A 122,968-nucleotide genomic window follows, 5' to 3' on the forward strand; every position below is an offset into this window, starting at 1 on the left:
TTCACAAAATATTCCCACAGGGACTGATTAGTCCCAATAAACAACTGAATAGTAGTGCAACTATTACATTGACTCTTGTCGGGTTACCCCACATTCAGCAGTATTCCAGATATCAGAAGGTAGTCTGGACCAGACAATCCAGTGGAGGACATGGTTCTATGCAATTGCGATGCAACTGGGATGCAATGACGTACACCAACCAAGTCAGTAATACCATCCCTATTAGTTGCCTCTTACGACAGAAACAGTGGTTGCTTAAGAGCAGTTCCAACCTTGGTCTTACATTGGTCCATTTTGTACAATTTTTTCAAAGAGGTAACAGGAAGTAAAGCTTCAAACATGTCTCTGATAAGGTAATAAAAGACTTAAGTAAAATGACAACAGAAAAAACAAAACAAAGAAACAAGTTTAATGTTCACTACAGTCAGATGAGATCACAGTACCTCTTTAGCACAGGGAACATTAGATGTATCACAGTACTGGTCTTGGACCCATCAGGACTTACTTGGTGAGTTCAATACATAAATGTTCAAAAATAGTTTAATATTAACAGTCGTGCTTAAAATAGCACATGAAAGAGTTACCAGAATTCCTGAAAAGATAAATAACTTAAGTAACTTCAAGGTTTATATTCTCTGTCCTTGGATATTTTTGCGAGAAAGAAGCTGAAAGTGCTGTATTTTCAGAACTGAGCATTTTGAGAATATCATTCATTGCAGATTTTTTCAAATGACAAATCTACCAATATAACAGACAACTGTCATTCATTTGTCTGTATTTCAGTAATTGAAATTTGTTGCATTTATAATCTCTTTTGCATGGGGCTTCGATAATGACAGGATTCGAAATGATGTTTTTGTGCTGAAGTCACTTGAAATCTTCTTCATCTGAAATTGAAGCAATAAATGTATCCACATTTGGTGAACGTGAGATATACGCAGACAGACAAACAGAAGTTTATTCAGTATTTATGGTCATGTGACCTATAGTACAGCTGTGTTGTTATATTTTTACTTTGCAGTCACATGGAAGTATAAATAAACATACATAAGTAATATGTATGAACAAGTAATAATATTATATTTGCATAGTGACACAGACATCTTGAAGATGGTATTTGTCAGTGACGAATTTGTGAAATATGTCATTTATTCTTTGAGATATACTTTACAAATGGAACATCCAACATCAGCTGCTGTATCAAATTTGAATATCAAACCTTACCTTCAGTATCAGCTTGCATCTTTCCAGGAGATAAGACCACTTGATACTGGTTTTTCTTGGATTGCCAAAAGACTGAAACTCAGCAGCCTGTTGTTAGAAAATAACAATCTTTATCAGTTAAATAAAATAATGCACGCATGAAAAACTCTCTCAATCAGTTTCAGGAGAAAAATATTTACAAATAATAAAAACTATTATTAACCAACCAACCAAAACTTTATTCCGTACTGAAGAGGCCACAGGCCTGTAGTACATGAAACATTCATACATAAATGTTCTCATAAACTATTTTTGTAAGTGTTTACTTTGCTGCAGTGCCTGTATTTGTTAAGATATGATTGCACCTGCATGAAAGGTTCTAATGAGGTAATCAGCATGAGGACTTCTAAATTTATGGTGTCTGGCCCATACTCGATTATTTACAGACCACACCATATAGCAGGAATATCGAAGTATTGGGTAAAACTATACTCATTCACACTAAAATCATGGTACAGTCAGGCCGCGTTAGTCCGGACCCCGACAATCCGATTCCCGCGATATCCGAACAGTAGCTGGCTGTAACCAATCTTGTTTACTATATAAACTCATTACCTGTTGATTCATTAATCCGATGCCTCAGTCTCTGTATCCAAACGCTAATTAGCGGTGACAGATTGGCTAATTACACATGGTTTTGCTTCATTAATCCGGCAGTACATCAAAAAGGTTTGGATAATAGTCTTACCTCGTGCGCGTCTGTGATTAGCGCTGGTCTACATCGGCTGACTTCAATTGTAATTGTTAACCGAGGTGACACCTCTGAGTTGAGCTTGTCATTAGTTTGTGATTTTAATCAGTTAATAGGTTTCACTTTTGTTTAGTTTGAGTAATACCTGTCATGTTTCCTTGCTGTATAAAATACCAATCAAGTCAAAATGAAATCAGCTGCACTTGACACCTGTCAGTCACAATGGCAAGTCCCGCCGCTAAGCGTAAATGATGTGAAATTACTGCCGCACAAAAAAGAGAAATTTGTAGATACAAAAAGAAAAATCCTAAAGCCAGTTTTGATCTGATTAATAAGCATTATGGTCAATAATTCGGACACTTAATCGGCAAGAGCACAATTTCGGACATTTGGCGTAATAAGGAGAAGTGGCTAAACATTGCGGAAGATTTGGCTTCTTTGACTAGGGCAAGATGATGACTACATTAATATCGACAATGATGCAGAAACTAGCCCCTCGCTGTCATCGGATGAAATTGTATCCATGGTCACAAGTGCCGACAACGACCCAGAAGATTCCGACGATGAGCCCGAAATGACACCAGCTCCTACTGTCCGCCAAATGAGAGCCTGTATGGACTCTATGATAAACTATTTCGAGTGTTTTGGAGATGACAAAAACCTGGAGACAATGCTCAACATGCGTGATTGTTTCAAGCCACTCTCCAAACAGACTGTTATTGGAGATTTCTTTCAACACAAGTGAGTAATTGGTATGTGTAATACTATAAATAATCTATTCAGACATTGCATTGATTGATTGTTATGTTAATATTCAAGTTGTTATGTCTACAAACTGTAATAAAGTCATTTGATACATGTATACGTTCATGTGTTCTTGTCTCAGTATGTCAAACGGAAGTTATTATAAACTCTCCTGAAGTGGTGTTTGCTTCAGTAGTCCGTATGTTTCACTATCTGAACGTTTTTGATGAAAAACAGAAGTGTTCGGATTAACACGGTTTTATTGTACATTCAAACCTGTACATATTTCACAATCTAAAAAACACCTGTCATGAGGAAGTAATTATAGGTTGTGTAACAATGTTTCAGCTATTACACATGGTATCTGTTAACTAAGCAAGGGGCAACACTGTGATCCATATATTTCCACTATACTTAGACAGTTCTAGAGGCTTCAATCATATTCTGAACTATGGAATATACATTGTTCTAGAACTTATGTCTGTGTTTACAAGGGGAGGTAACTATTGCCTCCAATCTCATACTACATATCAAGCAAGATTGCAACACATTTCTTTGTTGTTTGTTGGTTACACACATGCTATTCATACAGACTGATTCCCAGTGAACTTAACACAACAAATTCTGAATGTAGATATAAACGTTTGTGAATAATCATGATATCTACATATCTGTCAGTTTAAATTGTACTAAAACTTTTGTAAATTGGAATAGTAAGGCTATGAAACTGATTTCTTCAATGGAGCTGACATCTGATTGGGCCATGCATATTTCAATAAATTAGGCAGCTGCTGAAATCACCTGAATCAAGCTTCAGTGGAGGTGATGTCACATTTTCAGAGAAGTATTGTACCAGAGGAAAAAATGCTGTCTTAATGAGATTGAAGATCAATGCCATTTGTAACACAACCTTTTCACAGCAAAGAAACGACAGGTTCCCACTCACCCTACAGCCAAGCACTTCTTCCGCAGGTGCCCCCTGTAGATTACAGTAGTCAAGGGTGCCAGTGTGGTCTGAGACAGACAGCCAGATGTTGAACTCCACAGTTGGGCCAGACATATCGGTGGCCATTGGGTCACTTCCAGGACATTGGTCATTGGTACAAATAAATCCAGTATCAGCCTTTAGCTCTCTCCTGCATTTGGAGCTGAAGGAAAGAAATGCATGTTTCTAACTATCTGTACTGAAGTGAAATGATTATAAATCTATTCTGTTCTTTTGGGAATGTGTTAAGTCTCATAAGTATATACATCCATGTCATAAATATCTTACTTGCAACAATCTCATAAACTAATAAACATCAATGACATCAAAACTGTAAAATACATACAATATTAAGAAAAACACTACACAGGGTCATGTCTGTGTATGTCAACTGAATATTCTGCAATATTTTCAGTAACGAAAATTAAACACAGTCCAACAATGTCAGGTTGAAGAAAACAATGTAAATACTTTGAGTTATCAAAACTTCAACAAAACTGAAAAATCTATGAATGAAAAAGCACACGACAAAGCATTCACTTCGAGGCAACAGTAAATTTGACATAATGTTGTTTAACTGTAATTAGATATCAATATCATTGAAAAGGTCACTGAGTTATTTTGGAATCAGATATGTATAAATAATTATGCAAGATTATTATTTAATAATAAAATTTTAGTAATAAAATTGAAAAATATGCTTAATTTTCATAATGTTTAGGTTTGACATACCATATGTTCTTGAATACTGTATTGATGTCAGCATCGATATTGAATGTGGTAACACAGACATACATGACACAATAGTGTACACTCTGCTCCTGGTCAGACACTGCTGTCTTCCACTGCTTCACCTTCTCCACGCTATAAACATCCCTGATGCTTGACACTTGGAGAGGATAGTGGAAGAAAACAAAGTACAATGATACATGAAAACTGCCTGTGTGGAACCTGGGTTATCCTGTTGTTTCCAGAAATTATCTGTTTCTCATTTGAATGTGTTGCCATGGAAACACAAAATATGAAGACAAAAAGAAACTGCTAAATGTAAAATCACCACTTCAGTACATGCTTCATGTGTATATCATTAGAACTTTTATGGAGAAACATGGGGAAGATTATGACTTGTGATTAAGATTATGAATTGAGATGGACAGACAGAATCTGTGTCTGTAAGCCCAAGAAAACTGCAGTTTGGTGACAGAAGTCATCAATAAATGTTCAGTGTTGAGTTTGATCTAAGACAAATCAAGGCAAATGATCAAGAAAGGATGCTATGCACAAATACTTCTACTTACACTCAGGGTCCTGTTCACTCCTGTCTGCATCTGCCAAGAAGCTGGAACCCAAGTCTGCCTGAGATTTCACAAACTGGTACAAGATATGGCCTTCAGGAGTGTCTGTTTTTCAAAAGGTTTGAAATAATATGGCAGGAAACATGTCAAAATATAAATCTGGTTATTCCCCGTCAACTATGATGACAGTGGGTATTTCAGTTTTGTTCTGACATATTACTAAACACCATTGATGGACTTGTAGAAAGACATCATTGTTGACAAAACACTTGACAAAAGTATTTACTGTATGCCTATTTTCTTTATCCATTCTATGTCATAATAATGACTGTTTGTAAGTGATAAGCCTACAAACCTGGGTCAACAGTGAACACAGTTTTACTATCAGCAGTTGCAGACATGCAGTCTTTGTAGCTATTGTGAAGGATCTTAACGTCTGCAGCAAATATTACTGAAACAAACGTAGCAAATACACAAATACATCCTTCCAATTTGATCAAGAAATATAGATCAATTTTGGTCTGTCACACAGATAATAAGGATAAGCATAAGAAGAAATAATCTTGCGATTAACCAACAAATTACAAGGAAGAATGTTGTTTGTCGCTATGAAATGAACAGTGTTAACCCAACATCGGAGTAAGATGATATCTTATTGCAGAAACTGACCACGAACATTTGAGAATCATTTTGAGAATGTGTACAGTGACAGAAGTGTTACACCTGTTCTTTCTAACTCTATGGCTGATATATTTTAACATACTTGTTTGACGAGGAACCCAATTCAAGGCAAACTCAACATAGTTGTCCCACCTGTAAAGAAGAGTTCATGGTGTCATACTAACTGGAAACAAAAGAAGCAGCATTACCTGGTGATACTAGATACCAGAACCCATCATTGCCGTGAACATATACTGATTACAGAAACTTCAGGAACACTTAAGCACGTTCCACAATATTTGTCTTGTGCAAATGCTCCACATTAAAAAATGAAGTCACTACTGAAATGTTACTGTCCGGATTATTTGCCAGATTAGAGGATAGAATATTTTCAGGAAATGTACAAAACTTCATGCTGGGTATGTGATTTCTGCGTGGGCATGGAGTTGGCTAGAAATTGTCTTTTGGCATCATTTTCAGCATCTACGTAAGTACATGTACTGACAATCAATAGGTTAACCTTAACTGTACTCAGCAGACTACAGGCTAAAAATACATCATGGTATTTAGTTACAAACTTAGAAAAAAATATTTCTTGGCTTTTCTTCTTTTTTATTTAAGCTTTTATTTTACCTGAATCACCATGGGTTAATAAAATATCTTTCTCTACATTCCAGGCTGGCCAGTGAATACTGGATGCAGCACATGTGTTGTATATCTTAATAAACATGTAGTATTGTGAATGCAAATGCATAAGTACATATAAAGCATAAATTTTCAGGCCAGTAAGTCCGTTAATTTGCATCACAAGTACAATCATGACAAAATGTCAATATAGGATACAAAATCAAATTATGGGAAAAACATACTGTTCCTCAGTTTGATGTCCATTATTTCAGACTAATTACTGACCATAAATCTGTTAATAAATGAATGATCAATGTCGAGATGATGGGGATCAGCACCTTGACAGCAGCCAAAGGAGGTTTACTTACATAGTGAGGATAAAATTTGAGCAGGTTTCATCACAGAGAACAACATCACATTTCCTAGTTTGTTTGCCTGTTTTTGTAGTAATGTCTCTTGCTGGCCAAACCTGATTAAATACAGAAGAAACAGACAAAGCATATAATGAGCGTACATCTGCACTGGAAATAATGAGTGAATATCAAGCAAATGTGAAAATGTTAACTAAGTGGATGACAGGAGGGAAAGATCAACAATAGATTACTGTATCATTAGAGAGAAATGTATTTCTATTAACTATCTTTCTCAACTGATTTTCCTTGTCAGGGTTTTAAAAGCCATTTATAGAGATATATACAGAAGACAATTTTAAGGATTTCAACTTTTCTATTATAAGGAACACAATTCTTGAAGTATATACACCTTATGAAATAGAAAATTAATAACCTGAACCATTGTTTCTCATTATAAACATGATAAAGATAACATGATCTCTTCCCTTGGTTTTCCTTGTGTCATTTCATGGACTTGGTGGTGAACTCCTTTAACATACTGTATATTTCCTCAGTAATGTCAGAAATATTAGGGAGAGAACCTTTGGAAAGAAAACTTGATATATGCACTGCAGGCAAGATTACAGAATACTGGACACCTTCTGCCATCTTTGAAAGCATGCAATTTGGTTAGGGTTAGGGTTAGGGTTAGGGTAAGATTTAGGGTTTGCATTAGGGTTAGGGTGACGTGACACAGGGTATCCAGTATTCTGTAACTGTACAACCCTAAATGTGAAACCTGTTTGACAGCAACAAGCAGATTAACATGTTCCCCCTGCAGTGCTGTGCCATTGACACTGACATCTTCCAGTGTGTAGTAGTCATTGTTTGGTTTCGTAGGAATGTGTTTCAAACTGGTATATGTAGAGAGATACCAGCCTGAGTAGTGCTCGATGGAACTATGGTTTTCTGAAATATTCAGCTGAAATCCACTGGAAGAAAAAGCAATACTGTTTATGACAGTGTCATTCTTTGAATGTATTTTGTCACATTTTCACATTTCACATGTTCACTGGAATATCAGCTGTTAAGCTAATAAAAAATACTAAAGGTCACAAAAGATGACTGTAGATGGTAGAAATTCTAACAGTCCACAGATATGGCCATGATTGTTACCTTGGTGTCCATGGTTTGTATCTCTCATCACTTGGGTTCGATGACTTGCTTTGAACCTGGGCATTTCTCACTTCAACTGTTCAATGAATCATAACATACAGAATTTATCAAACATCAAGCACAAGACCTGTTCCTTACAAACAAATGAGGCAGTGTGTTTTAACCCTTCTTTTGAGCAGTAGTAGTGGGTTCATAGGTTTTCAGACATAACACATATTTGGATGGCACTGCCTGCTCTGGCTATATTGCATTAAACAGACATTATAAATTCTTCACTTATAGCTGATAGATAATATCTGTAAACTCATGTAATTTCATGCAATCATTTTACCTTTATGTATATGACTACACTTTCATAGAGACCTGAACATCATGAGAGCAGTTTTACAGAAAGGTACTGAACAACAAGTATTCTGTTTGAGGTATATTGATCAGGGCTGATTGTAGCCCATTATGGACATTTGTAGTGATATAATATATTGCTTAGCAAGTCCTGGACATTTTGTCTTATACTATGGATATACTCTTTAAATGTGATTTATATGTCCACAAAACAGTGGAGAAAATCACTTTTATTTCATGGAAGAGCTGCAATGCACATCTAACTGTTTGAATATTTACTACTCAAGTCAAACATAACATTATATTCTTTGTAATAGCCTAATGCCCGAATGACCATTAAATCTCACCAATATCTCCAATGTTGAAGGACTGGGCCAGGTTAGTGATGAATCCTTCACTGCCCCAGCAGGTACAATTGATAAATGCATCTGGACTATCCCTGAGTGCAAATGAAACGAGGAATCTTTCACCTGTACATCAGAAAATTTAGTGTTATGAATAACATGTTCCTAAGATATTTCTAAGAAATATAAATGTCATACTTTAGTCTTATTTGTATTATAAATTTCACCAAATGGACATATAGACATGTGCCTATGTTCCAATTATGTCTGTTTCAAATTACTTCCCCTGCTAAAGATCTGCAGGTGTCAAAGGTCACAGACTTCAGGGATCATATAATAGTCACTTATAAATAATTCAAGTTAACTGGCAAAAAGTCTTACTTACACCATGTACAAATGAAAATATAGCTCTTATTTTATGCTGAAGTATAGAACTTGCTTGACTTACATTCTATCCTCATGGAATTAGCCAAAGGCGCTACTCCAATGTAGGGACACTGTGTGTTAACCTGAAGTGTGCTTCTCCCTATATATTAGGTCATCTCTAATTATCCCAGAATAACTGCATTTGAGCTTCTAGTTTTGTAGGGACAGGGTTTACTTTTCACTAGAAAGAACTCTTCCCAGGTTTTACTTTTTGTTAGTAAGACCTCTTTCCAGGTTTTACTTTGTGCAATCATCTTTTCCTTTTCCCTATGATACAAGGGGATGTCAATAAGTTTTGAGCCCAAAGCATTTTTCACACCCAGGTGTCACAGCCTATGGTACGACATTGAACCTTGGGGTGTAGCTGATGTGATTACAAGTTTTGGTATCCTATTCTCAGAAGTTATTGAACAGCTCACATTGACAGAAAGAGACCCCCCTCACGGCAGTGAAAATGAATAAAACTGAGTATAGAACAAGAATTAAGTTTTTAGTTCTTGAAGGAAACTCGGCGAAGAACATTGAAGAAAGGCTTTCAGCAGTTTATGGGAAGTCTTCCCCTTCATCTGCTACCATCAAACGATGGGTCAATGAATTTAAGCATGGTAGAGAGAGTCTTGAAGATGACCCCCGTCCAGGTCGCCCAACAACAAGCACTAGTCAGGAAAACATTGACAGAGTGCATAGACTTGTGCTGGAAAATTGTCGAATCACACTCCATGAGTTAGAGGAGGCCACATGCATTTCACACGGATCCATCGAGACAATTCTTCATGAACATCTTGTCATGTCTAAGGTGTGCGAAGGATGGGTGCCAAGAATGCTTACAGATGAATTGAAGCAAACAAGGGTCACCATAAGCAACTCCATGCTAACCAGATACAACAAGAATCCAGAAGATTTTCACTTTAGGCTACTAACCTGTGATGAAACCTGGATCCACCACTATGATCCTGAGAGCAAACAAGAATCTTTGGAATGGAAACATGTCACTTCTCCCAGGACCAAAAAGTTCAAAGCCTCCAGATAAGTGCAGAAGTTAATGGTTACAGTCTTCTGGGATAGCAAAGGCATCATCCACATAGATTACTTACCAAAAGGAAGAACAATGAATGGGGAGTATTACGCTAATTTGTTGAGGCAAGTGGAGTCAATCAAGGAGAAGCGCCAGGGCAAGATCAGACGTGGTATTCTGTATGTACGTATTCTGTATTCTGTAATGCTCCAGTACACACCTCTCGCGTTGCAGCCGCTGCTGTCCAGGAATGCGGGTAAGAAATCTTGCCGTATCCCCCTACTCTCAAGACCTGGCACCAAGTGATTACCATCTGTTCCCAAATCTCAAGAAACACTTGCGTGGTCGTAGATTTCAGAATGATAATGAGCTTATTGCTGCTACTGAGGCCTGGTTTGAGGACCAAAATGGCACCTTCTACAGAGATGGCATGAAAAGATGGAACAAGTGTCTTGACTCACAATGGGACTATGTTGAAAACTAAATGTGGTTCATACCAATATTTTGTGTTTTTCAATCCAAGGCTCAAAACCTATTGACATCCCCTTGCATATGAGTGTTTGAATTAAAAACTATTGTTCCAGATTAAGCTCAAAGAGCAAATGTTTTCCCTAGCAAGATTGGAACTGCAACTCTCAGATTTATAGGCAGATGCTCTACTACACGGCCAGCAGGCGGACAAAGTGGGGTCCAAAGTATCCATTTATTGTTTCTGTCTATAAAATGATTTTATGTGCGCTTCAGTTATTGTTATGGAGCTTAATTAAATGATCATCTACATTGTAATTATCCATCACTGACGGTATATATGTTAGAGAAACACTTCTCCTCGGTTTTGATAGAAAATGTAAAACGCCCTCAGGATTTCCCTCCCCCTCCGGTTTTACATTGTCTACCAAGACCTTGGAGGCATGTTTTCTCCAATACAAAAACAATTCATTTCAAATGAGCATAATCAAACTATAACTGGTGTCATGTTTTGGAAACTCACCTGTTGTCATTACTATATGTACTTACTGAAATACTGCAATTTCCAGAAATTAAGTTAACATATGCTAATTTCCATATTAAGGTGTTTTTTTACAGTCTACGCAGTCTACATTGCCCCGCTTTCAGAAAATACTTGCCCTTTTTGCTAATGATTGATTTCGGTCCATCTTTTGTGAGAACAGATCCAGTCAGGTTCTGGAAAAGAAATCACACATGTGCCATGGTCCACTATGACAAATGAAAAGAAGTAATTACTGTACTTATTACATTGCAATAAATGGCCAACTACAGTTGTTGACCAAAAGTAAGGTTCTATTTTTCACTTCTGTGTTGAAAACATAACTGTTTAACATAACATAATAATGGATATTTGAAAGCAAGGTTAGTCCTGAATGTATAACAATTAAAATTAATGGAATGAAATATGTGGTTTATAAATGTTGGTATCATATGCTGTTCTCCCAAACATTATCAGTTGAGAATGGACCCATGAAGGTCCAGGATAGAACAGGCCTTCAGCAACCCATGCTTGTCATAAAAGGCAGCTATGCTTGTCGTAGAAGCCGACTAACAGGATCAGGACTCGATTAGTTACAGTCTGATGCCATATAGCTGGAATATTGCTGATTGTGGCATAAAACTAAACTCAATCACTCACCCATTAAGAATGAACCACTACTACAATCATCAGTCATGAAACTGACACTAACAAAGCTGCGTATTCAGCTGTCAGCATGGTTATGTTTTGTATATCTTTTCAGCAAATCTGGGATTGCTACCATTGTTATCTAGGACGCTTACCACATAGGGAATATCTGTAGTTATCTCATTGATTTTCATTGAAACTCCAGAAGATGATGTTCCAAAACTGTTACTGCCACCTGATGTCCTGCACCTCTGTTTTCTATTGTCATCAGTAGCTGAATAGGTGTTGAAGTCATCAAATCTTCCTGACCATGCCATTTCTCATGAGAGTATCCAAAGAAAGTAAAAATGTTAAGATATTTTTACATTGTACATTAATTGTCATCACTGTTTAAGTGTTAAAGTGTTTAAGTCATATCTGATGCGACAAAATGAAAAAGCCTAGAGGCTTAAAAAATAACAGAATCAGGTGGACCAAGGACATAGTAGGAAAGAAAGCCCATCCCAAAATCTGAGATGGGTGAATTTTGTGGAGGATAGATTAAAAAAACCTGTCCTCATGTCAGGGCAGTTTTCAGATTTGATGGAGATATTGATGACTTGTCTGAAGAATAGTTCTGTAATGTTGTAACCAGATGGTTCCACTAGGAGAGATTTAATAGTACAAGCTCTGTGTGTGCATATTAAATGATACCTTAAAATAAAACAAACTAGTTTTAACATTCGTGAACCATCGTGTTATTCCGGTACAAGCCGAATGACTTATTGGGTGACGAATGCCGTTTTAAGTCTTGAAATGGTGTTTGTAATTTATAATTGGAGGACAGGCTAGACTTTGGCAGGACTGGTAAAATTTTGACCAGCCAGTCCTGTGGACAGGCTAGATTTTCTACTTTCCTACTTAGTTCAGCCAGATAAACGCCGTGTTCCTGCCAAGACAGCAATCGGATTTTGTACCTAAGGGATAGATCTTTCGAAACGTGCAAATGCGATGCTTCGTTTTTCAATGTCTCTGGAGTGAAAAAACCTTCCAGTTAAAAATCGTCGGGAAAGTGCTCCTCACAAAATAATCTTCGTGCGCTAAACGTCGGTGTATGTCTTGGCAGGAACACGACATCACGTTTAGTTGGCTGAACTACGATTTGTGTACGAAAATCTAGGCCCAAGTCTGTTCAGAAATACAATATCATCGTGTTGGCAACAGATGTAACCTTTCCTTCCATTCTGTATACATATCGTAACAACACTGAAAGGTTAAAAGGTAGTTCTTCCATTTTGCTTCACATACTTATGCGACAGCTTTGAAAAAGCGTCTGCTATGGAAATTGTTTACATTTGACGCGCACGTGCACTTACCGGAAATGGAAATTCAGGAAGTGGTCATAAAACTGTCGGAACGTATTCATGTAACCTTCAATGGTAGCTCCATTCCATTGTATATTGACCATGAGTCGGAGATTACCGATGTACTCTGACTCGCACGTTAGATAAACATGGCGGATGAAAGCGATACGGGATCTATTCAGAGTAGCCAAAGTGAACAAGGAGCTGAAAAGAAGGCATTTGAGGATTCTCGTTTCTACGCATTGTATATATTTTGTCCCAAAAGGTACATGTATGGTAACTGACACGCCCGGCTGCTCCCTGTTGATCTGACAAGTAATTGCCAACTAGAATCTCTTGGTCAGCGTCAGATATGATTCTGTGATTGCTTCCGAATCCAATATTTGCCCTGTGGATTTTTCAGCGTTTCCATTACATAGACAGCATTTACACAACAAAAATACCTATTGAGAGATATAAGAGATGATACCCACATTTTGAAGTGATCAGAGGCAATCGACATGTGTGACCATTATAGACTTGAGGTGACATATCGTCAGAGGGGCTTTCGGACGCCTAAAGCCCTAACGGGAATGAACACTCGGGAGTAGTGCACTTTACCGGACGCACTTTTTTTAGCAAAGTGAAGCCCACCCTAACCTTTACTCACTAACCCTAAGGATCTGGAAGGGGGTGCCCAAGGGCTAAGGATCTAGAAGGGGGGTGCCCAAGGGCTAAGGATCTAGAAAGGGATGCCCAAGGGCTAAGGATACAGCACCGCACTCATTAGCAAGTCCTCAGTGGTCCCCAGGTAGTGCGCCCGGAAAACTGCACTCTGGCCGAACACTCCATGATCTATTATTAGAGTCAAGGGAACACACACACGCTCACACACATGCACGCACACACACAGACGCACAGAGAGAGAGAGATTGAGATTGTCAGTAAGGACTAGGTTCAGTATATGCACCTTGGCTCGTCCAGTGCCAAGTTGGTTGCATCTGTTAGATCCAAATTAGTCCAATTGGCAACTGATGGAATGGAATGGAGCCTGCTAGGTGGCTAGACTATTGTTTCACTTTAAGAAACATCATTTCCTCCCTCAAGTAAATACTGTTGTCCGAAAACATGAGAATGTGTGTAAACATATATATCCTCATGATAAGTTTAGTTTATCCTCTAGGATTTGAGATACAAAGTAATAGACATTATGCCATTGCATTTTGACTGTAATGATGATGACAGATATTATCATGTTGATTAGATAGTCTCATTCACAGAATTTTGTTTTCAACCAGACAAAAGCATTTTGTTACATTTCTGCAGATCTCGTGTGACAGGAGAAGATGCAGACAGCTCAAACCACTCTGAAGATGGAAATCTCAGGTCAGTTTTGAATAACTTTCTGAACAATTTAAAGGTCCCATGCAATGTAAAGCACAACTTTGCAGATTCTGATACCTATCAGTATGATCTTATCCAAACAAATCCTCAAAAATGCCAATTCAACCTATAAACTTGGAAATAAAATGTGATGAAAAAAGCCGACAAAATAGGAGTTCCAACGTTTCACTAATTTTCCCCCAGCGGTGGGGGGAAAAAGTGGTTTCAACAGCTGTGCTGCACTGTGCTCATACGCATACACAGTAAATAGGTTTGCAGAGCTTGAAACAGTATGCATGCCCAGAGTATGGGGTTGTGAGTAGTAGTCTAATCTTGGTTATGTACACAGACAAGTAAATAGTCTACTCGTTACATAAAAAAGACATGTTGATTGTGATAAGCAGACTCTGACACAGAGAAAACTCAATGTCTGGTTAGTGACACCTGTGTGTCTGCCTGCCTGTCAGTCTAAGTAAACTTATCCTCAGTACTCAGTATCCTCCACTACTGAGTCTAACAAAACATGGGAGGTAGCGTCAGGTAACCTTTGAGATTGACCAATCAGAAAACAGCTTACCAAATTGCGAAAGTGCACATTTGCACATACCTTTTGAACTTTTGATCTCGAAAAGGTTCGCACCCGAACGATTCCGAATGCTATTTAGCGTACGCTCATTTGCGGATGATGCACATGGCGTACGTACAATCATGACAACGGTGAGTAAACAGTCGCTGAAAATAGTGTTTTGGGCAATATTCAAGGATATTATCTTGCAGAAATAATAGCTAATGGTAATCATGTCAACAGAAAACCCAAAGCGTATATACTGCAGGTCAAATAACTGTGTTATATGCAGATTTTTTTTTAGTGGAGAGATCTTTGTCAGTGACCTGAATATTTTAAAGGTCCCTCCGATCCCTAAATAGTTGCCATTGTCCAATTGGTTAATACTATTTAACCATCTCGCGTTTGAGTGGACGGTCATTAGTTGCTCAAAGGTTACCTGACACGACCTTCTACTAGGTTTTCTTAGACTCAGTGGTGCAGTGTAACGAAGTATACTGTGACTAAGTTTCTTACTTAGACTGGCCTGCCTGTCTGCTAATGACAAAATGCAAAGCACAACTTCAATCACTGATCACATGCAATTTGAAATTAACAGCATTTGGGCTTATACGCCATAAACAGAGTGCCAGCTGAGTGTGTCACTTGAGTGCACACTCAGCGGCTCTGACTTGGTTCGGTATCCCGGGTCCTTCATTTTGAGCATAGAAGACCCAAGTACAAAATATTGTACTTTTGATTTGTGATTGTATGCTTTAAGTTTTGTTTATTTGGGTTTTTTTCTTAATGAGCAATGTATATTATATGTCATGAATAAGTGTTAATTGCAATTGTGTTTTAATTATGTTTGATTTTTTGGTTACATGTGACCTTTAATCATGTTAAAGACAGCCTTAGGCATTACCTATTGTGAACCCAGTTCACAATTTATTATCTTCTTGTGCAATTTCAAAGTGTTCATTATTTTCAGTCATGTTTTCCAAGGTAATTATACCGTGGATGATAGGGCTGCATCCTTGGACAGGATGCACACAGATTTACTTCTAGTACATGTAAAACAAGTGGTATGTTCAAGCTGGGTGTATGTCTGACATTCTTCTTCAAACTTCCATATTTCTTCTTAACAATTTGCCTGTACAGTGAAACTTGTTTGAACCGACACCCATGGGAACAAAATAAAATGCTGGTTTAGACAGGGTGCTGCATAAGACAGTGGCAGTCATTTTCCACCATGGCTGCCATTTACACTCGTCAGTCACTTGATCTCTATAATGCCTGTACATGTTACTCACTTAAATACAGTTAATTCAATCCCCCAGGGTATATAAAGCATATTCACCGCACAATCACTATTTCCTGATCATCTAGTGTGCCAAAAGGATTAATTAGTGCACTGGATTATTCAATCAATCAATCAGGTTTATTCAGTAGAAATGTCTTAGGCCCACGTACAGAGCAATAACAATAAATGACATTGTCATTGAGATGCGTTAAGCAGTATAAAGGTGACAATTTCCCAATGAGGAATTACGCAAAGCAACAGCTTCTTTAATGAAACTAGAAACGTACAATAACTTGTTTAAACTGCTGTTCTGTAAAATACAACGTCATCAGATTTACATAGCTTACAAAGACGATACTGTCTCGGAATACCATCGGGTCGACCAATATTCTTATAAATAGGTAATTCACCAAATCTTAATAAAGTAATGCAACGTCTTGCCTCTATAGATTTCATATAAGAAAGATAACTTTCTAAGTAGAATGAAGTCTTAAGTCTTGAATACGGATGCAAAGTGGAATACTCATTGATTTCTGACAGTGTTGACTGTATCTTACAACTTGTTATCCTTGTTTCAAAATTATGAAGAAATGCATCTTTAGAACCAACACCTTGGTTGTCCCAAACGAAACCAAATCCAGAAGTAAATAAAATATTTCTAACATGGTACACCCACGTTTTACGTCCAACATTGTCTAAGTTACACAACATAATGTAACACTGTTTAGAGTACCTATTCTCTAACATTTCAAGCTACTTAAACCAATATTTAATATCCCTCAAAAAAGAATCAACATAAATATGATGTCTACCACATTCTGCTGAAGCAGCAACATTAGTGCTCTTGTAACTTAGACCTAAAACAAATTTGCAAAACTGAATATGAAACTGTTCATTTACAAACCACTTTTGGTAACCCCATATCTCTGACGCATACAAAAGTATCGGCTTAATCTGTACATCAAAAATATTGAAAAGAACTATTCAAAAGAAATCCCCTGCACTGGATTGTTGATCCTTGATTGTACTGTTCATATGGAATAGACAGGTGCCGGATTAGACAATGTTTTAATGAACATAATATTGTAACATGGCAGGACAAAAGTTTTATGCCAGTTTTGACAGTGTGCCAGATTACACAGGTGCCAGTGTTGGCAGGTTTCACTGTTCCTACACCTGGCACTGTTAAATGTTTAAGGGCTTCTCTGATGTTTGATGTTTAAGTTTTCTTCTCTTCTTTTCCTTGATCTTTAGCTGTTACTGTCAGAGTTTTTTCAAGGATGTCACGATTCTCGTATTTATTCAAGTTTATAATCATAAAAATCAGGGTAGAAGTGATCAGAAACCGATGCTTGTCATAAGACTTTCTGAGATGGAACTAATAGGATTAGAGTGTCAGGTTCGCCAGCGTGGATGACATTTTTCATTGGTTCCCAGTTCTGTAAATGGTTGCTCATACTGTTGATCACTGGTTTGTCTGGTCCAGGCCTGAATCTTTATGCACCACCACCATGCAGCTAGAATACTGGTGAGTGTAACTTAAACCTAACTCACTCACTTGTATTTTCTTTGAACAAAGTTGGGATAAATGTTCTGATGACTTTGTTTCTAATTTCAGCCTGACTGTGGCAGCAACCAACCTCTCTGCTGCTGCTGAAACTGACCTCAGGAAATCCCTGTCTCAGAGACTTTCAAAATTTCCCAACAATCCAAGTGAAGGAAACTTCCTGTCTGTTGGATTAAGGTTAACAGATCTTGTTCATTTCTGAAAAAAGGCTTTGGTAACTTGCTGGTACTATGATCACAGGCTTGAAATAATGCTGCTGTCAAAAACATGTCCTTATTCATCTTACAAGACCCATAGAAGGTCAGATCTTAATTGACAGAGGTACTAGTATGAGAGTAATCATAGTAAACCACCAGGCAATTAATGTTGATCTAAGTGTAAAAGTTGCAGAAATGTTCACATTTCACAAAATATTTCTTTCTTAGGATAAAACTGTGGTGCTTTTGAAATGTCTGAGTGAATCTTAATGATTGATTTTTTAACCTCAGCACAAGTGATGAGTCGAGCAACTCTGCAGTGTGCTACTACTGCGTGCTGAATGGCGTGACAGCCGAGGTGCTGAAAGAGGACACAACAGTACCAGGAACACAATATGTCATCTGCTTCATTTCATTTCATGACAGCTCACTGGACTTATATCCTTTTTTATTTCATACAATGAAATGTTCCTTCTTCACTGTGTAATGGGTGTTGGATGAAGCTATGAATATTGTTACATGGTCTGTGTTCTTTAAATAAACAGGTTACAATTCGCCTCTAGAAACCTGCCAGTATGTTGGTCATGAGTGGATCAGGTGGCTTTACAGCTTGTTTGATTATGTTATCATAATACTGATCACCAGTCTGCTTGGCCAAGACTCAACTATATACAGGATGCTGTCATACAGCTGCTTTGTCCATTTTCTTCCTACTTTAACATAGCGTTTGTTTTATGATAGCATTTTCAAAGTATGACATCAAGAAATTCAACAGATTTTACACAACTTTTCATTTTTCATCAGAATTACGTAAACAATGATGAAATACAACCCAAATTCCATCTTGTAAGTCACCACTTTCTGAAACTTGTCAATATTCAAGCCGTAGAAAGTCTTATACAGTTTACGTTATCATTACCTGGTAATGGCATGGCCTAATATTATATAAAACTCTGCTAGTATGGCAGGTAATTACTACTGATAGCAATGTGGGTATATTTTCCTGACTGGGTTACATTCCGCCCTGAGCTGGACCAGTATACAGCTGGCATTGTCAAACTTCTGGATGCAGAGGTAGGTGAAAGCTGTAATGGTGTGTTCTCAATGCTGGTGTGATGGTTTTCATACACTAAATGATCTCTGTCTGTAGGAAATGATGTTATGAAGTCATTGTCAAGGCCTTTACAAATTAGTTTGTATCAACTCTTTGACAATGATAATTCATTATGACAGTGCTGCTTGCATAAAAGGTTTTAATTCACAGAAACAGTGATTAGCTACACAGGTGTACCATTATAAAAGTCTCCATTTTCTAAAGATCATGAAGATACGGAGGCAAATAGAAACCAATAATGTGCTTGTTCTTTTATTAGAAGCAAGTTTCTGTTGGGTGAAATAGGCTCAGCTGAAGGTTTATGTGCAAGTGACTAATGGTTTTCTAAACCGCATCAGATTGGCTTAATTTATCTGCATGGAAACATAATGTTTGTTTTTGACAGAATTTTTGTAGATGCATGACCTAATTTCTAGTTTCAAATGTAGAAAAAATGTATTTTACATCACATCAATGTGTTATTATATATCAAACAGGATTGTATTAACAAAATGTTTTTTTATTGCAGTGACAATTATTTTGCTTCCATTCAGAGTCTTTCTTTTTGTTACTTGATGTGGGATTGCTAGTTTAGTAGATTTCATATACTAATAACAGCTCTGAGATGTTACCATTATTACTGTCTAACCAGTTTTGCACTTTCCTTTGCAAAGTTTTGCTATGGAGGAGTGGTGGGTCGTATGACAATAGTTTACTGGCTTGACAACAGTACACAAATCACTCACAAGTTTCCTAATTCTTTTAGACACGTTTGGGTTAATGCTGCACCAATGTTTAGTTTTACCACTTTGCATGTTACAAGTTCTTTCCTTACTATTCACATTTTCACCACAAAAAGCCACAATATGAATGAGATATTTCAAATTTCGATTGACGAAATGTGTGTTTTAAAATTTTTTAAATGACATATATGTTGTATCATATACATTTGAGAAAAAAGGTTATGAAGTTTGTAAAAGGATAGACAAATCTTGAATTTAATTTTTTTTTATTCCTAAACTTGATTATCTGTATTCCTGTATTCAACACTAACTTTATGTTTGTAGATTACTTGGTTTATATATTTTTATTGTTGATGTCAGATGTGATTTGGATTCAAACTTAATATAGAAAGGTGACAGTGATGAAACAGTAATGAGAAACTGTTGCTACCTTTCTCATGGAACTCTCCACATGTTGTTTTTGATCATTCAGAAGTTTCTTTTATATCTTCACACACAAAAATATGAAGAAGTCTACAGCATGTATTTTAGAAACTGGTTCACCTTTTTCATCCTGGCAAAGTTCAATGAGCTATGCACCCAAGCCTCTGCACAGCTAACAAAGTCTTAAACATCTTCCTGAATTTACCCACACATATTGAATTTACCAAAACCTAAGTAATCAAACTCTTGTTAGAAACTTGATAACCAATTATAAGTTTAGCCAATTAAAAGCCATGCTACACACGCTGACTCCAATGGACTGATATTGACTCTAAAATACATACTTTTGATAGAAGCATGCAGCTGCATTTGAACTGAAAATAGGCTCCAGTGACACTGTGTGAAAAATCTAGACCTACATCATCAGCTTTAGAAGTAGATTAAGGGCACATTGGAACTAATATAGGGACATCAAGACAGCCCTACAGTCCATACATCTGTAGAGAGTGTGTGAGCACGTCCAGAAGGCTCAGTCCACCACCCTCCACCTCCTCCTCCAGTGTCCTGCATGCTTTGTCTCCTTCAGCCTGCAGCCATTAGACAGACTTCATCCAAGTCCACCAACTCCGACTCTGCACACCACGGGCAGGTAAACCATGCACACATGCCTCAGTGTGTTACCTTAATCCCTTAGTGGACATTAACATGGGTAGGAGGATCTAGGCAATGTCTGCCTGTTGTAGAAGGCTTTGTGTTCAGGACCAGTCTTTGAAGACATAAGTCTTTGAATGTATCACATAATGTCTTGTATTTACAAGCATTCTGTTTTCTCCTACTGTACAATTCTGAAAATTTGAAAGTCCCATAGCTACAGCTTTAAGCATGAATAGAAAATTTCAGTCAGTTCTTGATATTACTTAAGTATTGCATTAAAGAATTGTCGCAAGTAACTAACTCTGATGGTTGTTGCCATAGAGATGCCAGTATATTGTTTTTCATAGCCAGAATGGTTGTTATGTGATTTGTTTGTGTAAAGCAACATGCCGTGTCAAGACAGTATCTGAACTCATGGTCTCACAGCTACAAGGTGTAAATTGATGTCTTGTTTTTTGTATCAAAAGTCCTTGTATTGACTGAAAGATCACAAAACCATTGTCACATTATGTATGGAGGAAGGAATGTATCAACACATAGCTCTCTACAACAACGGACTTATATTAGATCAGCAGCTTGACAGTCTTGTAATGTATTGGAACATTCATGGAGGGTTGCCAAATGCAAACTCAAATAAATATCCAAGGATTAAGACGAAGGGTTAATACTCCGTACATTCACAGTTGAATGCCTATGGTAGAAGTAGCATATGTGTCACTAGTTTTAAAGGTGGCAATTTTCCCCATTATCTGGCAGTTCTGCTTAAATGTCACAAATCAGGTTTTGAACCTTTTTTACACCTGAAATAAGTGCAATATGTAAAATTTCACAAACATGGAACTTATGAGTTGCCTTTCTAGATGGGGTGGGAAGAAGACGATGGATGTAGAGGCAGTCAAAGTCTGTTCTAAAGAATATAAGTATAAATAGTCACTGTGCCAATGCAAGGGGGCCTATTTTAAATGTGACTTAAACATCTTTTGGTACAATATCTGAAAACCATTTTGGATTGCCCTGACATCTTGTTTGATTATTGATGGAAATGACATAAGACATCTTTGGAAATTTGCCCCTCAATTTGTCAAGGAAATGTGCATGCCTAGCATGAATCATGTTTTTTTTGCACCAAGTGGAGACAATGGAGAGCACTGATTCTTCAAGGAACTTCAGATTGGCTGTTAGTTGTAGTTCCTTTGCTGATGAGTGTGATGATATAGCTTTACTGATTTACTGCATGGCATGCTGAAAAGATATTGCAAATCTAAAATATTTTCTTTTTAAGGAGTAAAACACATATATATTAATCTTAAACAATATCCATGTCAGTCGTTTTATTGTTTCTGTTAATAGAGATATGTGTGGCCAACCTGAGTTTGTTCACAGAGATGTCTTTTGAGTATACTTAAAGTCTGTAGGTGTGGATTCAAATGCAAGACTCCCTGTAAATTCGCATCCTGGTTTTATAGCACTATACCTCAGAACTACACAGTATAATGTAGTAAACAAACCTGCACCTCACGGACTGAAATGATATTCAAAGTGTCATTGTACCAAGCTTTCCAACTTTAGAGGTGTTACCACAGACTTGTAAATTGACAGGCTGACACTGCTAACATGTCAAAATGGCGATCTTCTCAACCCTTTCTAATCTGTATACCCCTGGTTTTGTTTTGCTGTCAACTACTTGCCCTCATGCTTATTTTGAGCTTCTTCCCCATTTGGCGGTGTAGGGACCTCCAACTCTCTTGGGACGTTCTTATTTAATGTTGAAAGAATCAGTTTTATTCAAGACTCGGTTTTATTCAATACTCTCATTATGTTTAGTTTGTATGGTGAGAAGAGGTTTATAATAGTTTTCAACTCCTGATTTTGTTGTTTGCACCTGAAACAGTTTAGGCAGGTTTCAGTATAGGTTCGCAAACTTGTTGTAGGTGGGTACTCGTTGGTATTACAAAGGTCAGACCAAGTGATTTGATTGATGATATGTCATCATACCATGGACTGGATCATGGATCATAATGTGATTCTGTGGATTGTATTGATTATTTAACTTAGCATAATATTGCTGTGTGGCATTGAATAATCTATGCCTGAAGCACTGATCAAATTAGCATTAAGTGTAACTCACTGATTATTGAGTCGTTGTATCAGGATAGGTGCTCAACAATTTGGCTGTCGGCAATAACCAAATGTACATTAGTACTGACTGAAGAACCCAGGTTAGAAATGGCCTTCAGCAACCCATGCATCTCGTAAGAGGTGACTAACAGGATCAGATGGTCAAGTTCGCTAGCTTGGTTGATTCATGTCATCATATGCCAACTGCATAGATCAACGTTGATGATGCCAATCACTAGATTGTCAAGCAATGTAATACAAAATCAGGCAAAAAAACTTATGGAAGGATATAGCCATTCAGTATTGAATGTAATGTGACATTGTGTAAATATATGATTTGTGTTTTGAATTTTATCTGCTTGTTTACTATGTTGTTTTCTAAGAATACTGAGACCCATGTCCTTGTCATGTAGCTGAGTCAAATAGATGGCGCTGTCAAGGACTACTTGGAACGTTGGTATGAGGTGGTGTTGGAATACCTGGCTCGATGTGTGGCCAAACTCGGATCAAATGTTCACTACCTTATATATGCGGTAAGTTTCTCTGATGGCTAGAACTTGATTAATGTTGATATGACATCAATGTCAGAATTCAGTCTGGAAAGAGCAAACATCAGTATGTCGGTGTGACGATGACAATGAAAGTTGTGTTTGCACCTTCAACCATACGTTGTTCATGTGTCATGTTGTAGGCGCTGTTGGATGCACAGTTGCAGATGAAGGGATTCACACAGCAAGAGGAAGCAGATATTAACAAGTGGGTCGTGTGATACCTGGTTACTTTATCTGGTTGAATATGAATACATTTTACATTCTGTATTTTATCTGGTAATTAAGCTGCAGCAGTAAGGTGTAGTTGCTGAGAGGTTGTTAACACGTCAAATAAGCTGGTGATTCAGATTGCCAAAGTGGTTGATTCTTGTGAAAGTATATTGGCACTCTTTAAAAAGCTTTGTAGATGCATTGGCATTTAATTTCTGCCCCAAGCTCATTCATGTCACATGTTCACATCAGTGTGAAGGTCGACAATTTATCCTGTCTGAGATGTTTTATGATCATCTATGGTTGAACTGAGGACTATTTCCTCTGCAGGTTTGTGAAGTGTTGCAGCTTGTCCTCTCTAGTCCAGCAGCTCCAATCAGATGAGACCTCAAGTAAAAGTGATGGTGATCTCCTCCTCAACCTTGACACCAACATCACCTCTCTTCAGTCTGTCACCGCTGTACTCACAGCCAAGGACAACACTATTATGTTTGAAGTTGATAGTAAGAGGAGTTTTCCCTATTGAAAACATAGTCAGACAAATATGTGGTGGTTATTTGTCATAATCACCACCTCTTTTTATTTTACCTTGAACAATATAAGGAAACTTTATTTTTATCATAATAGACTCGGACATGAAGATTATGTGAATATACACCAAAACAGAAATAACACTGTTGGAGGACTTTGTTTTGGATTGATATTTTTTTATTTAATGGGGGATGTGGTTTGTCCCCATGGGGATTGTGATCAAGATCTGGGCTCCATTTCAGAAAGCTGTCATATCACCTACGACTGTCATAAGTTTGTGTGACACTATGGGTGGTTTGACAGTTGTAGCGCTACAATAGCATTGTAAAATGGGGCTCAGGTTCCCAGTATCCCTTAGTAAGCACTGACTAATGAGGATATAGTGTGTAAATGCATCTAAATGGCCTATGCTGGCAGATGGGATATAGCAGGATACAGAATGAAACAATGAAACATTGATTGTCTCAATTCTCACTCATCTCACTGAATGTGTCATTGACTGTGCAAGTAAAATAATTCATTCATCTTCAACAGATTTCTCATCCACCTGTCAGTTCTGCAAAATGGCAACAGAACACCTGATGTCTGGAGACCCCAAGAATGTGACAAAGATCAAGGAAACCCTGGAGTCAGTTAAACTAGCAGTAAGTGGCACATATATCTACTGATATTGTTCTGTGCAAGGCTGATCTACCTGATCAACATTATGGAAACGTACCCACAAGCTTTTATTACTACCAGACACTTTATTTGGACTGAATGCACAGCCATGTTCGTACTTTTGTTGCAGTGTTCTATAATATGCATAGTAAAGTAAAGTTGAATTTGATTCTCAACTGTTTTCCGTTGCAGTTTATTCACAATTTGAACAAACTGAAGAGATTTTTGAGACAGGCGGAAACTGACCATTATGCTTTGTTCAGGTGAGTCCACTGCTCAGAAGGGGTGGTGGGGTAGAACAGTGTTTAAAGCATTTGCTCATCAAGTCGAGGACCAGGGGTCCAATTCCCCACATCGACACAATGTGTGAAGCCTGTTCGTGGCGTCCTCAACCATGATTTTGCTGGAATATTGCTAAAAGTGGTGTAAAACATAACTCACGCAGTCACTCACTGCTATGGCTTTGACAGGTAGCAAAAATCGGAAATTATAGTGAGAGCTACGTTTGTCTGTCTTATGTAGTTTTCAGTAGAATTTCATACAAGAATGTCACATTTATAAGTTATAGCATCTGTATTGAATTGAAAACACAAACCTAGTATCATTTACATATTTGACTTGCATCGGTCTATGCAGGGCCACATTACTCAACTGTCCAATAATAGTGATCAAAACAACTATAACTCGGTGTTCAGTGTGTGTGAGTGTCTCCTGTTTTTGAGTCAAGCTTTCGTGGTTGTAACTCCCAAAATATCCCTGCCTCAGCATGGATTGCTTTTTGACTGGATTTTGGGGAGAATCATCCACACTAACAGGTTTGTGTTACATGTTAAGATGTGTTCTCACTGAGATTGTTGAGCTCCCTGCATAACTCGACAAAATGCTGCAAAGGCGACACATGGTTTTGTGTTTTGAAGCGCCAAGATCACAATGGGCCCATACATTCAACCTTTTCTCATTCATGACTGCACATGTTGTCATGTTTAGTTTAGAGTTATCTCTCTTTTTCGGGTACTTAGGTCTTGGAATTTGGACCTGAGTCTTACTGTACCCGACCCGTTGCTAGGTACTCAAGTACCCGTCAGAGCCATACTCACAGCCCAGAAAATTGTAAATTAATTCTTCACCTTCCTTTCTCTTGTAACTCAACAGTCACAACTGAATTGTTATCTCTCAATGAACTCTTAATGACTTCCTATTCTTCACAATTAATTATCCTATTATTCTGGTCCGAGAGAGGAAATTAAGGATCAAGGGAGGTAACCCTGCTGACCTCGCAGTGAGACAAGTTTTGGTTTGGGGATCAAAGACAGGGAATTTGCATAGATTTAGACAAGAATAGTATGCCAACATAATGATGACATAATGAATCAGCTATTCTAGTTAATGTGTACAAATATGTGTTAAATGTGCAAGAAAACAGTAAAATTGTACATTATGTCTCGGTCACAGTTAGACTTTACCATATTTCAGATCTCTAATATACCTAAAGAAGAGCGGAGCAGGTGACCTGTTGCTCCGGTATGTCCATCTGGATGCCAGCCCTGATACTCTCAATGTACTCACAGTTCTACAGGATTTCATCAAGAGTAAAGGGCAGGCTCTGGTCTGAATGGAGTTAGTTTCCACTCAACTCCGAATCTGTATCAATAAGTAACCATATCTATTATTTGACACGTCTAAATTTGTTCTACATCATGAAACCTAACAGCATGTAACATGTCAATCCTACTGCCAAGTAGTTTTATCAGTTTATGTTATTGTTACATTTACAGAGGAGTGACACCTTTATACAGTGAAACCCTGATAACAGGATCTACTGTTCATGATGAAATGTCTATATTAGCAACATTTTGGTTCAACAAGGTCAAATGTTCGTGTCCCATTGTGAACACTTCCAACAGTAGTTATCCAGGAACATGTTTCATCATTAATTAAACTGGAAAATATATATATATCACAGATGTCGTCATGTCTGTGTTATGACACCTCTTAATGAAGAACCAACATTACACCAGGGCTGTCTTCCAGTCAAACCATTCCATGTCAAACATTGTATAATCACTGACATTACCCTACCTTGTTATGATCACACTTTGTCAAACGAACTTCCATGTGCAATAAACAATGTCCAGAAATCATCTCTGTTACATCCCGTTGGTCTCAGATCATGTACAGTGTTGTTGTTAATCTTACATGGCCTCACTCGTTTACCTGTCCTGCCCATGAGAGTCCAGACACTGATGAAGAGTAACCAAAATTGTCTGTTAGTATTACCCTGAAAAATGATAGCATGTAGTAATAAACCAGCTTAGAGATGATGAAAATTCTGCTGCTTTGAAGAGTTTACCTTGCTTTACAAAACTTGGGGTACAGTACAGATGACACCAATGACTTGTTATAAGGGTCCTTACAGGAAATGTTATGGTCCTGTATAGTAACTGAAGAGTGTAGTGTACTGTATAGGAAGATGTACAGTTATCACAGGAACTGTTTTTTGTTGAGATATTTGTACAGGGTTTGTTATTATTCATCCCTTGGAATGCAGTTATCTTTCTTACAGCATACTGGATGCACATTTCTGCTTCATGTAAAACCTGTCTGTGTTAGAATATTTGCCATAAGTAATCGTCTTAAGAAGCAACTAGTGGGATCAGTTTTTCAGCCTCGCTGACTTGGTTATCACATGTCATTGGTTCCCAATTGCACAGATCGATGGTCATGGGGTTAATCACTGTATTGTCTGTTCCAGACTCAATTATTTACATGCCGCAGCCATATAGCTGGAAATTTGCTGAGTGCAGCGTAAAACTAAACTCACTCGCTGCAACATGTAAAACTCTGACTGAAAACAAGGTTAATTAAGCTGTTCTGGGTCAGCTGACTAATGTTAATTATCAACCCTTCTTTGCAGCTGCTGTTTGACTTTTACGTGGTTTAGACTCTCCACTTATGAAACGACTAACAAGGTATAATCAGAAATTTATTTCATTTAAGTTTTCATTTTGGCGAAATGCTTTGAAAGATAATATTGATCTAAATCATATTGAACATGTATGGCTTGGATAACAGGATCGTACATGCATACTGTAAATATCAAATGCTGTGTTAACTTATTGCTGCGATAATGCTCATATCATATTGTTACTTGTATATACTGTTTTGAGCAACTGTTAACATTCAACTTGTTATTGTTATGACATTGGGAACAAGAACATCAACAGTCCAGTTCACTGCCAAAGCTTCTTAACTTTGGGTGGTGACTTTTCTTTGTCAAAATGTTTTCAAAACGAAACTTGTAGATTCTATAAGGGTCTTTTTTTCCACTGCAACGAGTGTTGTCTAAACTTGATGTACAGTTAAATATATGTAAGAGAGAATGGGTAAACATATAGTGGTAAATCGCACAGTGTGCGAAATAGTTTCTTCATTTTGCTAGCCAGTGAGACTAGCTATGCTTGAAAGTTACTAACCTGCACAAGACTTCACTTGCCCGAAATTTGAATGTAGGATCTGAGCAAAAGATTACAAAAATCTAATGTGACATAATCTTGCATGACTTACTGTGTGTATTATTACTTAACAAGTTGGAGATAGTGATATATTTACAGAATGTTTCCATGATAATTCATTGGCCAGTCGGGCCCATGACTATTGAGATCTACTGACAATTTTCACCAAGCCAGTGGCTATTTCGCACACTGGTATTGCAGTATTTGGCCGTTGTGCATAAGTGAAGGCAGGTGGTTTGTGTGCACTGAACAGTTGGCTCAAGGGAGATAAATCTTTCCTGTTTCCCTGGCCAATGAAAATCGTTCATTCTTAAAAATGAACATCTGAAGTTGTATATTGATATTACTGCATGCAAGGAACATTGTAGCATAGCAATGATGGTGATTAATGGGCATAGTCGATGACTTCAATATCACTGCATTGTCTTGTCCAGATTTGGTTATATACAGACCAAGTCATGTGACATGATTATTGCTGAGTGTAGTGTCAAACAACACACACCTGTCATAAGTTAAACAGATTTACATCAATATTTTGAAGAGACATAAACTTAGTAAAATAAAATAAATGTTAATGCATAAAACTTTGTAGGGGTTGTCATTTCTATATTTGTGTAATATGTAAAGTTTGTGTATATATTTACATTGAGCATCAATAAATCAGTGTGTGTTTGATATGTGTTCTCTTTATTAATAGTCTATGTGAGGGTGTGTCAAGGTATCTCCAACAATCATCTTATGAAGCTGTCTGCTATTCCAGCTGACATTTGCCAAGAGTATATATTTCGTGAAACCTCACTAACTACCCAATATGTGTATGAATTGTGATGATCAATTTTCACCCTATTTTGTGATGTCACAACTGAACCCTGTGTTTTACCAGGCGAAATGAATGCCATGTAACATAAGACTATTATTGGGTATTCCCATGTGGAATTAGAATCAAGGACATTTGGAATTTGAACCAATGATTGACTAGACACAACTCTTCAAATTGTCCCTGCCCAGTCCACTCCTGAGTTGAAAGTTAGAAATAATCTTCAGTAACCCATGTGCTTGTCATTTAAGGAGAAATGCGGACCGGTGGTCAGGCTCGCTGCTGACAGATGCCAGATGAATAAATCAATGCTTATTCTGTCGATCACTGGATTGTCTGGACCAGATTGATAGTTACAGACCACCGCCTATTTCCTGGAATAATGCTGAGCATGGCTTTAAACAACATCCTATCTACTCCAATCCTCGCCAAGGCCTAATCTGTTCATCTATTATCATTTATTGTAGGATATTTCTATAGCACACATGTCCACACAACTAGTACATGCTCAAGGCGCTGTTATTTTTGAAAAGTACAATAATATAATATAAAAACAAAAGAAAACAAAGTCACAGGGACATACATACCTTGTAGTTCATCCAAGACAAAGACTGTAATGTTTATTCACAGGATGTAATTATTATCTCGGTGGTTATCAGTGGAGACAGTCCTTTCTTCCACCACAAGTTCACCTGACCACAACTAGATGCCATAATGACATAACAGGGTGTATACTACTCAGAATTTGCTGAGGGTCAGTTTTATTGGTATAATAACGAAATACTGAGAATTGAAATATGGTACATGATGGTATTCCTTAGATTACGTCGATAACACATTAGTTGTCAGTCAAAGTGTGATCAACAGGCCATGGAATCAATACTAGATGTTTGGACCAGCTCCCCAGACACCGCGTTTCACCACATCGGCAAGATCTCAGTTCATGACGACCAACACTCTCAGAAATGACCTGAGGAACGCCAGTAACGTTAACGTTTCTTCGTAGACCATGCGTAATTGTCTCTGTGAGTTTTGTCCGAAGTAACGGAGGGCATACATTAGAATCCCACTCAACCAACATCAGCCTGACTGGGTTCCAGTACGTTTCACTGGTGGTTTGTGGTAAGTGTAATCCTTGCACGTTTCCAGTGTGTGGTCTTTCAGGATTCCAACGTAGCCGTACATGGCCGCTATGGTCGTGACTCCATCGTGATTTCATTACGGATCACTAGTGCTATGAGAACCTACCTTCATTTCCTGCAGCGGGTTTTAACTGCGGGAACAACGGTCTGTATGAATGATTGTGTCATTGTCAGTCAATGACAGCAAGAAGTGGATCAAATATGCGCTAATTAAAAGGGTTTTTTGTAAAAAAAAGACCCAAAGCAATATGTTTGCGTGATGTTATGATTATTTTTTGTGATTTTATATTCTCCATTTGGCGGATTGGCACTGATGTAAAAACTGTTTGGTGATATCTCGTTGCGTATATTTATTAACATGTCTGTACGAAATATTTCTTTGACTTCAATAGATACACACGTTTTAACCTACTGCCCTCTAAAATGATGATCCTAAGCAAATTTTGATAAGTATATATGTATGATCTGGAAACATGACCCATTGAAAATAAGGTCGCACGAAATCAATCAATATTCTCAACAAACAATATCGCCTTCAATTTGCTCCAGCAGCCTCGAGTTCAGTCCCGTAAAAACATCTTACTCATTAATTGCAGAAGTCTCATCGAACGTACCTCACCACTGACTGCAGATGATGACACATGCTCACTCATGTCATCTCATGTCAGCTTAAGAAATAACAGACAACACTGTCTGCCATAACCAAGTTCATGGTAAACAATAGTGAACACGAAGTTGTTTACATGTATTGAACGAGTGGGTGTGTGGGAGCTCTAATATGACTCTCAGTCATACTCGACTGCATGGTAAATGGATATGGTTCTGTTCCCCTGGAGCTCAGAAGATGAAATGTTACAACGTGTTCCTCATGAATATGGAACTGAAAAGTCGAACAAGCCATTTCTACCATCGCGATGCTTCATCACCTGGTGGGCGGCAGGGAGGTTCCATCATTGTGTCACCTGGAGAGACTGTCAGGACGGATAGAGTGTTTGTTCTTGCCAGTGAGTGGAAGAACTGATGCAAAGAACATGTTCAAAAATACTGCTAATTCATCGCGGGAGAGTTTCACCAGTGAGACGCCTTGCTGTTTCCTTTTATGCTGTGTCCTGCCAGTAACGTTGCGTTGTACTGTTTGGGAGGAAATTAGAATAAATGTTGACTGACACATGCCGTCTTATGTGCAACGTGATTTGCAACAGAGGCAGACATATTCAGCTATGTGACTTGCGTATTTCGGCTGTCTTAAAGGTTGAATTACCAAGCTGTTCGTCAGCCTTACAGTTTAGTTTATCTGACGGTTCCCAAAGAACACGTCGCATATTCCCCTGAGAACATTGTGGATACAGTGCCCTGGTTACAGGTTCATAACGAAGTCAATTACCAGATATCCACAGCAAACGGAAAATGCAGGTTTATCCTTCAGCATCTAACAAACTTTCCCTATCGGACGCAACAGAAATAAGCAAGTCCATCTTCAACATCCAAGCCGCAAGTTCTGGACCTGCTGGGAAGGCCAAGGAGAAGCTCAAAGTATTTTTAACTTGTCTCCGTCTCACGGGATTCCTTTATTACAAGCCCAAAAGGGATGATCGCAGGACAAAGGATCTTATAAGTCAGATCTATTGTTCAATGACCCTGCTGATTATATGGATCAACTTTTGTTTTTCAACGGTGTACTTCAAAGACGCGACTGTCTTTAATGGCGCCCTCTGTAACATCATTGTCTCCACCGTCTGGTTCTTCCAAGCAGCGTGCTTTGCCACCAACAACTTTTTCCGTTGTCACCTCGTGGAAGACTTCTTGCAGGATTTGGACTCGTATCTGTCTGAAGTCTCTCTCAACATGTACAGATCCCTGAAGAACGTCAGCATGTCTTTGTCCGTCTCCTACTTCATCTGGCTCGTATGTGCCTTTACGTTTGGTGGGATGTCAAATCTCTTCGTGTCGGACTCCCCTTTTCCTGACACGGGCTTTGAAGCTTTCGTCATTCTTAAGATCTTCCTTGCAATTGTGTACTTCTATTTCGTGTCGTCCTGGTATCTGTTAATGAGCCTGTTCGTCCTCCTCAGCTACATCTTGTACCGCTCCTTTGCAGACCTCAACACTCGCATGTCCAATACGGTGGACCAAGAAGGCTGCTGTCGTGGTGACCTGGAGAGTTTTCGTCTGCAACATCACAAAATCTGCTTGCTGCTAGACAAAGCCAACACGATCTTTTCAGTGTATGTACTAATTACCATTGGAACGGTTATCCCACTGATTGTGTTTACGCTTTATTTTGTGATTTTTGAGAGCATTGAAATGTACAAGTTCTACGCTGTCTGGTGGTCTGTGTCGCTGGCCGTCCTGCAACTGTCGGTGGTCTTCATGGCTGGGGCGCTCGTCAACCATTATGTAAGTTATATTGAATCACTCCCCTGCTCATTTTACTTTCTTAGAACGTAATATCGATGTATATCGGGGTGGCATCTTCCTATCGAAGATGACGACGTCCACACAGAACAATGTATAATAAGGGTTCGGTTGGTCCACAGACATGAGAGTGAGTAAGTAAAGTTTTAGCAATATTCCAGCAATATCACGGCGGGAGACACGTGCAACAGAAATGGATTTCAAAGCTTGTATCCATATAAGGATTCAAACCAGGGTCTTTGGCATGACGAACAAGTACTTTAACCATTGGGCTATCCACAGCCACTAACAGAAATGGGAAACACCTGATAAATCTTTCACAAATATATCTGCACGAGTATTACAAGTTGTCCACGTCATTCGGCATGTTTTAATTTGGCTGACAAAAACTCTTAAATGTATAGGAAAGGCTAAAATAATAGCCAACATGAAAAATTGTCCGGAAGCTCCTTTTCAAATGTATCGTTAGTCTAATACTGATTTACTCAGGAAGGATAATGGATAAATACAGCACAACGGCGTGTTCTTTCATAGTTGAAAGTCAGCCTTATTCGCGAATGTTAGCCAAACTTGACGATTGCATTAAGGTTTAAATAAAGGATATGATGACTCCTCTGTTATACATGGAGCGGTTATACTCGGTCAAGGCTGTGAAAACACACGGGTGTGTGTAGTCACTCTAGTCCCAACATTTATACATGGACTACTATTTTAAGAAACTGTAACTTTTACTGAAGGTTTAGTTATCATGCAGTATAGTATAACGTAACTTTTTTGCTTTTCCAGGCCCATGCTTCCCTTTGGCAAATCTTCGGGATTGACCTGCACAGATTCACTCCAGAGCAAAGCCAGCAGGTGAGTAATATACACTCTGATACGCTATCCTCTGTCCGACTCCATGCGCACTTCGTGGTGTTGTGGACACAGGTTTCACCAGAACAGTGGACGGTCGGTGGTTCGATCCCATAGCAGTGTCATTTACCAATAGAGGTTAAAAGGTGATATTTTTCGATTCCCTGCCTATCACTCGCCAAGGATTAAGGTAAGAACTAGTTGCCTCGGCGTCAGTACTCAGTGTCAAGTGGTCTAATGGTTTAACACGATGTTTGGATAGTCATGGGTCACTCACCCGACAAGGTGGTCAAGAATGGCGGATCCCCTCTGAAACGGACCTGACGCTAGATTTAGACTTGACTACTCGAGTTCCCAGCTTGTTGTCATACAAGTGATGTATTTGAATGCTGCCTTGAACACGTTTTTCTTATCGTTTCTTATAGTCAATATCCAAGAAGTTTACCGCTTCTTTCAGTCGAACTCAAAGAACATTGCACCTTGAAGGAAGTCATGGAATCATGGGCGATTTGTGTTGTATTCATTATCAGCTAAATTTCTCCACGTCGTTTTCAGCGTTGAAGTTAGATAATGTGTGTAATTTAAATGATTAATAAATCCATTTAGTAATAAATCCAAAAGATACCATTTCTGTTCATCATCATCATCATCATCATCAAAGTTTTTATTACGTATGAAGACCACAGGCCCACATACATAGTATTATACATCTTCGAAACAAGCATAAAAACGTGAAATAGTTCTTAAAGGATTCAGCATTTAACTGTCTGCCTGTGTTAACTTTTCCTTTAGTTACATCCCCAGTGCGAAATGTCAGAGCACATATATAATGTATACACGTGTGTCGGTACTGTATTTATTTTATAATTATAATTCTAATACTAATTTCTATTATTCTAACCTTTCTCTTATTTTGTATGCATAATAGATAAAACGAGCTAGATTAATTATGTCTTCAGTTGTGTTTTGTTTAAGGATATTTTTAAACGATATCATATTTACTTGCAAGTTGTCAGGCAAAAAGCTTTCCCGATGATCTTTATAACCCAAACATTTCAACAAAAAGTGATATTCATCTTCTAAGTCTACTTTACACGCGGGACAATTTCTGTGAGATACATCAATATTTTGCCACCTACCTACGTTAGTCTTTAAACGTAATACACCAGCTCTGAATTTGACCAATACTTTGCGGAATTTATATTCGAAATTTAAGGATAGATATCTCTCAGGCTCAAGAGGACTCCTATATTGAGCATGCAACCTGTAACGTGAGCTTTTTTCAAGTGTAGCTATAGATGTCCAATTTTGATAAAACATATTGATAAGCGTTCTCTAAAATGTGAATAAAAGCACACGGATCACCGACTGCTTGTGAATACCAGACAAATCCAAAGCCGTGCGAGCAAAGTACATGGCGGATCTCAGACCCCCACGTGTGGTACCCAGCTGTGTCTAGGTAGTATATGTAACATATTATATGACTGTTTTGGGATGCGTCCATCATGCATTGTCATTAACTTAAGCCAGTACTTCATCGTTCTAACGTAGGAATTAATATAAACTGCAAAACGCCCACATTCTCCACATACTAGTACATTTGGTGTCTGTGGACCGACGTTTAACAATATTTGACATGCTTGTAAGTGAACTTTTTCAATGTTGTCGTATCTTTTAAATCCCCATATCTCTGACCCATACAAGTATATTGGCTGAATTTGGCTGTCAAATATTTTTAAAAAGACTTCCAAAGGTATTGTTCCTAATTTCCTTAAGTTTATAGTTAATACCATTAAAGCCTTTTTAACTACGGGATGCAAGTTCTGAGACCGCTTACCTGAGACTACAATTACATGTGAACACAAAACATAGATATTTCTAGCTCTTTACCGTTTCAATGTTTTTCCCATTACAAAGCCAATTTTCCTTAACCGCTAACTTCTCACCTCTCCTAAAAACAAGAATTTTAGATTTATCCAAATTACAGTTAATCCCCACTTATCTGCATACAATTTTAGAGTGTCTAGCTGACACTGAAGACCACCAATAGTATCTGACACAAGAATTACATCGTCTGCAAACAACATTAGAATTTCTAGTGCATCTGGAAATAGTCGGACCCCATGCTTACCGTATTTTGTGATTTCTACGGTAAGTTCGTTTATAATAAGAATAACATTGGACTCAGCATACAACCCTGCCGTAACCCAATTGAACAGTTAAAATGCTCCGTTAGCTCAGATTGTACCCTGACACACGATTTTACTGTTTTATATATGCGTCTAAGAGACTGAAACATTTTGCCGTTTACACCGTATTATGAGAGTAATTTCTATAGTTTATCTCTATTTACAAAATCAAACGGTTTTTTAAAAATCAATGAAAGCCACATATATCTTTTTTCTTCTTCTTAGGTTTTTCTCGATGATGGAACACAATGTGAAGATGTGGTCAACAACTGAATAGCCCATCCGAAAACCAGCTTGCGTTTCAGAAACTTTATCCATAACATTTGCCCATTTTGTTAGTCTTTCATTCAGAATACTAGTATATATTTTCCCGAGTGAGCTGAGTAGAGATATCCCTCGATAATTAAATATATTTATATATATTTACATCAGCTTTTTTACGCAGAGGAACTATGATTGCTTTACTCCACGCTTGTGGAAAACAACCATTTAAAAATATCTTATTAAACATTGCCAACAGAAAAGGCATTATTTTCGATTCACTTGAAAGAAATCATAGAATCATGGGCTATTAGTGTTGTATTCATTATCAGCTAAATTGCTCCACGTCGTTTTCAGCGCTGAAGTTAGATAGTGTGTCTAATTTAAATTAGTAGTAAATCCATTTAGTAATAAATCCAAAAGATACCATGTTTGTTAAAACTGGTGTTTTTCAAAAACGCTTCTTTATTGATTTCTATTGTATTAGTAACTAATGAGGACCAGTTCAGTGATGTATGTTTCACCTCTTGTTGCAGGCTTGCATGTTTGTGAGTCAGCTGACCAGCCACCCTATCGGCTACACGGCCATGGGCCTGTTCGTCATAGACAAACCAACAATCATAACGGTTCGTATACATAAATACATCATACCCCCAGCTTTAAAATACTATGAACATGTTGTTATAGACAGTGTGAGCAACGATCTATGCAGGTGGGAAACGATGATCCTCAACGTTAGTGAGTCTGATCGCTGAGGTAACCAGATCATGAGGTAATATGTAGACAGTGGAAGTGGTTACAACATGCACCGGTTGGATAAGGGTTTAAATTGAAATAGGGAACTTGTCAGTGAAGAGAGCGTCCCTTGTGATAGGGCCGATACAGCTTTTTGAGAAAGGAGTGAGGATGGGGTTGGGGTTTGGTGGTGTGCACATTGGGCTTTTTGTATCCTCTGCTTCGCTTGTTGGGTTGATGATCTCGTCGCTATTGTGTTTCAGTTTGTGGGTACAATCATCACGTACACTGTAGTCATCATACAGTTCAAACCTGGAAGTGAATGACGTGATCCAAGACTTCATCTCCACTCTCGTCAACGGCATCAACAGCGGTTACATCGTTTACAGCTACTAAAAATTAGACTGCCAAAAACATAAACTGCGCCTACTTACAATTAGACGTGCTCTACTTTCACAAGGAGAAAATACTGTGAGCACCCTGCAGCTTGCCTATGCCCACCGTTGCTTTGTTGTTTGGCACCGCGGCACTTAGCAATGTTCGACTATATGTTGACGCTGTCTGTAAATAATGAAACTTGAACAAGTGATTGGCAATATGAACATCGATCTACGCAAACGGGAAATCAATCAACCGATCAGAGAGCCTATCGACCAGATCCCGCTAATGACTATTCCCACGACGCGCGTAGTTTGCTGGAGGCCAATTCTAACCGGGATCTTCATGTGACTGGTGACCAATGGCTGTAACCGGTTCAGGCTAGATAGTTCCAAGTCGGACAGAATGGCGTGCCTATGCAACGGTTTAAACTGTACCTAAATTAGATGTCACTGAACGCCCGGAGTGTATATATAGTAAAATACCAAGTGTTGATGTTAGCACTGCTTATACATGTCTTCTGTGTCGAGCTGTGTTCTAATAAACCAAATTAACTCGAACCGTTACGCGTGTTTTTATCGTTAGCTATTGTAATGAGTAAGTGAGTGGGCGGGCGAGTGGGTGGGTGGGTGAGCGAGCGCGTGAGTAAGTGAGTGAGTGAGTGCGTGAGTGAAGTGAGTGTGTGTGTGGTTGTGGTATTACTATGCTTTGACATAATATCTGTATATATCCAAACAAACTGTTCTGTTTAGACTTCGTATAGTTGTATTATACGATTCAGTTGAGAGTCCAGAAATTGCACGTGAAAGTTGCATCAAGTACATGATATCTTCAGGTGTGTTCAATATTACTCACTCGGTATATTCATTACAACGTAACGCGATCAGTCAGCCAGAACGATTTATACATCTATGATCACCTAGGGACACTATAACAAGTTGTAGATCATCCCTGGATCAACTATGAAATTAACACATTTACACTTCCGGGGGAATATCAACAAGGGGTGTAATGTTTAACGCGTTAGAAAAAAGTGTTAGTGAGCGTTACGTCAAATTACAGCGACGGCAGCCTCAGACATTCCAGTGACTGCACTGTTTCTTTCCTCTCAAAGTTATAAAAGACTTAATCGAAATATTGTAGCTACTTTTGGAGTGTTGTTTCAGCAACATTTTGGTGTAAGTATTTCAGCATTTACACGAGAATTAAGCATGTCGGGCATTCATGACCTTGCAATGCCGTTGGGATCAAGGTCAATTCAAGAGCAACAAACTGCGAATATCTTTATTAGTTTCAAGCTTTGTGCATGTGCATGTCTTACCTTGTACAAAAACGCCTCGTCAGTTGAAGTTTTTATTGTTAAAAAAGGATGTTATTATGTTCATGTCAGTATTGAGATATTATCACTATAGTACTTCAGATAAGGTGTGCGGATCGTTAGTGAACTTTGAATTTCAGTGTACGCTCTGTTGGTGAACAGAGGGTTAGTTTAATTAGGAATAAGTCCGGTATTACGTGACTTTTTACGAGTGTCGATGCTTTACAATTCTGTTTCATGTCAACAATTATGAACAATGTTCTGGTGCTGACACAGAATAAGCCAACAGAATCATCACAATTCGAGGAATTCATAAATCACACTTTTGACGAGCATCCCGGGCCTTTATTTATAGATCAGAAGAGATCAAATATGACGCTTCAACTAATTCAACAAAGGCAAGGTTAAGAAGCATTCATTGCACTGTAAACAACATTCGAGTCATTCCCCCAAACGTTGTAAATAATGGTAATGTGGTAAAATTTGAATTTATGTCTGACTAATGGAAACTAAATGTATTCAACCGAACAGAAATCAAATGAGAACCTACCGACAGGAAAAAAAATGTCAAACAGAACAAACCCTCCTTACCACCGATCTGGACAAACCTGACGCTCTATTACCTACAAATGAATCTGAAGCAAAGAAAAATTTAAAGTTATCGTATTTACTATATTTTCAAAAAGGCAAATGCACGTTTCCATCTGATAACATTGCTTTCTTTTTCTACATGTAGTGATCTCGAAATGGTACCTGCAGCATGAGGTATTCCGTGACTGTTACATCCTTTTGGAGGACTGGTATACGAATGTTGACATAAGTGGCCTTAAAAATCGGTAACAACTTATTTCATGTACAACCGAGAGAGTTTTTTTTTATTCACGAGATACGCGATTCGCTAATTTTTCAGTATCCTCAAAAAGTGTTTTGATGTAATTGAACAAGTTTGCCAGAATGTGCATCGAAAGGCGTCCTGTCTATCCTGCAACTGTCGATGAAAATGACCCATAAACATATAATCTATCGGTTGACCCTACAAAGTTGAGTGAGCGAGTTAAGTTTTACGTACGCCGCCTTTAGTGATATTCTAGCAAAATCACAGCGGGAGACTCCAGAAATAAGCCTTACACATTTTAGTGAACGCTATGTAGGCCTATCTTGTCTAGATTCCTCATCAATGACACTATTGCAACCTTTCTTGCACAATTTGTAGTGGTATCTATCTAGTTTATGCGTGAGGTCATGACAAAAACTCGATCACTTTTTACCTGGACTGCTAACTTCAGCTGTCACACACAAACGATTTTTCTTCATGCACCGTCATAATATGGGACCGCCTTTAGCTCTCGTCAGTGACGGTAAATTGAAAACAGGTGCATACGTCTTTTGTGTCTTTTCATACTAGAGAGTTGTGCAGACTCCAGAAAGGTCATGACTTCAACACTCTGCAAAAGAGACCACGCTGCGTTTTCAAGCCGTTCGATCACTACTTGTTAACATTGTCAGGAGTCATGAGAGTTACGTCCCTTGCCTAAGACCAAAGTTCTTTTCGGTCACACAGCCGCAATGTGTATTGCTCACGGATCCATTAAGTTAGGTTCTCAATATTCTGATAACATGATATCATAGACTTAAATAACATGCGTTATATATTATTTTGTCAGTGTAGATATTGAACAACACAATGGGAAGACGCAGGATCCCTCCAAAACCACACGGATTTATTAAGCCAGGATTTGAGCTTGTTTGGCAAGCGTTCAAGTAAGTGATGATTCTTAAAGTCAAATACATTATACATAATAAGATATTGCGAGTTGAACATCAAGTTAAACACACACCAATCCTTGACAATAACATGGGTCTTTCCAGATATTTTTATTAGATATGTTTGAAGAAATGAACGATTAATTGTGCCTTAACAAGACTGTTACTCAAACTGTTCACTATGCATTGTAGTACTTCATTATGCACAATATATTTTATTGTTGGAATATTGCTGTGCTTTCCCATGCCTATTCAGTTCATTCGTTAAATGAGCATTTTGACTGTTCACTGCATTACTTAGCTGGGGAACTTTAGTGGTTTGGGTTTTTCTAAATCATGGATCCCTATGCAATCATTGACTTAAACGAAATTGGATTTCTAGTAATTGTACAATTCTGGCGTTTGTGTTTGTAATGATTATTTTGACATTTCAGAAACAGCCTTGATTCAGGCAGTGAGAAAGGGGGTAGTTTTGCTGCCTACCACAAGGGAGAGCTTGTTGTGAACATATGGGGTGGCTGGGCAGACCAGGAGTCTCTCCGACCTTGGAAGGATCACACAGCATCTTTCTTATTCTCAACAACAAAAAGTTTGTCATCGGTTGTAATTGCCCACCTTGTGGATAGGTGAGAATGATGGATTGGGGAGGTTTTCATGAAACATTTTACATTGAAAAGTTTCATTGTAACTTTTCATTACACTCCATGACTGAGTCTAACAAAACCTAGTGATTAAACAGTCGCTGAAAATAGCATTTTTGTCAATATTCAAGGATGTCAGCTTGTGGAAATATTAGCTAATGGTAACCGTGTCATCAGAAAGCCCTAAGCATATATACTGCAGGTCATATGCCAGTGTTTTATGCGGATTTATCGAAGGATCAGTGTCAGTGGCTAGCAAATTTTTTAAGTCCTGCCAAACCCTAAACAGTAGCCGTTGTCAGATTGGTTAAATCCCTTCAGCCTTCTTGCGTTTGACTGGACGGTCACAGGTCGCTCAAAGGCTACCTGACATGACCTCCTACTAGGTTTTGTTAGATTCAGTGGTGGCGTGTAATGAGAAGTACTGAGACTAACTTTACTTAGACTGATATTAACTGTTTCTATTTATGGACAACTAATTTTTGCACACTCATTATCAGATATTATTTTTATGTATTTTCTATATATATTTCATTTTCAAAAAGGTTTTTTCTATATGTTATGTTTCACTTCAAGCTTACACACTAAATTGTCCATTGTCCATGCAGTGACAAAATATCATGGGCCCAGATTGTCCAATTCAGCCACAAAACAACTGTTCATTATATAGTGACTTATCCATGGCACCATGTGTATGACCCTTAGTGACTGAACCATAGCTGTTCGTGTGTTTCACGAGACCAATGTGTAAATTCTGTATTATTTAGATATTTTCTTTCACACTACCCTAATACAGAGTGACTTCGTAGAGTGGCATTTTCAGAGATAAGTAGAAACGTTATGGATAAGCAACTGATTAAAGAAGTGGTCCATCCTTCAAGTTTGTCATTATTTAATACAGAATGATATGATGATATTCAAAATTCTCTAATTTGGTTTTAGAGAATAGAGAGGACTGACAGTGCCTATCTTTGTGCCAAGCTAAGAGATAAAAATGACACAAATTCTCATATATTATCAATCTTTTTTATTGTGTACCAATTTCTGACATTAAGCTAAGTAAGATGTATTTTTTGTCTAGTTTGTTTTGTCTTCACTGTGTTTTCACAGTTGAAAATGAGAGAGGTTTCATACCGTTTCTCCCTAATTAAATTACATGAACTGAGTTCCTTAAAGGTTTTTCCTTTTGTCAACTATAGGAAACTACAGGGCCTATAATTTCGAAGCTCTCTTAGCGCTAAGATAATCGTAGGTTAATGTTAATGTATGGCTCATTTACAACTAAGAGAGCTTCGAAAGTCGAGGACCTGATATTTTGCAGCACTTAGTTGTTTTGTTTCAGAGGACTGCTGAGATATGAAGATCCCATCTCCAAACACTGGCCAGAATTTGCTGAAAATGGCAAAGGGAAGATAACTCTGGAGACATATATTAGTAACAGGGTATTGATTCAGATTATGTTTTTGTTTGGCTTGCTTGTTTGCTGTTGGATCAATGCAGCTGGGATACAGTTGTGTGTCAACCAAGTCAGTCAACCTGACTATCCAATCCTGTTGTAAACAAGTATGGGTTGCTGAAGACCAGTTCTATCTCAGATTTTCACACGCTTAGATTATTGTTATTATGAGAAAAGTTTAGAATCAGTGTTTAAAGGATTCAGTAAATATTTGAAAAAAGGGTTGGGCTTGACTGAATTATAATTTTACACGTTATTTTATGGTCACATACATGCACAAGGTTGTCTTAGCAATTATAGTCTGTTTGGCTCAAAAGTGGTCCAGTGAATTGCAGTGTAACTCACAAACTAATAAGCATAACATACTCAATGAAATGCTGATCATAATCAAAACATCATACCAACTCTGTGAGGTTTTTGCAGTTTTTGTCCTGAAAATATGAAAGTTGGTTAACAAACTATCATTAAAACTTTGACACAGTTCACTGGTTTTTATGAATGAGGAGTGAAGAGAAACGATGGAGACAGCACAGCACTGATTAATGAATAAATATCTTTGCTGGCACTTGGGCTCATGCTTCACGAACACCTGACTCTCCCTTTTGCTTTTGAGCCAAACTGACTGTAAGAAATGCATGGTCAGCACACAAGATACATTTTAAATCCAATATGAATTATGTATTTGATGATGCAAACGTATCAATCAAGCTGGGACTTCACTTTCTCTAATGCCGAGTATTTAGGAATTTAGCTTGAGGTCACATTGAATACAACTTGTAAGTAAGTACATATTGCTAAAACATTGCTTGTCATCTAATACTGAGTGTGGTGTTATGTTGTCATGTCTCATATGTTTTTGGTTTAAGTCAGGTTTAGCTGAAGTTGAAGAACCATACCAGTTGTCATGGTTACGAAGTGATCCACATCGCCTTGGTGTTATTCTAGCTCGAGCAAAGCCTTTGTGGGAGCCAGGTATGAGCATTATTTTGGTAAAGAGATGTATGAATACTTTTCCTGACAATTCAATTCCATATAAAAGGAACTCTCAAAATGTAATAATGTACAGAAACAAAATACAAATGTTTTCTTCCATGAATGAACCATATTGTTTTGTTATAAATTTCAGTAAGTTTTGCTCAGACATTTTGATGGAATGTCTATGAAATCATGTTAGTAAAATAGAAGAACTCATCTAGTGATTTTGGTGCATTGAAAATAACCAGATATCAAATAGTCACATTGCAAAGTGACATAAAATGTTGAATCTAAAGAGAAATAATTTTCTTGCAGGGAAGCACCATGGGTATCATCCAATCACATTTGCTCTGTACCTGGATCAGATCGTGAGGCGAACTGACCCACAGAAACGAGGTCTAGCTCAGTACTTTGAGGAGGAAATAGCAAAACCTTTTGGTGAGATGCAGTAACATGCACATGACTTGAATGATATGTGTCAAACAGGGTTATGTTAAAGGTCTCATGCAACCAAAAAATCAAACATAACTAAAAGACAGTTATCACTAATTCATGATACATGAAAAAAAACATATACACTGTATATGATATAAATGAAAGAACTAAAAAAAACCCCCAAATTATACAAGTATAATCGCAAATCAAAAGTGCAGTATTTTGTACTTGGGTTTTCCTCCTTTGAAATGAAACCAACGCAATACCGAACCCAGTCAGAGCTGGTGGGTGTGCACACAAGTGTAACAAAGCCTTGTCACTGGCCACTGGTTCATTTGCTGATATGCTTAGCCGGCTCTTTGTTTATGGCCAAAAGCTCGATGGGTGTTAATTTCAAACTGCATGTGGTGAATGATTGAAGTTGGACATTTCATTTTCTCTGTGACAGAGTCTGCGTATCACAATCAACATGTTTTTTGTTACGTAACGAGTAGATTTATTTGCTTGTCTGTGTACATAACCAAGATTAGACTACTGCGCATGACTTCATACTTAGGCATACTGTTTCAAGATCCGCGAACCTATTCACTGCGCATGCATTATGAGTGCAGCGCATCATAGCTGTTGAAACCACTTTTTCCGTCAGCACTGGGAGAAAATTAGTGAATCGTTTAAACTCTGATTTTGTGGGCTTTTTCCATAGTAGTTTTTTTCAAGTTTATAGCTAGAATTGGCATTTTTGATGATTTATTTCAGTAAGTGAATACTGAAGGGTATAAGAATCTGCTTGTGTTTTATGTTGTATGTGACCTTTAATTGATAACAGAAATAATGCACAATTGACCCACATCTGAAATAGCAAGTCAAATTATTTGTACTTGTGTATACACTTGAGATATTAGACGATAATGCTATAGAATAAGATCATCAAATGTCACCATCTTAAACCTGAGTCTTGTGTTGTCAAGTGGGATACAGTCTAAGTAAACTTAGTCTCAGTGTATTTCGTTACACTCCACCACTGAGTCTAACAAAACCTAATAGGTCACGTCAGGTAACCTTTGAGCGACCAATGACCGTCCAATCAAACGCAAGAGGATTAACTAGATTTCAGGCAATTCTACTATTTAGGGATCGGAGGGACTTTTAAAATATTCAGGTCACTGACACAGATCTCCCCACAAGCAAAAATCTGCATATAACACAGTTATTTGACCTGCAGTATATACGCTTTGGGGTTTCTGTTGACATTGTTACCATTAGCTAATATTTCCGCAAGATGACATACTTGCATATTGCCCAAAACACCATTTTCAGTGACTGTTTACTCACTGTTGTCATGGTTGTACGTAGGCCAGGTGCATCACCTGGAAGCGAGCATACGCTAAATAGCATTCCTAATCGTTCGGGTACGAACCTTTTCGAGATACAAAGTTCAAAAGGTATGTGCGAATGTGCACTTTCGCGATTTGGTAAGCTGTGTTCTGATTGGTCAATCTCAAAGGTTACCTGACGCAACCTCCCATAAGGTTTTGTTAGACTCAGTAGTGGAGTGTAACGAAAAGTACTGAGGATAAGTTTACTAGACTGAGTGGGATGATACTTGCCATCAGCTGATCTTTACTCTTTTTCTAGTCCTGTAGGCATTATAGCGGATAGAGCATGTGCCCATTGCCTCTGTCCTCAGATGCATTGTGGTAGGTGAGGTGACATGGGGTTTTATGTCGTACTTGAGGATATTTCACACATATGACGATGTACATGCCTGTGAATGTGTTGCTGATTGTAGTAGCCCAGACTTAAGCTGGTAATTTTCCTTGTCTTGACTTATGAGATGAAGCAAATACATCAGAATAAGTATAAAATGTCAATTTTGTCAAAAAAGTTACAAGTACATATTTTTCCTTATTGTGACTCATGCTTACTTGCTTCATCTCACCAGTCAGGATAAGTATTAAATATCGATTTAACATAAGAATTACATTATACTGCTAGCTACCTGAGATACCACACAGTTATGCATGAATACCCAACTCACACACACATGCATGCATGTATGAGCTCCTATGAAGAAAATATGACGTTAAGTATGACATTAAGTATGACCCAATTTCACCTGAGGTCAAGTAATATGACTGCAAGCATAACATGCCTATTAAACATAATAGGTTTGTATGTATTCAGACATTGATGTCAACATCGGAATGCCAAAGCAACTCCAGCACAGAACGACACGCTTACATGTTGAAATGCAGGCACTCCGGGACTACTATAGTAACAAAGAGGGGAACTTTGCTGGAGACCCCGAGATCTTCGCTATGACCCTGAGGAACCCACGGGACTGGAGAAGAGTAAGTCCACATTTAATGTGTAATAATCAAGTCAGGGATGTATGTGAATGTATAGACAAGCAAGAGATGTGTGTGAACATATTGTCAAGCCAGAGGTGTGTCTGCACGTTTTGTCAAGCCAGAGATGTGTGTGAACGTATTGTGAAGCCAGAGGTGTGTCTGCACATATTGACAAGCCAGAGGTGTGTCTGAATGTATCACCAAGGCAAAGTTATGTCTGAATGTATTGTCAAGTCAGATATGTGTCTGAACATTTTGTCAAGCCAGAGATGTGTCTAAATGTATTGTTAAGCCAGAGATATGTCTGAATGTATTGTCAAGTCAGAGATGTGTCTAACTGTATTGTTAAGCCAGAGATGTGTCTGAAGCTTTTGTCAAGCCAGAGATGTGTCTGAACGTATTGTCAAACCAGAGATGTGTCTGAGTGTATTGTCAAGTCAGAGATGTGTCTGAATGTTTTGTCAAGCCAGAGATATGTCTGAACGTATCACCAAGGCAAAGATACGTCTAAATATGTGTCTGAACGTATTGTCAAATCAGAGATGTGTCTGAACATATTGTCAAGCCAGAGATGTGTCAGAACATATTGTCACGCGACATGTGTGTCTTCACGTATCACCAAGGCAAAGATATGTCTGAATGTTTTGTCAAGCCAGAGATGTGTCTTCATGTATCACTAAGGCAAAGGTATGTCAGAATGTATTGTCAAGCCAGAGATGTGTCTTCACGTATCACTAAGGCAAAGATATGTCTGAATGTATTGTCAAGCCAGAGATGTGTCTGAAGGTATTGTCAAGCCAGAGATGTGTCTGAACGTATTGTCAAACCAGAGATGTGTATGAGTGTATTGTCAAGCCAGAGATACATCTAAATGTTTTGTCAAGCCCGAAATTTGTCTTCACGTATCACCATGGCAAAGATATGTCTGAATGTTTTTTCAAGCCAGAGATATGTCTGAACGTATTGTCAAGCCAGAGATATGTCTGATAAAAACATTACATCATCAATGTAAGTTCTTGGTCAAGAGGGGCAGTGGAGTAGCCTAGTGATAAAAATGTTCGCTTGCCTCACCATATAACCAGGGCTCTATTTTCCACATGGGTATAATGTGTGCAGCTTGGTCCCATGTTCGAGGGTGACATTGCAGGAATATTGTTAGAAGCAGCTTGAAATCATACTCAATCACACATTCAGGACAGAACTTTAAGATTTTGCATATTAACCTGACAGTGAAAGACCCCAAATGGCTGGTTTTCTGACAGTGAAAGTCCCCAAGTGGCTGGTTTTCTGACAGATGTTTATCACATTTGCTAACTGATCGCGTGCTACTTAGGAGTTAGTGATCGAAATCTTTTATCAACATCCCAGTTATTGTTATCCTGGAAGTCTTCTGAAAAAAATAACTTGTGGATCAGTGAGGAGTCAACTAGGAGTCGTGTTCAACCATACCTGTACTGAAACTTGTTTATGTTTTGTTCATAATTAATTATTTTTGGAGAATAACAGTGATACTGAATAAGACAGGGATGGCAACAGGTGAAAGTGATTCCTGTGGAAAATCAGCTGGGGGCCTCTGGGGTCCATGGATCATTTGATTTGCATTTAAATGTGCGGATTGGTGGAAAAAAAATGCTGTCCCCAATTTACAAAGTTTGCCAAACTTCCTGATATTTCCTCAAAGTTTTTTTCTGATTTTTACTTTGACAGTTACTTTTTTATCAAGCCTGAATTTATTCCTCCCTTTTTGATAGATATCATTGATTAACATTTCTTGATCACGGGTAAACATTTCAACATACTGCAGTAGATAAATCGCTGAAAGAAACTTTCGTCATTTCTGCCGCCATTTGCATTTACCGATTTATGTCAAAAACAGCGATTCTTATTGGCTGTGTTGACTGAGGCAGTTAAAAAAGTGGAAGGATGGCTTGGTTTACTGATTTTATAATGCAAAATTCTGAAATTTGATAGCCCAAGAGAGGCAGATGTGGATACTTCACCTTGATAAGCGAGACCTTACCCCCCTAAATATTTTCTACTTGGATTTAGACGAATCTCATGATTGTTTGATTTGCATCAAAATCAGATTTCCACGGATCCATGGAAAATTGCCATCCCTGATGAGAATCTGTGGCAGTATGTTGCCTCTTAGTTTTGGATTCCAGGACAGACTTGGACCTGGGTGGAGAGTGTATGACTTTAGTGCTATGTCACCCATTCACCAAGACACATCTCGTAAATATATGTCTGTGCTGACATTTGTTTATCTTATCAATAGACACAGTGTCTGCATAACCCGGACTTCATGGATTTGCCCTGTGGATCCTCTCATGGGGTGGGCACGGCTCAGGCTGTAGCCAAATTTCATGGCATTCTGGCTCAAGGGGTAGACAGTAATGGACGCAAGATTATCTCCCCTGATGCCATAAAGAGGCTGCAGATTCCACTGTCATGGGGTGCTGACAAGACATATGGAGGGAATGATATCTACAGTCTTGGAACAAGTCTACTACCTGTAGAGGAAGATGGTCAGGTACATGGGAATTACTATTGTCTTTCCTTCATGGTATTTTTGTCGTATCTGAGTCTTCTTCATGTGATTTATTTGAGAACAAGTACAATTCAACATCAAAGCATATCCCTCAACATATGAATAACTCCTCAATGTACAATACTGATGGTAATTCATAATACCTGTTATTATATGAAACATATGGTCTTAAGATATTTTGCTTTCAAAGGATACTTCATGCATAAAACATCACCTCATTTGTTTACTGCTACCAATACCATGTGTGGTGCTAATTATTGCATGAGGACTGGTGCATGATCCTTGGCTTGTCATGGTCTTGAACCTTTAAACAGTTTAAAAATACATGTTGTGTCATACACCTACATGTTCATTAAAAAGCCACTAGAATGTAATGAATAAATAACTTAGAGTGAGGTAAACTTAAACATGTGCAAAAGGAGAAAAACAGCATAACTTGGTGGTCACTGTTGACTCATTCACGGTCGCTGCCATTTGAATCAGAAAAGAACAACATTGTTCATTGGCAGAAAGCATTCTCTAGACCAATCACATTTCGTGTTAGATAAATGGGTATGTGGATGTGTGGACAGTATGGTTTGATTGATCATGAACTGTAAAGATGCCTCTAGCTACCACACTTTTAAATCATTTTTTAAATATTTTCTGTGGTCAGTGACATGATCAGATATATACCGTTGGAATAAGAACTGGCTGTAAAATAAAGATGTAAGCCTGCTATGTAACTAGCAAGCAGCAGGCTACCGGGCAGATGCCATATCATGCACTTGAATATCCTCATGTTTCAAGTCAGATTTTAGTGCTAAATATACTGGGAGAGCTGCAGTGTATTCCAAGAGGACTGGGTATGTTACAGATAATTGGCATTGTGCAGTGTGAAGTGACAGAAACAGTCAGTTATAATGAATACATTAAAATAACTGCAGAGGAACACGTAAACCGTCCAGACCCTCCCATTTTGGAAATTCTGTCTAATGTACACTGAATGTTAGGGATGTCTGTATGTTTGCACATGGGACATTATTCTGTATCCTTCGTTGGCGGATCCAGAGGTGGGGTTCAGATGGTTCAAACCCCCTCCTTTGAGAATTCCTGGATCCACCCATGTCCTTGTTTCACTATACCAGAAATATGTTGAATTGGACAATTTAACTGTGAAGGATGGGTCCAGTTATGAAAATTTCACTATGTTTAGGTCCACTACATGTTTGGTCATGGAGGATTTGGAGGCCAGTATGCTGCGGCAGATACCAAACATCATGTCGGCTTTGCCTATGTTTCAAACTTCCTCGACCCTCTTGCTTCTATGACCAGGGAGACAAAATGGTTGCCTCTGTACGAAGCGCTCTTCCAGTGTGTTCTCCAGGTGGAGGGAGTGACATATGAACGGAAGACATACAGCTCATTCTCTGACAGCTTTCTTCCTACACAAAGCAAATTGTGATGAAAGATGTCAGACTGTGTGTGTCAAATAACAGATAATGGAACTGATAAAGGAGTTTTGTGTGTATAATTGTGATTCCAAGGTGGAATTTCCTGTCATGAGGCAAGCTTCCTTGTGGTCAGTTTGACCAGGGAAGGCCAGTCTCTTTGACCAGGGATTGAGAATTCCTGCATCCTATACACATAAAACTCGACAATGGATGCAACAAGATTTATTAGCGCGTCCACGGGGATGCAGAAAAAGTGTAAATACTTCTTGTAAAGATTCCACAATAACAAGTAACAATAACTTATCACTAAGTTTTCTACAAACTGGATTATTGTATCATTTTCAATTTAATCAAAGTAATAATTTATGTGATGGTCATGATACACAATACAATAACAGTATTAATAATAATATTTAAGTATCTGGGCCCCCCAGTTTGTTGTCCAGGACCCCTGAAAATTAAGAGTATGAGTCCCAGGGACCTTCAAATACAGAACTCAAGGTAAATCCCTGTTCGATGCCTGATAAAGCCTGATTTGTGTTGATGATGTGCACTCTTCATATCTAACGCATCATGTAACAGATTGTCTTGTGTGTGGAATATGGATCTTGGACTTGTGTCTTCAGCTTTAATTACATGCAGAAGATATATTAATTTGTAATATGTTGTCTACAGGTACCTATATATTTTTGTATGAACTGACTATTTAAACAAGAACAATCATTCAGACAATGAAACCTGCAATAAAATTTTGTGACAAAATTTTGATTTATCTTTTTGTTGTAATCACTAATGTCTTAATGAGACATGTTGTTAATATGATGCACCACTGTTGATGCTTTGCAAGTTTTTAAGAATCAGGTGTGTACTGACAGAACTTCAAGCATGGGTATGGACAAAGAACATGCACATACTTACAATAACCTTCTTTGAGTGACATATTTAGAAGCTGGTGAATCAGATAAGGACAACGTAGGAGTTAGTGTGTCCTACGTTGGACATACTACTTAATATCTCCTACGTAGGACTTACTATCTCCACGGTAGGACTTATTATCTCCTATGTAGGACTTAGTATCTGCTGTAGGAGATGTTTGATATATGTTATTATACTTTAATCTGAAATGGTCAACTTAGTTCCCAATTACATTTACAATTTCGAAAAAAAACGCAAACGAGCGTTATATCTGATCCAACCTAGCCTCATATGAAGACGAGCAAAACTTTCGGGGGACGTGTCATAACAAGAATTTCCTATCAGGAACTTTTTCCCCCTTCTCTGTCTCCACACACGCACGCACGCACGCACACACACGCACACACAAAATAACACTGTGTATTAACACTGCGTTAGTGTCATAAATATGTATTGACGTGCATTTCTACTAACGTCCTGCATAACCAAACATATCTCAATTTAATAACCACACTTCATAATCCGAACCTTTAAAAGGATATATTAAGTACTACGTGGCAGATAGTATGCCCTACGTGGCCTTATTACGCTTCCGTAGCATGTGATGCCATGCACAAAGAATTTTTTTGTTACTTGTTTAATGCCACACTTGGCAATATTCCAGCCATATATTCCAGTAAGCCTGGCCACCTGCCTTGCTGCCTCGTACGACAAGCATAGGTAGCTGAAGGCCAATTCTTATCTGGATCTTCACAGGTTAGAGAAGATAGTTGTGAATGCCTAGAGGACAACTGACAGTCACTACATTCAACTTGACTGAAAACAATGGAGATATTTATCAACATGCTTCAAATCAAATTTATCATCATCTTATCTTCACTATCATTTTATCAGTTCCCTAATGATTTTCACTGTAGATGGAAGTCTTACTAAACGCAACTGCCACCGATATTTTACATCATCATTGGACGCCATTGGACCTGGGCACTTAAAAAAAGGAGGTTCATCACATTTTTGTCACATATCACGTGATGTGAACTAAAATCTCCTCTGCCATACACATCTGAGTAAATATATTACAAAATATCAAAGATCTAGTTCAGATCATGCATTTAATCACATTTTCCAAACCAAAATATGAGTCACCATTTTTAGGAGCTATAGTAAAAAGAGTAACCATACAATAAGCTGACATTATGTGCCCAAACGTGCTTACAAATAAAAATAAATTAAATATCAATATTTATACCATTCTCTTATACTAGAACCAAGTAAGGCTGCACTAGCTTACTACTGCTGCTACTATTTCGACTTATAATAATATACATGTCACTATCTTCCTAAACGCAATTTTATGCCAGTTTACACAAGACACCAGGTAGCAAAGGTACTGTAAGTCCCCATGATCCCTATAATATGGTGATCTGCTTTCAGTTGTTGACGATCTATAGCCAGTTTTTATGTTGTATTGTTCAAATACTGCTATAATAGTTTTAACTTTCCGCGGCTTGTTCTATTTCTAATTGTGATATTCTAGATGTTTTACTGTCCTTTGATGACAGGTTTGTATATTATACAGATGTTTTCATTTCAATTTCAAGAATATTCTCGTCACGATATGACTGAACTACTGCCGATGTGACATTACATGTTAACTCACTCACTGCTGTCAGAAAGCACGTGACATCCAAACGCGCTACGTCGGCAAACTCCACACAGCGTTAACATTCAATCCGCGCTGTGAGGACTAAATCTTAAAGGTGAAGGTTGTTGGCTAAAAGGGCAAGGACGAAGGTTGTTTACATCTCCATGGAGGCCCATGGCACCTGCTTGAGAAGAGTCAAAATAGTGCACGTAACCGGTCGCCTTTCATCTAAATAGTATCCGCGGCGCGCGTGAGGTAATTAATGGTTTATGATTACCGACAGACCATCATTGTTACATTTGTAAAAGCACGAAAACTGAATAGGGATAGATAATTACCGATTTTACATCTCGGTGTCAATTCAACACTGGAAGAATAGTGTTTAACGTAAAATCCCATGCATATATGTCGAACAGAAACATTGTCTAACGCACATGGTGTAACGTGAAATAAAGAAATACATAAAGTTAAATAACTAAATAATTATTTGGAAATATAAGTTGAATTGCTCTGCTCAGTTTTGCACGTTTATATGAAGTTATAATGTTGAAAGCACCAATACTTTGATGTAGTTACTGCGTTTTGTCATATGATCCATGTTAATTATTTGTAAATTTCTTCGCACCACTTACATTTTCCTTTACATTGTTTTCAGTTCCTGTAAACCATGTCATATTACCAGGTGAGTAACTCAACTATCTGTTAAAAATACAGGGCCTTGATGTTAATGACTTATTTCAGAAGCAGTTCTTGAAGCAAACACTACATACAATTTACACCCCTTTCCTGATAGTTACCCACTCAGAGTCGTACAATGCGTTTTGATTCCGTGAATTCCTCAGCAATTTTAGAAAGAAATGTTGCAACTGTAATTTCTTCTCCGAAGGAAGAATTTTCTTTTTTATCATCTACAAAACATCTTGATTTTTTATGATATTTAATAGTTCACTGCTATATTTAGAGTAACTATCCAAGCTATGGTGGAGGGTCTGCCTACCCCCCAAGTTCTGGACCACCCCCACCCCCAGGCTACGGTGGTGGATACCAGAGTGCATACAATGTTAACCAGTATCCTTATGGAGGTGAGAAAAACATGGACATCTTTATGTCACTAGAAGACCATAAAAGTATATTTCAGAATGTAAATAACATTACCAACCAAACAATTCTGTTCATTCTCTCAGGTATTCTATGATAGTTTAAATGTTTGATCTGTTAATAGGTAATTCTTCTTTATTATTGTTTATTATTGCCTGTTATAGAAATATTTGTGTGTCGTGTGCTTTTTAAGTTTTGCCCTTATTATATTGTTTTGGCCTATACCCACATCATTGCTTTTAGCTTTTCATACAGGCAAAATTTGTACAACTTGAAACCCTCTTGCCACTTAAATTGATCTATCGCGCTTGAGTATAATTTCACTGTTCAAATATTCACTCACTGAGAGTTTACTTATAAGCTAGATATGTCCCTTAAACTGGAATGACTAATCCTGGATTATAAATATTTTATTATGAAGATGATATAATTTTTTATGAGTAAAATTTGAAAATGTCTAATCTTACAAAATGTCAGATTTTTTAGTATGAAATTAGACTAAACGTTCAGAGATTTATAAAAGATTTCAGTATTTGGTCATTGGTTCTGATGATGTTCTGTGTGTGACAGGAGCATACCAACAGCAGGGAGCAGTACCAGGGTTCACAGTGCCAGCAGTACAAATGTGTGCTTACAACAACCAGGATATGTTGCCGCAGGTAAAACCAAGAGAGTGAATGTGATGATAATTTGCTTTGCTGTCATTGCAAGATATGTCTATTATTTCGCTGATCTCCACAAGGTGCTTGACATATTGAACCATCACACTTTCCGTTAAGAATAAGTTGCTTACCAACTTTGCTGAAAAAAATTACCATTAGAGACCATTCATACGACCGAGGGTTGTGCGTGCGTGCGTGCGTGCGTGCGTGCGTGCGTGCGTGCGTGCGTGCGTGCGTGCGTGCGTGCGTGCGTGCGTGCGTGCGTGCGTGCGTGCGGGCGGGCGGGCGGGCGGGCGGGCGGGCGTGCGGGCGGGCGTGCGTGCGGGCGTGCGTGCAGGCGTGCAGGCGTGCGTGCGTGATGATGATAATTTTTATGGAGAAGCATGTACAATGCGGATGTCCCAAACCCCTTCCAAATCTATGTGCATCGTAAATGACCCCTTTGGAGTTCATGTACAAAATCAGTGCCCCCTCCCTCCCTTCAAAGTTCTCAGCATAATTCTAAAATATGTTTATTTTCAAAATTGCTTACCCCCATAGTACATCCTACTAACCTCCCCAGAACAAACAAAATGGTTGACCCCATTTAAAATCATCATCATCCTCTAGCCATGAATTATGAATGGTCCCTTAGTTTCATCTTCCTTGTTATTATACAAATATCTGTACACAGGCCCCCGCCCAGATGGTTCAGCCCATAACTAATGCTGTGAACAGCTACGACCAGCATCTCATGAACTGGCAGCTGAAGCAACAGGAAGAAATGATGGATGTAAGTCTACCTCATTGACTCTGAAATATTCATGATTAAGTTTCAGATAAAATCATTCATTCTGTACACTTTAAATTTTTCATCTGCATTAATGCGGACATCTTCATTGATAATGTAATGTGTTTTTCTTTTAGATATTTTTAAAAGGATTTGATGACATTTCATGTTATTTATGTCATTTGTGATCTGTGGTCAGATATGTGTATACAAATAAGTTCTTTTTGTTTTAGATGATGGAGGAAAGGTTCAGAATGGTAAGTTAGTGTCATTTTTAGTTTGTAGGGCTAGGACAAATCTAAATATAAAACCCAGATACCTGTTCCCCTATTACCTGACCGTACCAGAGTACATGACCTCTGCTACATGAACCTACTTGGATACCCAAACCTTATTCCCTAAACCTAACCCTGATACCTCATCCCTTCCAACCCGACCCTACCTGGATACCCAAACCTTATTCCCTAAACCTAACCCAGATACCTCATCCCTTCCTACCCGACCCTACCTGGATGCCCAAACCTTATTCCCTAAACCTAACCCAGATACCTCATCCCTTCCAACCCGACCCTACCTGGATACCCAAACCTTATTCCCTAAACCTAACCCAGATACCTCATCCCTTCCAACCCGACCCTACCAGGATACCCAAACCTTATTCCCTAAACTTAACCCAGATACCTCATCCCTTCCAACCCGACCCTACCTGGATACCCAAACCTTATTCCCTAAACCTAACCCAGATACCTCATCCCTTCCAACCCGACCCTACCTGAATGCCCAAACCTTATTCCCTAAACCTAACCCAGATACCTCATCCCTTCCAACCCGACCCTACCTGGATGCCCAAACCTTATTCCCTAAACCTTACCCAGATACCTCATCCCTTCCTACCCAACCCTACCTGGATACCCAAACCTTATTCCCTAAACCTAACCCAGATACCTCATCCCTTCCAACCTGACCCTACCTGGATGCCCAAAGCTTATTCCCTAAACCTAACCCAGATACCTCATCCCTTCCAACCCGACCCTACCTGGATGCCCAAACCTTATTCCCTAAACCTAACCCAGATACCTCATCCCTTCCTACCCGACCCTACCTGGATGCCCAAAGCTTATTCCCTAAACTTAACCCAGATACCTCATCCCTTCCTACCCGACCCTACCTGGATGCCCAAACCTTATTCCCTAAACCTAACCCAGATACCTCATCCCTTCCTACCCGACCCTACCTGGATACCCAAACCTTATTCCCTAAACCTAACCCAGATACCTCATCCCTTCCTACCCGACCCTACCTGGATGCCCAAAGCTTATTCCCTAAACCTAATACAGATACCTCATCCCTTCCAACCTGACCTACCTGGATGCCCAAAGCTTATTCCCTAAACCTAACCCAGATACCTCATACCTTCCTACCTGACCCTACCTGGATGCCCAAAGCTTATTCCCTAAACCTAACCCAGATACCTCATCCCTTCCAACCCGACCCTACCTGGATGCCCAAACCTTATTCCCTAAACCTAACCCAGATACCTCATCCCTTCCTACCCGACCCTACCTGGATGCCCAAAGCTTATTCCCTAAACCTAACCCAGATACCTCATCCCTTCCTACCCGACCCTACCTGGATGCCCAAACCTTATTCCCTAAACCTAACCCAGATACCTCATCCCTTCCTACCCGACCCTACCTGGATGCCCAAACCTTATTCCCTAAACCTAACCCAGATACCTCATCCCTTCCAACCCGACCCTACCTGGATGCCCAAACCTTATTCCCTAAACCTAACCCAGATACCTCATCCCTTCCTACCCGACCCTACCTGGATGCCCATCCCTCTGTTAGCTGACACTACCCAGATTATGAATCCCTTGGTTACAGTGCATTTTATAATTGTATTCTGATTTTATCCTTGATAACACCTTTTTCATCAAAATGTTGACATATTTCATTTTCAGCTTGAAGAAAAGCAGTCTAAGGGACAGGAGATTAGCAAGGAGGATGAACAAGAGGTAGAAAAGGCTAAATCAGTGAGTATACAGATTAAGGAGCTGCTACTTGATCCATCCTCTATGTGTCAGTGTCCCTACTCTTTGAAGGATCCTATACCCAGGACATCCTACCTTTGATTCTAGGGTTTAGCGTAGGTGTCCTATCTTATTCTCGAAAAATATCCTAGTGCTCTTTGAACAAGATACTAGGATATGTTCTGACTTGTCCTAAGTCTATCTTAGTGGATGTAAACATTGTGCAGTACTTGTTTGTTCACCAATTTTGACATTTTAAAACAAATAACATGCCTAAAATACATTAATTTACAATAGCACACAGTTTTGATGAATTATTGAGAGTTTTTTCAGTTTATTGGTAATGAATAGACATACAATACACATATCATTTAGATCTACAAAATGGATTTGTTCAATTCTTACCTATTCTGTCCCTTTGTATCCCCCTGGTATGAAATGCGGTGAAATATAGTCGACGCCTAATCTGCCTGTCTGTTGTCCGTCCATCCGTCTGTAATCATTTTGTACTGGAGCATAACTCAGAAACCGTTCAATATTTTTCTGCAAAACTTTATTTTTAGACCAAATGTAATAGATATAATAATCTCAACCTATAGTCTTGCCTTTTGCTATTTACACAGTTTTGGCATTTTCATTTTTTTTGTTTTTCCATGGAACATTTTGGTGTTAGTCTAATGGTGGGGTGGGCTTCGTTTCTGGAGCATATCTCAAAAAACGTTCAATATTTTTCTGCAAAACTTGGTAGATATGTGTGACAGACCCCTAAGTGGTGCCTTTTGCTATTTACAGGTTTTTGTGATTTATTATTTTCTTGATTTCCATGGAAACGATTCAGACTTTGTTGCTAAGGTGAGAGGTGTGCTTCGTTTCCGGAGCAGAACTCAAACACTTCTTAATATCTGTCAGTGTAACTTGGTAGATATGTGTGACAGACCTCAAAGAGGTTCCTTTTACTATTTACAGGTTTTGTGATTTAATATTTTCTCGGTTTCTATGGAAACATTTCAGACTGAGTCTCAAAATGGAGGGATGGGCTTCGTTTCCGGAGCAGAACTCTAAAACAGTTCAATATTTTTCTGAAAAACTTGGTAGATATATCAATCGGAACCTGCAGTGGTGCTTTTTGCTACTTACAGATTTTTTCATTTATTATTTTATGGGTTTCAATGGAAACGTTTCAGACTTAGTCTCAAAAGTGAGAGGTGTGGTTCGTTTCCGGAGCAGAACTCAAAAACTTCTTAATATCAGTCCGTAAAACTTGGTACATATGTGTGGCAGACCCCAAAGTGGTGCCTTTTGGTATTTACAGGTTTTTGTGATTTAATTTCTTGGTTCCATGAACATGTTGCGGACTTCATTTCCGGAGTACAACTCGAAAACCATTTCATATCTTTCAAAAGATCCTGGCAGATATATGAGACAGATCTTGAAATGGTGACTTTTTCTGTTTACAGATATATGGCATTTATATTTTGCATGAATTCCATGGAAACAATTCAGACATGGTCTAAAAACACAATAAGTAACTGTCAGATGATTTGTCCTTTCAAATATGTGGAGGTCGGGGGATATGTCATCTTCTGATGACTCTTGTTTATTCCCTTTTGTCGGTTGTTTCATATGACTGGTGTAATTGTAAGACCCTTGTGCTGCATAGCATAGTCTTCAACATCTAATTGTTCACCAGCACATGTACAGCAACATCCAAGGCTTGAACTGAAAGGTGTTCTATCTAATTGACTGTTATTGTACACTATCTTACTAACTGCATCTTTTGAAACAAATCAAGGTGTCAAATAGTTGTTAGTATCTGCCAAACTCCTTTTAAACAGTAATATCAAATTAATTAATTATCAAGTTTTACAGTGTGTCAGTGACATTGTTCTGATGGCAGGGTGACATAAAGGATCTAATGAAAGCCAAGTTTATTGATGAGTTAGTGCGTCGTGAGACTGTCAGTGGCACGTTTGAGATGACGGAGGGGACTGTGAAGCCGTTCATGGTATACCCTGCGGAGGACCCAGTTGTCCAGTACTACAACGCTGAACGTGCGACCGACCTAACTGACCAGCCCTGGGACCCTGAGGCCGACTGTGAATACCTCCGGAAGGGAATGAAGGGAGCAGGTGAGTCATATCACACTCATGATTTTGATTTTTGTTATTGCTACATTCATCAGTATACCAGCCTTATGAAGTCAGTCTGTAAATACTCAAGGCTGGATCATTGTAGTGATCAACAGCATGAGCACTGAGCTACACAACTGAGATAACCCATGGCATGTCTCATCCAAGTTAGAGAACCTGATCACCAGATCCTGTTCATCACCTCTTACGATCTGATAAACAACAAAATTCTTTTTGTACCAAATTGTAGACAAATTAAGGTGCCTTAAATAGAGACAATTAAAATACTTATGGTTCATAAAAATATGCCATTTCATTACTTTACAAATCCCTTTTTAGTCCTGTAAGAAACTGAAATTAGTAATTTTGGGTTCTATGGACCCCAGGAGATAGGTGCAACCCTGGTCAGTTTACAATCACATACAATTCTTGTCTCTTGAATAATCAATAAAAAATAAATAAATAATGAATGAGAGTATGTGGCATTCCCTATCATCTACTAAATAAGTGTCAGTACTGAGACAGGGACTAAACAGACAGACATTGTACTGAGAAATGACTGATGCTTGTGACAGGTACGGACGAGGATGCTATCACCCATGTTGTGGCCTCACGGTGTAACCAGCAGAGACAGAAGCTCAAGACCATGTACAAGACAATGTATGGACGGGTCAGTGGCTTCATAGTGTTCAATAATGGAAGATTCACTTAAAAAATATGCGTTTCATTTTTCAGTATCCTTTCAACTAGCAACTTTATGTATGTCCTCAGAGGCAGTATTTATTGCAGGATCTAGTTAACAATGGTAACTGTCATTCTGTGTGTCTAGACTCAATCAGGTCTGGAATGAATTATGATCTGTCGGGGGATCTCTTTGGATGTTAAATATTCCTTTCAGATGTATATTTTCAAATAAGATAGTTGTATTTCTTGGGCAAAAATGTCAGTAGAGACTTCATTTGAGACATTATTGTCACTGTTCAACAACACCCATGAAATAAGTTGTGAATGGGAAATTTTTTCACTGTTTATCAAATATCTAGGGCCTGTTCTACAAAGTAATTTAAGCTTTATGAGATTTGTAAGTGTACAATTTAACATTGTCTTATGAAATATCATTGTGCTCTGAAAAGCATGTGGATGGGGGCCGTTGTAAGATAAGTTGTGAATACAAACCTACCGTGCTACCAAGCAGTTTCTATTGAATGAATACTCCCCATGGAGATGATAATGGTAATGTATGCTCTTCTGATAAAGAATATATCATGCCCCTCTGTGTGAGTCTGTGACTTTATACATGGCCTGTTGTCTTATGACTGTTATTATTGGATACAGGATCTGATTGAGGATATCCACAGTGAACTGAGTGGGGACTACCGAGAGTCGGTGATGGCGTGTTTCGTGGACCCTGCCCGCTATGATGCCTGGTGTGTGAAGGAAGCCATCTATGTATGTCAGCTGGTTGACCTATTTGTATATGAACATATCTCCTAAACATAACAACAACTTTCTATAGTGCATAGTTCAGTTAAAATGAAATGGTTTTTTTTCCAAAATCATTAGCCTGGCAACATTACATTGGTCTCAGAAATTTAACAAAATGGACACATGTTGTTATTCTTCACCTTTTTGGTGTGCCCTCACCATGTAAGGTGCTGCAATTCAACATGCAGATTTACATACATTTAGTATTCCAGCTCTGCGAATGTGTCAATGTTATCTGCACCACACACTGGATACAGCGTAACCAAAGTCTGTGGAATGTGCAACTAATAGTTTTCCTACTCCACAAAGCGTCAGCAATATCTTATTGTGATATAAATGGAATAATGTCGAAGGGACATTAAATTCAAGACACTCGCTCATCCTTGAGCTTAATTAAGTGAAGAATCCTTTTCTCCATGACATATGCTCATGCTCTTCTATATTTGCCTCTGCCATCTTCTGTAGTCTCTGATATTCTTCTACACTGTATAATGATCAAATCATGCAGTTCAACTTCCCTCCATCTGTACATATTCATAACCTATGGGGACGGTGGGGTAGACCAGTGGTTGAAGTGTTTGCTTGTCATGCTGAAGACCTGGGATCAATCCCCAGATAGCTACAATGTGTGAAGCCCATTTTAGGTTGGTGTCACCTGCTGTGATATTGCTGGAATATTGCTAAAAGCGGTACCAACGTAAGCTGACTCACTCACTCATTCCAGGGCCTGGGAACTGATGAGGCTACACTGATTGAGGTGCTGATGACTCGCACGAACCGACAGATTGCTGAGATGAAGAAGGTGTATGGTGATGGTAAGTAATATGTATATACTCAAACAAATCATCATTTGTAGACATTGAAGTACTGGTACTCTAAAGTACTGGTAGATCATTCCTGGAAAATGTACCTTGTATGTTGTATCTGAAACTTAACTTTTAACTGACACCCCTTTTACAATGTCTAAAGACAAGGATCTGAAACCAACATATATAACAATCAATAGTGTTACTTCATCTCATATGGCATACATGTTTCAGTTGCAAGCCCAAATCGCAAAGTTAGTGATACACTCATTGAAAAGGATATTGAGGATGATACCAGTGGAGACTTCAAACGCTTGCTGATTTCTGCATCCCAGGTCAGGTTATAACTGGTGTATACTGGTATTTACTGACTTTCTGTGGAATACTCCATCTGATGGTACATAGTATTTAACCATTAATCCTATTTACTGGGATTTTTCTACAGAGATAATCAAGCTTGCAAATTCACATATGGCTCACTCAGTGAAAAGAAAAATAACATGGACCTTTCTTCAAGTGAGTTATTTCTGTGCTAGGCTAGACCAGTTTTATTTCTTGTTTTACAGATTTTTGTTCTCAGAAAACCTAAAGGCAGGAGGAAAAGAAATAGAAATAAAATCACCGGTCAAAGTAATATTCCTTCTGGATACTAAAGGTTTTTTTTATTTGGTGAATTTGTGAAGTGTATATGGAGCAAAACACAATCTACAATATGTTTACTTGTAAGTTTACATTTTTCACTAATGAAAACATCAGGATGATATTTTTTGAGTGGGGAAAAATATTCTTTTTCTATCAAACGATGGGTAGTGTACCCAGCAGGATAAAGCCAACAGATATTTTCGGTATTTGTTGGGGTCATATACGGATACCGATGCAAATTATAGAGGTCATATGCAAATTTTAGGGACTACTTCCACATTGTAAACTGCGTCACACCCATGTATCGGCGATCGTGTACAGATCGATGGTCGTGGTTACGGTACTGTGACTGCCTTGATGAGAGAAAATTGTTGTCTCGCAATGATAGATGGGACTGATTACGACTTCACCAGCACAGAAACACTGGCGTCTTGCAATTATTGACTCGAACAGCAGCCAGTAAAATCTCGAATGAACTGTTTGACACTTTGTCAGTTGACAAGTGCGCTTGCAAAATGCCTCGCAAACATTCTATTTGTTGTTCAAAAGTTTAACTGAAATATTCCCAAATTCCACACGTTTTTGTCATTTTTCAAAAGTTAATATTTTGTTGACAGCAATATGCTCTTTAACATAAAACTACAAGATGTAATTGAGTCAAATGAGTGATCAGTAGAAAACTGCGTCACCGAGCTTGTGACATAGATATGCGGGCACATCTCAGGAAGTTTAGTTTCTTGATCTGTGGCAAATGAAATCACATTTTTTAACATTTTAAAGTAAGAATGACATTGCATGATAAATAGGTTATCACACGAGTGTGTTTTGGGATGGTTAATATCCTGCATTGGGAATAAACATTGTATTTAGCGAGCCTTGGCGATATTTTTTTATTATTCTTATTCGAGACTAAATATATACGACAGGCGAGTCCGTAAAAACAAGAAATGAAATTGGTCTGGCCTTATGTTGTTATTGTAATTATCTGAGGGAATCGTGAGACCTTGTAGTGATGGTGGATTTTGTTGTATGTTGTGGAGGTCTGAATGGAGAGCTGTATTTTCAGGGCAACCGTTATAAGATCAGTCGGGAGAGTCTGGAGGCTGCTGTGGAGGAGATTGTAGCAGACGGCCATGAGACTGGGATGTTCCAGGTCAACTATGAGAAGCTGTGTGACATGGACAAGGCCAGGAGAGATGCCCAGCTGTTGTTCAAGGCTGGAGAAGATCGATGGGGCACAGACGAGGAGACTTTCAACAGGATCTTTTCCACCAGAGATTACTACACCATGAGAACCATCTACAATGAATATGTCAAGGTGAATGCATGAACAATGAGTAGGACAAGGGGAATGTTTACAATGAGAAAGTCACTGTCAGTTTATGTACAATGAACTGCAACAATTCACCCAGATCTCGATTTTTTTATTTTTGATATTGCACCCTCAATTCTGTCATTTTTTGTTCAATTCTTCATACATCAAAGACATCAAATTCCATTTAATTCTCTCAGTTTAAGTGATTCAACGTTTTCAGCTTGAAATCCATTGTCAACTGAGGGGTATCTAGTAACGACAATGCTCACTGGATAATCAGCCCAGCATCAACCAATCATATTTCACCTTATTTCAGCACTCAAAACTACTTGAGTGGAATAAAAAATGAAATATTTACTGTGTGGAAACAATTGAAGTAGATATTCAAATATCCGGTCAAAATAGTGATAACGGTTATTAAAAAATCAAAATTAAGATGTCAGAGTCATTTTGTGATGAATCAAATTAGATCAGTGCAGCCCTAATGTTCAGTGACTAGGTCAAGGTGTTGTATGCATAACAAGTAGATCAAAGTGAATGTATGTTCAACGAGAAAGTCAAGGTTATTGTATGTATTATGACATCAAGGTCAGTGCATCTAAGATCGATGTATCTTTGAGTGCTGATTTGTCTAGGCGAGTGCATCAGTTAATATGTTATGTAATGCTAATACAAAATAATGTGAAGGCCCTTTTATGTCGAAGAAGTACCCTGCCAAGGTTAACATGATCTTCTGCAATCTTCTCAAAATATGGTCAATTTTCATGAAAGCCTCTCGCTATTAACACTGTTCAAAATTTTTATGATAACTCTCTCACCTCACTTTGTTAGTGAAGACAGAAACAAACTGCCAGATCCCTCTCTCATATGAAAGAGACAAAAATGACAGGAGACATGCAGGATAGCGAGAGTTCTCACCAATTTGCTTACATTGTAACTAACACATTCTCTTGCAGATCACGCAGAGAGACATTTTGAACTCGGTTGATCGTGAGACATCTGGCAACTTCAGGAAAGGGCTCTATGCTATTGGTAGGTTATCAAACACTGACATGGTAAAAAATTTCACTTCGGAGTACACTCAAAGAATATGTTAGAACGATTAGTGGTTTCTCTGCATTGTCTGTCATTTGAGAATAAAGTTGGAGGAAAACTGGAAATGAACATTTTTTACCACCTTGGTGAATGAAGCACAGCATGGATATGGTACTGTCAGATCAAGGATTATATCAACTGATCCAGGCAGAACTAAGGGACATAACTCCTTAAAATTAATTACACCATTCTTCATATAAAGGTATATGCTGCATCTTCATGACCCATATCACCAACATGGATTATTTGAATAAATAAACACATCCCTACAGCTTACGATCAACTAATGAAGCCTAGCCATGTCAACACTGTACATCAACCTCTTCTACTGTATAAACTCAAATACCTTCCACGTATATATTTCTCCTGCATATATTGTGTATCATTTGCTTGATAATTGTGCCAGGATCTACACCAGTATGTTGCACCTATTGCAAGAAACAAGTTGTCTATCTATAAAAGTGCTCCTCTTCAACAAATCACTTTCAGACTTCTGTTTCTGATAAATTCATGATTCATGAACTGAATATGAACTGAATTTCTGTATGTCTCTCAGCAATGAATATTCGCTGTCGACCAATGTACTTTGCTGAGAAGTTGAGGGATGCCATGAAAGGACTTGGTACAGCAGATAAAACCCTCATCAGGATAATTGTATCCAGATCTGAGGTATGCATGTGTTGTTGTTTTCATCTGAACATGAATCATCGAATACTTACAGATGACATACAGGATTTTAACTCCAGACTAGATCATTTTTGTCTTGGCTAGAAACTTCTTCAGACAGTATAACGCAGAACGCAAGTCAGAGAAATTATTTTCACCGAAGAAGGCATTTGTTATATTTCCATGTTATTTAGTAGAATTGATTCAAGTGCTTGTAATACTTTCTCCATTTCCTTACTTCAGCCATATGACGTGTGATGTTTCCTTATAAGAATAATGTCAGAATGAACACATTAGGAAAGGAACAATATAAACATATTGAAGAGTTGGACATTTTAAGTGATATATTGTAAATGATTCTTGGTGCTGTTTCAGATTGATATGGTTCAGATAAAGGACTGTTTCCTGCAGCTGACCAAACAGACTCTGTGGAACTGGCTCAAGGACGACTGTAGTGGAGACTACAAGAAGCTGCTCCAGGCACTGGTTGGTAAGAACTAGGTCAAAGTCAAGGTTCAAGGCTATTACATTCAAGGTCAAGGTTATTACATCTGCAGTCAGACAAGATCAGGATCACCCAATCTGGGTCAAGGTTTACAATACATACAATAACATAGAAACAATGGTATGTGGAGGCCATGGAAATGGAGGTTGTCTACAGAGTATATGTGCATTATTTGGTGAAGCTGTATGCTTTTTCAGCTGGTGAAATAGGAAATTGATATGCTTGCAATAACTTGTGTACCCTTTTGTCACATCTTTTATACTATTCTACATACTAAAAATTGAAAAACTGATATATTCACAAATGGCCTGCTTTACTCAGGGTTAAACTGTGCCTCTTGTTGCCTAATTGTTTGTTCAAACATTCAAGGATAAATCTGTTTTAATTGCTTGCTATTTGAATTGCATGTTACAATGCTTGTTGTTTGTTATCTTTGTATTGTAACAAGAAATTCAGTGTTTTGTTGATTGACAGAAATAGTTGAAATTTTATGTCAGGCATTGTTAAATATGCAAGAACTGTTTGCTGAAAAATGTTATTCTATACAATATTTTACAGTGTTACAATGTTAATGAATGATACAATAACCGATGCTGTGTAAGTCATCATCAGATTTGAATCTTGTTCCACAACTAAAGTCACCTGACATCACCAGTTTCAGTTTGAGGGGAACTATAAATTCATGTTAGATCAGAAACCTGAATGGGTTACGACCTTGATTCTGATATTTGTGTCATGATTGTATTACCACTGAAATAGCCTACAAAGTATAAAATTATGACATCTCTTTGAAACATTTGTAACTGTCTAATGTTATGTACAATATACCAGTACTATCTGCAATGGCTGTGTATGAAATATTGTGTAGTAATAGTTTAGATAGTTTTTTTGAACTGTGATGTACCTTCTAAATGTACATAAAAAGTCTTATTAGTGCTAGGAATCTTTTTCTTCAGCATATTCTTTGATGTTTAATCCTATCAGTTTTAATACTTATCTGCCAAACTTAGTGATTCATTTGGGAACTGAATGACATGTCTGTGGCTGCCAACAAGGCATACACCTACTTTGTTTTCTGACCACATCTTTTTGTGGATTGTAAATGTTCTAATAAAGATTTTTGCTGTTTGTCTAAAAGCTTTTTCTGAAGCATGATCTCAGAGGTTAAACACCACCTCTTTTAATACTTGCTTACCAGTAAGATCTTGGAGGTAAAATCTCAATTGTCTAAATACCTATTCTACTGATTCAGTGATTGATCATTGTATCTGGTAAGTGAATAATATGTCTAGGACTCTCTACAAGGCATTGACTTTTCTTACCAGATCTTCTTGTGAATTGTAAATAAAGATTTCTACTGTTTGTATGAATAGTTATTATTCCTCACCAGCATAAATAAGATCCTGCTGTCACATCGCTTTATGCTAAAAAAAACAACCAAGAGACCAGTTTGCAGTAAAAATGCCATAGTTTATTGATGATGCCATCAGAAGCTGTTTTACCATGACAATGAGTGACCAGAGTGACTGTGACCTATACACAGCTATGGCAGAAGAGGAAGCTGGAAGTCAGCAATGACCAAATGCATTTAGTGTTCAATATTAAACAACCTACCACAACAATAACTCAAACTGAACTCAGTTTGACTTATGATGTAATTTCCTAATACTTTTGATGACTAGGATAATTAAAATATATAATCTGCATAAAGTCTTCGAAGCGTCAAGAGTAATATCTTCCTCATGAATTGACATGGGCAAGTAGGCTGTTGAATAATAGTACTCTGAAACAGAAATAGGAGGAAGAGGAGACTATGGTGGCTAGTTGATGATTATTAGAAGATTTGTTATACAGGCAAGATTAGAATCAGTGAGGAAATTTATTACGACGGGACTTCACTATACACTTGGCCTGAACTACTGTTCACAGAGTCAAACAGATACCTCACTTAACACACAGATTTATACACTGAACAGCAAAAGACATGCCACTCAATTTTTGGGGTCAAGTTTTTAAACAGAAGACAAACATGAATGCTTACTTCTATGAGATTTCAGTTCTTTTGAAAGTCGCATTTCTTTTGCTGTTCAGTATATATCTGATTTGACTTGTCTTTGACTCAGTAAGTTCAATTGTCATGAAAGAATTAGTATAAATGACTGATAGATAAATAAACAAAAATGTAAAGAAATGGGTCAATGGAACATTTTCATAACATGCTGGCATATAAAAGTAATAAATTTGTCATGATCATGCTGTATTTTTCTACCTCAAATCAAGTGATCTGACTATTATACTGTGTATGAGCTTAAGAGGGGCATGCTCAGGCAAAATGGCATCCCCAGCAAGTTTGACTTATTGTTCAAACACTTTGGTTATCAGCTCGTTTCAATCTTTTCTTCTGTATATCAGTATTCAGGTATGTAGAGTTACTATGGCCATCTCAGGTACTATTTACAAGGTGTAATCCTAGGGACACGAGTTTTGTGGAAAATCTATGTCATTGCCAGGTTCATTATGTGAAATCATTAACAGGGAAATACATCAGGTCCACCTGCTTGTGACCAGCCTTAATATCTGGAAGACTATGAGTCATGTCAGATAAATTATTCAACCACATATTAAATTTACTTATGAAATAATGTAAACATGCTGCTCAGACTAATATAACTGAAGGCAGGATATTGTTGTCTTCCTTGTTCTAATGTTGATTTAGAGTACGGTTTCTGTGTAGTCAAATGGTAGAGTAACATTTTACTAATTGGGGACCAATGAGTGAGTGAACGAGTGAGTTTGGTTTGGTTCCTGCAACATCATGGCAGGGGACACCAGAAAAGGGCTTCACACACTGAACCCATGTGAGGAATGGAACCCGGGTCTTCAGTGTTACGAGCTAACACTTAAACCCATAGGCTATCCCATTGCCCCAAACAATGTTAGAAGTCATGGCAGGTTGGACTGTCTCTCACAGACAGGTTTGAAAACAGATTCATCAGTTTTCATGAAACTTTAGTGGTCCGTAAAATACTGATTTATGTGAAAAGAATCCTAGTTCTGGGCCTCCATTCACAAAGCATAAAGGTCACTAAGTCACTAAGGTAACCTTAGTGCAATGTTAAAGTATGGGAGTTAAGGTTAACCCTATTAAAGGCTACTTCATAAAAAGGAGCCCTAGTTAAACATTCTTGAAAAGTAGACTGTTCCTGGACAATTTTATTGTTAATCGGCTTAGGGCAGAGGTCAATAAGTTGATAATTCCACATCCTTCATCAGTGGTAAATGGTACACATTTTAATCAACTGCTATCACAGAGTCCTCATGCACATATGTACAACTATTTACATCTCTATTACATCAAACACTATCTACAATTCATTTCAGTAGAAACCTCCAAAATGTACAGTCAAAACTTGAGAAATTCAACTATTATAGACACGTTATCATGGGTGCAGTACCATCAGTCCAACAGATAGCAGAGATTAGATACTCTGGAATAACAAGTCAGAAAGACTGTATCATCACATAATCCTATTAATAAACATCAAATTTCCATCAATGCCAGACGTGTTTTAAATAATTTTAGGCAAAACAATTCATGATGGTGGGTGAAAAAGAACTGATTAAACACCATCAAATTTCACAAATAGAAAAGAAAATAAGATCAGGGCAGGTCAGCTGCAGTAAATTTTGAAATATTTAACTCATTTCTGGTCAGTGGAAAAAAAATACTGTTTTTCATTATTACCTTTTCCACATTTAAATCAATGTTTAAGCCTGCAGATTCACAAGCCAAATTTGAAAAATGTCTGGCCTTGGAACTAAATACACAAACACAAACAGGTCTATAGGTTTTCTATGATATGTTTCATCATGCTTTTTGGGGGGTCTGTTGATGGAAAATGGGAGAGTGAAGAATTGAGTGTTTACTGACCTTTGTAACAAATCACTGTACCTGTACATCATTATACGAGTATATGTAGCAGTCAGTCATGCAATTGAGAAGTACACTACCTGTCATTTCATTTTCTTTTGCAACATCAACTTGTCATGTTTTTCAAAATTATTTTTATTCATATTTTGACCTGTAGTTCTTAATGTGTAAATCATAAGATATAAATAAGAGTTAACAATCTGACAAACAGTTCAACCCAAAGGACCTCATACAAGAGGTGCACTGCATTATATTTCTGTAGCGACCAATCTAATACTGGTTGAAAGGATACATATTAGCTGAACACAGGTACAAGAAATAAAAATTAATAAATAAAAGTGAGAAAATAAAATGAAAAAGGTTGCATTTTAAATTGAAACATTCTGATGGATGGGAGCATCTCATGCCTTGAGTGATTCCTACTGTTGGCCTACAGATGGATACAGTGGGGATAACATGATTATACCATGGGGGTGATATACACACAAGGTGGAGTGGTGGTACATGGAGAGTGGGAGTGATTCCTACTGTTGGCCTACAGATGGATACAGTGGGGATAACATGATTATACCATGGGGGTGATATACACACAAGGTGGAGTGGTGGTACATGGAGAGTGGGTGTGATCTCTACTGTTAGCCTACAGATTGATACACTGGGCATAATATGATTATACCATGGGGGTGACATACACACAAGGTGGAGTGGTGGTACATGGAGAGTGGGTGTGATCCCTGCTGTTGGCCTACAGATGGATACTGTGTGGATAACATGATTATACCATGGGGGTAATATACACAGAAGGTGTATTGGTGGTACAGGAGAGTGGGTGTGATTCCTACTGTTGGCCTACATGTGGATACACTGGGCATAATATGATTTTACCATGGGGGTAATATACACACAAGGTGGAGTGGTGGTACATGGAGGGTGGGTGTGATCCCTACTGTTGACCTACAGATGGATAACATGATTATACCATGGGGGTGATATACACAAAAAGTGTATTGGTAGTACAGGAGAGTGGGTGTGATCCCAGCTGTTGGCCTACAGATGGATAGTGGGGATAACATGATTATACCATGGGGGTGATATACACACAAGGTGGAGTGGTGGTACATGGAGAGTGGGTGTGATCTCTACTGTTAGCCTACAGATTGATACACTGGGCATAATATGATTATACCATGGGGGTGACATACACACAAGGTGGAGTGGTGGTACATGGAGAGTGGGTGTGATCCCTGCTGTTGGCCTACAGATGGATACTGTGTGGATAACATGATTATACCATGGGGGTAATATACACAGAAGGTGTATTGGTGGTACAGGAGAGTGGGTGTGATTCCTACTGTTGGCCTACATGTGGATACACTGGGCATAATATGATTTTACCATGGGGGTAATATACACACAAGGTGGAGTGGTGGTACATGGAGGGTGGGTGTGATCCCTACTGTTGACCTACAGATGGATAACATGATTATACCATGGGGGTGATATACACAAAAAGTGTATTGGTAGTACAGGAGAGTGGGTGTGATCCCAGCTGTTGGCCTACAGATGGATACAGTGGGCATAACATGATTAATCCATGGGGGTGATATACACACAAGGTGGGGTAGTTGTATCACTTAACACTATAAATCATTTCATGACAATATTTGTGATGAAAAGACACCCTGTTGGTATGTAAACCACGATATACAGCATAAAGCTATTTACAGCCATACCGAGAGCTTGAGGGTTCTTCTACTGCTGTGTCTGCTGCAGGCAGCTATGGCAGACTGAAAGCAGTGAATTGCAGGGAGTGATTTCCTATAATACTCACCTGCAAGCCTTTATAGTTTCCTCTACGTAAAGGTATTGTAGAGAAAAGACAAACACATATTATAGAACATGCGTAAGGGCTTCTATCTAATTACTCCGTTTAGGAATATGGACCAGGCTAGGACAGAATATTTTTTATACTTCTTGTCCCTCCATTTTGAAATATATTTTACTGTTACACTGAAATGCAGACATAGGAAAAATACATAGCAAATATTCTTAGCAGTGAAACGACAATTTGCAAATATTTCAGACAAAACTTCTAAGCTAACTTTCAAACAATAGAAAATGTAAAAAACTAATTACATCTACTTATATTCCAAGATACACTATTACCATATTTCAAAAGAGTCAGTTATTCCAAATACTAAATAGGGTGGTTATTTATAGGTAAACTGATAACCTTTCAATCACCTTGGTTACGTTGGGACACAAATGAATATGACGCTGAATGCTAAATACATGTACATGCTGGTTGATATGATTTGGCACCTGGAACATCTTTTCTTTGTAACATGTATTCTATAAGCATTTAGGTAAGACAACGCCATCGATTCAACTTAAATTACACACATACAGTTGTCTATATATAGGGTATGAAAGTACATGCAACAAAAGCTGTAATACTTGTGTATGGCTTTTTCCTTAATACAGGTGAAACTCTATGAAGTAAAAATACAGCACTAAGATAGTAACTATGGTAACAATAAGACAGTAACCATGGTAACAACACACAGCATAGAGAAGTGCATCCCAGCTTCATACGTGTCTGAAATATGATCTTCCTAGCTGCCCTATGTTACAAATGATGACGTGATAGTATTACATATTACAAATATAAAGCAGTAGGTTGATGCCAATCACAGTCAGTCCAAATTGCATGACACAGATGGTAACCAATAGTTACAATTTATACATTTTCTGCGACAAGAAACATGGAAAATCACCATCAGCTATTTCCTATATGTCAGAATATACACTGGTTTAGCTTTTCAAAGTGTGTCCTTGCATACTTTAGTTGCACCATGTTTTCTACTCAGCATTGTAAACTACTCCAAGTCATACATTTCAGTCACATTGAATGTGTAAAACTATTAATATGTAGATTCTATCTACACAAATAAATTATTCCAAATCACAACAGCACTTTGCTGGAAACTGTTATTTTATTGTACAAATGTCATTTTGAAACATAATGATCTGTCAAAAAACAACTTTTTTTCAACCTAACAATTCAAGAAATTATACAAAAAAAAAAAATAACTGTCATCAGTACTACCAATGTTAAAGGATATTCACACATACAGTTGATATTATTCTTATTTCAACATGTTGAAGATGCTTAGAACCCTATGAACTTAAGTTTGTATCTGGACTAACTCCATCCCATCTAAAGATGGGATCACAGTTACGGTATCTGTTGCTATGGTCACCATGCAATTAGAACTCATACTCAATCTCTGCATAGGTCAATCATGTGTTTACTGTGTTTATGGACAACCAATAGAGGGCACTACACCATATGTGCTGCCATGTCAGTTATATGCCATTGTTTGATTGGCTAATATTTCTTGATGAAAAAGCTACAGCTGTCCATCACAGAAGAATCACTGTCTGCTTTTGATTGGTTGAGAGCAGAGTAACTGATCCAGTCTTGAATCAGGATGAGGACCCAAGATAGAGCGCAGTCATATTGATCATGTCGAGAAAGCAGAGTTACCTCCCCTTGTAAAGCTGTCTGACCCTGCTGTTTGCAATATATTGTCATCGTATGGAGAGCCTGGTGATAAAGAACAGCCAAAACTGGCCGTGTCAGCACAATGTAGCTGTTTCAGCTGTGTGATTGGTCAATGACCTCCGAGTCAGGGCAGAGAGATCATAGGTGGCGTTGAAGGTGGGTTTACTGGGCACCTGTCTATCACAGAGAACTGGTTGTGATTGTCCATGTAGATTTCAGGATATTTAAGCTTGAGTGAACATCTGCATCAGTTCTATTCATGCTTGAATACTCGTGGATGGAAAGTTTGCAAAATTCAAAATTCACAGCAAAGGTAAATGTTTAACACTGTGAAGGTGGATGTCCAGTTCTGTTGTCCATCTAACAACCTCACTGTGGAGAGTCATAATACACATACTTCTCTCTCGGTCCAGCTACATCATAACCCATTTTCTCCATGTCACAGTTCTCGCAAATTGTGACACCTCAAAGTCGAGGTGGGAGGTCTTCATAGTGATTCTCAGTGTCTGAATTGATCTCGGAAGTGTTTGTGTAGGTGTGTTCTTCCATCAGCTTCTTTATCTTCTCAGGGGGGACATCATTAACAGAAGACTTAGAACCCCCCTTCATGTCCACATACAGGTTACATCCCTTTAAGTCACTCTCCTCTTTGGAGGCAGCTCCAATCAAAGGCTCAATATAGGGTTCTTCTTGGGATATGGAGAAGTCATCACTACTTGCAATTCCTGATGTGGCACCTTCACAGATAGAAGCTACTGAGGCGGAATCGGACCTAGGTGGTGGTGGTGGCGGAGGCGGTTGTCCTGCGAGGCAGTTAGTGTCTTTCCTGAAAGTGTTAACGCCATGGTTGACCTCTTTATTGACCTCCTCATACAGAGTGTTGACCTCATCGGGGGACATATACATGCTGCTGACTGGGCGTCGACCGTTGGAATCATTGTTTTCCCCCACTGTTGCATAGCCTTGTTCATTCTGATTGACCCGCCCATATGCCTGGTTGGCAAATCTCACAACCATTTCCTCACCATTGTGCTTGTCTCGTTGCCTGCAACAAACACATACAGCATTGTTTACAAAAGACTTGCCATTATACTTATATAGAGTATTCGTCTGTCTGGAAGTCTCTTGGGGACAAATCAGTAACAACTGACTCTTGAAGAGCCAATATAACTAAAGTAAGTTCTGACCACAAATCAGTCTTAACACTACCACTCTTAAAAGCCCATGCTGACATACAGGAGCTTGGATATTTTTGGTCCTAAAATCACTTCGAGACTTTGGATTGGGTCCTTCCCAACAAAGCTGCATTAGGGTCGCTGTTCTTCCTATTCTTCAACAAAGCCTTTCTGTAGAGGTAGAGTTCTGATTTCTTACAAAAAAGGCCCCCAGCTACTCACTAATGTAATCTCAACGTGCCTGAAATAGTTCTGGACAGCCATGCATTTACAAGGTGGATCCTGTTCCATGAAGATTATCTCAGCACTAATATTGTATCCTGACAACAATGCATAGGGAGAGAAGATACAAGATGAGACCACTCATATGCTACTGTCTGGACTGTCCTGCAGATGTAACATAGGGGTCTCTGTAGATGTAGTTTTAGCATTATACAATCCTGATTTTGACTGGTTGAACAACTGTACCTCTTCCTGTAGATGAAGAAAATGAGCAGCATCGCAAATATGACCAGGCCAGCAAACCCAATCACAGTCAGTAGGATGGACACTGGAACATTAAAAACAAGGCGACCTTGAAACAGAAGTAAGGTGGAAGTGTGTCTGTGGTTTAGTGTCGCATGCTGAGGCTAGAAGAGTGCTAAAAAACATAGAAAAAGAGGTAGTAATGTCCTCCTTTAGAATCCTTACTGCATCACTTGTAAGGTAATCCGACTTGTCTAGACAATGGAAGTAGTTTGGTTCATAGAACATAGAGTTTTATGGATGTCAGCTTCCTTATTATGATGGAACACAATGTCAGTTTTTACTATTTGAAGTAGCTCCATAAATAATAACGCCCTGAATTCAGGATCGTTTTTTGGTTATGTACCACTTACCAAATTGTTTTCAGTTTCATTATTAAAAATAAAATTGAAACAATTGCAAAGATCATAACAAGTTGAAAATTACATAAAACAAAAGTGCAGTTATAAGCATAATTTGTATGCTTCTCTCAAGGGTAATACAGTCTGATGTGCGCATCTTTGTAGCTGTGTCACCCGAGTCGGTAGCAAGAAACATGTTAAAGTCTCATTCACAAAATGAAAATATAATTTCTTAGATAAAACTGATATTTCATAATTATCCTGATTCATGGTAAGTATTTTACCTGAAGGTAAGATAATATATTATAACAGATATGACTGAAGAATTCACTGATGTGCCAACTTACTGTTTCCATTGTCTTCATGTTGTCCAGAGGAGGCTGTGTGGGCAAGATGACCGTTCTCTTGATAGGAGTGGGCAATGGCTGGATTGAAACAATATAATAGCAGAATACAGCATTTGACAAGGAATCTCACAAAAATCTGCAACTATGTTTCAAAAATCAGTTGTACACGGCTCTGAATACATCCAGTCCTGTTATGGAGGACACCTACTCGTGATACAGGTAGTACCTAGTGAACACGACAAGGTGAGAAATGGCCACTGGTATAATACCAGCAAACATCAGGAAGTGCTGATGTTTGTCTCAAAATATACTTATGTCTATATTTGCTGTGTTTAAGTCCTGGTTTGTCCCCAAGGCTTGTGTTGATAAACATGGATCACATCCACCATGGACTGGGATATAAAGCCCCATACATGGGTACCAGGCAAGGGAAGTAACTCCTCACAGGCATGTATGAGAACTTGGTGGGTTTGACAGTCTGTCAGTAGTGCATATTTTATGAATAATTGCTATAAATTAAATATCTGATGGGAGTTAATTTGAACCTGAGATTTTGATTAAGTCAATATTATTATTATTTATAAAAAAGTAGTAATACAAAGCTGTTAAACATATGAGAGCTGACATCTTGAAGAAAAATATCTAGTTATATTTTACAGAGAATCTGGAAAACAAATTTGAAGGAAACATTTATTGAACAAAATTATCACTTATTTACAGTGAGCATGACCAACAGAATGCGAGAACTTCAAGTTTGGAAACTGTGATATGAAAATTCACATAGATAGAGTCATCAACAGAATTAGTACCAGTACAGCGCTTGTCTTTTCAACAAATACCATGCTATTCCATGCGGTATCATAGCAACCCAAACAATTTGCCTCCACGCTGAAAACACCCCACGCATATTCAAACTAAAAACTTTACACAAAACCATGCATGTACTGTAAGTATGTAACATTGACTAATTAAATAATCCTAAAAACTCTGTCAAAAGCCGCTTCATGCACGTTGCAATAGAACAGCAAATGTTCCAACTATGTCACAATAAAGTAGATTTACCTGAGTGGACAAGGCTAACACACTTGCTGTTTGAAATATATTATCATTGCACCTTCTTACATCTTAATATTTTTGTTTGTACAGTTGTAAACTGTACATGACATGGTGTTCACAAAGGGATGTTAAATAACCATATTTTGACTAACTTCTAAACCTACTTCAAAAGACATCCCATCAGGGACCCATTCAACTTGTTATTTCATGTGAATAATGATTTTTTCGGCACTACAAAACGGAAAAGGACACAAAATTAAGTTGGACTTCACTATAAACATACAATCAAATTTCAATCCTTGACACAGGTTCAAAGATTAACAAACAACACCACAAGCATGCAGCAAGCGCGGTTGTCAACTTGTGGCACTACAAACTCACAGTCGCCAAGGTTACTATAAAACTTTGTTAGTGTCAGCACACAGTGGAGACAAATTTTGAGTTTGCTACAAACCTTCTAGACTATGATGTTTCATGAGACGAAGATCAAGTTGCTTAACGATTATTACAGGTAGCTCAGTTGTGGGCGTGGTCACGGCTATTGTCGCTACAGGGTCAGATGATATAATATTTATTTGATCTTTCCACATAAGAACTATCAACTTCTCTGAAGTTCATGTCCAGATTAAAGGGATCACACCCAAAAATCGTTCATACAAACAAATTCAAATTTTCCACTTCAGTTAAAAGATCAAGATACGAGGAAATCCTTTTTGTCTCAGTTGAATTTTGAAATATGAAGGGGGAACAATTACTCCGATTAAGTAAGTATTACTAGATGAAAAATAAGAAAATAACCATACACTAACGAGTGACTGAGTGACTAGTGAGTTTCGTTTTACGCCGCATTCAACAATATTCCAGCTAAATGGCAATGGTCTGTAAATAATCGAGTCTGGACAAGACAATCCAGTGATCAACAGCATCAGCATCGATCTGCACAGTTGGAAGCCGATCACATGTGTCAACCAAGTCAGTTAGCCTGACCATCCGATCCCATTAGTCGCCTCTTACGACAAGCAACTTTTATGACAAGAATGGATTGCTGAAGACCTATTCTACTCCGGACCTTCATGGGTCAAAAACACATTACCACTTTCTTTCAATCTTAACACAGAATATTACCTTTTTGTAGCCACAGTAACAAATCCTTTTCCATTTTACTGCACTATGAAACATTTAAAGGAATACACGTAACATCTCTAGCTTTTACACATAACTTTCAATAATTGAGACTTACGGAACTGGCAGATGTAGTAGTAGTGGAACTTTAAGGCGCCGCAGTGGTAGTCGTGCCAGTGCCATCCATCCTCCCTCCTCATCAAGGCACAGTTCTCAATGGACCAAAGTAGCGTCTTGCTAGGCTCGTTTCTGGCCCAATATGAATATGAGACCTTTTCCCCTGAAACAAGAAGCATATACAAGGTAAGGCCAGACCAATTTTATTTCTTGTTTTACAGATTTTTGTCCACCGTAAACCTAAAGGCAGACGGGAAAAAATAATAAATAAAATCACCAATCAAAGTAATATTCCTTCTAAATACTCATAATATTTTACTTTTGACAATTTATGAAGAGTATATCAGGCAAAACACAACCTAAGAAATATTTTCTTCATATTTTATATTTAAATTTACATTTTTGCCAAATAAAAACATCAGGATTATATTTTTTGAGCAGGAAAACTCAATTTTTTTCTTGACAAAATATGGGAGCCAGATCTGTAAAACAAGAAATAAAATTGGTCTGGCCTAAAAAGGATGATTCTAGGGTACTGGTATAAGTAAATCTATCCGAGACTGCCGGTCATCAGGATGTAAGTTATGCGAGTTAGATGGACAATCACTGCATGAACTGCCTGGAAAGTACTCACCAGTAGTCCATACCCATCCTCTATCCTCGTAGTACTGGGCTCCAATCCACACTCCCTTGTTGCTCCAGCTCAGTTTATGTGAGTTGAGCGTTTGCTTAATAAAGTTCATGACGCCGCCGTTCATAATGGTGATGAGGTCTCCCCCCATCCCCTGACAGTGGGCAGATGCAGCCGTCCAGTACTCCTCCTTGTCCACGAACATGTAGCAAGTGTTGCTGTGCACTGCCGTGAAATAACCAGTCTCCTGCACCAGCTCTGGACATTGTCGTGCTGTGCCCTTCATGGCTGAAACAAACATGACACATGTGATTTCCTGGCATTTGATTGGTAGTGAGGGACTGTATTTTCTTTAATAAGCAGTAATAAATAGACTGATGTCTCATGATTTACCAGCAGATTTCATACTGTTGCCTACAGCCTGTCGTACGTTAATGATCAAACAGGCAGTCTGTGAAGTTACAACAAGCATGGGTTGCTGAAGACCGATTCTAACCTGGATCTTCACGGGTCTAACCATTTATGTGTTTTATTGGCTATGTTTGTCAACAATCAGTCAAAGATAGAAGGATTGTTCAAACAGGTTATTACATGACAAGAATCAAGGGACAGACAATAAGAATGTGGCATACATATTTCCAAGTCTACTTCAAGCAAGAAGATTTTACAGATCGACAGCAGTAAAGCGACAGGAAGTATTCTAGACAAAAAAAGTTTGGGATATATGTCAATTTTGAAATTATGAATAATGATCTATTTATTCACTGACACACTGATGACTTATCAATCATAAAAAACACCAATATCCCCAACTTATTTGGTAGAAACAACTTTAAAATTTCTAGTATACTCGAATACAGTGAAATATAAAACCACTTGCCACGACAATATTTCCACTATACCGGCCAAATTTCTGGTTGATGTTTTAAAACAAGCAACATAATCAACACTGGAGAGTCAACAGGACACAAATCTGCTTGCCGAACAGACAAAAAAAACCAATGGACTGGGACATTGGGCAAGAGGTTATTTCCACCCTTGACATAATGTTCTTGTGTGGTACAACAGCTTTGCTCTTAAACATAATCACCACGGGTGTCACATGACGTGGTCAGCACAGGAAGGGGTGACAAGAGGAGAAATGATCTAATGATAAGTTGAAAGATTAAGTAAAAAGTTTATTTCAACTTGCACTGTTATTGAGGAATCATGAGCATAATAAGATTTCACAACATAAGAACTCCATGTATCAAAAATTTAAAACATCTTACATATCAGTCCTGTATTTTTGTTGAGTGTTCGAATATAACACTTCAAATTTCAACTATTAAATATAACCTATTACACACATATAAAATGAATATACAAAAAATAAAACCCATGCGTTTGAGATTGATGCAATCCAATCCATGTCGTGAACTCTATCCAGACTATTTATACATACTGCATCCATATTTCTGAATTTATTTCAGCGAGTCTTATCAGCACAGTGAAGCATGCTTGACATGTGACCATCCACTCAAGGTTAGCCACGTTCCTTCTCCAATTTTCCCAATCTGTGGTTTTATGATGAAATAAATCGAAATGGGTTGATGAATTTTACAGATTACCATAAGAGTCCTTGCTGTGATCTGCTCAGCCTGTGTAGCCCCAGGGAGACATATTGTACACTCAGGGCATGGAGTGTAATCACCATATGCAATGTGCATTGAGAGAATGTTCACCCCGACATTCCTCATCAAGCTGGTGAACAATCCTCCTGTTGTACACTTCCCTCAACTCACAGTCGGGCATAACAAGGAGCCTCAAAACAAATATGAGTGTAGGTTTCTCGGCTTGAACAAATCATTCTTGACTCATGCTGGACGGACATTTAATAGTTCTGCTGTTGTAGATGTAATGTGTGAAACTGAGGTGGGTGCTAGGGTTGTCAAGATCTAATGTCAGCCTATAAAACATACTTGAGTCTTTGACAGAGATACACTAAATACCAAATTAATGGTGACCTTTTGACAGGGTGGTTGACAGCATCTGCTTCGTATGTTGATTCCCACTGGAGTGGAATGTTTTTCACAATATCAATCAATGGATTGTCTGATCCACACTCAGTGACCTGTTTAGTTACATGCCTATTTCATGTGTTGTATCCCACTGGTGTGGAATGTTGATCACAATATCGATCACTGGATTGTCTATTTCACACTCAGCGACCTTGTTTAATTACATGTCTGTTTTGAATGTTGTATCCCACTGGAGTGAAATGCTTTTCCCAACATCAATCACTGGATTGACTGGTCCACACTCAGCTACTGGTTTTATTACATGTTAATGTTTAATATGTTGTATCCCACTGAAGTGGAATGTTGATCACAATATAAATCACTGGATTCTCTGCCCATAATTCAAGTATCTTGGAGATACTACCATAGACCTTTAACATTGCTGACAAAACAAATAAATCATGTACAGACAACTCCTATTAGTCCTAAGCATGCCAAGTAAGACGTTTTACTCCAGCTGATAGGCTAAAGTGTTTGTTGCCTATCTACATGACACGGGGCATACGTTTGAGCCAAATAATGCAGTGATAATCATGTGCTGATACCAAGTCTGTACTTCCTCTCTCCGCCTGCACTGCACCTAAGTGCACAGTTCGTGCAGGATTGGCATTGCCGCGGACTTCCATAAATACCACTCACTTGGTGAGAAATGTCAACACTTATCCCACTGTACAGGATTGGGTGGTAGTTTTCTCTCCTTCATTTCAACAATCCTAGATTCCAGTATACACTTACAACAGTTTTTGTGTCATTCTTTATCACCCAGCTGCAGTGCTGTATCTAACATGTGGACAAAATGAATAGTTGTTCCGAACCTATCATATATTATATACATATATATCATTCATATTTACGTAATGTTTGTGAAATCGAAACAACTCACTTATTCAGTTATTCTATGAAATCAGTTTACTCACCCATTTCTAGCAATCATCTTTTGAGTTAAACACCTTCGACCCACGAAGATCCAGGTTAGAACTGGTCTTCAGAAACATTGCTTGTCATAAGAAGCGGCCAGTGGGATTGGTGACTCACTGACTAGTTATCATCAGGTCAGAACTTTTTCATTGATGCTCATGACGTTGATCACTGGATATTGTCAGACTCAATTATTTACAGACTGTAGTCATATAGCTGGAGCAGGCTGGGTGAGGCATTTAACAACAAACAAACAAAACAAAGCATCTTCATATATGGTATTAAGTATTATTCTTCCTCTCACGTTTATTATAGGATTGGTCAGTTCTGCTCAATGCTCAGTCTAATTTATGTCTTCGTCCCTACTGGTAGGAAAATGCTTTGTCAAGGATTTCAATAATTAAAACAGAGCAAATTCCTCATCACATTCTTAATACAAATGACACAATATCTGAAATGAACTATGGAACAATGTCAAAATGACACAGACTTGTTTATCTCTCGTGACTATCCAATCTGCTTTTTCCTCCTTTACAAAGTCCCCCCATGTAAGTAATTATGTAGGCCTTTCACATCCATCTAAAACAACATGCAAGTGTTGTGCAATCCCAGCGTTTATAAACTTTACACCACCTATCTTCAAACTTTATCCCAAACACCAAGTTCGGACACACCCAGTAACCAGTGTTCCATACTTCACATTTACAAACTCTCAAACACATACAACATTCACCACATCTCAAGATTATCTTTGAAATAAATCTTCCACTTCAACACATAATTTGTGGTTTTATTTTAAACTTTTAAAGGCATTTTAAGAATGTGATCCCTGAACTTCCCCTTTTGCTGAACTCCAGTCACTGAAAGATAGGTCAAAAAAAATTTTTCACTTGCATTTTCCACATATTTATCTCATTGCAAAATTCTGTTGAGTTGTGATAAGACAAGTTATGACATGATTATTAACAGGGCAGTGAGTTCATCATCCATAATTCATCCAAAAATAAAACAAACTGTGAATTCAGGCCAGGCAATGAGCCAAACACGTGGAGGCTCTACACATGACTTCACTGCCAGTTTAACACTTTAACCTCTAAAACTAAAGGGGTAGTTATAAGCTGGAGGTATGGTAAGGTGAAATAGGGTTTAATGTGTCAAGCATAGCTGCATATACTACTCCAACATGTTTTTGATGGCTTTGTTGTCAGCAGATCCTGGCATGGTTAAAGGGGCACTAATGCGGAGCAATTTCCGTGGACTGGTGTAAACTTTTGTTATTGTTTTTCTCCCGTGAGTACCCGGATGATATCCCAGAATTCGTGACTGGTTCGTGACCTCTGCTGCGCAGTCCGTAGGCGCAACTGATAGTTTAATTATAGACAGATCAACTGAGGTGAAGTCATTTTTTACTTCGCTACAAATGTATTATGAAAACAAATGAAACACTTTGAAGGTTAATCATCTGCCAGTGGTAGAAATGGTAAAACACTATTAGGACGGAAAAATAACGAAGCCAATGAACGTCTCTATATTTTGCCTCATAACCCTAATTAGTTTATTGTCATATTTGTATGATTCTGAAAATTAACAAAAGAACACACGATCTGCTTATACTCATAGTAAATTTCTAACATAACAGCAACATTTATACATTGTATAGATTGCCAATGTGGATCCTATTTCACACACATACGCGATCTAGTGTCTGTTTTCTGTCATACAGATTCTGCTGAATGCTACAATAAATATATTAAAACAAAATGCAAATACTGAATGTAAAACAGACTAATTTTATTGCAACAATGTCAGGCTACTACCTTGTTCAGGAGTGTATCCATCAATATCCACGTAAAAGAAATCGTATTCCATTCATCTGCAGCTGGTAAATAATCCTGCTCTGTGTCGCGTGTCTTACAACTGTCTCATTTGCGAAAAAGTAACACATCGTTTCACGTCTTTCGTTGGTGAAAACCAGATAAACCTCTCATTGGTCTCCCAAGATAGCACACCTGGCAACTAATTGTATGATGTCCACTATTCTAAGTAATTTAGTTAACCAATAATGAGCAATCAATCAATCAACGCAAGGGTGGTTAATTCTTTGAAGGGAGCATGTTGTTTTTGCACTCACACTTTACGACAGGGTGTTGTCATCTACACACTCTGCCTTTTGACAAATCCGCTAGAAGATAAAAGTAATTAATCAATCAGTGTGTTATCGGTTAATTCTTTGATCGATGTTTGCTTTTGTAACTCAGCTGATAAAACCTCTTGCATCACTTACATGCACATATTACATAACGTACAATACATTTGCCATTACAGACCTTAATTTATAATGTTGAGCATTTACTGCAGACAGGAGAAATGCCAAATGGGAACCTTTGTTGAGTAACCGAAGTGGTGTTACTACTAATTATACCTGTATAAATATCATTAAGGGAATGATGACAAATAACACGTGTATTTACACCATCAAGCGCGAGTTACAGCAAGGAAGATGTAATCTCTGTGTCGCATGCAGCCTGAAAACCCTTATGGGCCGAAACTGTTTTGAGGATACCAACGGAATTTCGTTACATAAGGAATACACACTGGCATTTGCTGTGTACTTTGGTAAATAGGTGAAATAAGGGGTTTTTTACGTAAGAAAATTTTCAGATTTCTCTACCAAAGGCAAAGTCATCGTTTTTTGTTTACGAATTCAAATAAATCAACTTTGTGTTTTTATTATCATAAATAAGAAACTATTGTAGCTACCATAGCTACCAAAATTTACGTATGATATTTGCTATCACAGCTCAACCAACACTCAAAACTACCTAAATATAAAGCTTTGCAATCTTCCGTACTGAAACAAATGGCTTGCTACGTGCCTGTAGACATCATATTTTGATGTAACATGATTAAATATCGAGGTTAAAAACGCAGAAATAGGATCAAATTGGATCAGTAACTATACCATCCAAGCATCCTAAAAGTACTACACTGCTGGGATATTTGGTTACGATTGGACAAGGAATACCATGGATATTTTTAAAGAAATGGCATAAGATGGGCATCCGGCCTCCAGACTGTATAGGTGAAAAAATTCTGCTGATATGGACAGGAACCCAGTTCCTTTGTCCGTCACGGTCTAAGGAGCGGGCGCTGACCAAATTGCAGTTTGGTTTCGTAGTTAGACCGTTGGCGAGAAACATTATTCGCTCCGCATCAGTGCCCCTTTAAGGCAGACCACCCAGTATATTAAGATGTGATGCCTTAAACCTTGACCACCCTCACATTTACTTCATTTACTATTATACCTGCTAGCTCTGTCTACAGTGTGAGTGAATTGGGTTTTACGCTACTTGCTCAAACATTCTAGCAATGTCACCCAGACACCAGAAATCTGCATCACACATTGTATTCCTGTTGGGAATTAATTCCAGAGATTTGGTGTGACTTGCGAATGCTGCAACCACGCACCTACCCAACTGCCCATTCATTAAAAATACTGTATGCCCCAGACTCTTGGACTCAGTAACATATTCATACCTTCAATAATGGATGAATCTTGACAAAAACAATGCATGTATTACTAACAGAATGATGTCAAGAGAACCTGTTTCAGAATGCACCAAGGGTATTGCTTGAATATGTAAGACGTGTACACAACAGACAACATCATCATTAATAGAAACAGCTTGGATGGCAATTTCTCACAGCATCTTGGTCAAATGTATTTAATCTGACGAAAATATTTGTTTACGTCTATATCACAGTATTTTAATGAATGTTCTTCAAATTTTGTAGATTACGTAATGCAATTGTACTGGCTTAGTTTGAGGCTAAAATTCGTAGTGATTATGATGAAATCACCTAAGATGGCATCTCTGCAAGTACTACATCATATTCATAATATTATTAATAGAATCTTTTAGACTACGAAAGAAATTAGATTCATTTGTTGTTAACGATAAACACACAAAGCAACTGGACTGTGATGTCATATGTTCAGTGTTGTCATGGTTATCTTGTCATTCAACCTTTTGTAAAGTTTTGTCACACAGATTTAGATAATGACTGTACAATTTCTAAAGTTTTGTCACACAGATTTAGATAATGACTGTACAATTTCTAGTGTAGATGTTGAAGACAGAAATTGGCATCTCGTAATAAGGAATCAAGACCTTTCAATTTAGATTATATTCTTAAAAGTTTAACGCGTTAAAATATAGTTTGAACATATTCAAACATCCTGACATTCTGGTTATGCTTCACATCGTTTACAAAATGATGTTTATAATAACAATCAATACTGCTGAACAAATGATATTTAGACTATGAGTGCATGTGGAAAATGAAACCTGGAATGTCTGCAAGGAAATAAACCAGCTTACACATCTGTATCTGTTTCTGTTTCAGGAGGCAGGAGTTTGTCTTGTGGGGTGTGTAAAGTGCTGGAACTGGTTGTGATAACATGGCAACTCTACAAGTCAAACAAAGAATATTTTTAAATATATAAAATCAAACTGAAGTATTTGGAGACATACTGTGCTGTGTTTGGTCTTTAATGTGTAACCTACATAGGTTTCAATTTTTCAGGTGAAAAAGTATTTACAAATCCTTTTCAGGCATTGATTCTATAGACGTGGCTAAAAGTAGTGTTAGTGATTTGCAATGAAAGTTCGCAAAACAAATGGAAAAATGATCAGTCAATAAAAACAAATCTTCTTGTAGACAGAGTGCAAATGGTTCGTTAACAATTTCAATCAGTATGCTTTCATCCCTAATAAGGTGTAGTACTTGATAGACACCAGATGGGCACTAAGGACTACATAGCCAATAGACACTTGGCACCAATACCAACTTTCACCAAACTCCACTGGGATACAAAGCGTCTGAATAAGATATGTTACCAAATTACATCACCATGGCAACAGAGTGACCCCTACCTCACGCCAGTGAAATTCAGTGCAGTCCCACACATCTCAAGGGCTTGTTTTCAACAGAACTTACTTGGCACTGATCCAAACCATTATTGGCAGAAAATGGTTCCGTAAAAGCTTGTAAGAAGCTGATAATTTCACCTGCGATAAGAAGCTTTATGATGCACAAATGGTTGGCTAAATACCTGCACAACTGGATTTTCAGTTTGCTCCTGAATGTCTTTTCACTTCAGGAATAAAAAAGTGCTTTGATAAGAAGTTTGACATTTCACGTTTGTTGTCCTTCTATCAAAAGTCAACAGCTTAATTAGGATGGCAAATTACCTTCTAATGTACCATGGACTGAGTGGTTGATCAACTCACACATTTCACTACCCCTGTTGTTTGCCTGCATCACTACACTGTATTGTGTCCAGAGTGGTTTCTTCACAACAACTTGTCATGGAAACTTAAAAAATGGTTTGCATAAACTTATCCAATTTTTCAAAAGTGAACACTTTGATGTCCTGCAGGAACAATTGGGAGATTGTTGTTCAAATCTATTATATTAAGCTGTGTGACCCGAAGTAAAGAGTTAAGCAATAGTGAGCGAGCAACGATGCCATTTGCAGCCATATTTCTGTTAAATCCCAGTCTGATGGATAAATGGAGTGGGAAAACCCAAAGTGAAGCTTGTGTGAAACTTTGTGTTTACGACTTTAGTGGAAGGTCGGTAGACCTTGGTGATGCTGACAGACGAAGGACACAGGCGATTCAGAGATTCAAACAAATATATTTCTGAATCTCTATATTTCAAGTAAATAACAATACATTTTCAGAACATACATAAAGTTCTATGTTACTACTCTCTTCAAGACAAATGTATGTCAACGTTGATCTGGATGATAGTGAAAGGGACTATGTCAAAATCCTAACATCAATATTTGAAGGGGATACCCAAATCCAAATACCAAATATACAAGCTAACAAATCCTAGGAGACTGTTCCATGAAGTGATCCCTGCACTAATACTTAAAGTATGGGGGAAGCATCGACTCTGCACTAAGATTACATAACAGAACACATCCGACGAACTTCCTTTACTTCGATGAGAGTAAGTTCTTAGAGAAACAGACACGTGGAGACCTGGATAAGAATTAATGTTCAACAACCTATGCTTGTTGTAAGACACCACTAACAGGATTGGCTGGTCAGGCTCGTTGACTTAGTCGACACGTGTCATTGATTCCCTGTTGTACAGATTGATGCTCATGCTGTTGATCACTGGACTGTCTGGTCCAGACTCGATTATTTACAGACTGCTGCAATATACATAGAATATTGCTGAGTGCGGCATAAATCTAAACTCACTCACCAGGAGACACAGCAACCAGAAGCTGTAGCCATGGTTGCAAACATGAATTTTATAATTTTTTTTAAATATATTTTTATGATTGTACGATAATCACTGATGTTATCACTTCCCCTGTTGGAAATGAAGCTGACCAATTATTCATGCAATCGATGAACTAGAGGAATACACTGACATTCTACTGAGTGTAACAGTCAAAAACAAATAATTCCAATTTGGGACTCAACATGGACTAAAGAGCATACTAAGCACAGATTTACTTGTATGAAACAGCTTCATGTCAGCAGGCAAACACCAAATGGACAAGCATGGGAATGTCATTAGACAAGGACTTACAAACTAATCTTGAATAACTCAAGTTGGACATGTGCGAGTGGGCTGAAAACATTTAAACATCCATCAAACTGCCTGAGAGACAGAACCGAGTCTAAGGGTCGACCTGATCAATACCTGTGTGTACTTATGCCTTGAGAGCACCCAGAGCTAACAAGCTGGATATGTGTCCAAGAAGCCTTACGTGTATCTCAAATATAATTTGGCACGAGGTTGAAAGGATGGATGACAATTTGACATGTTTTCAGCATGTTTGATGGAATACAGAAACTCATTTGTGAGTCAACATTGTATTTTCATGGTCGTCCTGACACAAAATATGTGAAAAAGAAAAAACAGATAAAATATGTTCATCTGCTGTTAGAAAAACATTATTTGAACTCTACTTCATCATGTGTTTTGTCATTTACCTCAAGCCCACAGTGACCAAGTCTGTCGCCTACCCCATCTTGGAATATTGACGAAAAGATTTGGTGAAATCAGAAACATTGGTCTGGATTCAATGTACTAGGAAGTCATCGATCAGAAATGAAATATTACACAAACATATCTTGACCAAGCATGCCATAAACGGAAAATGAAATCTAACCATGTGGAGAACATCAGTTCAACACCATCTTGGCCACCCCCTTCCCCTAAAACAAACCCACTTATCATCAAGCCCATGGAAAGACAAGTCTACAGTAAACATTAAAACTACAAAATACACACAAAACTTTTAAAACGCAACAGATTGTTTTTGGCAGACAAGCAACCATCATCCATATATCACATATATGTTTTACTTGTCAGAATCACATATAGCAACCACAGGCTATAAGAGTCTATCAATAACATTAGCCCTGCATATTCTTGAAGGAAATGAGAACTTAAAGATCTGAATAACCAACTGTAGCAGATGTAAATAACTCCAGCAAACATTAGAAAGCCAGAGTCAGAGTCCCTCTGAGTCAGCTGATTGGTAATTAGAAACAAGCATAGTATTTCCCAACACCACTGACTGTTACAGTAGAGGCACCATGAGTCAATACGTTACTGAGCCCACTGTTAGAACCAGTGACTAGAGATGAGTCAAGTATTGGGAAATAGACAATTCTGGCATCGATGCCAGAATATGAAAGCCCAGCTGGACCAGCGCCAGATTATGGTTTCACTCGTGTATTCAGGAGATTGAAGCGCCGTAACTCTTGGACTGTAAAATTGACCTGTCTCTATGGCAGGAGAGAGATTTACCTAGAGATCATTAACTGGAGAATGGACTCATTTATCAAACTGGGGCAGGGCATAATGGTGTCTCGTGCAGTCACTTGCAAAACCTTAATTCCTTAAGGCATGAAAATTTCAAACTCATCCCATATTTGACTTACCTGTTCGACTATAAACAAGCTCATGGACATTTACAAGTTACAATTTTCAACCATCACATGATGTGATATATCACTGAACCGATTTACTTGGAACATTTACACTGAAAACTAGTATGATCTCAACTAACACACTATCCCAAAATTTCTTTAAGTGGCATATACCAAAAAGTTGAAACTAAGAGAGAACTACTGTGGTTGCCAAAAAACCAAGTTGTTTGCCAGCCAAATATTAAGGTCTATAGCTTCATAGACGCTAATGACTATCACACAATGTGTCAGTTTCAGACAAGGGAAAAATTATCACCCTGAAGCAGAGGCTGGAACCAGCCTATGGGTGCCACACCATGAAGAACTGGACTTAATCTCTAATATCATTATCTGATCTTACTGACTTTCCATTACTTCACCACACCTTCTTGTGGACTTTGGTTTTGGACTTGAGACACACCAAACACAAAACTGTAAATGTATATCATGATAGGCGTAAAACAGTCTACTCTTGCTATGGTACAGTGCATACTGGGGTAAAGGGCCTTCAGTTCGGTCCGTGTTGGTTTAGTGTATGAGAACTTACTTCTGGGAAGTGGCATTGAAATGTATAGATTGACAAAATGACTTCCTTTCTGGACATTTTCAAACTGGTTTGAAAAGGTTAACAAAATGATGGTACAAAACTGAAAATAAAAACCCAGCATTTTTTTATTGATTACAGTATACTGAAGGCAAATTACAGCAGTTCTACTAACAGTAACACCATGTAACAATATATTTACTGACTTCCCCCAACCCCCAAATACAATTCAGATATGCTAAATCAAGTATAAGACTACATAGGTAGCCCCCTTCCTTACAAAATGTTACTTTTGTGGTTGATCTCACACATAATAAGTTGTTCACTGGTCGTGAGGGGACCATGGGTTGAGACACCTTCGAAATTTGATAATGTTCCCTGAGCAAGATGGGCATCATACACTTCAGCCAACCTGTGTGAATCAAAGGATTTGTATCTTGCATCTTGCTGCTTTTTCCTGTAGGTATTGTCTTAGGAAAGTCGTTGCGATGAAATTACCCTTCTCAATATTCACAGGGACTACATTTGAATGTATTGTCATTATGTCAAAATTTATTTATTGGAATGAGAGGCAAAGTTTTTCTTAGCCATCACTAGATAAGGTGGACGACACACACAAAAAAACAGATTTAGAGCTATCTCCCTTCCATCGATTTGCATTTGTAAAACATTCGTAATTTCTGTGCATTATGTGAGATGCAATGTTATTTGAGATAACTACCATGGAGTACCAAATGAGTTGCTATTGGCAGCCTGGTTTATTGCAATACACCCTGCTTGTACAGGGGGTGCATTGAAAATAATAGAAGAGCGCTCAGCCAATCCGACAGCGACTTGTATGTGTGAGGTAAGATAAATCATTTTATTCTTCAACAACTTTAATCAATATCAATAAACAGACCAAGACCTAAATTTAAAACAAAATAGCTGCCTTTTGCAAGAGGGATGTGACTATTGTTTTCAGTATTGAGTATTCATCTACAGTTCAGATAAAATCAGCTGTGATCTCTATCACAGGCTTGATGGTAATGAGTCAAACTAGCCAGAACATGCCAGTTTGCATTGTTTTAATTCTCTTTAGTGGTAATAACACACATGGAAACCTACTACTTGCCAGGTGTTTGATCTATAAAGTGTTTGTAGCACTCCATGAATTGAAGCCTGTGATAATCAATATAGTTGTAATTGCACATATCAATAAAATGTTCTGGATTGCTGGAGACCAGTGGTAAAAGTTACACTATACAGACAGCTGTTTCTGCTTAGTGCTGTTGCTGTTTCTAAACCACAAGAAAGCTGCAGCCTTGGTTTCTTAGGTGTTCAGCTTAAACATAATACTTCTACAGTTCATCACCTTGGGAAAGGCTTAATGGGCCCAGATTCAAATATTACAGCCAGGCACCAGAAATCTGCATCTGCTTTCAGAGTGACGAGCAAACACTTTAACCACTAGGCTACCCAAAAGTCCAATTTCTCAAAGAGAGCCCTAGGGTGCTTAACATTACTGTATACTACATCCATAGTTGGAGCTTGTGAATCATCAAGACAGTATTACCACAAGAAGTCGTTCAGCATGAAAATCATAATTTCACTGCTCTACGTATCATGTTAATGATTTAGCTCAGTATAATCATGTACAAGAGTTCTCATCACTCCATGTTTATTGCCCCTTGGTAATACATGTTAAAAAACCATGATATAGACCATTCTTAACAAAAGTAGCACACAAAGTCACTGTTTTCTTCGACGCTGCTCATGCAGGCAACAAAAGATTCTTCTGGAATTCTGCATGCTTGAGTGCATCTGTCACCTGACGAGGTGCAGACTAATTAGGGCTATGCATGAAATTAGTAAGCCCACTAATAACCAGGCAATCACATAGGCTTGAAACTCAATATTACATGACCAGTGATGTTGTAGTAGCAAAGTAAGAATATTATAGATGCTCAAGATCTTTTTTTCTGAATCATGCATGTCGTAGCAGGTGATTACTAACATTACACATACACGTCGTCCACATCAGCCTGTGTTGCATCGTGACTGGATGTGTCTGGTTATGTCAACACTTGACAGCGAGCTTACATCTTCCTAATCTTTCCGAGATAATTGCACTTTGATCTGCAGGAACTCAACATTCAGTAATCCCCTATCAAATCTGTGTGACACACAGTATGACATACACACATATACTTTTCAGTTCCACACAAAGCTGCAGAACAGTGTGGTGTCAAACATCAAATCAAGTTGTGAAAGCCTTGAAGATGTCTCTGATTTTTCTAAGGAATCAACTAATGCACACTTATTATAAGTGAACATAGTGATATATGACCAGGCATTTGGGAAAGGCTTGGGCCATGGGCCATTTTGTACATTAAAATAGAAATGGCCCATTACAATTTTAAAGCTTACTGTTGAGAAAAGCGCAATGGCCTTTCTTAAATTCAGAAAATGGCTGATAATCCTGAAAATGGCCCACTGTCAAAGTTCTTTATCTCTATCCTTGCATGACAATGTAATTATGAATACTCAGGCCATTCTATATAGACACAACAAAACTAAAACACAAGAACATACATTCTAGACCCCAAATCCTAAAGTTTCCTACAGTTTGTAACAGTAAGTTAAAACTGTTTTACACAAATGACAACTTCGTCACAATGTTGGCTACTATTTGTATTTTTCATTTATGAAGTGTATGTGTACATACTTGGTGTGTAAATGTCGCTTTCGTAATGTCACTCCAAAATGTGCCACGCCCATTTTGCCAAAACTCACAGTCTGATATATTGTGGATTTGTTTACGTTTGTTTATTCGTTAGGTTAGTTAACATAACTGTTAATTTTCTGTTCATCGAAACATAATTACTTCTGCGGATTCAACCAAATTACAACTATAATATGATTATGTTATTGGATAACTTCTTCTCCCTCTCAACACTCCGTCAACAGCATGTCGTCGTTTACAGACAGCGAAAGAAGAACATGCAGGCATGCGCTCGCCAATTTCGTTGTGGGAATATTTTTGTCAGAACACATGTTCACATGTCGTAAAATCGTGACGTTCTACTCTGAATCTAAATACTTACCCCATACTGGAATGAAAACGTGAAGGAATATCACAGACAAAAGACCCGGTAACTCCATATTGTGTGATCAGCAATCAAGAGCGCTTTACATCAGGAGAATACACAAGCTAAATGACTAACTTCGTCAGCCATAACATAATCAACGTTGATACCGCAAGAGCCATGCATCTCTCTTCTGATTGGTTGAAATAATGTGACTACCTCCGGAAGAATCTACAAAGCAGGGGGGAATAGGTTGTTGTTTACGCGGTTGATTTTGTGGTGTAGAAACCAAATACAGAAAATACATTAAACTAAAGAAAATCCAGAATATCAAGATAAACCATGTTTGATAATATATGTCTATGACCCATGAAACAACTGCAAACACCATTTTGTTCCTTGAGGTTGCTTTCACTTGTATTTCCCCCCATTTGAATAATGAGACAAACCGCGTGGGTGGAAACAGCGGAATCCATGGGTTCCCCTTATTATTCTATTTTTAGGACATCGACGAGTTGAGGTAGCAACCTCATCACGAATTCTTTGCGGTTTTGAGGTTGTTAATCACAAAACGAGATATTGTAAACATATGATTTTCTTTGGAAGACTGCAGAAACCACAAGGCAAAAAATACATTTTTATCAATGGAGTCATCACCGAAATCATTGGTGGTTATGTATGAATAATCAATCAATCATCATTATGATTAAGTGTAACGTCACACCATTATTTCGCTGGGAAAGAGCATAGCAACTGTATTTATTTATTTCTAATCTGATAACATGAGTATTGTAAGAATTGCATACACAATTACTAAAGTCAATGAATAAAACAATAAATTTCAGTACATTTAACGATACCAGCACAAAGTCAGTTACGTCATGACGAAGTAAAGTTATGTTTCAGCTACAAAAATGAGTGTCCTTACACAACAGGGAAATGCCGATGTTCCTATAAAATCAACGAGATGTAGTAATTCTGCTTAACAACCAGGACAGAATCAGAATATACCGTGCTGTGCATGGACTTGAACTCGCTGATCTTTGTGTCAAATGGGTAATCATTATTGAGAGGGATTAATTGCGGAATTGTAATGCTATTATAAGAAGACGGCAGATACATTTATTAACGTTAAACAGACATCAATGGTGAAGTAACATATATACCATTATCATACCTGACACATAAAGGCGCTTTTCTGATTGCTGAGCCCTTATTCGTAATTTTCAATGTACCCCGTTTTTAAGCGCCTAACATTTCTATCTACCCCGTTGGCAATGCCGAACTCATTTGGTACTTCGTGGTAGATAGTCTTTGTCTCGAATAACACTGAATCAAGTATGATGTACTGCAATTACCGATGTTTTGCAAATGCAAGTCGATGGAAGGGAGATAACTCTAAATCTGTTTTTCTTGCAGTCTGCAAAATCAGGTGATGGCTAAGTTTTGTACCTGTGCTCCAAACAATTTATAATTAACATTTAGGTGTTCGGTAAGATGAATACATGTTCGTTGTTCACTGGCAGCTCGGGGCCTATGGGTTGATGTTCTCTCGATGTTTGTTCTTCCATCCTTAGGGAACATGAACAAACATCGAGGGTACATCAACCCATGGACCCCGAGCTACCAGTGAACAGCTTATATGATTGACATAATGCATGTCATTGTAATATAAACACGTTTGTTGACGTAATACAGGTACCATTGTTGACGTATACTAGTATTTAATACAGACATCATAGATGACGTCATACATACCATCGTTGACGTAGTTAAATGTAACAGTTGACGCAGTTGTGGACACCCTTATTGACCTAATACAGATACCACTGTTGACGTAATACAGATATCATTGTTGACGTAACATATGCAGTATCATTGACATAACACATATACGATCGTTGACGTTCTACAGATACCATTGTGGACATTATACAGATTATATTGTTGACGTAATACGGACACTGTTGATCATGTTATACAGATACTATTGTTGAAATACTTCAAGCATAACCGTCGACGTAATACAAATGCCATGACTGACGTAATACAAATACCATCGTAACATAATAAATGTGTTGATAATGCAGATACCATCCTTGACTGCATACATAATTCACTGTTGACGAAAAACACACACCTTTGTGGACGTAATGAACATCCATTGTTTGTAATGTAAAAATATGTTTTGTAAGAAACCGGTTTTCATTAAAGGGGAATGACACTGATAACAATATCCATCCATGTACATACATATCTGTCCATGTACATACATATCTATCCATGTTAATACATATCTATCCATGTAAATAATATCTCTCCATGTAAATACATATCTATCCATGTAAATGCATATCTATCCATGTTAATACATATCTATCCATGTTAATACATGTCTATCCATGTAAATGCATATCTATCCATGTTAATACATATCTATCCATGTAAATAATATCTCTCCATGTAAATACATATCTATCCATGTAAATGCATATCTATCCATGTTAATACATATCTATCCATGTTAATACATGTCTATCCATGTAAATGCATATCTATCCATGTTAATACATATCTATCCATGTAAATGCATATCTATCCATGTTAATACAAGTATAAAGATAAACGCCTTAATCCTATGAGTATTTTCCCCGAGTGTCCTTTTATATGAAATATGTATAATTGGTAAAATGATCTGCTCGGTTTGATTAACATTATATGCAAAAAAATTTGAACCAAATCTGCAAAGCCGAACATTCAACACCGTAAGTTTGCTCTTACGACAACCATTGGTTGCTGGGGGGCCAGTTCTATACCGGATCTCCTCGGGGCCTAAGATGTATTTAAGTACTGCATCTAATTCATCAATAATGACACCGATATGGACTTACAGAAACAATTGTCAAAGAAGTACTTGATCACATTCGTGGCTTCGGGGACTTCTTGAAGTGAATGTATGATAACTCATGATAATATGGTTAATTCCTTGTTTTGACATTGAACTGGTAATCTCGTAAATCAAGGCCAAAGGTTACACCAGTGTAATGAAATACTGTTCCGCCATGGTTGTATAAACATTTTTTTGTTATGTCTGAAATATATATGTCTTTATAATTTAGAGGATGCTGGTGATGAAGAACACCCGTCGGTGAGGTCACCGCGACCTATTAACCTTGGCGGTGACCCGAAGGAAGTTCTTCACATGGCAGATGACAGGAAATAAGTGCCAAGGACGCGTTTGCTGACAAACCACGGCGTGGTGCTCTTTAGCGTTTTCACAGTAATGGTTTACTCAGTTTGGCAGTGTGGGCGGTGGAGTGGTGGTGTGGAAATGGCGGAGAGGTGTGGAGGGTGGTGGCGAGGGGCAGGGTTGGTACGTGGGGGGTAAACACTTCTGATTGTCTTTATCCACCGAGTAGACTATGTGATTTTTCTGAAAATCAAACGATAAAGATTACTTGTCCATAAACATGAGATTATATATTCAAGAACTGCAAATGAGCTTAGTGTTCACGAACAGTACTAGTGTCGGACGCTCTAACAAAACTGGCAGATTCACGGACGGTCCATTGGAAGTCTACTTGTATCCTGTATTCTGCCCCTCCGACCCTCCATAACCTACGATTAACAAGAAAAGCGTTTACTTTAGGTCCTGTGTCTTCGTGTGTCTCAAACGGTGGTTCACACCCCTTGCGTATGGAGACCACCTTTTCTCTTCCACATTGCATGTTGTATCCATTGATTTAATTACATGTAATTTCCATGTGTCAGACAAACATCCCGTAACACTTCAAAAGTCTAGAAAAATTCATTCTGCCAACAGGTCATGTTCCGGAGAGAAGCTTCCCCCGCCCACACTCAACCACAACTGACAATTAAAAGAACGCGCGCGTGTGGCGCACGTGAGGCCTGGAACTCGAAGTTGTTAGAATGAAGGAGTGGCGAAATAACTCCCATACAGATGACCGTGGAGCGGGAATGGTAAACCACGAACCTACGCCTGCAGATCTAGGTCAAGGACATGCCTTTGACGCTTTGTGTGAGAAATCTGTGGACCCTCATATTGCCACCACACGAATCCAAGCACGATCGATGGAATATGTTCGGTGATCATATATACATAAATGATCCTGACTTGAAAAGAAATACGAAAACGATATCGCTTAAATTTGATACAATTATATTGTACCCCAAGGGAAAAAATTGCGTTTGTCTGCCACAGCAGGGATTTCTCTTCACTGGTCGTAGGATTAGGAGATTAATAGGTTAGGCTGAATATATGTTAAATGACTATTATTGAGTCACCGAATAGGTTTCGGTGAAGCTTCTTTAAAAGTATTCCAGTTACATCATAGCGTGTCAGCTTAATGCGAGGGGAAATGCTGGCATAATGCAGATCTCAGACGATTTCAGTTTCGAACAAACCCACGAGGACAGGTTTTGGTGTTGACGAACAAATAATGAATTGACTCTGGTCTGTTGGCTGGACGGTTTTCTGTTTAACGTCGTACTCGGCAATATTCGTTTCTATAGCGACGTTCTGTAAATAATCGAGTCTCGACTATACACTCTAGTGATCAATAGCACGAACATCGATCAACATACGATGACATGTGTGAACTTAGTGAGCCTGACCGCCCTGCTAGTCGCCAAGGTTGGGTTGATGAAGATCAAAAAGTTCTAACCCGGATCTTCACGAGGCATCTGTTTTGAACCTGCTAGCATAGGAATGATCTGTTGTCATATATAGCACTTCAAAGAAATTTGAAAGATCCCTAGATAATATTTATTAATCATTATGAATATTTGGATAACTACATGTTTTGTTACTCTGACTTATTATGTATCTTGTTTATATACATGTACTTCGTTGAAAATTGGCACTGTTTCTACACAGAATGTTTCCGCAGTAAATATCTTGTATCATGTATACTAGACAAACAGATGATGATTATTTTGCCTAAACACATTCTCAATAATTTTTGGAATAGTATAGAACTCATCCAACCACCCTAAACCACAGACCACAAACTTCCAACCCATGCAAAAAACGTCCATGGAGACTCTGGTTATCCAGACTGAGGTCGAAATCGGTGTCATTCGTTACCACTCGTCTCTGTCCGAAATCTCGGTAATTAATCGGCTTGTCCCACAATAACACGAGTTGGTAACGAATGATTCGCTGAAGGTAAACCATGTTCATTTACGTTATCCAGACGGGTCAGGAAACATGCATTTGCAAGATAGTCAAGACTACCTCCGAAAACTCGTGCCGTCACAAGATGGCCCGAAAGCTATAGCCATCCATGACTGACATCATTCGGATGTCCTCGATTTCTTCCGTTCCGTGAGCCCGCCGTGTGAAAAGTTATGTATGTATGGCATCCTCTGTTCTTCATCTAGTTCAGCACCGTCATGTAGGTGTACATGTGGTCGGAAATCCGTCAGTACGATATGTTGGAGGTGTGGGTGCTGAAGCTGTTGACGCTACAAACACTTAGATCACAATGACATATGAAAATACCGTAATGTCTGATTGACTGAGATGTTTGTATCGCATAACACTCTTCGAGTAAACCGTTTTCATGGTCGCTCTGAGCTCAATTGTCTATTCACCGTTTACATTAATACAAAGAAAGTAAAGATTAAGCGAATTTGAATCATCTGTCAACAATTGCCTACCTGGTAGGACGTGGGAACTTAAAATACCAACTTATTAACATACTGAACCTTAAAGATCCGTGATATAAATCGACCATAAGTAAGTTGCTACTCGCTCACTTATTTGATGTGGGATACATTGTCCAGATGACTCTTTAGGGACCATTCTAATCCGCGCCACAGCCCCCGAACCACATTATTTTTCCTCCTTCCAAACTCTCTTTACAATGCTAAAGCCTTAAAATTAATGGAGCAAGTCTAGATTTCCCCAGCTGGTCTCACTGTGACGTCTTTTCATTGTGTATGGGTTACTTAGTTACTATCAAAATTGTATATGTTCAGAGACTAAGCATTAGTCTTGGGCCGTTCATAACTAATGACTTGGGGGGTGGGGTGGGGTGGGGGGTGACTATAATTTTAAAGGGGGATATGTCGTGGTGTGTGCTTAAATATATCGGAAGCGGGAGGGGTGTCACTGGCATGCGGGTGTGGGTGGTGGTGGTGGTGGTTGGAGGTGGTATTTATGTTGTAGATATATTTTAGGGGGGAGGAATGGGTCAGTCACATTGTACATGCTTCTCCATGAAAACCATCACCCCCTGCCTCAAAGTATGGACTCTTCCTTACGAAGAACGATGCTCATAATGTTAAGCAATGGATTTTCTGGTGTAAGATATTTACACACCGCTGGAGTACTACTGAGTGCGACGTTAAACAACAACCAAACAAAGGTAGAGCGGACACAAACCTATCGATATTATCGGTGTGTAGATAAAGGAACATATTTTCGTCAGTTTTCATTTCAACCCGTCCTTGAGACATGTCAGCATAAATTAACACACTTTTTATCAGAAAACAATTATCATTACTTCCCTTTATTCATACAACATACTTATCCAACAACGCAATGGCAAACTGTTGAAGGTGGGGCCTGATACTATATTAAGAAATCAAGTCACATAAATGTAATTAATGACATATATATTGGGCAACAATATTCAAACAAACTATAGCGCAACTGTAGCGATAGCTGTATGTGTAAATTGTGTTTGGTACTATTGTTGGATCTGTGCACCCTGCAATATTAACTTCTGAGCAGTCCGCCCGCCCACCCGCCGCCCGCCCACCCGCCGCCCCGCCGCCCCGCCGCTCGAGTTCGACTCCTCATGTGGTTACAGCGTGGAAAGTCCGTTTCTGGTGTTCTCACTGCCATTGGTGAAATAGTGTAAAACATGTCGTAAAATCTCACTCACTCACTCTGAGCAATCATTGCGTGTGGGTACTCTGGGTCCAATCGGTCAACGCCCTGTCCCGGGGAGGGATTTTCTGCGATCCCTCATGCGTGACGAATGCGTGACGAATCATGAAGTACACAAAACCTGATGCTATCTGCATGTTCAGGTTTTATTTAAAAGAGTTCACCTCTTCTCATTTTTCACAAAAGTAATGGGAAAATAACGACAACTGTAAATTGGCGACATGCTGTAGTTTACCACACCCGTATCAAGTTTAACAGTTGCATGTAGAGGGAGGAGAAGCGTGCACCAACAACGACAGCCATCTACCGCATGGACATTCAGATAAACATCGAATGTAACTCCACTGCATGCACTCAATGACACGTCATCTTATCGTATACATGCCTTAATTTGTATGAATGACAAGCCAGTTTGCAGTAGTGATCGCTTCATTTGAAATTCGGATTGTCGGTCGCCATATTTGGATGGTGAGACTGCCAAACGTAATCGCGGCTTCTCTAAAAAACTCTTTAAAAACGGTAAAGTTTATGAGTGTCCGTATCAGCAGTGAGATGTTTGATTTAAGACAGGATTCCTGAATTTCTAACACAGCCGAGACGAATCAAAAACTCAGATAGGATCAAGGCGTGAGATTGTATTTGTCGCTCTTAGTGGTGATGTATAGAGGTCATTTTAAGTATGTTTTAGAAATTAACTCTTGATAAGTTAACCCGAATAAGGTTTTTGAGTTTTGCGCCGAAATTGAAGTTTTTTTTCAACATTTTAACATTTATTCCATCATCACGTAAAACCGGGAAAGGGGTGGTGGGGTAGCCTAGTGGTTAAAGCGTTCGCCCGTCACGCCGAAGACCCGGGTTCGATTCCCCAAATAGGTACAACGTGTGAGGCGCATTTTCTGGTGTCCCCCGCCGTGATATCGCTGGAATATTGCTAAAAGCGGCGTAAAACCAAACTCACTCACTCACTCACTCACTAAAACCGGGAAATGTGTATCATTTGTATCGTTTGTACCAGTGATGGGCAGTTGATAGCTGGGCATACGTATGTTGTGTCCTTAAACCTACAACCGTCTTAACTGTAGGATAATCATGACATACCTTCATGAACAGAACACCGTATATTCTGCATGCAGGAAGTGAGCGTTTTTTACGCCTCTGTCAGCAAGCTTAAGACGTATTCCACTGGTTCATGATCGGATCAGGTAGCCTTGTGGTTAAAGCGTTCGCTTGTCGCGCCAAAGAACCAGGTTCGATGCCCCATTTTGGGACGTGCGTCCCCCGCCCTGATATTGCTATGGTACTGCTAAAAGTGGTGTAAAACTAAATTCACTCACTCTGTCGATCTCGGTGTCTGGTACGACAGGTCGCACATTTTGACAAATTGAATCCGATTCTTAGTATGTTTGGAATGTTCGCCCAAATCTCTTCTGGATATAATTAGAAGTTATGAAAATGTTGTGGGTTAATCCTTATTCAAAACATGCGCGGCATGTTTCAGATATACGTATACGTTGTTATAGCGTTCGCTCGTCTCGCCACAGGCCCAGGTTCGATTCCCACTGTACAAAGTTTGAAGCCCATTCCAGGTGTCCCCGTCGGTTTAATGCTCGCTAAATGCGGCTGTAAAACCATTCACCCTACACGCTACAAACGTCTTTGGTCAGTCACAATACAAAGGACAATCAAGGGCTATGTGTCAGCAAATTGCATATTGTCCCATTATAAACGTCCATATTCATCACATGCCTGGCCTGATTGCATCACGCCACATTACCGTATCTTGTGGGCGGATAGATGTGTGTATACATTCAAGTTCTTGTACGGTCAGACTGCTTGTCGTCGAGTGGTCACCGTCAATGGATTCATTGCTCTGATTACGTGGGAGGGCAAAGGGGTTGTTTATGTGACCCTATAAAAACAACCACCGAGAGACTGAGAGTCTGAGGGACACACGTATCTCCTGATGCGCCAGGATGGGTCGGGCGCCACAGTGGTGCATATTTGAATGGGGCTTTGTTCAGTGACAAAGAAGTTCCCCCAAATATCCTTCTTTTATAAACGTTTAGAAAATATCTAACTGATAAAAGTATAATTAAACCTGTGTTAAATGCTATTGTGCTATTGTATGTTGGATTTTTTTAGCGAGTGAAATGATGATTTTTAACAGACCAGAAAAAGCAATGAAGAAAAGATACGAACACAGACATACAGATGGGTGGTTGTGACGCCGTATTTTTATAGATGTTAAATTCATGAAGGAAAAAGGAAGTCTCGTTTGTCAAAGCCCAGTGTGCAGAGTTGCGCCCCCTATCCGTGCAAGGATATGCTGGCGTGACTTTGAATGATGGCTTGCCCACCATACACGCACACTAGTTGCGTAGGTCGATAGTCGTGATGTTGATCGGTGGACTGTCTTAATTGTCCTGATGTGATTATTTACTGACCGCAGCTGAGTATCGCTGAGTGAGTATTGTTAGGGTTTAGACATTACTGTGACAATAGGCTTTTGAGTCCTCCTTAAACCAGCAAAATGAATCCGTGGTAGGCGAGTGTATAACATTCATTTCTATTCTGAATAAAGAAGGGTACAATGAATGACGGTGCATATTTCTAATACACTACTTACAGTAGTATTGGGTAACATATCTGAAATAATGGGTCACATATCTAAAGTACTAACTCACCAAAGTATTGGCATTTCCAGTAAAAACAAATATACTTATTGAAGATTTCTGACTGCCGCTGAAGGATAGGTCTTGAAACGTCCATGTTAGCAGACGGATGAGAGTAAAATCCAAAGTTGTTAACACACATATCTCAGCAAGAATCCCGGATGTACATATTATACTGTTCCACATACATTCTGATAACAACCACACAACGCCAATTGCATTTAGAAATTACTGCAACCCCACCACCTTCCACCGAAAACACCGGAAAAAAACAAAGAGTAGGTGTACTCTCCAGTACACAAAAAGGGAAAAAAAGAATAATAAGTTACCTCCTATAATGAGGAGTGGTGGGAAGGCCCCCCCCCAACACACACACACACACACACACACACACACACACACACACACACACACACACACACACACATCACCACCACCACCTGAAGCTTTACACTAAAAAGATGAAACTGCCTAGTGGTGTCACTGTCTTTCAAAAGGGCTAAACATTCAGTTGCTTATAAAGATGCCGCCGATCTGAGAGTATGCATCAAGAGGTGAGACACTGAGATATATTCTGTATATCCGGACAAGTTATCATTGCATTGCTTCATGCCCGAACATACCACTAAGATTGCTATATAAAATTATATCATCACTGTTCGAGATAAGCTGTATTTTGAAACAAAAACAGAAAGAAAACATACTCCAAGCAACCCGCATGAAGCACGATTCTTACATTACTGACGTAGAACAAACCGATGCTTGACGCCATTTGGATACCATCTAGGCAATAAATATCACGTGTTTTCATTTGGAAGCCCGGAACAGCCGGCTAAGATCATCAGTTGCAAATGTAATTTCCGGACATCAAAAAATACAAATCTGAAAACACACGTTGTTTGTCAACACTGTAAAATATACTGCCGATAAACATGTATACTCCCATATTTCACGCTGACTATGACCGAAACCAAACAAGAAATATGTCTTTGATTTATGAGCTTCCGTTTGCTGTGTTTCTGGCACTGTTTAATAACATTTGTAATTTCTTGGGTCTAATCTGGTTGTAAAGGGTAAACTGTAGTTAGCCGACAGACTACAAATCATTATAAGCAGTCTCCTAATGTACGTGAAATCACAAAGATCACAAAAAGTTTTGACGTCAGTTTTGACGTTGATAATGAATGTAGTGTTAAGCACATGCCAAACTGGCCGAAACTTGTCAAACTTTACTATTTCACTTGTGTTAAAATCTGTACATGTAGTATCCTAACATGCTTCTGCTAATAGCCTAAATGTAACAAAAGCGTCCCATACCATGACAAATAAGTAGTTTCATACATATATCGAATGAATAGAAAAACAGACCTAGAGGTGCAGATGGCAACAAATTACAAGTGAACTCCTGTACATCCGATCACTTACTTGCGCATGCAAGCGCGTTGATGTAGGCACCGTGTCTGGCAATCGTGTTGCCTAGGGACACTATTCCCATCCTAACTAAAGTGCTGGCATATACTTGAATAACCACAGTTGATGTTTACTATACAGGTTGTCATCTTCATGTGTGATTAAATATAATTTCTTTTGCATCAAACTGAAAATCCTTTTCATCGCCACATGAAATCTCTCCAAAACGACACAGTACGTTGTTCTCATGCTATAAGAGTCTGTGGAGCATAACTCTACACTAATGTTTTTATTCCGAATATATGTAAAAGGAATACAAAACAGGCTTTGGACAGACATAAAAGTGTTTATGACGGAACATGTTTGCTTGGTATCTGTAACGAACCTGTTTGAGCCTAAAGATTGGGTGAAATCCAGTTTTTCAGTTTAACTGTTGGCACAGTTGTTCAGTAATTAGCTGTTCATTACAAGTGGTTCTGATATGGCTGCCAGTATAAACAGAATCCTTTTGCCAATTGACACTGCTTATGGAAGGGTGTTTGTGCCACTGTCTAAAAACATGTATCGTTTAAGTCGTTTATACTTTCATCTACGCAGTTGCTACTTACATTTACGCACACGATATTATTATTCACGTAGGAGACGCTAGGTAATTATCGCCATTGGTAACTTATGTGTCTCCAGAAACAATGGTTCCCGGTCTGTTTTATATAGCATGTGGCTTACTCAATAATTCGTTTTTCATCTTCAACCTTCATATGTCTTTCTTGAGGTGCTATTAGATTATTTAGATTTTTTCAGAGTATTTGAGGTTGTTTTTAAACGCTGACAAGGCCATATGAAAATAAAAATCCAATATGCTGCTAAACATTCACAAAATTACCATTTACCATATTTGCATGGTATATATCCAAAGAGGGTCCAAATTAACAACGTACCCGTGAAGATCTTCAGCAACCAATGCTTGTCATACAAGGCGACTAATGGGATCATGTGGCTCGCTGACTTGGTTCACACATCGTATCCCAATTGCGTACATCGATGCTCATGCTGTTGATCACTAAATTGTATGGTCCAGACTCGATTGTTTACAGACCAGCTGGAATATTGCTGAGGGCGGATTTAAATAGCATATCATCCAGTCGACGTTTACAATGCAATATTACTGTTTATGTAACGACACGGTTGTAATATCACATGTGGATGAGGAGCTGATGCTGAACTTCTACGTACACGAAACTATCTTCTACACTGGTGCATAAGCCACATCTACCAGATGATCTCCTAAATAGATGATAAACATTGTTTCGACTGTGGCACTGATGCTCTTCCATAGTGTCTGGCGTCTTGCCACAACCTGGCTACATTATCGCTGTACCTCCCATATGGTTTTCGGGTTATAATAATTGCAGATTTGATCGATGGGTAGTAGAAAAACGAAACAAAATCAGTTATCTCCATAAACAAAACAGGACATCACCTCATAAAAGCGTTAAACATGAACGTTACACAGTTGTTTCTTTCGTCGTGTCTAAAAACCACGCACCCTTGTCAGTTATACTCCTGTACAAAAACTCTACACAAACATACGCCTGCTGTAGTACATGTATTGACTGCAGTGCTACTGTTTATGTTTATAACCTCACCACATGAGGTAAATACCGTTCAGGGGTTATCCTTTATCTCACTCACTTAAACTGAACATGTAAATTGTATGAGTTTACGGACGTTCTTTTGCGTGAATTTCTTGGTCTGACCGAAGATTCAGTTCCGGAATATATATTTTTCAGAAACCCAGGTGTTAAAGTTTCAGTGTAAGTCGAATACAGATTCTAACGTGTCGAAATGCTATCTTTACTGACATTTCTTGAAAGTTTCGGATCGGAACTTTTTAGTTATAGTATAGGCTTAACACGGTTCCTAAGTCTTTATAGAACAAGTCGTGTGTAAATTTAAAGAAATGTCGATATCAGAAAACGTCAAAACTTCTGTATTTGAGTATTTAATCATAAACTACATCTACGCCACTTAGCGTTTGACGTCATTATTAGCTATAGCCCGTGGTGTGTTCAGTTAGCTCGCCGTGATGCAAGCCATGTGTTCGTTGATTCTATCCACCTGGGTATCGAGCGATCACACTAATGTCAGGCCTCAATCAAAACATGTACATCATCCCCGCATGAAAAGGTCAGAGGTTGTTTTTTTTGAAACCCCATCCTGTCCACGGGGCAGAACCTAAGGAGGCCGGAGCATCGGAGAGTGGGCGAGAGAATCGGAGATGAGAGTACAAGGTTAAGTTAGAAAAGGGTACTTGACAGAAAGTGGGGATGAAACTTCCAAACAGGCCACGAGAGGAGTGTTAGGGTTGGCTTGTTACAATGTGTCTGTGACTGGTACGTGTATCTTGGTCCCGAGCTAGGTGTGTCTTGGTCCCGAGCTAGGTGTGTCTTGGTCTCGAGCTGGGTGTGTCTTGGTCCCGAGCTAGGTGTGTCTTGGTCTCGAGCCGGGTGTGTCTTGGTCTAGAGCTGGGTGTGTCTTGGTCCCGAGCTAGGTGTGTCTTGGTCCCGAGCTGGGTGTGTCTTGGTCTAGAGCTGGGTGTGTCTTGGTCCCGAGCTAGGTGTGTCTTGGTCCCGAGCTGGGTGTGTCTTGGTCTAGAGCTGGGTGTGTCTTGTTCTCGAGGTGGGTGTGTCTTGGTTCCGAGCTGGGTGTGTCTTGGTCTAGAGCTAGGTGTGTCTTGGTCTAGAGCTAGGTGTATCTTGTTCTCGAGCCGGGTGTGTCTTGGTCTGGAGCCGGGTGTGTCTTGGTCTAGAGCTAGGTGTGTCTTGGTCTAGAGCTAGGTGTGTCTTGATCTAGAGCTGGATGTGTCTTGGTCCCGAGCCGGGTGTATCTTGGTGTTGAGCTGGGTGTGTCTTCGTCTTGGAATGGATGTGTCTTGGTCTCGAGCTGGGTGTGGTGGTTCTGGATGGTAATGATAAACAATTTATGCAAAAACCCCATCCACGTTCAAAGCTCATAACAAAACACTAGTTGGGAGGCAATTTTCCAATTTGTACTTTTCAGGACATTAGCACCGAGAAAACGTACTGACATTCAAGTATGTAAACAATTCCCTGTCTGCGATATTTCGTTGGTGACTTCAAACTTCAGTGTTCACCGTTCTCGTGGTGTAAAGCACTAAAACTAATGTTTCCGAAGGCTCCGCTGTTCGTTGTTGAGTCTCTGGAGGAACAGTTCCACATTCCCCAGAAACTGATGCTATTTGTGATAGCTGCCTGGACAAATTAAACGTAAGTTGCATCCTTCCACAAAGTCTATCAGAAGCTTAATTGTTTAAAATAAGGATTCCAGCTGAACTGGTTTTTATAGAAGACACAACAACCATACAGCTGTTACTGCAGTGTTATGATAAAGAAGGACGATGAATTTGAATTGATAAAAGTTCTGATTACTGACGCTTCAATGTGCCTGCATTTTATGTTGTATTATGGCATAACAAAGAGCTCTTATACGAAATGTGTTCTAAGTGCTGATTGGGTGAAAAAGTAGTTAGGAGCGTGTTAATTAGAAACAACAGAAAATTGAAGCTAAAATGTTAAAATATGTACTGGAAAAGTACGTACAGTCTAACTGTTCCACCTGGTTATAATGAAACCCCGAATGTAACGTCATATTTTCACCTAGACAAATGGTGGCATTATAACAGGATAGACTGTATATCGACTGACGGAAGTCACGCAAGAGAGAGAGAGAGAGAGAGAGAGAGGGAGGGAGAGAGAGAGAGAGAGAGAGGAGAGAGAGAGGGAGAGAGAGAGAGAGAGAGAGAGAGAGAGAGAGAGATTGGTTGGGGAAAGTGTAAGTCGACGTACGTATGGTGTATTGCGATGTGCACGGAGTAGCGTGGCGTGGCGTGGCGTGGCGTGGCGTGGCGTGGCGTGGCGTGGCGTGGATCGGAGTTGAGTGGGCGTGGATTTGCCATGACGTGGCGTGGCGTGGCGTGGCACGGTGTAGTAGTTTAACAGAGTACCATAAACCCATGGTAATGTTTTCTCTGACAGGTGAGGGCGAGGAGTGCGGCTTGCTGCCAGTTGAGATCTGCATGGCCAGTCGCCCACATTGCCCTGAACAGGATATTGGAGATTTACTTACATTCGACACATATGGGGTGCCATGGCAACTGTAATTCAACAGATATGTTCAATTTAACTCATTACATACGGAAACCAATACCATTGTGTTAAAGGAACAGTAACAGATGCAACAAAAGTAATTTACATATAAATGAAAACTTACGTGATAACGAGTGCGTTTGAACACGACTCGGTGTTTAGTGTACATGTCAAAGTGATGTAGCGTCCATTTTCAATCAGTGAATAATGCAGCAAGATAGTAATTTCGTGACAACTGGAATCGTTCATACATGTCAACTCGGTCAGGGCCCCGTTCCCATAGTAGATAGGTTTAAATGCGTAATACAGGTATTGGTAGAGACGTACTTGGAATATGGGGTCGAGTTAGGTTAGTGCAAATGTTTCCCGATCTAGATACGCCAGATAGTTTACATTCTTTAGTGAAATGTGGGCAATAATGGTGCATCACCGCTCCGACGCATATCGGCAAAGACGCACAAGCTTGCCAGCTTCATGATCACGGAACTTCTAAAATAATGTTGTTGTCGGTCTCTGGTGAAACAAAGCACTGTCTGGGGCTGTGAGACACGCCACTCAGGTCGAATGTGGGATTGTAACCCAAGACTATCAAATCCTGGCTTGCGAGGGGTCCAACATCCCAGACGATTATAGCAAGGATTCACATACTATTTTGTTTGTTGAATACAGCAATATTACTCATGACTGGGGCCTGTACAGACGTCTGGAACAAACAAACACTTGAATGATACAACGAGCATCTCCACAGACTGTTGGGAGCTGTGATATACCTAGAAACAATCCACCATTACCGCCATAGATGTCACGATTCACCGATTTATACCATTTTATATCGATTCGGTTTTTCACATTTATCGATTACTGTTTTGAGTCTTTGCCTTTAGTATTTTTACACAAAGCAGCATATATGACTTGTTGAGAGTGAGTGATGGGTATTTGACCGATGGGTGCTTCTTTACTAATCTCTTATACCTAAATCAGAAATGATTTGGATTGTTTGTAAAGAGGTTTTCCGGTGAACTGTGGTTTCAACATAAGACAACTTCTCATTAAGGTAATGGCTGCTTGTTATGCACAAAATGTCGAAAATGCCGTATGTATCGTGACCTTAGTATCAAGATACCTATCGTAGAGTGAGGCATCTGTATCGTCACGCCCCTAATTATCACCTAAACTACACGTGAAGATATTGGTTAAAATTGGTGTTCAGCAACCCTTACCCTAAAAAGGCGACTGACGGTTTTGGGTGGTCATGCAGGCTCACTGACTTGGTTGACACATGTCATCGTATCCAAAGTGTGTAGATCGATGCTTAAGCTGTTGATCAATGGATTGTCTGGTCCAGACATGATCTACAGACCGCCGCCATATAGCTGGAATATTACTGAGTGTCGGGTCGGAACTGTAACAGATACAGAAAAGGCCATTTACATTTAAATGGAAACTTACCCAATAACGAGTGAGATTGCATGTGACTTTATATCTGGGTTTAGTGTTCATATGAAACACAACAAACTTCCGATTGGTGAAATAACGTATTTAATACCAGAAATGGTTGCTAGGTAACCGTTCATCCTGATATCACAATGGGTGGTAGATATAATAGTACCGACAGCGGTGACACAATACTTATCATATGATGATCTGTGAATGCACGTAACCCTGGTCTATTTGTCATGGGGTATCGGGTCAAGTTGGAGTAGTCTCATCAATTATGAAAGTATTGTTCTGTCACAATAGAGACCTAAAGGGCGAACAAACAATACCGTGGCTCCATCTGAAGAGCGAACCGTCAACGTTATACAATATTTATCACAGGAATGCCATCACAATGGTGCCATGACGCTCTCAAACCGGGCTGGAATGAATTAATGACCGACCTTGAGTGAATATTTCGTTGGACTGCGAGTCGATACCTACTCCAGTCTTCATTAGTGCACGAGATTAACTCACACTCATTATTGCGCTGTGCTGAAAGACGTACAGGGAATTTCAGACATATTGATTTATTTGATTGGAGAAGCCTTTGTCTATTGCTTTAATACGTGTCTTGAAATGTTAAAACTGCTTCAGTTATATTGCCCACTCATTCAGCCTGCAACGAGTGTTACACAGATCCACACCACGCATTATCGTGTATATGTGGTGGCGGGTGGTCCTGTGCATAGTGCTCAGGTCACCATCAGTTGAAGTTAAGCACCGTCGAGCTCGGACAGTCCTTGGATGGGTGGCCGTGTTTGGCAGTTTAACTCCTGAGAGTTTCTAGGACTTCGGTCCTGCCCCATACGAAGCACATGGGAAACGTGGTCTCACCTTAGGCAAGCGAGTTTGTTCAAATTTGCCTCTGTTCACCCAGCAGAAAATGGGTACCCGGTGAGATAGAGTCTTGTGACTATAACCTTAAGAGGGCAGCTTGGGTTATCCGGGGTAATGGTAATCAGATTCTGATTAGAGCGTCCAGTGAGCAACTTATCAGATGGATACTAGGCGCTATATAAGTGAATTATTATCATTATCATATGCAGCATACTAGGCATTCCCGTTAGACAGAGAAGCTTCAGGTGTTCCCTTTATGTAGTGAACCTACAGGCAGTCCCGTTATACAGTGAAACATCAGGCACTTCATATATATAGCGAAGCTTTTTGCACTATCGTTTTATAGTGAAGCTTCAGGCACTCTCGTTTTATAGAGTAGCTTCAAGAATCCAGCTATACAGTGAAACTTCAGTTACTCCAGATATAGTGAAGCTTGAGGCGCTCTAGCTATACAGTTAAGCTTCAGGAACTCCTGAGTTATAATGAAGCTTCTGGCACTCCCATCAGATAGTGACGCTTCAGGCACTTTTGATATATACTGAGGCTTCTGGCACTCCCATCAGATAGTGACGTTTCAGGCACTTCTGATATATAGTAAAGATTCAGGCACTCCTTTATATAGTATAGTACACCGCCGTACCACTGTGTATAACAGACAGCCCATGGGCTCGATAGCCGAACGCTATTGTTGATCTGTTGTAAAACCTAAGATTCTATGACACTGGTTGAAGCAGAAGTGGATTTAAGTAACCATGACAGTTAAGATCTAAAGTCAGCAACATCAGATTGGTAGTCAAGTGACAACAGATTCTAGAATTTGAGATTCAAGTGATTATATTAGTTCAAGATGTAGTATTCATGGGGCATCGGTAGGTAAAGATTTAGCATTAGAAGGACATAGGCAGGCCAAAGCTTAGTGTTCATGGGACATTAAAAGGTCAGAATTTAGTATTCAAGGACACGAGGAGGTAAAAATTTAGCATTCAAGGGGCACTAGAAGGTCAAGATTTAGTATTCAAGGGACACTAGGAGGTCAGGATTTAGTATACAAAGGGCAGCGGGAGGTCAATACTTGGGACCTTTAGATCCCAAAATTTAGTATTGAAGGGACATCAAGATTTGAGACCGACGTATTACACATTCTTGATATAGTTTGTATATGCATATACAGGTCATTGACTTAAAACTGTGATCAGCATTTCGTAATACTTGCAGTGGAATTCCGAAAGGTACTTTTCCCACCAACCCGATGTGAAGACAACAATAATCGCTCGGATTGGAGGGTTTCTGAACGAGCGTGGTCCCACAGTCAGCGCTCGGGACAGATGTACACGCAGTCCTACAAACACAGTCTACAATGTAAGCGTTAACAGTAAAGTCTGCGGTATTAATGAACAAAGATTTAGTTATTTGCGCATCAGTTAGGGCGCAGTGACGTCAGTAAAAGGGTTGTTTAGTGAAGCCATGGTGTCGGATGACAGATGCACATGCTGTAAGGACCATCCACGACTCGTTATCTTCTCTCGTATACCATGCCAGTGAATCACTCCTATAGTCACTGGCTGCCTGCCGAACATGCAGTTTTACAGCGGGGGCTGGTTACAGTGTATTATCTCGGATCCAACACAAACGAGTGACTGTCCCGGAGGGACAACATGAAACCATGAACAAATGAACACGAAACAACATGAAACTACCCGAGAACTATTCGGTATATCTTTACAATGGGGTACACAATGTGAGCACAACCAGACTAGCGTTAGCGACGTACGTATGCCGGACGCGGCGAAGGCTCGATTCAGTCTAAGTAAACTTAGTCTCAGTGTATTTCGTTACACTCTACCACAGTTGTAGAGTGTAACGAAAAGTACTGAGGATAAGTTTACTTAGACTCACGCTAGATTTTACGTATGTACATGTATTACACTCGTGAAGATCCGATTTAGACTTCAGCAACTCATTCTTGCCGTGAGAGACGACTCATGACTGGTCAGGCACGCTTACTTAATTGATAAATGCCAATAACGTCGATCGATGCTCATGCTGTTGATCACTGGAGTGTCTGATCAAGACTCAGTCATTTACAGAAGGCCGCCATGTAGCTGGAATGTTGCTGAGAGTGGCGTCAAGCAACAAACAAACTTACGTATCAGCCTTAACAATCATGTACCCCGGGTGTATGCGAATGAATTTGGCTTACTCACCAAGAGAATTTACAACCATGTAGGAAATGTTTGTAGACAAATTACATAACAGTACATCCTTGAACAAACAACACTCTTGACAAACAACACAAAAAACACATACTCTGAAAACACGGGTACCTTCATCTGATCGACACCTACTTTGGTTCATAAACACGTCTAGCACACAAACACGTTACGTAGTCAGAATGAAGAAATGACAAAGAAACTGATAAATTTGTATATCCCTGTTTGGGAGGAACGGATATCTATAAACAGGAATGCAGAATTCATTCAAGGAAAATATCTAGTCAGTGACGATAATAGGCCTCAGTGACCAGCGCCTCTTTTCACAAAGCGCTTAGGCTAATGTAAGTGACTTAGCTAACCTTAGTGCAATGTTAGAATTAACCTTAGTGAAGGTTGCTTCGTGAAAGGAGCCTCCAAACAATTGTGCTGCTGCCCTGAAGTATTTAAGGTCGCCACCCCGCCCACCCCCCTTCAATACTTGGGACAAAACACATGACAACCCCCACCCCCCCTCCACTCCCTCTGCCTGTTTAAAATAGTAAATTAAAAGCAAAATAGCTGACAACTACACCCCACCCCCCACCCCCCCACCCCCCAAAAAATATATATATGTACAAAACAGCTGACCCCACCTATATTCTGTGGACAAAATGAATGACCGCCCCTGAAAATCCTCATTGCCCCCACTGGTGATAAATTATGGACGGTCCCTTAGTAACACTGGGTAACTGAGGTCGACGTTGTTGAAATTGCAATGCGTGAATGAGTGGCATCCTACGTCGAAGGCGTGAGTCATTCATACTATCAACCACTGGTACACACAAAACAATGAACATATAGCTGTCGACTCACAGAGGACTGATGACAATATCATTGTCATGCGCACGATCGGTAGTGAAGTCATTTTAGGCCGTTAGAGTTACCTCCCTTGAAAAACAGGCATGCGCTGGAAATATGTGGAATCACGTTCACAATGCTGTTACTATGTTGTGTTTGTAATTTTCCATGGTAACAGAATACATAAATAGTTACCGATTATAGTTACAGATCATAACAAGGCAATCTCGCCATGAGCATATTTCCGCAATCAGAATATATAATATTATACAGGTGCGCTAACAGACATCAACACTTAATAAATACAGGAAAAAACCTCTCTCACATGCTCTTTGAAAGGGCATGGCTAAAGATGAAAACATTGCAATTTTAACATGTACAGTTACCAAACAAATCGTTTCAACAAACCCTGGTCAATTAAAAATGACTAAGACAAACAAATATAGAGGCGTTACTTAAATGTGTGAAACACGAGTAAAATATCGTTGCTTCAGGAACAGAAAAGAAAAAATATCCATTAAATCCCAAAAGAAACGAACAACGACACCTTTTCTACCGAATTCAGAAGAGGAAACGAGGAAATTCCCTTTTCAAATATGTGAAACAGAATTTTATGAAGTCATTGAATAAAAGAGGTGTATCTCCTGTTTACAAAATTACACACGACGTAAAGTAAACCACGATTACTCTATTACTGTATTCACTGTATACTGAATGGTTTAGGTTAACGGTGCTTATTTTGTGCATGTCTAAGCTTCCAGAAGAAAGGCATTTTGCACTTTAAGTCTGGACTAGATCAATTAGTTGCAACAGGGACCAAACTAGGTTTAACAGTTGCCAAGCAATACAAACTTTACGTTTAAACTGTGATCAAACCGTAACAAAGACATTGGACTAACAACTACGACGGTCTCTGAAATGTAAAAAAGCATAAGCATACCAGTAGAAAAAAAAAGGATACATCTATCTATAGTGAAAAGGAGTCCCGAGGACACCTAGAATTACCACATATTCTAAGCTTGCATGGACATTTTTGGATCTATTTGTTTCAGGATCTATATGATTATCTACATAGATATCTATTCGCTGGTTCTTTCCTCTCAACCACCGTCAAACATGGGTGTGCAGAATCTGTTGTCCAACTCTACTCACTAGAACCCAACTCTCATCAACAAAAATGCATAAGTAACATATGTTTTAAATGTTGATTCTGATTCAAAGACCCCCCCCCCCCCTCCAAAAAAAAAAAAAAAAAAAAAGGAAAAAAAACACGTGGAAATTTATTTGAAACAAATTGCATAGCAGTAAATCCCTGAATAAACATCACCCTTGAATGAACATATGCACACTGAAAAGGCGGTCATTTTGATTAATGGACACCTTATCTTAATACAATGACTGTGTAAACGACTTTCTACATGGGTTTGGTTATGTTTGCGTTAACGATAAACAAACATGACAGCGAGTTTTAGGCGACCACATTGACCTGGATCATTATACAACAATACCCTGACTCTAGTATCTCGTGTAAGTAACCGTATCTAACGATTACCTGACAAAAGCCCCACAAGACAGAAGCCCCACAGACAAAAGGGGCAGCAGGCATTAGCCCCATAGCTAAAAAAACACACGAGACAGAAGCCCCACACTATTTTTTCTCAAGGTGGAGGTGCTTGGGCTTATGATCTTGGAGATTAATTAAGACACTTAACAAGTGTCAAGTGTTGTTTTTTTCAACGATGGTCTTAAGGAGGAAGGATCAATTTAAGTAGTTAGTGTTAAAAGGGGGAAGCAAGACAAATAATATTTATGAATTATGGAATAGCGGATTCAAGAAGTTGATTGGTCACAGCCACCCAACAGTGTGGCGTGCCATTCAAGGATTTCAACGTGACCAGGCTCTTGCATATATTGTGGGGCTTTTGTCTGACATGTATGGGGCTTCTGTCTGCTGGGGCTTTTGTCTGTGGGGCTTCTGTCTTGTGGGGCTTTTGGCATCGTTAAATCCGTGTGTGTAATTACTTATTTATATTCGCTGCACTATCCGTATCAGGTCTTGAAGAGACCTCGCATGCATTTATAAATATAAGCTGTTGATTAAATATTGAAATGTCGAACAATATGTTATTCATTACATGAAGAAGAAAAAAACACCTGGAATACTCGGTTATCAACAATGTCTTCATCTTCTTCATCTTTTCAAGGATGTGCAAAGTGACACCGACATCATTTATAATACATGTACTGTTTGTAATATCTTAATTTGCCACATGGCCACCAGGGCTTGCAGGCTTTACAATCTACAAGCCCTGAATGAAATCTGCAGGCCCATTTTGTGAAACTCATAAAAAGAAAATATATTACACTTTATACACAGATTCATACTCTGTCTACAAAATCAGTTAGCGAAGTCTGGAGCCAAGTATGTTAGAATTACCATTTTATAGTTGGAATTTGGTTTTCAAAGCATAAACAACAGCATGCAATGTTTGTATATCATATAAATTAGCGGGTGGTATTTGGAAAATCAAAAACAAAAATATGTTAAATCAACTATGAGATTCTAATGAGCTTAGAACTGGACTGATTCCTCTGTCGGATGAAAGAAAGTATTAACTCAACGAGTAATGTTTATATTTGAAATAAAATCCTTTGTATCTGTATGTGTACATGTGTAATTCATACATATTCATACTGTTTGCTTTATCTTACCATGCCACATGCATGCATACCGACAACATGCCACAAACCTGCAGAGCTAGAGACCATCAGTCCTGTATAGTCAGCCCATTAAAAGATATAATTCGCATTACAAATGTTTATTTGATGTTTATAATGAATCTAGATTCAACACACGCACGCACGCACGCACGCACTCACATGCACAGTATTCTTTAGGTCGTCGAAGTAGGATGGTGCATTTACATTTGAATGTAAAGAATGCGAGTCTTTGATGCATGCCCTGAAACACAACGCACAGTTACTCTCCAAGAAAATAGCTTATTCTCAAGGAATGCTCTGAGACCAACGTACGGTTGAAATACTGACGCGCCCACAAGGTTTGTAAACAAGTCCAGGATGTGCGTACCTTAGAGGTGATTTCACACCATCTTAATTCCATGAGATTATCAGTACTAAGTGCATGTATGCATGCACGTCTTTCTTCTCTTTCAAGAGAAAATGACACTCACAAGGTTGACTGTGTCTTTTCTGTAGAGCGTTCCTGCTGTACATAAAGCTCTAAATAAAAGCTTCTTATGACTTGCTACACAAAAGGAGTTTTTAGGCGTAATAACGCCATGACTACGGTGTTTGAAGTCAACACGTGTGTCCTGAGTGATTTGGTTGAAGTCGCTAAAAATACTTTTAGTAAGTCAGATGGGATATAAAAGTAATATATTCAGTAATCTCGATAGGTAAACTGACCAAGAAGGCTTATGTGATTATCCTCCGAACTTAAGTTATATTCATGAATGCATTAAACAACTTCATTATCCACAATGATAAACTAGTAAACGCTTTAACAAAGCGGCCATGGTATTAAGAGGTATATAGGGGGTATAATGACGTACAGGGAACTATTGCAAGATATTCAAAACGCTAGTTTTTCCCACTAACTTTACCAATCAAGACAGGCAATCGTGTTTGGATCAAATCCCACAGAGTACAAGAATGAGTCCTTTATTTCGCCATTTAAAACGGAAGAGAAAAGAAATGGCGAGAAATATACAAAAGTCATTTATATCAGCCGGAACATGTTGCATCGTCAGAAATGTGTCTTTCAAGGCCAGGGACATTTATCTGACCAAACGTAAGCCTGAGAATATATACAAGACGAGACAATCTCCGTAGGATCTCCCAATTAGGATCAAAATACAAACCGATGTTATGTTTTAAGAATCTTTTAAATTTAACTGCATCTGCGAGAGTATCATCATCAGGCCAATGGACCTACAGCTTAAGACAGCTTAGTTTGATAACTTGACACGCATAGATTGTATACTAGTATTCTATCATGCTTTTAGTTCAAATATTTCGAGCTATTAGAAATGAAATCTATCCAGGCGAGAAGTGATCATAGTATAGATAACAGCTTAAAATTCTGTCGTTTTGAAATGACATTAAGGAAGTTGGATTCAGCAGAGAACTCATAACGACTTGTGTTTCTTCTAGATCTCCCGTTATCCCACATGTGGGAGAAGTAATGAAGGCTGACGGGAAGTTGACTTCCACAATATTTCCATCGAATTACAAGTCATGGGTAATTCAGACCACGAACACATTTCACCATAGTAGAGAGTAAGGGAGTCTGTGTTTGTGAGTGTGTGTGTGTGTGAGAGAGAGAGAGTAAGGGAGTGTGTGTTTGTGTGTATGTGTGTGTGTTTGTGAGAGAGAGAGAGTAAGGGAGTGTGTGTTTGTGAGTGTGTGTTTGTGTGAGAGAGAGAGAGAGTAAGGGAGTGTGTGTGTGTGTGAGAGAGAGAGTAAGGGAGTGTGTTTGTGTGTGTGTGAGAGAGAAAGGGAGTCTGTTTGTGTGTGTGTGAGAGAGAGCAAGGGAGTGTGTGATTGTGTGGGTGAGAGCGTGAGAGAGAGACAGAGAGTAAGGGAATGTGTGTTTGTGTCTGTGTGTGAGAGAGAGACAGTAAGAGAGTGTGTGTTCGTGTGTGTGTGAGACAGAGAGAGTAAGGGAGAGTGTGTTTGTGAGTGTGTGTGAGAGAGAGTAAGGGAGTGTGTGTTTGTGTGTGTGTGTGAGAGAGAGAGAGTAAGAGAGTGTGTGTCTGTGTTTGTGTGTGAGAGAGAAAAAGGGAGTGTGTGTTTGTGAGTGTGTGAGAGAGAGAGAGAGAGTAAGGGAGAGTGTCTTTGTGAGTGTGTGAGAGAGAGAGAGAGAGAGTAAGAGAGTGTGTGTCTGTGTTTGTGTGTGAGAGAGAAAAAGGGAGTGTGTGTTTGTGAGTGTGTGAGAGAGAGAGAGTAAGGGAGTGTGTGTTTGTGAGTGTGTGTGAGAGAGAGAGTAAGGAGGTGTGTGTTTGTGTGTGTGAGAGAGAGAGAGAGAGTAAGGGAGTGTGTGTTTGTGAATGTGTGTGAGAGAGAGAGAGTAAGAGAGTAAGGGAGTGTGTGTTTGTGAGTGTGTGTGTGAGAGAGAGAGAAAGGGAGTGTGTGTTTGTGTGTGTGTGAGAGAGAGAAAGGGAGTGTGTGTTTGTGTGTGTGTGAGAGAGAGAGGGTAGGGTGTGTGTGTGTTTGTGTGTGTGAGAGAGAGAGAGAGAGTAAGGGAGTGTGTGTTTGTGTGTGTGTGTATGAGAGAGAGAAAAAGGGAGCGTGTGTTTGTGTGTGTGTGAGAGAGAGAGAGAGACAGTAAGGGAGCGTGTGTTTGTGTGTGTGAGAGAGAGAGAGAGTAAGGGAGTGTGTGTTTGTGAGTGTATGTGTGAGAGAGAGTAAGGGAGTGTGTGTTTGTGAGTGTGTGAGAGAGAGAGAGACTAAGGGACTGTGTGTTTGTGTGTGTGTGAGAGAGAGAGAGAGAGTAAGGGAGTGTGTGTTTGTGTGTGTGTGAGAGAGAGAGAGAGAGTAAGGGAGTGTGTGTTTGTGTGTGTGTGTGAGAGAGAGAAAGGGAGTGTGTGTTTGTGTGTGTGTGAGAGAGAGAGAGAGTAAGGGAGTGTGTGTTTGTGTGAGAGAGAGAGAGAGAGAGAGAGAAAGGGAGTGTGTGTTTGTGTGTGTGTGAGAGAGAGAGAGTAAGGGAGTGTGTGTTTGTGTGTATGTGTGACGGAGAGAGTAAGGGAGAGTGTGTTTGTGTTTGTGTGTTTGTGAGAGAGAGAGAGAGAGTAAGGAAGTGTGTGTTTGTGTGTGTGTGAGAGAGAGAGAGAAAAAGGGAGTGTGTGTTTGTGTGTGTGTGTGAGAGAGAGAGCCAGTAAGGGAGCGTGTGTTTGTGTGTGTGTGTGAGAGAGAGAGTAAGGGAGTGCGTGTTTGTGTGTGAGAGAGAGAGAGTAAGAGAGTGTGTGTTTGTGTGTGAGAGAGAAAGTAAGGGAGTGTGTGTTTGTGAGTGTGTGAGAGAGAGAGAGTAAGGGACTGTGTGTTTGTGTGTGTGTGTGAGAGAGAGAGAGAGAGTAAGGGAGTGTGTGTTTGTGTGTGTGTGTGAGAGAGAAAGGGAGTGTGTGTTTGTGTGTGTGTGACAGAGAGAGTAAGGGAGTGTGTGTTTGTGTGGGAGAGAGAGAGAGAGAGAGCAAGGGAGTGTGTGTGTGTATGTGTGAGAGAGAGGGTAAGGGAGAGTGTGTTTGTGTTTGTGTGTTTGTGAGAGAGAGAGAGAGTAAGGAAGTGTGTGTTTGTGAGTGTGTGTCTGTGAGAGAGAGAAAGGGAGTGTGTTTGTGTGTGTGTGTGAGAGAGAGAGAGAGCAAGGGAGCGTGTGTTTGTGTGTCTGTCAGAGAGAGTAAGGGAGTGTGTGTTGGTGTGTGTGAGTGCGTGAGAGAGAGAGAAAGGGAGTGTGTGTTTGTGTGTTTGTGAGAGAGACAGCAAGGGAGTGTGTGTTTGTGTGTGTATGTGAGAGAGAGAAAGAGAGTGTGTGTTTGTGTATGTGTGTGAGAGAGAGAGAGTAAGGGAGTGTGTGTTTGTGTGTGTGTGAGAGAGAGATAGTAAGGGAGGGTGTGTTTGTGTGTGTGTGAGAGAGAGAGAGAGTAAGGGAATGTGTGTTTGTGAGTGTGTGTGAGAGAGAGAGGAAGGGAGTGTGTGTTTGTGTGTGTGTGAGAGAGAGAGAGTAAGGGAGTGTGTGTTTGTGTGTGTGTGTGAGAGAGAGAGTTAGGGAGTGTGTGTTTGTGAGTGTGTGTGTGTGAGAGAGAAAGGAGTGTGTGTTTGTGTGTGTGTGAGAGAGAGAGAGTAAGAGAGTAAGGGAGTGTGTGTTTGTGTGTGTGTGTGAGAGAGAGAGAAAGGGAGTGTGTGTTTGTGTGTGTGAGAGAGAGAGAGGGTAAGGGGTGTGAGTTTGTGTGTGTGTGAGAGAGAGAGAGTAAGAGAGTGTGTGTTTGTGTGTGTGTGAGAGATAGAGAGGGTAAGGGAGTGTGTGTTTGTGTGTGTGTGTGTGAGAGAGAGAGAGCAAGGGAGTGTGTGTTTGTGTGTGTGTGTATGAGAGAGAGATAGTGAGGGAGCGTCTGTGTGTGTGTGAGAGAGAGAGAGTGAGGGAGTGTGTATTTGTGTGTGTGTGTGTGTGAGAGAGAGTAAGGGAGTGTGTTTGTGTGTGTGTGTGTGAGAGAGAGAGAGCAAGGGAGCGTGTGTTTGTGTGTCTGTAAGAGAGAGAGTGAGGGAGTGTGTGTTTGTGTGTGTGAGTGCGTGAGAGAGAGAGAAAGGGAGTGTGTGTGAGAGAGAGAGTAAGGGAGTGTGTGTTTGTGTTTGTGCGTTTGTGAGAGGGAGAGAGAGAGTACGGGAGTGTGTGTTTGTGTGTGTGTGTGTGAGAGAGAGAGTAAGGGAGTGTATGTTTGTGAGTGTGTGTGTGTGAGAGAGAGAGAGTAAGGGAGTGTGTGTTTGTGTGTGTGTGTGAGAGAGAGAGAGTAAGGGAGTGTGTGTTTGTGAGTGTTTGTGTGTGTGAGAGAGAGAAACAAGGGAGTGTGTGTTTGTGTGTGTGTGTGAGAGAGAGAGAGAGTAAGGGAGTGTGTGTTTGTGTGTGTGTGTGTGAGAGAGAGAGACAAGGGAGTGTGTGTTTGTGTGTGTGTGTGTGAGAGAGAGATAGTAAGGGAGCGTGTGTTTGTGTGTGTGTGTGTGTGAGAGAGAGAGAGTAAGGGAATGTATGTTTGTGAGTGTGTGTGAGAGAGAGAGCAAGGGAGTGCGTGTTTGTGTGTGTGTGAGAGAGAGAGTAAGAGAGTGTGTTTCTGTGTGTGTGTGTGTGAGAGAGAGAGTGAGGGAGTGTGTGTTTGTGAGTGTGTGTGTGAGAGAGAGAGAGTAAGGGAGATGTGTTTGTGTGTGTGTGTGAGAGAGAGAGAGACAAGGGAGTGTGTGTTTGTGTGTGTGTGTGAGAGAGAGATAGTAAGGGAGCGTGTGTTTGTGTGTGTGTGTGTGAGAGAGAGAGAGAGTAAGGGAATGTATGTTTGTGAGTGTGTGTGAGAGAGAGAGCAAGGGAGTGCGTGTGTGTGTGTGTGTGAGAGAGAGAGTAAGAGAGTGTGTTTCTGTGTGTGTGTGTGTGAGAGAGAGAGTGAGGGAGTGTGTGTTTGTGTGTGTGTGAGAGAGAGAGGAAGGGAGTGTGTGTTTGTGAGTGTATGTGTGAGAGAGAGTAAGGGAGTGTGTGTTTGTGTGTGTGTGAGAGAGAGAGTAAGGGAGTGTGTGTTTGTGAGTGTGTGAGAGAGAGAGACTAAGGGAGTGTGTGTTTGTGTGTGTGTGAGAGAGAGAGAGAGAGTAAGGGAGTGTGTGTTTGTGTGTGTGTGAGAGAGAGAGAGAGAGTAAGGGAGTGTGTGTTTGTGTGTGTGTGAGAGAGAGAGAAAGGGAGTGTGTGTTTGTGTGTGTGTGAGAGAGAGAGAGTAAGGGAGTGTGTGTTTGTGTGTGTGAGAGAGAGAGAGAGAGAAAGGGAGTGTGTGTTTGTGTGTGTGTGAGAGAGAGAGAGTAAGGGAGTGTGTGTTTGTGTGTATGTGTGACGGAGAGAGTAAGGGAGAGTGTGTTTGTGTTTGTGTGTTTGTGAGAGAGAGAGAGAGTAAGGAAGTGTGTGTTTGTGTGTGTGTGAGAGAGAGAGAGAAAAAGGGAGTGTGTGTTTGTGTGTGTGTGTGAGAGAGAGAGACAGTAAGGGAGCGTGTGTTTGTGTGTGTGTGAGAGAGAGAGAGTAAGGGAGTGCGTGTTTGTGTGTGAGAGAGAGAGAGTAAGAGAGTGTGTGTTTGTGTGTGAGAGAGAGAGTAAGGGAGTGTGTGTTTGTGAGTGTGTGAGAGAGAGAGAGAGTAAGGGACTGTGTGTTTGTGTGTGTGTGTGAGAGAGAGAGAGAGAGTAAGGGAGTGTGTGTTTGTGTGTGTGTGTGAGAGAGAAAGGGAGTGTGTGTTTGTGTGTGTGTGACAGAGAGAGTAAGGGAGTGTGTGTTTGTGTGGGAGAGAGAGAGAGAGAGCAAGGGAGTGTGTGTGTGTGTATGTGTGAGAGAGAGGGTAAGGGAGAGTGTGTTTGTGTTTGTGTGTTTGTGAGAGAGAGAGAGAGTAAGGAAGTGTGTGTTTGTGAGTGTGTGTCTGTGAGAGAGAGAAAGGGAGTGTGTTTGTGTGTG

At 39.1% G+C, this 122,968-nt stretch overlaps 6 protein-coding genes across 8 annotated transcripts; 4 read left to right on the plus strand and 2 right to left on the minus strand.

Annotated features, from left to right (window-relative positions):
• Positions 1-394: 394 nt before the first annotated feature.
• LOC137284961 (meiosis-specific with OB domain-containing protein-like) lies at positions 395-12,906 on the minus strand. Its single transcript, XM_067817044.1, has 13 exons — positions 11,692-12,906; positions 11,028-11,085; positions 8,463-8,585; positions 7,774-7,849; positions 7,397-7,589; positions 6,634-6,734; positions 5,742-5,791; positions 5,334-5,429; positions 4,982-5,083; positions 4,416-4,572; positions 3,645-3,846; positions 1,225-1,311; positions 395-887 (listed from the first exon to the last, which is right to left on the minus strand). Exons 1-13 carry the CDS (start codon positions 11,851-11,853, stop codon positions 780-782), a joined length of 1,515 nt encoding a protein of 504 aa, XP_067673145.1. The 5' UTR covers positions 11,854-12,906; the 3' UTR covers positions 395-779.
• Positions 12,907-12,909: 3 nt separating this feature from the next.
• On the plus strand, positions 12,910-29,022 carry LOC137284962 (protein Njmu-R1-like). 2 transcript variants are annotated; one of them, XM_067817046.1, is made up of 12 exons: positions 12,910-13,144; positions 14,185-14,244; positions 17,707-17,832; positions 18,144-18,290; positions 18,869-18,926; positions 20,698-20,760; positions 23,297-23,416; positions 23,575-23,639; positions 23,975-24,147; positions 24,710-24,819; positions 25,028-25,098; positions 26,309-29,022. In XM_067817046.1, exons 1-12 carry the CDS (start codon positions 13,029-13,031, stop codon positions 26,445-26,447), a joined length of 1,248 nt encoding a protein of 415 aa, XP_067673147.1. In that variant the 5' UTR covers positions 12,910-13,028; the 3' UTR covers positions 26,448-29,022. The 2 variants fall into 2 exon arrangements, with proteins under 2 accessions (XP_067673147.1, XP_067673148.1); XM_067817047.1 differs by having other exon boundaries at positions 12,969-13,144; positions 18,144-18,282; positions 18,861-18,926.
• A 2,678-nt stretch (positions 29,023-31,700) lies between these two features.
• On the plus strand, positions 31,701-37,138 carry LOC137284288 (putative gustatory receptor 28b). The gene is made up of 4 exons (XM_067816042.1): positions 31,701-32,703; positions 33,508-33,576; positions 36,560-36,649; positions 37,022-37,138. The coding sequence occupies exons 1-4, from the start codon at positions 31,714-31,716 to the stop codon at positions 37,082-37,084; spliced, it is 1,212 nt and encodes a 403-aa protein (XP_067672143.1). The 5' UTR covers positions 31,701-31,713; the 3' UTR covers positions 37,085-37,138.
• A 2,820-nt stretch (positions 37,139-39,958) lies between these two features.
• LOC137284960 (beta-lactamase domain-containing protein 2-like) lies at positions 39,959-50,822 on the plus strand. The gene is made up of 8 exons (XM_067817043.1): positions 39,959-40,215; positions 40,653-40,844; positions 42,202-42,301; positions 43,182-43,287; positions 43,606-43,728; positions 45,910-46,076; positions 48,355-48,609; positions 49,823-50,822. The coding sequence occupies exons 1-8, from the start codon at positions 40,139-40,141 to the stop codon at positions 50,069-50,071; spliced, it is 1,269 nt and encodes a 422-aa protein (XP_067673144.1). The 5' UTR covers positions 39,959-40,138; the 3' UTR covers positions 50,072-50,822.
• Positions 50,823-52,751: 1,929 nt separating this feature from the next.
• LOC137283704 (annexin-B12-like) lies at positions 52,752-67,186 on the plus strand. Of its 2 annotated transcripts, XM_067815367.1 has the most exons (16): positions 52,752-52,875; positions 53,276-53,302; positions 53,582-53,702; positions 54,289-54,377; positions 55,054-55,152; positions 55,383-55,406; positions 57,113-57,184; positions 59,079-59,310; positions 59,886-59,980; positions 60,646-60,759; positions 61,520-61,610; positions 61,836-61,936; positions 63,310-63,561; positions 64,515-64,590; positions 65,210-65,322; positions 65,695-67,186. In XM_067815367.1, the coding sequence occupies exons 2-16, from the start codon at positions 53,288-53,290 to the stop codon at positions 65,818-65,820; spliced, it is 1,620 nt and encodes a 539-aa protein (XP_067671468.1). In that variant the 5' UTR covers positions 52,752-52,875; positions 53,276-53,287; the 3' UTR covers positions 65,821-67,186. The 2 variants fall into 2 exon arrangements, with proteins under 2 accessions (XP_067671468.1, XP_067671469.1); XM_067815368.1 differs by lacking the exon at positions 53,276-53,302 and having other exon boundaries at positions 52,760-52,875; positions 53,565-53,702.
• A 5,551-nt stretch (positions 67,187-72,737) lies between these two features.
• Positions 72,738-93,412, minus strand: LOC137284963 (uncharacterized). The gene is made up of 6 exons (XM_067817048.1): positions 93,255-93,412; positions 78,641-78,925; positions 78,008-78,169; positions 75,712-75,789; positions 74,967-75,048; positions 72,738-74,368 (listed from the first exon to the last, which is right to left on the minus strand). Exons 1-6 carry the CDS (start codon positions 93,310-93,312, stop codon positions 73,789-73,791), a joined length of 1,245 nt encoding a protein of 414 aa, XP_067673149.1. The 5' UTR covers positions 93,313-93,412; the 3' UTR covers positions 72,738-73,788.
• Positions 93,413-122,968: the final 29,556 nt, after the last annotated feature.

The sequence above is a fragment of the Haliotis asinina genome, chromosome 5 (assembly GCF_037392515.1).
Source record: "Haliotis asinina isolate JCU_RB_2024 chromosome 5, JCU_Hal_asi_v2, whole genome shotgun sequence".
NCBI classification, from domain to species: Eukaryota; Metazoa; Mollusca; class Gastropoda; order Lepetellida; family Haliotidae; genus Haliotis; species Haliotis asinina.

Bases quoted from the DNA above. Each gene is read 5' to 3' on its own strand.
- LOC137284288 (XM_067816042.1), top strand. From the start codon at position 31,714: ATGCAGGTTTATCCTTCAGCATCTAACAAACTTTCCCTATCGGACGCA. The intron at 32,704-33,507 runs GTAAGTTATATT...TTGCTTTTCCAG, and splicing joins GGGCGCTCGTCAACCATTAT to GCCCATGCTTCCCTTTGGCA. The intron at 36,650-37,021 runs GTTCGTATACAT...ATTGTGTTTCAG, and splicing joins ACAAACCAACAATCATAACG to TTTGTGGGTACAATCATCAC.
- LOC137284962 (XM_067817046.1), top strand. From the start codon at position 13,029: ATGGCGGATGAAAGCGATACGGGATCTATTCAGAGTAGCCAAAGTGAA. The intron at 18,927-20,697 runs GTAGGTGAAAGC...TGTCTCCTTCAG, and splicing joins TCAAACTTCTGGATGCAGAG to CCTGCAGCCATTAGACAGAC. The intron at 20,761-23,296 runs GTAAACCATGCA...CTTGTCATGTAG, and splicing joins ACTCTGCACACCACGGGCAG to CTGAGTCAAATAGATGGCGC.
- LOC137284963 (XM_067817048.1), bottom strand. From the start codon at position 93,312: ATGGAGTTACCGGGTCTTTTGTCTGTGATATTCCTTCACGTTTTCATT. The intron at 75,790-78,007 runs GTAAGTCTCAAT...GTTTCAATCCAG, and splicing joins CTACTACATCTGCCAGTTCC to CCATTGCCCACTCCTATCAA. The intron at 75,049-75,711 runs GTAAGTTGGCAC...TTAATGTTCCAG, and splicing joins ACATGAAGACAATGGAAACA to TGTCCATCCTACTGACTGTG.
- LOC137284960 (XM_067817043.1), top strand. From the start codon at position 40,139: ATGGGAAGACGCAGGATCCCTCCAAAACCACACGGATTTATTAAGCCA. The intron at 40,216-40,652 runs GTAAGTGATGAT...TTGACATTTCAG, and splicing joins CTTGTTTGGCAAGCGTTCAA to AAACAGCCTTGATTCAGGCA. The intron at 43,729-45,909 runs GTGAGATGCAGT...GTATGTATTCAG, and splicing joins GGAAATAGCAAAACCTTTTG to ACATTGATGTCAACATCGGA.
- LOC137283704 (XM_067815367.1), top strand. The intron at 54,378-55,053 runs GTAAAACCAAGA...ATCTGTACACAG, and splicing joins ACCAGGATATGTTGCCGCAG to GCCCCCGCCCAGATGGTTCA. The intron at 65,323-65,694 runs GTATGCATGTGT...GTGCTGTTTCAG, and splicing joins TAATTGTATCCAGATCTGAG to ATTGATATGGTTCAGATAAA.
- LOC137284961 (XM_067817044.1), bottom strand. From the start codon at position 11,853: ATGGCATGGTCAGGAAGATTTGATGACTTCAACACCTATTCAGCTACT. The intron at 4,573-4,981 runs GTAAGTAGAAGT...ATCCTCTCCAAG, and splicing joins GAGTGAACAGGACCCTGAGT to TGTCAAGCATCAGGGATGTT. The intron at 1,312-3,644 runs GTGAGTGGGAAC...TTCTAACAACAG, and splicing joins AAGAAGTGCTTGGCTGTAGG to GCTGCTGAGTTTCAGTCTTT.